Source organism: Pelecanus crispus, chromosome 6 (genome assembly GCF_030463565.1).
Source record: "Pelecanus crispus isolate bPelCri1 chromosome 6, bPelCri1.pri, whole genome shotgun sequence".
Lineage (NCBI taxonomy): Eukaryota > Metazoa > Chordata > Aves > Pelecaniformes > Pelecanidae > Pelecanus > Pelecanus crispus.
The window spans coordinates 62,451,922-62,596,100 of record NC_134648.1 but is presented as its reverse complement, the minus strand read 5'-3'; the positions used below and the strand labels follow the sequence as shown (position 1 = coordinate 62,596,100).

Genomic DNA, 144,179 nt, shown 5'->3' with positions numbered 1-144,179 from the left:
AGGGAGATGACGGGGACCGCTCCACGGCAAGGGAAGCCCAGTTGTGGGCGATCTGCCTTAGCAGCCAGGTAGAAACACGCAGGTACGGTGAGATGCCCCACAGGCCAGTGTTCCCAGCTGGCTCCTGCATTTATTTCTATCAGCATATCAGCCAGCTAACCTGAGTTCAAAGCTGTTGCCCTCCGGCAGAGGAGAACAGCGCGTCCTAACAGCCTACAAAAGGACACAGAGCTCCTGGGTGAGATATGCAGGTAAAGGGATGGATACCAGTGAGGAGGATTATTTTTATTTGACTATTTGATTCAAGGTTTATTTGTTCCCTGTGTTGATACTGATGCAGATTCATTCCAGTTCAGAAGCTGTCATGCAGGGAGAAAGGAAATAACACAATCTGGCTCCCCTCTTTTGGCATCTGAACAACATAGTTCCTCAGGAGCACTCGAGAGGCCAGCAGCATGTAAATGCTTTCCCTGATGGTGACACAGAATTTTCTGGTACTAGAGTAACCCCCTTCCTCCCTTTGACTAGCCACAGCTGCACGTACCTTTGGTGTAACATCATGGTTATGCAATGCTGACTCTCCCACTTTGCTCTTACTGTGCCTCTCTCATATTTGCGCAAGCAGAAGCCGAGATGGAGCCCCGCAACGGCCTCCGAGAACGCAGCCATCTCTCAGCCCTCCTTTTCTGAGCCTGCACTGCTCCAGCTGGCATCGGAGGTGAGCTGGGAGCACCGAACACCACTGAACTGCAGCCCAGGAGGGCACAGTTTTCTCCAGTCTCTGTCCAGAAGGAACCTGGTAAGGCATGAACGCGTGGGCTGCCCAGTGCACTCGCCCACCTAAATGATGCAGACCCTGCTGGGATGAGCGCTAGGTATTTACAAGTAGATCTAGGCCCGCTGCATCTCTGGGCCCCCCTCCTTTCTAGGTCACCATGACTTCCGCAGTCATTCAGTTCACCAGGACTAATGGAGCACAGATGTACTCCCGAGGGAGTGACCGTCAACCAGAACCCTCATCTCTGAACACTTCCCAGGAAGAACCATCTCCTCACCATCACGTATCCCAAAGTACCTAAGGAGAAGACAGAGCAGGAAATCAAGCAGAAGAGTAAGTTCCTAGCATTTTTGCTACTTCATCTCTTTAAGGTTCTCAAGCAGGATTTATGATCACATCTTCTTCAGAGGAAAACAGTGTTGTGCTAACAGGTAAGCAGGAAACAACCACAGTGAGATATAGATCTGTAAATGCTTTAATTAAAGCACAAGTAAACAGTGAACAGCAGCAGACCTCTCAAGTGTTTCACAAGCCTTGTCTTAGTCATTACTGTTTGCCTTGCAGGTTGCAAGGTGTCCAAGACTGCTCTCCATGCTAGCTTGTAGGGCACAGAGCACAACAGGACAAGCTGACCCTGGGTGTTGGGCAGAGCTGTGTACCGGTGCTTGTCCACAACTGAGGGATCCAAGTGCACGGCAGCAATGCAAATGTGCAGCCGGCCAACATGTGACCAAACTGTGTCAGGGCAGGAAGAAGAGATGTTTCATTCTAGACTGAAGACTAAAGCTAAAAGAGAAAGGAGTCTTGAAAGCGTGGCCTGGGCAGATTCCCCAATGTGGCAGGAAATGCCCATGTTTCTGATTTACGACTTTAGGCAGGGAATGTAGCCAGAATGTAAAACATGGGGGATCATAAGCAGAATTAAACAGTGGGGGGTTCTGGCAGCACAGTGCTGTCCACACTGCAGAGTGTGGGATCCTCCTTGTGACCCTGACAAGAAAGCAACAGCAGGAAGTGGTGTGGTGCTGCTGGCCATGGCTGTGACTGGCAACAAAAACACAGAAGCCTTTTTAACATTGCAAAGACAGAAATGAAATCCTTCTCCTCTTACGCAATGCTTGCCCTTCCTCAGCAGGGATCAAATCAATATGGGACCATGCAAAGTCAATGGATTATTTCAAGGGGTTTTGAATTGAGCTTTGTAGGCAAAAAGGCATCAGCCTTGTTTCAAGCTCCATGAAGACACATCGGTATTTCCATTCCACGTCTATTTGTAGGACAGAAACGCGACTTTGTTCCTCTTTAATCCTGTTTAAATGCTCTTTAATCCTGTTTAAATGTTACACTATTTTAAACTAAAGTCTGTCAGGAAAAACGAATCAAGTCTAGGGCTGGAACTATCCCTGGTGAAGACGGGGGATCCCACTTGTTAGTGAATGAGAATCACCTTGAAGGAAGTTAAGAACAACCTTGTAGCATTAACGTTGTATTTCCCCGTCCTTTCTTCTGGTTTATGTTAGTACTTACTTCTGTGGTGGTGGTTTAAGCACACAAACATGTGCGTATGCATACACATGCAGGCATGTCACTATAATACAGCTACCAAACCATATAAATAGTGTTAACAGTTTACTGCATGCCTTTCTGGAGAACATTAACAGCCGTAGAAAGAGAACTTTCACATCATTTCTGGAGAAATGCTACAGTTGTAGGCCAACTTACATAACTGATTTAGTTGAACAGAATTGCTTTCTGCCTTTAATCTGCTCAACAGTTTATCTTTGCTGTCGTGATCGGTTGAGCTTTCTTTAAACCGTTATGGATTAGCGTTCTGTTATAACACGTTAAAAGCTTAGCTTTGTTTATTTTTGTCAAGAATGGGGGAAGGATATCAGGTTCAAATGTTCAGGCAGCAGTTTACGAATGGTTATTTTTCTTACACAGCAATCAGTATATTCAGGTACCGAATGCAAGGCATGGCTAAATGCTTCCAGAGACAGTACTAGTGGCTGGAATAAAAATATTTGTGATTTCATTTAAAAAAAAAAAAAAAAAGAAAGAAGGAACTTTACAAAGTTGCTGTCGTGGTTTAGCCCCAGCCAGCAACTAAGCTATTTTAATCTGTAAATACAAAATTTAATCCAGCATTCAAACAGTTCATCACACCCACCAGCTTTGTATGGAAGACCAAAGAGTAAATGGTCCGAAAACTTAATTAATAAAGCTGGTTGAGGATTTTACTAAATTTGCATTGTTGTTGCAAATTGGAGACAGAAATCCTGCCAGAAGCAATGTGTCATTCACCTGCAGGAAGACAGTACCCCATAATGCGCATAAAACACCAAACAAACAGAACCTCAGCCACACCGCTTACAAAGAGGTGTTCAGATAATATTAACCAGCTGTTTAGTGAATTTTCACAGTGGATTCATCAACTATGGAAGTGGGTGATCTATTAGAAGACTAGAGTATGAATCCAGGTCCAAATTTCTACTATAAACTGGTGAACACAATATACTATTTTAAACCAAATCCAACAATTAGCACACTTTTTTGACCTCTGTGTAATCTGAATGATTTGCAGATGCCAGCCTGGAATGGAGTGAGAGGTTGTGTTCCTGAGCACTGCCAATAATCCTCTGTGCAGCCGAACACTATTCCAAGGAAATACTAATTCTGCGATCCGTCCTGTTGGCAACCCAATGACCTTGCAAATTTTCTATCTAAAATGAAGCAAGTAGGCACTTTCACATTCCTAAAAGCAACACAGACACTAGAGAAGTTAAAAAAAAAGTGTCTAGTGGTGCTAGAAGAAAATAAAAACATAAGACTGGGAAAGTAATTCAGAAAACAGGAGAAAAAATCCAACTTATATGCAATTAGTGTGCTGTTTGTTTTGCTTTCTTATCGGGAGAGATCTTTATTCTGCACATTCCAGTGAATGGCCATTTGCTATTAATTTATCTTCTTTCTGACGGCAAGCGGAGCACCATTCCAGAGTTTCAACATTCCCTCGATGCTGCTCTGGTTAATGCTTGTGTGCTATTTAAACAAAGCATATTCCAACCAAATCTGACTATATATGGAATTCCCTGACGAGTAAAAATTTGGATGCCCTACAAAAAAGAACCATGAAAACAGAACACACACACAAACACACAAACCACTCCAAACTGCACAAACTCAACATGTACTAAAACAGGCTCTTGGTGGCAAAAGTCAGGTATCCAGTGTGACCGACCATCTCCCTGAGTGGCACGCTGCTTTTGAACTGCACAGTTCCTTGCTGCAGATTAGTGCATGGGCTACCTTGGTTTGATGGGTTGCTGCTGTCAAAGCCAGTGCTAGAATTATCCTCAGCTGCTTTTCCAAGGTCAGGGATTTGCAAGCTAATTGTCCTTACATTGTACACTCGGAGCAGAATTTCCAAGGTGTTAATCTCTGTAAAACCATATTCTTCCATTGCTAGGCAGGTTCTTTGGACTTGTTCAATGCAGGGGGAGAAAGAGCAGATGCGGCCACCTGCAAAATGAGACAGGTAGTGGAAAAGAGAGCAAAAACCAAAACAAAGCACTTCTTATCTTTTTTCAAATTCTCCCAGATGCCCACAGAATTACTATTATACAGAAAAGTGAAAACGTTCTTCAAGAAAATCTCCGTGAGGCAACTATGCATATTTAAAGTGCATAAAATCAAACATGCATGACTCTACATGATGCTTCGGATCCTTTAAAAATCGCAACAGCTAATTCATTCATCTTCCAAATCCAGTGTTGCCCACCACATTTGTTCATGATAAAACCATTAAAAGCTGATCCCTTTAGAGCAGCGACTCCTTTGGAATCACTATCCACTATTCTGGACTGAGGCACCAAACTGAAGTTGGCACCTACACAAAGCCAAAGTCATTCTCCACACACTGTACAGAGTTGCCTTCATTAGAATATAAGCGTGCGTGCACACACACTCTGACAAAAGCGTCTGTGTTTATTTGAGAACGATGGTATGCGTGTACAGAATAAAGTAATCTCTCCAGGCCATAGATGGAGTGCTGTTAAGGCTTTACCCTTTTAGTCAAGCTGACTAGCATGTCCCCTGAGCATTAAAGTTTACTGGATATCATAGTGGGCAGTTTTACAGCAAACGCTTCAAAACTCTAAGATAGGACTCATCTCCTTGTCTGTGCACAGTTCAGATTTTTTGATTCTAAATACAGAGTATTAATAGGCCCCCTACAACTTTCTGCATGCTACAATGTCACCTTAACAGCTGAGAATAGAATGATTCAGATTTACTCTGAAAAGCCACAGCCAAATCAGATCAAAGAATTATAAGGACACTGTCTGCCATAAGGCCAGGGTATGTGCTTTCACCCAGGACACAGTGTCCCACAAGGCAACTGCCCTTCCTGAAAAGCTTTTGTGCTAGGGGAAGGAACACTGGGCAATGCAGCTTCAACTATTGTTTTACTTATTACAATTATGCTTGCTGACCTGATTTGCATTCCTTCCCAGCCCTCTCCCAGGCTCATCCAGTCAAGCCTTCCAACACACCAGTTGTCTAAGTAAAGAACCTGTGCAAGTGAGACTAAAGCATCCTGCTAAAAATAGAGGCTATGCTGGGACTACATGAAGCCTGCTTTATCTCAAACTCCCCATTTTTTTCCTTTTTTGTTTCTAAAGTCGCATCTCTAAAAAAAGAAAGCACCAGGTCTCAAAGCATCACTACTGTGCAGCAATGATGTGCTGGGTACTGACTGGGGAAGAACACTTTCCATGACCATTAATCCACCACTGACTAAGTAGGATTTAATTTTAGTCCTGAAATAAAGTCTCCACAGCCAGGGGTTCTTATTGTGCATCTTCAGAACAAAGTACCCTGGACAAGTAATTCCCTGGAGTGACAATTAAAAAACAAATCTAATAATCACCTGCAAAACTAATGCCGGTATGTGTCATTATTAACCAACTCTGTTGATGCCGATGTTATTGCACACTCAGTCTGCTAGCTCCCATGAAATTAGATTTATATGTTCATCAGGATGGCCAAGGCTACCAAGATGATTCTGAATCAGACAGCTGATCTTTTCTGGCCAAAGCAGTACACACTTCTACCATGTTTGTAGATGCAAAAGAGAAAAGCTCAGGAAGGAATTTCTGTTACATAATTAGAAAGCTACTGTGATGCACATATGTTATAATGATAGATGTTATATTCTTATTGTGTAGGGAACTGAACAAATGTCTAACTTGGCTAAATGTCAGTTCACAATAACTCTTTGTCTGCAAAGCAAGAATTTGCAGAGAGACCAGAGACTTACTACTATTTCATTCAGGCTTTTTGGTTTTGGTGGTTTATATTGCAATAAAAAAGGGAAATATATTTACACTTACAGTAAGTCTGTTCTTATTTATTCTGACTACAAGGGTTTCAAGATATGTTTAGGCTTTTGAATTCACATGCTCTAGATTTACAGTCAAAAACTAAGAAGCCTGCACGCAGCTGTTGCCATACAAGCCACAGAGTCGCCTACAGTTCTTGTCAAGCCTTCAATTAAAGGCAGAGCACCCTTCATTTTGCCTCAGGATGGTCAGCTGAGCATAGCATGTCAACACCAAACTTGGTGATGATTTATCAGACTGCCTCCTTGCAAAGCTGACTGCTTGAGGAAGTAGGTTACAGAAAATAGGCTTTCAAGCCACTTGGTAGGGAAGAAAGCTCTTGCTTGCAATAGCTAATATCCAGAGGGGAAGGGCAAAAAATGTTACTTTATTTACTGCACTGCTGGAAGTTTCTCAGGTATGATGAGTGAGAAAGCAGCATAGCAGCTGGTATTCCATATAACCGAGAGCAGCCAGTAGGTTTTAGTAGTTCTGCCAATTTAATTTTTTCGCTTTCATACCTATTGTTCTGGTTATTATTATACATCCCTCCCAAATAAATATACCAACAAATAGCTTAGAAGCACAGCCACCAAGCATCTGTCTTTATGGATCCTAACAAGTGAGAGGGGGGTCTCCTCTGCTTTTTCCTGTACACACCACTGGGCAGGCCAGATTTGACTTGCAGGCTGGGCTTGTTTGATTAAGCAGATATTAAGAGAAGATTGGAAAGCTACAATTAGCAGCAGGCCGGAAGGCAAAAATAAAACTGCAGTTCCAGACTGCGAGAGGCTGTCTAAACCACAAAGATTTGGGAAGCTTCAATTGCCATGGTGTGTTTAGACCAGCAAAAAAAGTGGACTCTGAGCAGCAGAAAACCAGCACTCAAGAGGATGTGCTCATCTGTTCTAGGAGCAGAGACCCCGTCATCTTCAACAGACCAGATGCTTCTGAATTCTCTACACTGTCGGCTGCCCTCTGTATCCCCGAGGGATTACCAGCTAGGCAACACCCTTTCTCTCACAATCACCAAACAGATATAAATCTAGATTTCAGCATTCACAATTCTCAGATTCTCTCAGGGCCCTCTTGTCCTTTAGACATCAAGAGGCATTTAGGGCTTAAAGGATTTGAATATGCATTGCTTTGTCTTGCCATGCCAAGGATTCCTTAGTGAATGAAGAAAAGACATGTACTCCCTCCCTCTCTGCTGCTGGGGCACACTGCTCTGTCTGTGGATCACAAAGGGGTGGACTAGACTAGAGAGCAGCGAAAACAACTGAACGGAAACTTTTTAGTACAAACTGAGTTTGTGTTCTTTCAGAGCTCTCCTTTTAGGAAAGCTTGGTTAATGAGATCTGTGTGTCATCATAAATTGATATAGTAATTATCTGAGATTAATCCTGTTCACATTGGGAAGCTGTGTGAGCTTTTTGATCTGAAGAGCTGTCTAAAAATGTGTTTATTCATGTATAATGCATCTGACAAGTGCTACAGTTGAGGAGAAGAGAATAATGAGACTGTATGAAAGACTTAAATTTTTTCTACCTTCAATTTTACAGGGAGTGAGTTAGTTTGAAACATTTAATAGAGAGGTTAAATCTCCTGAACCCGTAGGCTAGAACAAGCCCACACAGTCCTGGCAGTCATTGTAACCAGCACTAGAGTCGAGAGGATATGAAAATTGAAGTACAATTCAGACTGGAATGATTAGAGAAGAGAGCTTAAGGGATGGGGGAAATAAAAGAGAAGATTTGCATCCACATAGCACTGTACATTTTAACAGACAGTATCTAATTAGTAATCAAGGGACACACCCTTGCGTCTTTACAAGAGGTCAGTGCCTTGAAAAGTCGCTCCTCCTTCAAGAGCAGTTCCTGGTACGTTCCTGTGCAACTCCCACAGAAAATTTTGGTTCTGGTTTGTCTGAGCAAGAACTAACACCTCTACTAATTCTATTTAGCTAACAACTGCATCAGGTTTCAAGTATGGAAAATCTGGCAGTGCTACCCAATTGACAAGAACTCCAGTGCATGCTTATGATACAGAAAATGTGTCCAAGTTATGTGCTCTCACTTCTGTAGGTTATAGTATATGTCACAAGTGCTCTGGCAGGTTTGTTCATCATCCCAATATTATTCAGAAGATGCAAAGAGAACATATGTAGTGCAGCACCATTAAGTTCCAGGCAAAAGGGCCTGTAATTTTAGAAATGATTCTGTGATGTAAAGAATACAACACAGCATTTTTATCTCTGGTAAAAGAACACAGCCCTGGGTTTTGGGACTTCAGTGCATTGTCATAATTGGAAGATTACGTTACAAAGATCTCATGGAAGAAAAAAAATCACACAGGCATTATCATTATGTACGGGCAAGGCAGGAGAGTCACTGAGCAGCATCACCGTGGCATTTACTCTGTGCTAGTAGGACACTAAAAATATTGCCTCTGTAAAAGGGGACAGAACGTCCTTTTAAGTGAGTGTGCTCGTGGGCGATTTGATGTAGCTTCCCTGACAAGTGAAATTACAGGATTCGGCTGTTGGAAGAAATTAAAGGATGTTTCTTGATTCAGAAAAGAAAATTTTCTCCAAATCACTTGCCAGCTCATTAATAGGAGTTTGATGTGATTTTCTGCAAATGTGACCTTGACCTCTACATATGTAGGTGCATCCTTCAGAAGGAATTTATTCCTGCTCACTATTATGGGCTAGCAAAAGCATGCAACAAGGAAATTAAAAAATCAGGTGGCTCCAAACTGGGGAAGAAAACCTAATAACTTCCTTTAAGGATCCTTTCATCCCAAACTACTTCCTACAAACTGTGTAAAGGCCAATGGCTTTGGCTGGCATTCCACAGCATGGATTACAATGCAGGAATCCTTCTGTTTGACTCTTGACACTGAGAGAATCACTTTTACTTCAGGCCAGGCCCATCCTGTGCACCTGACCTACCAATCGCTGACAGACCGGAGCTAGGTTAATGCCCTCCAGCAAGATACAACTACTGGGGCTGTGTCAGCAAACAGCCAGTGCGTGGGATCCAGATGAAGCCGCTTTGTGGGTTAGCACCTGGTCCTAGATCCTAGATCCTAGATCCAGCTTTGCACTGGACCAGATGGCCCCTCAATGTTGAGAGGATATGCTTCAATTTAAAGTTAGTGTGTGGATCTTTAACCTCACCTTGAGTTAATTCTCCTTCGAATCAAAGCAGGTACCACACTAGCAAAGGCTGGTGCCGACATTTTAGCAAACACTTATTGCTTCATCCATTCATTCCAAAACAATCTCCTGGGGACATGCGAAGCATTGATACCAACTTGAGTACCACCTGCATGGGTGGAGGACAACAGCATGCTAGACTGTCAGGCTCCACTTCTTGCCCTAACACATTCCCTGTGCGTTCTTGAGGTAGCCCGAGCCCAAACAACATCAGCCTTCATGTCGCTGCCCTCTTCTCAGTGTGATTAAGCCTGGGGTACTCCCTGCCCAGACACCACAGGGGTGAGACTTGTGGCCAGGGATTTCAGCTGCTCCTCAAAGCCACACCCGGGTGGTTTAGAAACGGGACCATGAATAACCTCTGGGGCTCAAGAAAAATAGCCAGTGAGACTTTCTACATGGACGTGGTAATCCCTGAAAGCTCAGGGGAGAAGGGAGGCAAGCCCAATGAAAACTGAAACTAGCTAAACCAGGCAATGCCTGACCTGCACCACAGGCTACTGGGAGGATGAGATATTATTTATTCTCTTATACAGCATCTGTAATAACCAAACTTGGCAGGTTAGGAAAACAATCAATGGCTATGCTAAGGGGAAAAAAATGCAAACAAGACCTGTTTTAAATCCATTGTGTACAAACGAAACAAATATAAGACTTTGGAAATGAAAACCAACTACAACTACAAAGAGCAGAGTACTGCTGAAGGGTTTCTGTGACGGCAGGAAACACAGAGGCCAAAACAGGGAGATGTTCGGAGGGAACTTTCCCTGGAGAGTTTTGGGGGGAGACCTGACAGCACCATGTTACCCAATTCAGGTGATTTCTCAAGGATCGCAATTCGACAAACTCCTAACTTAGGGGCTTTATGATACTCAAGAGGGAGTGGCAAGTCTGAATTTAAGAGTAAAATCTTTAAAGGAAAGAAAGGAAATAAAAGAGCGGTGGTTTTAATAAATTTGTGACTCAGTTAATTTGAACACCGCCAAGGACCGATTTGTAATGCAAGAGGCCAATCCAACCTAATACATGGCTGTATTTTTCCACCTCCCTACCTGAAAATTTAAAATCTGCATGAAAATTATTGTACAAATGGGTTTCTGCCTCATCTTCCACAGCCTGGGAAGAAATAGACAATATTTATGAGAGCAGAGTAGGTGGGTGCAGAATTATATTCAAAGCACTACAGTCTTCAGCTGTGAGATGACTGTGAGTCAAAAGTTTCAGGGCATTTAAGAACTGTAGAATATTGAGGATATTTTTGTTACCTCACAATTTTTTCATTTTCTTCATTTGAAAAAATTTAGCCTGAAGGTTTTAGCAGCAACTTGGCAAAAACCACCAAGGTCAGATATTGGGAACAGCAGCTATGACTATAGGAAAACATTAATCAGCAGATGCTGCAAAAGAAAAACTGCAGGTCTGGAAATGAAAGCAAGTTCTGCAGTGCAGCAGTGCCCGAGAGATACTACAAGCAGCATTTCTGCTGAAAGTGTGACTGGTGATATCAGCACAGAAGGATGCAGCTGAGATACAAGCCTGAACGTCGTCAGAGCACATCACCAGAGAACCAGAATCTTCTAGTCACAAACCTACTGTGCCATTTTATTCTTTTAGCTCTTCAGAGGTTGGCAGTGCTTTAAATGGGAGGCCAAGCTACTGTAAGTAGCATAGTAGTCGCATACTGCAAGGCATAACGTGAGTGATAAATGTTCTCTGTGAAGAGGACCGTTAACACTCAGCCTACTAGGAGCTGCAACTATTCAGGATCTTGAGCTTAAGTAGGAGAGAAAACACTGATTTGATAAGGTTTTGTTAAGGTTAAGAACTCTGTCTTACATACTGTCTCAGCTGAACATTCTATAATGAATATTGTGGTTTTAAAGAGGAGGCTAGCTGATGCTATATATTGAATTTGCTTAGCTCTGATTTCATTCAAAGTACCTTAAGACTTTAGGGAATAAATTACCGCTATCTGGCAGTACAGCTGCGATATTTGCATGGCACATTGCAATAAAACCCACAGTGTGAATGATTCAAATGTGACCCTGTCCAGATGTGAGAGAGAGGGCGTGGAGGGAAAAGAGTAGAACGACTCATTTTCTCCAGTGATGCTTTATCACTATACTAACCCTTGGAACGGCAGTGAACAACAGCAGTATGTGCACAGACTGTTCTTACTGCAGAAGAGCTTTTAACTGTTTGAAAACAAAACAAAGGAGCACTATAAAATTATCTGCCTGTGGTAGGGAAAGGGAAGCAGTTACAGATACCCTTCTATCATATTTTAGATATTACAGCAGTAGAAAAAAAAAACTACCCACATGATTTGGAATAAAACAGAAATGTGTGTAAGTTTGTACCTATTACTACTGCAATCAATTATATTTTATATGAAAAAGAAAAACAGTTTTTGTTTATATGCAAAATAACAAAATTTAAAAAATGCCCCTAGCTCAGTCAGGTACTATGAAACCCAAGAGATGAGCCTTAGACCAATACCAGATCTCAGACACTGGTGGCTGTTTGCAGCAAAAACTGCAGCAAAATGCATGATGCTACTTCACAAACACAAAAATGTGGGGTTTTAAAGCATTATTTATATTGCCTAAGTAGATGTAACCTTGTAGCATAGCACAGAAAAGTATAGCCAGATGGTATGGCCAGTTTGGGACTGTAATACCTTTTCTAGGATTTCAAATGCTGGAGTGAGACAAGGATTGGATATTAGGAAAAGTGTCTTCATTGAAAGGGTTGTCAAGCACTGGAACAGGCTGCCCCTAGTCCCCATCCCTAGAGGTATTTAAAAGATGTGTAGGTGTGGCACTTAGGGATATGATTTAGTGGTGGACTTGGTAGTGTTAGGTTGGACTTGATGATCCTAAAGGTCTTTTCCAACCTAAGTGGTTCTATGATTCAAAACTTGGAACTGTTCAAGCAGCTCTGCTTAGTATTCTAAACATGCACCACTTAAATATTTCAAATTGGACTGCGCAATGCAGCGCCTTCTAAGCTGGGAAGTCAGCTGAGTGTTGTGCTCACTAGATTAGATAATTTGAGCATGGGAAGGGCATCGTACAAGTGCAGTGAAAATTATTTTTCTCCCAGGACACACTGGAAAGCAGCTACAAATTGATCTGTAACCCTTGCAAATACAGAGTGCTAACAAGTCTCTATTTATTCACTTTTTAAAGAAATCATGTGTTACATTGGTATCAGAAAGCTTTCTAGAAAATTTTCATTAGTAGCTGAGGTAGCCTAACAGCTCGGTTGGTCCTGACTGAGCAAGGTAATACACACTTGGTGACCTTTAAGAACAAGCTTAAATCCTGTGATTTCAAGAAGACCTAGCAATTTACTTAAAGCCAGTCCTGTGATTACATATTTTAACAAAGAACTGGGCCTTGGCACATAATCAAGTTTTACTAAACTCATGTCCCAGCATCAACACTCCATGCTCTCTTGATCAGAAAAGTCACTTTTGTAGATGGAAGTGATCTGGCACAAGTTAGTTCAGATCCACACTAGTACGGTTACACTAGTATAACATTAATTAGGGGAAAATTTGTTCCAGGATAAAAGAATGATTTATTCACTGAAGCTTATTTTTCAATAGGGAAAAGACTTATAATAAACCGACGAAATGCATCCAATACCTCAACAGCAGTTCTCTCTTGCTGTCACAATCCCAGAATAACTGGCATAAGCTAGAACAGCCTTTATGTTCCATTCCCACTGCAACCAACGGCAAACTTCCCATTACCTCCAACAGCAGAGATTTAAGGCAGAAATTGGCAAGCATATTTAAGTATAACCACATTTTCTTTAACATTACTGATGGGGTGCTCTGTTAAATAGGCCCAAATCTGCAGTGATTGATGTGAAGTCTGTCTGAACACCTTTTATACAAACACCTTTCCACTGAATTGCCAAAGAAATTTGCTTTCAGCATTTATTGTTACTGCTGCTTCCCACACACCTCAGATCTAGCAAAATGCACTTGACAAAGGTTCAAAGGGTTTTTTATAAACTGCCCATGCTAATTGTAGCAGCTAGCACGGGCCTGTAGGAAAAAGTTGTTCTTCTCCTTTCAAATCTTCCACTGTAAATTGAAGAACTCTTTTGAAGGTTTTTCAGCCTTAGAAATGCCTAGAGACTTTGACATTTGAGAACAGTGATCACACAGTGGAAGCGAGCAGATCTGGCCTATGGCTCAAATCCAGAGATGTGTGCATGCACAGTACGTCCTGAAGAGAAAGAGGTAAGTGCAGTTACCTTCAGCTTTTAACGCTGACTTTGCATGTCCTATGGCTTCCCACGGAGACGGAATATCTAGGAACACAGCATCTGCAATGTTTGAGACACCGAACCCATTTTTGCAGACATCCTGGTTGGTCACGGTGACCAGATGCTCCACCCCATGCTCCCGAAACTCCTCCCTGGCCTTCTCGGCCCTCTGTTGGTGGAACTCCACCGTGTACAGGTGCCCTGTGGGAGCCACTGTCCTGATGAGAGCGTGGGAGAGGGATCCGCTGCCTGTACCTAGAAAAGACAAACAACTCATGAAATGCCTTTCGACAGTGCTAAACATTAGAATGAAGGTCTTCTCCATGAGTCCTCCTGCTTGGATCACTCACTCAAAACCCAAATGAACAGAAACCATTGGTTAAACTACTAAAAGAGAACAGTCCTTCCTTCACAAGGAGAGAGGGACTAAATGACCTAGGAAACAGTCTTTAGGGTCCTCAAAGCATTAATTAAAAATCTGGCAAACTCAGGACCTGTCTTATCTCCCTGAAGTAGAAAAATAATGCCAAGGGTCAGCTATAGTTCTAACAAGTGCCACAAGAGAACACAAGGAAGTAAATACGACAAGAAAAATTCAGGGAAATTAACCAGAGAGTTTTTCTTAAAGTGCCAGACTCTTGTAGGGTGAAAAGAGATGAAGGCAAATTTTAACATGTTTTCAAAACTTTATACTTCATTAAAATGAAGAAAAGATGCTGGCAAGGGTCCAAGCTCGAAAATCCTATTGACATCCATGCAAACAAATGGCCTTCAGGATATGGAGTCTGTTCGCCCAGGCCTCTTAAGAGACACTGGCCACCCTCAGCTCGCACTGAAATTATCCAAAACCAAGGCCTCTCAGCTTCTTGCAGTCATGCTGACCAAACAACCTGGTTTCACAGGTGACTTACATACCTAAACACCTACACAATCTTAACGAAGTCTAATGAGATCCATCACATGCCTGAAATTGTACGTAAGCAGAATTACCACGTACAACCAGGGACTAACTATTAAGACACAGATTTTTTTCTTTGTTTTTGTTTGATAATTTAGGAGACTTGTTTTTAATGATCCACTGGCATATTAAATAGATGAATGACTAATAACCAACGTTTTCACTGAAGAAAACACCCATATACCAATTCACATTACAAATTACTCACTCAAGTGGCATTTAACAGAATAACCCCCCAAACTCAAAACCGCACAGCAACCCCAAATTATCTGTGTTTATTGATTTATAATTCTGTACTTGGAACACATTTCTCCTGTAGAAAGCAAATCTATTTCTAGCTATCTTCAATGACTGTTCAGGCTAAATTTTAGCCTGAAGCAAGTTATTTCAACTAACATAAATCTTAAAAAACTTACAGAAGACAGAACCTGAAGTACAGCAGTGGTGGAGAAAGCTCAGAAACTAGTAGAAAGGAAATTAATTAGGGGACACAGGGGCTGGTACAGCTGCTTAATTGGAGTGATACTTTCCCTAACCGTACAGGAAGTCAAAGTTTACTGATGGATCCAAGGTTCTTGCCCTCTAGTCGCGTAAGGGGAGGAACATTGTCGTGGCACTGTATTTAATCCGACAGCTCTGAAAGGGGAGCCATTCAGACTGTAAACAGAGCTCAGAGCCCATGTTTGCCACCAGATCAACCAACCGCACTGTGGAATCCCCGCCGCTCCTCTGCTTCCCTCTGAGAGGGCTCTGACCCCAAGGGGCAGACCAGTACCCTCCCCCCAGCTTTAATGGCGCAGATTAGTTGGGGAGGGAGGACCTACAAATTTTAGCACTGGCCTCAGAGGTCCAAGGGAAGAGAGAAACTCTGCCACACACATTTATTTGAAGTGAAAATCCATGCATCTGTGCTAGTATTAAAATAAAGCAAACAACAGGCAAAAGACAGTTATATGTGCACACATGAAAAGCTATCTGCTCATGGCACCTGTAGGTTCTAAATGTCAATGTAAACTTTTCCCTGATCAAAAGGAGTAATGGTAGCACAGTAGCCATGTGGTTGTAAAAACTCAGTGACATATGTGCATAGCAAAGAAATAGCATTTCACTGATTTTTTTTTTTTTTTAATGACAAGAGCAGGGAACTATTGTTCACAGGATGCTAAAATGACTGAAATTGTGCCTTTACATTTCATGCCAGAAGGCAGGATTGCTCAACTGAGAACTTTTCCAAACTCACGGAATTTAATTATTTTACCTCTCAAATGGGTAACACTGCACACTTTCTGCATCTTTCTCTGCTAATCTAAAGGAGTGAACAGAAGGCCTGTCAGCACAGCTGGGCTGTAAGCAGAAGAGAGAGGCAGCTTGTGCATGTATCCCAGTTTCCTTGTTCATATTCTCTTACATTTTTAATCACTTTCCTTTTAAATCTGCTCTTAAAAACACCACAGAAGATACCATTTGTCTCCTTCCTAGGAAAACCCATTAAGATTTTTTGGCTTATTTCCTGATACTCTTTTTTTATTCACAAACCCTCCAAGCCAAACCCTGAACTAAAACCAGGATGTTGGAAGTCGCCACTTGCAGGCATATTACAGACTGAGCTTTTGTTAAACAAGGTTGCCAGGCATTACTTATTGTTGTCTGGCTACCACAAACACGAGAATAATACATATGTATCACATTTTAACATACCAAATTCTATCACACTAACATCATTAATGAGAGTATTTCTGAAGATGCTGCCTGCCTTCTCCGTGACAACACTCTCAAAACTGCAGGAAACAAAGAACAAGACAGTTATGAATCACCCACCATTGTAAAATCTCTCCTCGACGAGATGACAGATTCTGAACCCAGTCCTGTGAAATGATGATGACCGGCAACTCTCATGTGCCTGATAGTTCAGCACACTTGATGTGATTCATTAAGAATAGGAGGGTCTGGCAGTTCCACATGAATCCATACCCAACGCAACCCCTAAAGCCCAAACAGCACTGTCTACAAAAGGCAGGCATTCAACCCTGTGTTTCTCTGATGCTGTAGAAGGGGAAATGAATGTTTATATTCACCTTCTCCCCTGCAAATCTGCAACATTCAACATTTGAGTCCTCCCACCACCTTCTCTATTACTTTTCAATTTCTCTCTGTCCTTATTTCAAAATTGCCACTGAGAAAAGCAGAATTCAGCAAAATGTGACTCAAAGAGGCTTAGGCACCAGTCTGGAATAAGTTCTAGTCAGGTTCAGGTTTCCTTGGGAAATGAAAAGCATCCTTAGCATGATACAGAATCAGTCAGGGAAGCAGCAAAATGCAAGGAGCACTATTGAAACATGAACTAGAAAGCTGCCAAACCTGAAATATGGTAGCTGAACTACCTGCCTACAAACAAACCAAAAACCTGAATGCCCCAAATTAATATTTTGTATCAGAAGAGGCAAGTTAAGAACTGGATGGACTTCAATAGATTTTTATTCTCATATAGGTGCAGTGAAATGCCTGTGTTCCTGATTTGGCCTAGAAAGCAGAAGATAAGCTGATTTCTAGAACAAACAGAGTTTATAATTTTTACACCAGGATGCTTGCCTTTCTGACAGCTTGCACTATAAATAGCCTTAGAAACTGTTTGCACTCTACCACAGGACAATGCCTAGAGCATATTAATCATGAATGGACTCTATAGAAGAGAGGTAAAATGATAATTCAAACTGTACTGAAGACATTCTTAACACCACAGCTTCTGTTTTAGAGCTCACTTAGGTGAGCACTTATGTCATTGGTAATGCCTTTGGAAAATATGATGCTCTTTCACGTTGACTATTCTGTGATCTTAAACAGTCAAAAAGCAGACATCTGCATTGCAGGCATTTAATGAGACACTGCAGGGTACCCAATACGACTTGGTAATCTTAGGTTAATGGTTGGACTGGATGATCTTAAAGGTCTTTTCCAACCTAAACTATTCTATGATTCTATATGCCATACTCAAAGCTCAAAATCTGAAGAGGCGGCACCATGTAAGGAATCAGCATGTAGACTAGGAAAGTGGTTCATCTCAGTCCAAAGGCATGAATTAAGATCCTGTGTTAAAACCACATGAGTTAGGTGGCTAATGGCACTGCAGACTGATGTAGTATCCTTCCCTTCTTGGGCTCAAGCACACTGCGTTCTTCTCTGATACATCTAAGCTCAGGGGAGTGTTTCTGCCCTCTCCTAAGACAAGGAAAAGCCTGCAGTTTTATAAGAATTTCAATCCTAACAAGTGGACACCTAGATGAAACACTCTAGCTCAGCACCTACTGATACTTCCTTCTGATTTGTAGACAAGAAAGTATTGATCAGATGAACTCCCCAATCATTCCCCTGACCTCAAACAGATCTGTTCTTCTCACTCTCTGCTTATTCAAGTGACAGGTTTTCCACAGAGAAGCCTCCACACACCTCAGCCATCTTGAGACAATGTTCACGTTAAGATCGTTCCTCACCTTTTCAAAGCTGCAGTGGACAACATCTGAGCTGTTCAAAAACAACACTTGCTATTTCAACACTGTCAAGAGAAACATGAGTGTTACCACAGCATCTAGCATAGCACTTGACTGATAACTGAGTAACAGAGTACATTTGTACGCTGTTTTCTGTTTAGTCTGGTTTTCTTACTGCAAAGGATATTTGTCTAACCTCCTGGAATCCCACCCATGCTATAAACATAAGTGACCTGATTCTGTGTTCCAGTACACTTCCTCATTGCAGGCTATTGCTTGGCTTGTCTTCCCTAAAAATTTCTCATCATCGGTGCTTCTTTTTAAAAAAGAAACTACATATTGTGATTTAGGACCTATAGATGTTTACAGCATCATGTGTAAATTTATAAACACCTTTATAAATTAGAAATTAGCAGTTTACAGCAAACGCATTTTGGAATAAAGCTGAAGAAGCTCTTAAGTGCTTACACAGGTTCATATTGTTTGAAAACAGGAAAAGTGCGCAGAGTATTATTTAATACTAGGTCAATACAATATCTAGGAACATTTTAATAGAACTGAAGTGTCTGCTGCAAGGAAAATTAATCTTTAGACAAAGCTAGTAACTCCACAGCTAGTATCTGTCAAGAAACACTGAACAGAGGAAGACTGCTCACTGTACCTGACAAGTATATGTAACAGGAGAATCATTAATAATATTTAGCAAATATATGAAGAGATACTAAGCATCTGATGGAAACTAACCCAAAGATCTTACTGTGAAGATAGTCAAGGGCACAAATCATGGTGGCAGAGGTAAGACACAGCAAGAGCAGGGACAGAGAGAGGGAGGAGAAGGAGGGAAAGAGTTTCAGCTGGCAGCTGAAAGAGGAAACAGCACACCAAGAAGTTCCCTTTACAGAAGATTAGCTCTTTCTTCTGCCTGTCTGTTGGGGACACCACACTGAAATAGGCATTTTAGGCAGCAGGCTGGAGGTCAGAGAGGGCCACTGCTCGCTGACCAGATTGAGGAGTTGGGGGGAAGGATAGTAGGGAAATTTTCAAGGCTGGCACTGCCTACAAAAGGAATGGGAATGTGAAGACTGAAAAGAATTTTTCTTTAGAGATTCAAGAGTCAGAGTTCTTTAGGGAGGGATCTTCTGCAGAACAGACATAATATTGTTACGTTCAGAGCTGCATGAGAAACGCGCGTGGTGGTCAAGTGAAATGATAAGATGAAAGTGAGTCCAGAGAGTCTGGAAACAAATGCTTTAGGGTATGAACAGCATTCCTCATCAGCTGCAGGTCAGCCACAAGTCTGGATACATTAGAGTGATGCCTCACGTGGCCACAGTTTTGGTTCAGTTCTTTGGTATGTCAAGAGAATACTGCTCTCTGATGTCTGTACTGATGAGGCCTTTCTTATACTTCAAAAGGTGCTATACAAGGATCGGGTTTTCGAATTCTTCCCTCACTCTAACCTGAACAGCTGCTAAGAAGTAGATAAGGAAGAATAAAACATAGACTTAATTAGTATGAGCACGTTCCAAAATCAAATTAATACTTACAAACTTTGGTCTGCACTGTACTCTAAAGATAGAGCTGCAAACAGTTTACATAGGCTTATGCCACAAAAATGGTAAAGACATGAGCGGTATTTGTAAAAAAGTCTGTAAGCACTTCAGAAGAGTCATAACCATACAGCTGACTTGCTGGGACTCCACAATAAACTATTAATCATTTATTAAGTATCCATTAATCATTAAGTCCTCATTAATTTTTTATGAGTGTATTCTTAACAAAATCTATACCCAAGCTGTGAGTTTGAAAATTTCATAATTGTTTTTGAGAAGCTCTAGTGTAAGGCTGGCCAGCAGCTCTTGTTACTCCTCCACAGAGAAACCATGAGGACCCAGAATACTGTTCTCAGTCTTCAGAAATCCAGTCTGTGGGCTCAGAAACCCATTGCTGTGTGGCAATGAACAGGGTTTAGCAATTTTTAATTTGGGATTTAGCTGAGGGGAAACAAAAAAATCCAATTAACATTTTTGCTCATGTGAGTCTGATTTTGCTCAATGCTGAGGGATCAGTGGGATGGTGGTTAGAATACTTTTGACTAAATTACATTTTGTCTAAATACTATGCTCCATCAATGCCAAAATATTTCTGAGATTTATCAGATTAAATGAAGTTTCACAGTGCTGTACTGCATTCCCTGAGTAATTTTGAGGGTTAGGACAGACACTTGTTTAGGCCTCACCAGGGAGAGAGGACAGTAAAAAAGCCTTGATACGTGGGGGCTGGAAAGAAAAACAAAAAAAAAGGGTTCCACACGCTTTTGTTTGGAAAAAGTATGTGAAAGGTTTTATATTGGTTCCAATGTAGTATAAAAATAACTGTAAAAACCTCAAAATCTGTTGTCAAATGGAGTTGTTATACTACAGGCAATCACTGGACTGAGAATAGCCTTGCCTATCAAGATTAGTTTTGGAGATTGTGGCAACACCAAAAAAAAGATTCAGCTTATTCCTTTATCTAGACAGTGGCTGCACATGCAATGAACACAAATGGGATCAGGGTTACCTGGCGAGAACTAGAGTTTCACACTACCAGGGCACCCACAGCAGGTATTTTAGTAGCTATCTCAAGTATCCTTTAATTCTGGAAGGATTGGGCTGTTAAAAGACTGTATCAGAGTGGGGAATTCCTCAGACCAGGGACCAATACTTTCAAGAGATCTTAGCTCCAGCACCACTGCTAACGGTTTTTAAATCTCAAAGTACCTTTATAAATTAGAAATTAGCAGAAGACAGAAAAAGGATCATATTCCTCCACCTCTGTCATGAATCATCAGGCAGATGCTGAGTTCTCTTGTAGCCTCAACAGAGCATGCTGGGATCATTTTAATTATGCATGCACTGCTGACAAGCTTGCTCTTTATGTATTTATTAAAGATGATTAAATATAGTAAAAACTGTATTAATATGTTTATAACATTTATGACAAATCATGACCAATCAATTTAAACGGCATAATTCAAGTGATATAAAATTAAGCCTTCTGGTTATTCTACTTAATTTTTATAATCACACACAAAAGATCATTTACAGTCATATTCACAGTATTACAAAACGACACAGAGGGTATTTCATCTTACTGTATCGATCCTTTCTTCATACAGTTGTGGAGACTAACCCACAATTCTGCTTGCCTACACTACGTAAATGCAGGGCACCTTTCCACGGTCTGATTAGTCAGACAAGAGGAAAAGAGCTTGGCCTCTTTACGGTGTCCGTTCTGCCAGCCCATACAGCAACTATGTATGTAAGTTCAATTTCAAATAACAAAAAAGACAGACCTCCATGCTAATTAATGCTCAAAATATATTTAAAACAAGCACCAGCAGGAAGCAGACTCAAATGTCATTATTAGACCAGATTTCCTGTCTTGTTTCTATTAATTGCCATTGGGCTGGTTCCGTCTAGGCCACACAAGGTTAATCTAGAACTAATGATTTTGGATCACTGAATACTGTCTAATTTAGGATGGCACCAAAGTAGGTTACATCACCACCCTAGAGGCTCCAGTTGTCAACACCTGTAAAATTTTTAATTCAAATCGCCACTTCTGGTCAGCTGCAAGCAAATTTGCAGTAAGATCTCTTGCTTCGAGGTTAACCAGATGAATTTGATGCTATACTCTTTCTTTCTTTCTTCATGAGCAGTGAATCTTTCAAGCAATACAAGCACAACTATAGCAGTAAAACTGTTCACTTTTCCTGGAAAGCTGAAGTGATACTACTTTGACAGCACAAGCATTAAAATAAACCTGGGGACAGTTTCCCATTAAGCCTGGGGACAGTTTCCCATTAGCAAAAAGGATGGTTTGTGGCTATGACTTTTGACTCATAACACTTTTGGGAATCTGGATAGGCTACCTCATCAAGTGTTTCAATTTCTTAGCTGTTCAGATAAATGAGCTTTTAAACATTTTCATCCTCTCTAGGTACCTTTGACATTACTGAAAACATTTTATGTGCAGCTCTGTGCTTTAACATTCACCTATTCCAAGTGAGGCAGGACATGGAGCAATTCAAATCTCCTCCAGCCTGAATAATATGCTGTGTTTATTTTTCCCATCCTGTCTAAACATAGCAGGGAGAGGAAGAGGTGAAGAGCTGCCCAGTGAACAATACTGCTACTTCCCATGACAACCCTAAAAATGCTTGATCATCCTACAAACCAAATTATAAACTCATAGGACCCAACCATTTTAGTAGTACCAGAGGCTTCTGCATATGGCTTTGCCCATTTCAAGTGCTGCTATACAGCAACCAGCTCCATATACCACCTGTTTCTTAAGGGGTGCAACTGGATGCAGAGATAAGTGGCATTTCAGTTGTGTTGGAACATGGTCATTATGCCTGAAAAGCTGCTCAAAATTATGTTTGGGTAGGAACAGGAAATGTTAAATGCAGGAAAATGCAGTACAGCACAATCTCATCATACTGATCCTGTGCCATACCTATGCTTGAGACGGAAGTGTACGAAACTGCTTCATAAAAAGACTCAAAGGAAACAGCCAGAAAAAACAAGGACAAACTACCTCAGTTCATGTTTTTCCAAACTACAGAGATGCAATCAAATCGAGCAAGCCTGATACTGTCTGCAGTAATAAAGTCATGAAGGCATTATTATAAACGGTATCTAACTAGGAAAATACCTATTAATATAAAATTCCATTCCTTACTTGCAAATTAAGCAAAATCATGGAAGTTGTATTAAATAAAACCAAGTTTAGAAACAAAACACAACCCTGTGATGAACGTATCATCCATTGTATTATACAGCTACAGTGGTTTTGCGTGCAGTTGCAGTGATACAAGTGGATCACACTTAGGAAGAGAAAGATTAAATATATGTACTTACACGGTATCACATTATACAAATACTGCCCATTTATTTCCCTTATTAGTTCAACACCCCACCATCAGAGTCTCTTTCACTGGTTTATATCAACTATTTTCTCTCAGACTGCAAATTCAATGCCTGAATTTTTATTTGAAGCACGTATTTTTTAAGTACTTAACAGTTTCAGAAAAGGGAAAGACAAATGTTTATACGTTTGTTTTAAGAAGATTAACTAATCAAACACATACTCAAAGGTATACCTGTACATGAGGCCAGCATACTGAGGTAACATTATGTGTTGAAGAAACAGCAGCTGACAACATGTGCGCATGAAATAGAATTACTCCATGTGTAGGCTGGGAAAATTGTATCACAATAGGAAAAAAAGAGACTTGCAAAATATAAAGATAAGCCTGTTTTTTCATGGAAGTGTTGGTGTTAGTTCTTAATAAAGGATTTCAACATATTAATTATTACCTGATTCGCATACTATGGAGCCTGGTTTCAGTTCTAACATCATGGTGATGATAGAGATGTCAGTGGAATACAGAATCTGCGTCCTATGCGGAAGATTCATGGTCCACAGTTCTGGAGTTGGATGAAGAATAAACACCCATCCTCCTTTACTGCAGGTCACTTTGGAGCCATACTTCTTGCCTATGAGGTCCGTGGAATGCCTGATGACTCCATACTTAGTCTGAGTTACAGTACCATGCTGGACTTTCACAGGAAACATGGATTCGTGGCCCAAGAACACAATAGCTGTGTCACCATCCTTTATTGTATCTCCGTATTTAACAAAACTCATTGTGACAGTCTTGTAGTTGGCTGATGGTTGTCACCTAGAAGAGAATAAATATGTCAAGAGAGTTTTGCAGTATCACGATGGAGCTGAAACTACAGACATAAAACCAAGTAAATGTATTTTCCCCAATACAGAACAAAACCACACTGTGCAAATAAGATGTTAGCAAGAGAACTCCATGAAGTTCAGGGACCTCCCCGCCCGCTGCACTCTCGATCCAATTAAAATCAATGGAAAGATCCCACAGATTTGAATATAACCAGTATTTTTCCCATTTTACGGTACATTTTAAAGAAAATTTAGGAAATATGCTATAATTTACTCAGCCTGCTCCACAATACTACCAAGAAACTTGTAATTCAATTTCAGCACTCTCTTCAATTCCAGTTCACAAGCTCTCAGGAGTATGCTGTTAAGTAGTAACTTTTATTTCCATCTGCTGGCTTATCCCTTGGTGATTTACAACATACGACAACTGTTCTTGCCTGGATATCAATCACTAGTTATTAGTATCACTAACAAAAGTTTACTTGAAAGTTTTCCAAATGAAGGTTTAGAGATAGGATAAAGGCAGTAGCTGTATTAATTTATGCACAAATTTGACCAACTGCAAGGAAAAAAGAATACTGTGGCCTTTGATTTGCCATTGGGGGTGCAAAGTCATTGTCTGGAAGTGATCTGTGCTGCAACTGAACGGAAACAACCATTTGCAAGCTAATGCAAACAGTTTTATCACTTTAGCCCCATGGTCTCAGAGCTGTTTAGAGAATTACAGTTAAATTTTGTTGTCTTTGAGAAGACAATCTAGAAATTAGCAGGCAGCTTACAATGAAACCTGGCATTGCCTTTCAGATAAGGCAGCTAACTGTCTAAACTGCAGGTTGATCAGTTCGAGAAAGGAATTGTTTAATGAAGTAATGGTGATCCCAAAGTTAGAAATTAAAGCCTATGACAGAAGGCTTTGAAAGTCAGATTTCTGGCACTTCTTCCATGACAGAATTAAAAGCAGTGTTACTTTTAGTTTCAGAATGATGATTTGATTCCAGCACTTTTGTATTGAATGTGTAATAGCTTGGTCCTACTTCATCAAAAACTTTTAGTTCTCGAATTGTAGTCTGTCTTTGTTGACCAAAACTCATTGTAGTTCAATTGCTGTTAAGCAGCTAGATTTACCATTTTTCCGCTGCAGTCACTGAGACTGATAAACAGATGTGCTTGTGGCCAAAATCTCCAAAGCTTATGACATGCTTATTGCATAAGGTATTCGGATGCCAAAGCAGAATAGGCCTGTCTGGACATATGGTGAAATAGTAAGAAGGGCATCCCATGAATTCAGAAATGTATGCATACTGGACTTTGTGAAATAGTACAAATGCTTAACCATGTTTTATAGCTTGCACCTTCTGATTATAGTCATGTCTTAATCTTTCATAAATGACACTTGTAGTTCTCATTTTAGATACTATTAATGCAACTTAGTTTTCAGCTCGTACTTAGAATAGTAGCACTTGAAAGGAGCTCAACTGTAATCTGTTTCTTTCACAGTATTTAGACTGTAGTTACACCCATGTGCAAAAGCAACATTCCTGCAGCATGCCTGCAGGGGCATGGAGAGAATTATTCTCCCTTTGACTACAGAAACTGGCTTCCAGTTTCTTTGCCTTCTCCTTACCGCAGCTAATTGTCACGACAGCATACGCTGACATCCCAAGTGACAAATCTCTCAGGCTCAGATCTCACCTGGCACGTTATGCTCATACACTTGGCATAAGTTTGGGCTCTGTGATGAGTTTTGGTAGTTTCTTTGTTCCCTATATGGCAGGGAGCACAGTGATCTACAAACGCTCATTTTCATTCATTTTCAATCATTCTCCATTCCCCACCAAGGCAGAGCCTCATGCACTGTTGTTACATCCCTCTCCTTCACTCGCTGGGTAGCACGCAGGTGTCTTGGTGCAGCATTACTTTTGCCACACGGTGCTGTGGAGCGGCAGCGGAAGGGAAGGCGAGGCAGTGCCTTGTGGCAAGGGGTTTAGGACTCTTCTGTGGGCTTGCCATGACTGCAGCGACCTAAACTCAATGACCCAGGCGATCCCTCGCGGCCTCACAAATTAAACCACCAAAATGACTTGTGTGTTCCCTTCAACCAAAACCCAGACACACCTCTCCCTCTCCTGACCAGCTTCCACACAGACCTGGCAGGCTGCCTCTTCCCCCTCTTAGAACCCTGGCTGCCTGAGCCGGCGGCAGGGGGAACCTCTCCGGGGGGAGGAGGAGGAGGAGGAGGCGGCGGCAGGCATAACTCCCACCTCCCGGACAGCGCAGGCCCCCGGTAACACGAAGGCCGGGGAATGCGGCCGCTGGCCGCCCGCCCCAGAAGGGCTGTCCCCGCTCGCAGGGCCTCCCGCCCCGCCGAGGGCCGCTTCTCCCCGCGCCCCCCCGCCGCAGCCCGGCCCCCCCGCCCTGAGGGCGGTAGCGCGGTTCCCGTGCCCTGGCAGCGCATGAGCCCGTGGCAGCGGAGCCGGGAACCTCATGGCTGCTCCCGGCCGTGTCCAGAGCCGACTGATTTAATTCGGCATTTGCTGAGGGAGGGTTAAAAGCACAGGCGAGGCAGGGAAAGGGAGCGCCCGCCGGCGGGGTCAGAGGGGGGATTAGCCTGCGACAGAGCAGCATTAACCCGTGACGGGCCCGGGCGGCGGCTCCGCGGGGAGCGGGAACGCCCTCGCCCAGCCCCGTCCCAGGGCCCCCGCCGCTCCGCCGGGCCTCGCGTCCCGCCAGCAGCCGCCAGCTCTCCCCGTCCCCGGAGCCGTTACCTCCCGGGGCTGAGCCCCGCCAGCAGGCCCGGCCCGGCTCTCCTCACACGCGGTGCCCGCCCGGCGCCGCCTTCCGCCCCGGTCGCAGGCTGCTGACGCTCCCGCCGCCTCCGCCCCCGCCAGCCCTGCCTGGAGCCGGGGAGTCGCCGCCGCCCGTGCCCGGCGCGGTCAGCCCCCGGCCCCCGCAGCCCGATCAGGGCGCCTGGCCCCTCAGTCTTCCGCCGCGCAGCCCGCCGCTGCCCGACCCAGCCTCCCGCCCTCTCGGCGCTCCTGACCGCGTCCCTGAGGAGGGGGGACGGTCACCGACCGCCCTCGGCAGCCCTCCGGGCACCCCGAGCCCAGCCGGCCGGGGTGCCCCTGCCTCGGCGAGGGGCGGCGGTCCCAGCCGGCCGTGAGGGCGCAGAGGGGCAGCCGCCGCTCACCGTGCCTCTTGGTGAAGCTTGAGGGGTCCCAGTGGGCGGCGGGCTGCCATGGAGGGCCCTGAGGGTTACCGGTGAACCCAGTGGGAACTCATGCTTGTCACCCATCAAGCGTGTGTTTGGGGAGTCTTGAGGGCCGCTGCCAGCAGGGGGGAAGCCCCTTCCCCGGGGAATGGCGCTGTTTTTGCCGTCGGTGGACCCAGGCCTCACCTCCGGTGCCCAGGCAGGCGGCTTCCAGAAAGCTCTGCCTGCCCTCCCCCAGGGCAGCCTACTCGAGGGAAAGGCAGCTCCAGGCCGACCAAGCTCTTCATACAGGTTTCGTAAGGCTGTAGGAGAAACCACAATGTGGGCTCAGAAGCAGCGGAACTGTTATCTAAACCCCAAATAGCACGGTACTAACTCCTACTTCTGTCTCGTGTTTAGGATTGAAGTGATGTGGCGAGCCCTGCGTGCCCTGGTGGTATGGGGGATGTAGGCAGGAGGCAATGAGGAGCAAAGGAGGAGAGTATCGCCTCATCTTCTGCTTGCAACAAGCCCAGGCCACCTGGCATGGGAGGGGTACGGGCACAGCAGAATGTATGTGAATCACCCTGGACGTGCAGGTAATGTTCCCCGCTAAATCAGATAACGCTCTGTACGGTGCTGCGTTCACCAGTAACCTGTAATGCACAATAGTGGAGAAGAAGTCCCCCTTCCACAATCAATAACACAGTAACGGAGAGCCGTTTAGATGACAATTTGTGATGTTTCTTAATCAATTTGATTCCATCAAGTATAAGGGAATTTTTGCCCATTACCTTGAGTGAGAACATATTTTTTGTAATGCTGTTGACCTGCCCATATCATAATTGCAGTAGTCTTTGTTATTTAGTTATGAAACTCTCCATCTAATCTAAACATAATGTATGCAGTTTCAGAGGTTTCTTAAACTGTGAACTCCTACTCAGTTGTTTTTCTGACTGGCAATCATGGCTCTACTGTGCCTTTATATTTGCACCTGCCTTGGGTTTTTTCTGTCATTTTTAGTGTAATTGATTATATTTGTCATTGTCTATGTTCTTATGCCCTTTCTTTCCCATGATGAACTGCTGTTCAGATCACTGTGGGCCTGACTGTACGTATGCAAGATCAAGACACTCAGCAACTCCTAGTTTCCACAGGCACTCAGCTCGCTGGAAACGATCAGTAATTTTCAACAGACTGCCTAAGCAGTGTGAAAAAATACACCAAGTATAATAACTAGGCAAATATATTTTAAGCGATAAATGTAAATGGGAAGGGAAGTTTCATTTGAGAAGTTAAGCAGATGCAGCTATAACCAATTTCTTTAATCTGCTGATACATGAGTGTTATGTTTCATTTTCAAGCTCTGTTTAGTTGTCAGCTAGGAATTGGAAACAATTCAGTTGTTTGTAGCAAACCACTTTCTCCTGCTATTTCCTAATTTGGAATATTCTAAATTTTCATGAAGATATGTTTATCCCCGAGTTCTTCAGGTTCATCTGATGTTCACGCGAGTAATTTCAGAAGACACATTCACTAGCTAACACCCATCTCCTCTTGCAGTTGTACACTGCACAACATTTATAATTAAGCCTCTTAGGAAGTCAGCTGCATGGCCCACGATTAACTTCCCTTACTTCTTCCTTGTTAAAGCTCAGTGCAGGGATCTCTGGAGCAATCACCCCACCTTTCCAGCCGGAGCTGCAGAATGGCGACATAGTGTGTAAGTCAGTATGCACTAAGATGTCAGCCCAGCACGGAAAGTACATATTGGTGCCTTTATCACAGACTAACAGGCCATGCAGGCTTATCCAAAGAAAGTATTCTCTCAGCAGATGAGCTAGATAAAATGGTTGACCAGAGACTGTTGACACACTGCACAGCATCTATAATTAAGTCACCAGGGAAGCAGGGATGGGATGCTGCAGCAAAGGTAGGATCCAATTTACACACAGCTTTCAGCAAATCTTAAAAATGCTGTCTGAATAAAACCCAGTGAGGTAATAGCCACTTCTGACTTACTGCACACTAGAAATTTGTCACACAGGGGCGAGGAGAAGGGGGTAGAGCGTGTGTTGTTTATCAAACATGTATTTTGGTGGTTTTGGCCTGTGACTCTTTCCATGTCTTCCTTTCAGACCAAAGTTTTGTGAAGTGGTGTCTGTGTCGGAAGTGCTGTAATGAATGGCACATTGAGAATACTACCAGCGTATAATAACTATAATGACTGGTATTCCCTGTTCTGCAGGACTGGGAGGGAAAGTGTGCACCCACAGAATAGAAACGGGTCCTTGGATTTAGGTTCCTGAGGTGACCTTGACTCCACGAACCTGCAGAACAATTCTGGCACAGAACAGTGCCGTGCTGCCCTGTTTGCGTGGCAAGAGATGACGGCACCGCTGTCAGGGGCTGAAGGAGTTAATGCCTCAAACTTGGCGGCGCGGGCCGTTAAAGTCTGCACAGCGACAGCTGAGGCCGCCCTCGCGGTGCCTGGGCTCTGCCCCGCGCCCCGGCGGAGGCGCCCATTGGAGGCAGCGGGAGGCGCGCCGGCTCCTGGCCGGGGGTCACGCGGGGTTCACGTGAGGAAGGGGCTTCACCGCCACCCGACAGAGCCCTCGCCCCCACCGGCGCCTGCGCAGAAGAGGGAGAACATTCTGGAACGCGCCTCAGGGGGGCGAGGCGGGAGGCGGGGCCCGGCCTGGGCGAGACGCAGCCCTGAGGAGGCACGTGCGCGCTGCCGCCGTTCCCGCTCTGGGCCGCCCCCCCCGTGGGGGGAGGGGGCCCAGCGGCGGGCGCCGCCGGCTTTGTCACAGGCATGGCGGGAGCGGGAGGGGGGTGAGGGCTCTCCCTCCTCTGTCTTCCTTTTCCTTTCCTCATGCAAGTATTTGAATTGGAGCCCACGTTGCTTGTCGTGGTGCTTTCCTGGTTGGGTTGCCTGTGGCTGTGCTTTCCAAGCTCAGGTTGGTGTTTGCTGTCAGTAAAGTGTTCGGTTGATCCTTTGGTGTCGTTTCACCTTAGTTTAGCCCAAGGGAATCACAACCTCCACGATCCTCTCTGGACAGCCCAGTTCAGGTCGTGACAATAACACAGAAGGAGTCTTCAGTACCTACCCTGATACGCCTTTTTTTGTGAAGGAAAACAACCCCAAAAAACTGGTGTAAAGTAAGAAAATGCTCTCAGCTTTATTTCTATTGTGATAAATTAAAAATAATAACTGAGTGTTTTACATTAAAAAAAATCCACAATCGGAACTATGTGTGACTTTGAAGAAAATACTAAAAAAAAGATAAAGTGTTGCAACTGAGGTTATCCAGCAATATTACATTTATTTTCGTCACCACAATTTTGAGGACTCGGTACGATTTTACGCTTAGTTTATTCAATACTTGCTTAGCGATGGCATTATTTGCAACTTACACTGTTCTGAAGCATGAGCAATGCGTGAAATTACTAAAACGTCGGGGAAGATTTTGTGAGGTTAAAAAGGCAGAGGAGACCTAGAGAGACGATTTGTTGTGTGATCCAGGAGGTAAGAGACCAGCCTTGCACACATGCCGAGCCCTTGGCTGCTACTGGGGATCTGTATGCTCAGCATCTCAGTCTATCAGACCTGGAATAACTCAGGAATCTGGATGGCAGCCAAACACAACACATTTTTATTTGAAGCAGTCGATGCTTTTTATTTTGTAATAATTTCCTCTATATGTGGGTTTGTTGTTTTTTTTTTTTTAAATCCTAAGCAGTTCTGTAAAGTGCACACGCTTCTCATTGTCAGGGTGAGGGTACTGGTTGTGGTGCTGAAAGAATTGTGGTGAAGAAAGTTTCAGCTGATGCCTCCTGACACAGCTTGTGTCAAAGGCGGCAACTCTGCCACTCAGATCCACATGCACATGGCTAAGTGCACTCTCTGTTTGGACAGGAGGATAAACGTGGGTTCTGTCGTGGGAAAGACACGTCAGAGAAAGATAAACTATTATGTAAAGGTGAAAGTCAGATCAAGATAGTCATTCATGTCGTTAATATATTTATTTCTGCAAACAATGGGATTCTCAGCTGCATCTTAGCTTTGGGGCAAACGCTGCTCATTCCTACAAAGAGGCCGGTGGCAGTCACTGTTCTCATGAATTTCAGGTGAGCTTTAGATGGGTCAAATCCCAGCCTTTCTGCTGCTGTCTTCAGCAGGAAATCAGCCACTCTCCAATAAAACTCAATTTTTGGTGGTGTTTTTTTTTGGCATATGACGAGAGGAGGAGACTCACTGTGCTTTACACAACCACCCTACTTCCTTTCAAATAAAACCATAAAATGAGCCCACGGCTTCACGGGCGCTAGAGGCGAGGCGCGGGGCGAGCGGCGGGTCCTGCCGCTGCGGAATGAGGCCGCTGCTCTCGGGTGCCAGATCCACAGCCATGTCAGCAGCTTCTGCCGAGCCAACCTGGGGGCAGTTCGCCGCTCACGCGACTCAGGGGATGCCAGTCCCGACGCTGCAGAGCCCCTGCTTTTAGGTTGGCAGGTTATCACACCTGCTACTGAATCCTCGAGCAAGGTGTGAAGCCTGAACCGCAACAGGCCACGTGTTGGTGTGCAACGGCACCGACACCTGCGGGCAGCCCGTGGCCGGCGGGACGCGGAGATGGATTTCCGCACGCATGTACGCGTTTATTCAAGTCACCGCGGCCGCCGTCGCGTCTCTGCTGCGGGCAGCGGCCGCGCGCCGCCCTGCCTCCCCGAGGCCAAGCAAAATGGCGGCAAGCGCGGGCCCGGCCAACGGCGAGGCGCTCGCCCCGCCCTCCCGCGCCTGGCCCAATGGAATGAATGGGATATAAATAGCGGCCAATGGGGCGGTGGGTCGTGCTCTATATAAAAGAGGCGCGGCAGCGGCGGGGCTGCACTCCGGCTGGGGAGCAGCGGGGCGCTCGGGTCCTTGCTTTGGTTGCGGAGCCCTCGGTAAGTCCCGGGGCAGCCGAGGCGTCCTGCAGCTTTAAAATGAGTTTGGTTTTTTTTTTTTAATCCCTCCCTTCCCCCGCCCGCCCCCCACTCTGTGGGGTGGAGCCGGTCCGGCTGAGGAGGGGGAGCGGGGCTGGGGTGCGGCGGGGGGCAGCGCGGGGTAGGGGCACCCGGCGCGCAGCCGGGGCGGGGGACGTGGCGCGGGGCTGTGGCGGGGCGCGGCGCAGGTGCTTGCCGGGCTTGCCCCCAGCTGGAGCGGGCCCCGCTCTAAAACCAGATTAACCCGGTATTTAGCAGGGTAGTTACATATGCTCGCCCCAGCCAGGTCCCCCGAGGGAGCCGTCTGTTGTATAATGCCTCGTTGGATGCTTCCCACCCCTCCGCTCCCAAGCCGGGGAGCAGCCGGGGCTCCGCGGGCGCGGAGGGCGCCGGGCGCTGTCGCTCCTCGGGCCGGGGCGCGGCGGGAGGAGGCGCGACCGCCCACGGAGGGCACGGCGGTGCCGCCCCGCTCACCTGCCGCCCGGCCCGGCGTCCCGGCGGGGCTGAGTCCCCCCAGCCCCGCGGCGGCCCGGACGCTCCCCCCCCCGCGGCGGGGTCTGCCCGGCGCTGGCACGGCCGCTCTGCGCGACCTTGGGCGCGTCCCTTCACCCGGGCGGTGCCCCGGCGGAGCGGGGAGAGCCCCTGCCCCTGCGGCTGGCATGCTTAAGGATGCGGGGCAAGGCTGGTGGAGGTGAAGAACTTCTTTTTCTTTCCTCATTCCTGGCTCTAGTGGAAGGTGGTGTAGCAACAAAGGTGTGAAAGGCACGGGTGGAATGACAGCCAAGGTGACCTTGCCGGGGTGCCTGGCTTCCCACCCCGGGCGGTTTGGAGGCCTGCCAAGCCCCCAGTGATAGGCTTCCCCTCTTTCTCCCCCAGTGACTGCGGTAGGGTCAGACATGCCCTTCTCAAACAGCCACAACCTCCTGAAGATGAAGTACTCTGCCGATGACGAGTTCCCTGACCTGAGTGTTCACAACAATCACATGGCCAAGGTGCTGACCCTGGACCTGTACAAGAAGTTGAGGGATAAACAGACTTCCAGTGGATTTACGCTGGATGATGTCATCCAGACTGGGGTTGACAACCCAGGTAACGGCCGGGGACCGTTAGATCTGCATAACGATCTGTTCTCCCTCCTTACTGGAAGTGCTTCTTGACAACAGCACCCAAAGCTCTTGAGCTGCTGAGAGGCAAATCTTGTAAAGCATTGAGAGACGGCTCTAAACGCGTGGCTATGTTAAAAGAGGCCTTGTTCTATCAAGCCATGTTCCTTGCTGTGATCTGACATGCCGATTCCCAGACACTTCAATTATGTAACTGCTCTGCTAAATACTTTCAATCTGAACAAAAACCAAACCAAATGCATTCTAATTGTAACGCAACCGGGGGAAAAAAATGTTACGTGGGCTTACCTTACCTGGCTGTTCTGGTCTATTCCTATTCCACACTGGTTATGTGATGTTCTCTAGCACTTCTATGAAAAAAGGGGGAGCAGATGTGTTTACATGTTAACATTGCAGTATTTATTTTTACTCTAGCAATATCAAAATGGCCCAACTAAATAATCAGAGACTGCCTCCTGATGAGGAGTACCCGGACCTGAGCACCCACAACAACCACATGGCCAAAGTTCTAACCCTGGATTTATACAAGAAACTGAGAGACAGAGTCACGCCCAGTGGCTTCACCCTGGATGATGTCATTCAGACTGGGGTTGATAATCCTGGTAAAATGCATTGAGAATACTCTGTGTGAGCCAGCTGAAGTAACTGGTGCTTTTGAATATGGCGACTTAAAACTAATCTTGTGGAGGTGGTATTTATAAGCAGACTACAGAAATGTAGATCTGTCTAGCAGAAGGAACAAAAAGCGAAGTATGCTTGCTTACAGCAAAGCATGATTGTTTAGACACAAAGTTCTATCTGGTGGTCTAAATTAGCTAGTCAAATTGGATATGCTGTGCAAATTTGTCCTAAACCAAGCTTGACAAATGAGCATGGTTTAATGGCAACAGTTATGGGCTTCCATAGCACTGCATTTAACTAACTGGATGAAGTGTAAAATGTAGGGTCTCTCCAAATGTTTTTATCTAAGAATGCGTTTTGAAGTGACTAGATCTACTACTAAAGAACTTGCCTGGTTAGTGCTGTGCTGGAGTACAGCCAGATGTCACCCAAACTTAGCTCTTCTGACTTTATTACCACTCCAGGCCATCCCTTCATAATGACAGTAGGATGTGTAGCTGGTGATGAAGAATCCTATGATGTGTTTAAGGAACTCTTTGATCCAGTTATTGAAGACAGGCATGGTGGCTACAAACCAACTGATGAGCACAAGACTGACTTGAACGCTGGTAACCTGCAGGTATAAACTTTTGATCAATTACTGATACCTACTGGTCTGAGGACTGGATAAAGTTGTAGGCAGCTGCCTAACTGATTGCTCGGGCTCTGCCCCCTCACTTTCACCCAGCACAGAACCACAGGCTGTGTGTTCAGTGCAATTGCGCTTAAGAGCTCGCTGCTGTAGGATGTCAGTGGCTAGGTAGAACCAGGCAGCTGGCATGCAACAGGAGCTTGCTTGATGTGCTGCTGCAACATAGGTTGTGCCACACATGTTCAGCATGTACTTCCAGGAATTGTGGGCTGTAGTAGTCAAGCTAAATGACACTGTCATAGGAGTCAAGGACTGTCATAAAATGTGACACTTTCTGCTATCTGATCTTGGATCTTAAATATCACCTAGTGGTATCATACTGTAGAATAGACATTGTTATGGCTGGGAGTAAGGATTTCTGCCCATTTTATGGATTTTGATTGTTACTGTAGACTCTAGGAATTCCTAATGCCTTGTTGATTGGCTAGCCATAGGTCATCTTGAAAATAAGAGACTGTGGATGACAGAAGTGAATAACTCTCATTTGCAAGAGTGAATGCCTACCTAAACAACAAGGGTTTGCCTCATGTTGATACCCCTAGATTGCAGATCTGAAGGGGTAATGGAAGCCCAGACCACAGTCTGAAATGGACATAAAAGTGATAGTCTGGTGGTATCCCTGTCTTCTAGCCCTACTTAGTAGCCATAGCCTTGGCCTCAAAACAAGGGTTGTGTTACACAGATACTTGAGCTAATGCTGAAGAAAATAGTCCTGAAGTAAGACACTGGCTTACAGGCCAGGTAGGCAGTATCTCAAGTATAAGGTGCTTAAATGCATAGGAGCTGCATGTATTTAGAGTAGGTATCTTGGCAACTGGGTTGTACTCACTGGTTTCCTAATCTTGTAGGGAGGTGATGACCTGGATCCCAATTACGTGCTAAGTTCCCGTGTCAGAACTGGTAGAAGCATCCGTGGATTCTGTCTTCCCCCGCACTGTAGTCGAGGAGAGAGGCGGGCTATCGAAAAGCTTTCTGTTGAAGGTAAAGTGAGAACTGGGTGAATTGGGGAAACTACTTGTATTCTCTGTGCAAGAGGTGTTCTTTGCAGTTTGAAAATAGAGGCAGTTGGTAAAAGCTGCCTCCCTCAAGACTTAGTCTGAACATGGAGCCTTACCTGAAAAAGGCTCATTACATTACAGCTGCCTCAGCATTGCTGTTTCTAGCTGAGAGCAAGAGTACATGTCAGAGGGAAGTTGGACTGCATTAAGTTGGCCTTTGCTGATCTTGAAAGCTGCTTTCTGTGTGTGTAGTGAAAGAGGTTGGTTCGTCATGGCTCAAACCTGAAATGTAACAGGTATGTAGCAATTCAGGGTTTGAGTCATGGTTGCAGTATTTTGTGGCTGCTTTTAATTGATGTTGATTAATGTTCAGCTTGCTTAGAGGTGTAGTCTTGCTCCAAATGTGCAGTTGACTAGAGTAAGCCCTAGTTTTTGGTGGAACTCCTCAGCTGCAGGTTTCTCTGTTCTCTCCCAACTCTGTTAAGTGAGAGGAAAGGATACACTCAAGGTGCAGTTCTGAAGACTGGGACTGTAGTTGTTCCAAAACCTCTCAAGGGCAGGGTAACAGTCTGTGACTACTGTTTGTTATATTCATGACCTTGATTCTCCTTGGAAGAAAGCACTCCACTTCTACAGTTAAGCAGCAGTAATGATTCTATACTGCATATAAGGGAACAAAAGCTACTTGTATAAGCCTGGAAGGTGCAGACATTATCTGATACTGCCTTAAATTCTGTAATGCTGCAAAGGCATTGCCATTGCAGATGAAAGCAAGGGAGGAACCAAACCCAGCAGATGAGACATTGCCATACTTTGTGTGTGGTCTCTAAAGTGCTGGGAATGTCTAGCACTGTTGGTCCCATCCTAAAAGTGATTCTCTCTTTCAGCTCTGGGTAGTCTGGAAGGTGATCTCAAGGGGAAGTACTATGCTCTGAGGAACATGACTGATGCAGAGCAGCAGCAGCTGATTGATGATCACTTCTTGTTTGACAAGCCAGTTTCTCCTCTTCTGTTGGCATCTGGGATGGCACGAGATTGGCCTGATGCCAGGGGTATCTGGTGAGTATGCCTGCCCAGGGAGGAGTTGTACAAAGTCCATGCAAAAAAATCTTGCAGTTGTGGCTTGTACTGTTGAGCAAAATGGCAGCTTCTGAACTCATATTGCTGAATCTAATGAGAAACTTGTGTGGTCCCCTCTGGGGAAGTTCCATCTAAACCAGCAGAATTTGGACAAGTGTTACTGTGCACCGCATGGGGCTGGTGGGAGCAAGCCAGCTTGGCTAGCGTGTAACCAGAGCCTACCCATCCAGCACCAGGTCAGTGAAGCACCAGACAATAATGGAATCAGCTTATGAAAGTAGATCACTTCTGAAGGAGTAGATGTGCCACTACATTCAGCTCTTGTCCCAGGAGCTTAGAGTAACTTGTGGTAACAAACCATAGTGTTGGCTTAGCTCAGACTTGATACTGGATGCATATTGTTCCCTTGTAGTCTCATCACTTCTGCTTGCAGAAACTCACTGATGCTGGGCTAGTATGGCTTTAGCTGTACTAGAGATAAGATTTTCCCCCCCTGCCTCCAGAGACTTGGTGACATGAGTTGACTGATGCAGAGGTGTGGAATGGAAGGATTCTGCTTGTCAGATGTAGGTCACCTACATAAACCCATGCATCTCGGGAGCTCCTGCAGCATAATTAACTTGCTCCCTTGTAAGCCAAAGGCTAGGTTTTTATCAACTGGAATACTCCAGTCTTATTACTGTAGCTGGCTCAGTACAACCCAGAGGAAGCATGCTTTGTTTCTGTAGGTCACCTTTAAGATTGCGTCATCTACCTGCAGATTGCCAGCGCTAGATAGCGCTGTCATCTGAGCATGACTAATCTACAAGCTTGAAGTGTAAAGTCTGTGTTGTCTGCATAAATGACTTTCCTCAGGTACTAGTTAATTTTTGATCCTAATCAAGCTGAGAAATTATCAGCATGATAAATATTGATGATAGTACTTGCTGCTAGCTGCAAGCTAGGACAAGAGGGTCCCATTGGTGTTCAGAGGTTTTTATAGCATCTCTGAAGAGCCCCAGTCTAAAATTAATAGTGAAAACTCAACTTAGTTTTCTGATAATGTGCAGAGTGCAGTTTAACAGAATCTGACAAAATTCTGGTAACAGGCTTTGTTACACATTGTGAACATGGTGTTGTCATGAACATCAATGTACAGGGCTGCCTCAGAGTCTCTACTGATCACCCTTCTGCAAACTCTGCTGAACAGGTGAAATCTGTTAAATTTGTAAACTCGGGCCACAAGTGAGCTAGGGGGATGACTGGATTTTGGGGGTTGATACTGGAAGACTGGCTAATTTCATGTAAACTCATTCTGACCTATTTAGATACAGGCCAGTTCAAACTACCTCTTGAAAAGAGCAGGGTAAAAACGACTAGCTGAACTCTGTTAGGTGCTGCACGCACAAAAGAAGTAAGACTAATTTCTTTGAAGAAGCAACTAAGTGAGCCTCTTGAAATAAAAGCTACAATGATGAGTAATTTGGTGCTGCTACAGCTATCTTGGAAAAAGTCAGGTGGAACAGACAACAAGTTGTTTGCCTTGTCTCCTAGGCACAATGATAACAAGACCTTCCTTGTTTGGATCAATGAGGAGGATCACCTTAGAGTTATTTCCATGCAGAAAGGTGGCAACATGAAGGAAGTATTTACCCGCTTTTGTACTGGGCTAACACAGGTAAATCAACATTGCCTGAGCTGTACATTCAAATGGTACATGTTTCTCTGGTTTGAGCTGAGAATGCAAACCCTTTCAAGCACCCTCCTGAGTCCTGCATGGTGGTGCTTCATAGCTTGGGTCTCTGGGAACACCCTGATGAGGTCCAGAGCTGTGAGGGCTCTGAAACACCTATACTGGCAAAGCATTTTGGCTCTGAAATCTAGAATATGTCCTCTGATATAGTACCCTTATCCAAGTGTCTAAACTGTGCTTAAAGAACTTCTACGTGGTTCTGTAAATCAAGCATTGAGACACCCTAGGTGGGAGGAAAAATGCTTGAATGTGGACAAAGCTGGACTGAACTTTCTAGGCTGAATGCTTTTCTCAGCTTCTAGTCTTGGCATGAACTTGAGCCTTACCAGCCCCTTCCCTAATCCTAACAGATACACCAGATTGATGTGTACTAAACCAAGCTTCCCAACAGACAGTGACTTCAGATTTCATAGTGTAGCTTAGCCTGTCTCACTGCTAGGAGCAGGATTGAGGCCTTAAAAGCCCCTTGTTGGTGACCCTTTTTATCAAATGGAGGGGGCTTATGTGACTGGCTTAAATAGCTGTTCAAACTGTTGTGGCTGTTGCTATGTAACTGAAGCTGTAAATGAGCACTAACGGATGACCTACAGCCTTCAGGCAGAGGACAATCTCTAAACATCCATTCTCTCTATTTATAGATAGAAACTCTCTTCAAGTCCAAAAACTATGAGTTCATGTGGAATCCACACTTGGGCTACATCCTGACCTGCCCATCCAACCTTGGAACAGGGCTCCGTGCTGGTGTGCACATCAAGCTACCAAACCTTGGGAAACATGAGAAGTTTGGAGAAGTCCTTAAGAGGCTTCGGCTGCAGAAACGAGGCACAGGTGAGAGGCGGTGGATACAGTGGTGTCCTAGTCAGGCTATCCTAAGACACCAGCAGAAGCCTGGCTACAGCCAGAGCCGTGTCTTGGTTCACACTGGCAGTGCCTGTCAGACCATCCAAAAGGGACCCATGTAAGCACATGGAGAGAACCAAGCCTTAAAATCATAGCTTGAGGGGTGGGGATGCCAGTCCTCTGCTTACACCTTGCTGTATCTGGCTATCTAGGTATGTCCCATCTGGTATTCTGAGCACCAGATAAGGTGGTGCTCAGCTGTTGGCAGCTCTGGCTGTTGTAAGAAGGGATGGGAATCCTCATTTAACTTCTGGCTAGGAAATAGCTACAGTGGGTACTTCTGACCATGGGTTAGATTGCTCTTGGGTTACAAGAATAAGGAGCTGGCCTAATGGCATGCTCTGTGGCTCACGTTGGCGGTCACATGCAGCTTTATCTCCCTGCATGTAGGAGGAGGTGGCAGTGGCACCTTGTAGAGAGTTGTCTTGCTGTGTTCCTACCTCAGGCTAGTGAGGGAAGAAAGGTAGGCTTACCTGTGCTAGCAGTGATCAGTGTACTAACTAAATCTTTTGCTCCAGGTGGTGTGGACACAGCTGCTGTTGGAGGGGTGTTTGATGTCTCCAATGCTGATCGTCTTGGCTTCTCCGAGGTGGAGCTGGTGCAGATGGTGGTGGATGGTGTGAAGCTGCTCATTGAAATGGAAAAACGCCTTGAAAAAGGCCAGTCCATTGATGACCTCATACCAGCTCAGAAATAAAGCACTTTATTCTCATGCTTCCTAACTTATTGGATGAGTAATAAAATGTCACTCTAATTCAAACCCTTGGGATAGAGCCCACTTAGTTAGACTGTAGAGAAGTCTTCCATCCATCTGTGTTAGAGTTTATTTTTTTGATGGCTGAGATGTTGCTGAAAATGAAATAAACTATTGTTTTGGCCTGACATGTCTTAGATGTGTTAACTGAATGTTTTTGAGATTTAAGTGACTTGTTTTTCTTAGTTATGCTAGAGGGGCTGGTTTTGTGTGCTAGCACACTTTCCTGGCTGCGCTGCTGCAGTCTACTTGAAGTGTGGCTAAAGCAGTGTCAGAAGTGAACCTTTGACTTAATTGCAGTTGCTGTAAACTTGAGAACTAGTGTTAAACATGAGTCACTGCAAACATGCCCTACCTCTAAGGCTTTGACTTGTGCATCTGCTCGTGGCAACTGTAAACTGTCATTATGCTGACTACAGCAAGCCAGGCTGACTCCTGTAAGGGAGAGGAGACAGGTCCAGGTACAAAGGGCTACTGTTCTCAGACAGGTCCTCCTGGGGCTGCAGGGCAGTGCTCTGAGGTCAGACTTCAGCCTGTAGTACTGACACTGAGCTAGTTTGTGGGGAGAGGATCAGATCTTTGATCTCTAGAGATGTGCAAAGAGTTGGTGTAAACAACTAATTGCTCTTTTGGGGGTGAGGAGTGAAACTTAGATTAAACCCATGCTTCTTTCTAAGCCAGGGAAGAGATGGGGGCTGTAAGCTGCCAGTTGCAGGAAAGTATCAGATAACTGTAGCTTTCTTCAGCTGACCTACGCACCAGTTGTGCCATGAACCTAAAACCAAGCTGTATAGTCAATGAAAACATGCTAAATAGTTGGGATTTTTTCTAAACTGGGTCTGGATTGCAAGCTCAGGCTGTTCTCTGGGTGTGAGCTTAGTGTTGTATGAAGTAGGTCTGTTCTCCAGAATGGCTGTAGTTGGTGTATGTATGTGCCTGCTGTGTGGAAGGGTCACATTATTAACCTACAAGAACAACGTTTTCCAGAAGCATTGATAGCTAGAAGCAGTCTAAACAACAGCTTTTGCAGCTCATGCAACCTGGGAAGCAGATAGCACCTGCTCAACAGCTCTACCCACTGCTAAAACCTGGCTTTTATAGAGGGAGCGTGATGAAAGATCGATACAGAGCTTCACAGCATGCAGCTTTATATAGGCTCGCATAGATAAGCTTTCTTTTGCAGGGGCTGTGATATTTCTAAGGCTGTGATTGCAGGCTGTCACTTAGCTGAAGTGATGACTAGTTGGGGTAAGCTAATTAAATTTTGGTGAGGGAAAGGCTGAGTGAACATCTCAGATGAGATTTTTTTTTTTTTAAATATAGCTTTCTACATGATTCAGATTTAACTGGGTGGGGGAGAGGAGATCACATGTAAGAGTTTTCTTCTGTGCTGGCTGATGTTCCTGTATTTCAGTTAATCGGCACAGGGATTTTTTTTGTACGAGGCTTGTGAGAGCAAGGAAGGGAAAATGGTCCAAGAGACAACCGGTTGGTTCTGTACATTCTTTAGATCCCACTTGCTGTGCTTCATGTCACCGTTTGCAGACACTTGGCAAATAGCTGGTGCTGCATCTTGTAATCAGAGAGCGTTCATTTAGTGGTGCCTCTCCTCAACACGGCGTCGTTTCTGCGCTTGCAGCAATTATCTAATGAAAGGAGGTGCCTGAAAACTGTCTGGGTTTTTTTCAGCTATATCAGCTGGACTAATAAAAACAACTCTCTCCCTGTGCATCTTGTTTCTCCTATGTCTGTAGCCCATTGGCTACATATCTCTCATTTTAGCCCCGGGTCCCTGCAGTCTGAGGCAGGACCTGTAGCTGGCTGAAAAATCACGGTCAAGGCAGCAAGCTAGTCTTCAATGCTTGCACCCAACTAGAAAATACTTCTTTTTAATTGGTTTTCTTTCCCACCCACCACCTTTGCTGCGTTCCTTCCTATTGCTGCCACGAGGAATAACATGACCGTGCTTTTGTTTCAGCTAGTACAAAGCGATTTCAAATATTCCAGAGAACAAACCTGTCATGGCAAAAGGCTGTACGCAGCGACCTACTCCAGCTGGGACTCGCTGAAAACCTGTGATCGAGAGTGAAATTAAACCTCCCACCCTCTTGCCTTAAAAGCATTGGGCTGATTCTGGGTATTACTCACCGTCGCGCCCTGGGTGCCTACTGCGGGTCGCTCGGATGCTGCGGCCGTACGAAGCGGGTCGTACGGAGCGGCCGCTGGCTCGTGCCTCGGGCACCTGAAATTGTGCTGGGATCATGGCAGGCTGCCATGCGTCAGGGCTGCCTCGGCCTTACGCCGAGGGGAGGAGAGGGAGGTCATCACTTGCTGCTGTGCTTCATACGGGCGAGCCGCAATCAGCCCTGCTGGTGGAGCCACCCGTGTCACGTAGCTTTTGGGAAGGACGCGGGAGCCGACACAGCCCGCGGGGCCCTCTGGGTGGGTGAGCTCATGCTCTGCATCACACCCAGTGGCGATGGCGTCATCGCTCACCCAGCCTGGAGCGGCACGCAGGCTCCTCCATCGGCTGCAAAAGTGCTGATGGTGTGTGGGGGCAGGCTGGGGGAGGAGAGGGCCCGGGAAGCCCTTTGGGCTGTGTGGGCGCCTGTTGCATCTCCGGACTTTCCCGTCAGGTTTCAGCTGAACTTTCCTTGCTTACAGATTGGGGAGCAGCGACCGCCGCTGCCGCCCCGCTGCCAGGGAGAGCGGCTGAGCTCTGCGGGCCTTCTTGTGTGTTGGCCTCTTCCGCTGCCTTCGCACGCCCTGCCATGTCCATCCACACAGGCTGCCATGTTGTCCCTCGGCTGCTGGCTCGCCACTCGAAACACACGCCGTTTTTAGAACGCTTTCGACGGGAATTTCTTTCTATTCATCGCTGTCTTCTGAACATTTCTGCTCTCCTCTGGCGAGCGGCTGCCTGGCCCTGGCCTGTGCGCGATGCCCATGCAGGGCAATGCCTGCGCCGCAGCAGTCAGCCCAGCCCCCTTCCCTCTTGGCATGGCACCGGCAGCACGTTGCCTGCCGGCACCCCAGGCTACTTGTTCAAGAAGTTAAGCTGCTTGAGAAACCATTTACCTCTGACATTATACTAGCTGGCAGTAGACTGCCCATAAATGCTCCTCATTCCATTTCCATGCTATCTACTGAAAATTGTTCCTGGTCTTTCACCCGCTTGTGGACTAAGCCACAGGGAGGGTGGTGGTGAGCTCAGCATTACGGCATCGACCCCAGGCACCCTGCCACGCCGTGGGCAGCTCCCAGGCCTGAGTGAAGTGGCCGAGCTCCTCACACGCTCCCTCGTGCCCCGAGCCAAGCGAGGGGTCGGGATGGCTGCGTCGTGAGGCGGCCCGGGTGCTCCAGGGAGACTCCTACTTCCTGGGGCAAGGTAGCCAACCCGGGTGACTCCTCTCTTGCGAGAATAAAGTACGGAGCAAGGTGGTTTTATCTGCTGGTTGCCCAGCGAGCGCCCTGCCTGGGGTGCGGGAGGCTGCTGCTCCAGTCCTGCCCTCTGCCAGGAATCCTGGCTCGGCTCGGCTCAGCCCCAGCCACAGCCGAGGCCAGGGCAGTGCTTTCCTCCGGCTTTCTGTTTTGCCCAGTGTAATTAATCCATCACTAGGCCAAGAAGAAAAAGGAAGGTGCTATTGCCTAACATCTCTGGCACCCATCTAGGAGGGAGGTGGTTTAGGCTCCAGCCTGTCCTCAGATGAGTGTTACCGTATATTTACGCAACATGGAATAGCTTGAACAGGAGAGTTTGAGTGATTTTTTTTTTTTTTTTTTTTTTTTTTTCTTTCCTCCTCCCACCCACCCACCCACAAAACATGTGGTAACGCGGTGGGCAGGGCATTCTTCTGGGAATGGAGACGGCATCACAGCCTTTTCATCTCCTGTTTGCTTTTCTTTTTCCCCTGGGGAAGACCAGGGAGCGGGCTCCTTTGGCTGCTCCGTGCTCCTCTGGCTAGTCTGCCTTCCCACCTCTCCTAAAAACTTGTGGTTACAAAGCTGGAAATAGCCCAGGTCACCATTTGCTCCAGCCCTCCACCAGCGGGACAGGGCACTTCACCATCCAGGGCTTCGTCGGGTTTATTTGTCCCCAGTGAAGGGGGAGCCAAACCCAGTGCTGGGGGAGGACACCTCATAGCCTAAGATTTTGAGACGAGAGGCTTATCAGAACCCGTCTCTTGCATCACTTGACCCTCTTGTTGCCTGTATGATAAAATAACTCCCGAAACACACAAAGTGTGGTTAGAGAGGAGACGTTGCTTTATTCTGCGTAGGGTGCAAGGTGGAATACTTTCACAAATCAAGCACACCACTCAGTCAGGCACGTACAGTACTTATACAATGTGATTATACATATGCATTTTCTAAACTCTTCTTACTAGTAAGTAGCCTCTCATTAGTCTATATTTTCTTCGCTTTGATTTAAAGCTACGGTGTGATTTTAATTTGCTGCACATGCTCAAGGTGGGGGGGGTGTATGGGGGGGGGGGGTGCGGTCCTTTTAGTCTCCACTTGAGTCGGTGGTCGCAATCTCCCCCGCCGTCTTTACTTCGCCCCTCGTTACTGTGACTTCTGCTGACTTCATGTTTGTGGCATTCGTCTTATCTTCACAACCTTCCTTGTAGCAGGATGTTTCCATCCTTGAAGTTCCTCTTTGTGGGTATAGTTGTTAGGAAGGCATGTATCGTTTCATTATCTCTTGCCTTGAATATAATGCATACCGCAATTCTCGTGTGAAAGTTTCTATCCTTAAACGACAACCTCTTTCTTAGTTACTAATTTGTCCTGTATTATTTCTATTCTATCTAAATGAATAAAATATACACGCTTGAGGTAACGCTCTTCCCCTGTCTTTGACATGTTGGGGTCTATTTTCTTATACAGAAATGACGTTTTGGCCAGCCCAGCTCCATTTTGCGGCCCAGCCTGCTCGCCCTGGCTTCCCAGCCCCACAGCACCTCTGCCCCTCCGGCTGCCAGCCGCCGCACAGGCAAACCCAATGGCAAGGGCTGCCCTGGGCTGCAGAGGCGTTTGTACCTGGAGGTACCGGGGTTCTCCCACCTTTTGAAAGCCCATCTTTTCTTTTATTCAAACGCTGCATAGAGCCAGGTCGAGCGCATCAAGTGAGAAGCCATATCTACTACACCCCCAGTATGGCTCTAGTAATTAAATTGGCAGCGTGGGCTCAGACTGGGATCAACAACTAATGGGGAAAATCTGCATTACCAGACAGGGTAAAAATAAAAAGAGAGATGCATCCAAACCTACCAAAGATTTTTGTTTTCCTCCTCCAGCCAGTGAGTAAGACTATGAGAAATCATATATATATATCTATGTATGTGTGTATATATATGTGTATATTTTAACATACGTGTGTGTGTGTCTGTATGTATATTTTAACATATATGTGTATATATATGAATATAAACTTCCAAAGGGCAAAATATACTTAACGCCCGGGAAAATGAATAGAAAGGGTAACGCTACTCAGAAAAATGTGAACTGTGAGGTTTTTACTGAATGTCAAAAGCTTCAGCTAAAACTATAGAATGGGCAATCCTGAGCTTGCTGTGTTGCAATTTCAGAATAAAACCAGAACTGAAGATTAATTTGACAGATATGCATGCAAGCCCCGGATCTTTGTAAAGATCTCGGCTTCTCACTGTGTTTAGTGCAGGTGGGTGCGAGGTTCAGCCACTGGCCACAGTCTGATTGCTCTTTCCACAGCCCCTATTGATGACCAGAGAGTAAAACTGAGAATAACCTGTGCTGAGGAGACTTTGGAAGTGCCAGCTAATATTTTTGCAGTGACTTACTGTGATGGTGTTTGATGGTAGTACTCAAGCACAGCAAAGCTCTTCTGGATTACTCAGGAATGAGCGAGATTGGAAAACGAGTGAATTAACTCAGCTGAAATGCCATATTCTTTAGCCTGGTCTGGCGGAGCAGTTAGCACGTACACTGAGGACAGTTTTGTTGGGATGTAAATAGCAGCCGTTTGCCGTTCAAATGCTGCTGCGTGTTTAAAGCGCAGTGAAACCGGAGGGAAAACCGACGGCAGGTTCAGCGCTGGCGCCAGCGCTGCCGATGGGAGCTGATGGAGGTTGTGCACCGGCTTCGTCGGGGGGAATTTCTCCTGCTTCTCTGGCCCAGCCGGCCTGGGACAAAGCTGGAGGTGGCCACAGCAGTGAGAAGCAGACGAGATGGTTTTAGGGCGCTGGGTGGTGAAGTCATCTCAGGCAGGAAAACTGGTGTTTCAGTAAGCGTGGGCCAGGCTGCGTCTGCCCGCAGGAACTGGCCGGCCTTCCTCGGCGGCTGTGGTGAAATCCCCTGAATCATCGCTAATCCCTGCTCGGGCTGACGATGTTCCCGGGCTGCTGGGCAGAGCGTGCCTGCGATTACTGGGAAGCTGGCAGAGCCGTCCCGGTGCTGGCAGTGCTGATCCGGAGGGACGCGCCGGGAGTGAGTGACTGAATGTGTCCAGATGGGCACAAGAGGAGAGGTCTCCAGTGGGGATGGACACCAGGAGAGCCGTGGGACCACGTCGCTCCACAAGTGAGCTGTCCTCAGCAGCGGGCATCGGGATGCCATCGTATCGGATAGCTGCTGTAACAGCCTGCGAGCTGGGACTTGTCTGGGGAGAGACGGCTCCAGAGATACTCGTGGGAACATGCATGAGAAGAGGATTGCGATGGATGGGAGCGCTCATGGCCCCAGCGCATCAGCTCCTCACCACGGGAGAGTGATGGCTGGCTTTTTTTTTTATAAAGGCAAAGCATTGTTGAGCATCTTGAGGATGTTCTTTCCTCCAGAGCTGGACTAAGTGCCTGCCTTCCTTCCCTCTGCCTCTGGGATGGCCCCCGTGCCGGGCCGAGGGGACATGCTGCTGCCAGCACCGCTTCCTCTCCTCCATCTGGGGGGTGGCACAGGGTGCTCTCTGCTCCCACGGAGGGGCGGCTGGTGGGCCCTGGCAGTGCCCCAAACCTTGCACCTACCTAGAGGGTGGAAAGGGCGGTGAGGAATGAACAGCTCAGCTATTTCCCACTGCTGAAAGCCTCGGGAGAGGCTTGAGGATTTCTTACAGCTGTCCTGGAGGCCGGAGGAGATCAGAGGTGGGAATACAGTGCCAGGCACGCATGGACACGTGTGCAGCCACCACAGTGCACCCAGCTGTGCTCGGTCTCAGTGCCCCCACGGCTGCTCTGGGCACCTCCCCATGCTGCCCGTGGCTCTCCGGAGGCTGATCCCAGCCCTCGCCAGCTCCCGCAGCACCCCAGAAGGTCCATCCTCCTGCCCCCCCAAACTCTTGTGAAGCCCCATCCCAGCAGCAGGAGGTAAGTGCTGTCCCAAAGGGCTGTGTCCTGGCCAGCGTCCCTTGCCACCAGTGACCATACAGACTGTTTCTCCCTGGAAGGCACCTCCTGATTGCACTAACATGGAAGAGAGTCAGCTTGAGAGGCAGCAGGGCTGTGTGAGATGCACACTAATGCAGCAGCTGCTGTCTTATCGCACCTTGCATCTGAGCATCAGCCGGCCTTGTGCAAGAGCTAAACCGCCCGGCGGTTATCTCGCTGGCGCGCTCACTTTGACTTACTCGTTCTGTGGGGTGCTATGAAGTGGGGCAGGGCCGAGGGCTCGTCTAGGCGAAAGGCTGAGCTACTGTCACAGCCAGCAAGAGGAGGATGTGACCAACCCAGAGCCATAAGCTACGTGTTTTCTGTTACTCCGTGGTTTGGCCTTTTTTGGGGCTTTTAGTTTTTGTGGGTTTTATTTGCAATGAACCCTGTGGTTTGCAAAGAGATGTGTCAGCAGGACAGAGGCCTTGCAGCGTAGCATGTGGGGAGCTGCCTACCTCGGATTGCAGGCAGCAGCCTGTGGCACTGCTCAGCCCAAACAAGGTGATGAGGTCAACCTCAGCAGGGGATGAAGAAGGTTCATCGCCGCCGGACCTGCCCCTTGCTGCTGTGGGGCAGCAGCCCTGGCTCGGGGGGGCTGGTTTCCAAGTATGTCAGAGGGGAAGGGTCCCTGCAGCAGCCCAGGGCTCTGCCTTGGTTCACATGCCTCACTTCTTGGCAGTAACTAAGTTTTGGGCAAAACCAGGCCCCAGCCCCCGTGGGGAATCGTCAGTCTGGCCCCAGCTGCCACTCCCCAGCACCTGGCCCCTTCTCCCACTGGTGGCCGCAGACACTTGGCAGCGTTCCATGCCAGTGGCCACCTCTGTCCTCACACGGCAAGGGGACCGCCTGTTTCGGGGTGCAGCCCTGGGCTCACCCGAGTCTGGGCACCACTGCCTGGTGCCACGACCCACTGTCGGTAAGATGACACATCCTTCCTCTCCTGGGGGGACCAGGACATCTCCAGGGCCTGAGCACCCCTCCACACAGCCCCCTCCTGCTCTCCTTGAAATGCCTTCAAATTGATTCGGGTGGTGCTGATACTTGGGCATGACACCCCTGAATGCCTGGCTGGGAAGATCCTTGTGTGTAGTAAAAAACACAGTTTTAAGAGCAGATAAAAGTTGTATTTTTTTTTCTCCTCAGAAGGAATAAAGGATCAGCCCCGGAGCAGTATTTATGAGAAATGACACCAAGCGGTGGGTCAGCTGGAGCTCATGAAAAGGCATAAGACAGCAGATGGCCAGTGTATCTTTTCCAAATACTTTTATATAATCAGTGTCAGAGCCAGCAATGACATGTCTTTGTATTTAGCCTATGTGCCCTTTCAGCCATTAACTTTCCTGGGGTACCTGTATGCTGTCCTCTCTCACAATCTTTTCCATTTTGCTTGTCATTGACATGGCCATGGTGAGATTTTTCATACAACTTAGTTCAAGCCTCCACCAAGGACAACTTCTCTGGCAAGCCACCGTCTTGTATAGGGTTGGTTTCAATACCCAGCTGACATGCCTTTCAGCTCAGTTTATTCCCTTTCAGTTAAAGCCAGCTCTGAGCAGGGACCCCCAAAAACATAGATTAGATTACCTAAAAGGGATTTGGAATAAATGTATCAAGAAGATATAAACAGTGAAATACATTTATAAACCCACGAGCTATTTGAGGCTGAATGGGCATAGGAACAGTTAGTAAAAAGACTCATAAAACTAGGAAGTACGGTAAAACAATTTTTAAGATACTAAGAAACATCTTCCAGTGGGCACCAGTAAGAGGGGGAAGCACTTTGTTGTCTGCCGGCACTGCTAGTCCCATGACGCTTTCAAACACAAACATCCACCATTAAGCCTTTATTAATCCTCCCTTCTGATTTTTGTGTGGGTCATTTAGCATTACTTAATACTGAGCTTAGGGGAAAACCTAAGAAGCCAACCACTAATCTTTGAACTTGGCACATAATTCTCCATTTGCTATTTCTCAACATGTTCTTTCTTGTCCTTCCACCCCACTGAGAAAAACCCTGGAGTGCCGGCAGAGGTTACTGTGGACAGCAGCAGCGCGCCGGCTGCGCCGGCGAGTCTGTGCTCACACCGGCATCCGGGACATGGTGGCTGTGGCCGAGTGGCTGCAGTTTCCAAGTGAGTTGTTGCGGGAGGTATTTTGGGACTCGGAAATGAGCCTCTCAGAAAAGATAACCTGTGGTGAGGGACTATTATCAAGCCACACTGAGACTGTGGGATCTTTGGAAAATAAGACAGGAAAATTAAATACATATATATTTATTTTAAGCAATGGCACTTACACTCTGCATGAAGCATGCAGCTAAAGCGTATTTTAGAAGCGGCTGAAAGCTTGGCAGCATTTTCTTTCCTTTCCAAGGTAGAAAAGCTCCCTGCCACCCTCCCAGGTGAGGGGACGCGATGCTAACCAGGAGAAGGACACCTCCAGGGCTGGGCTTTTGGGGGCATCAACAACAGTGAAACCCCAGGCTCTGGCTTGGAAAAGAAACCAAGATCACTCCTTCAGCTTACGCCAGGCTAAGTGCTAACAGTACTTTGCACTTGTATGATGTTGCATTTAGCAAAGCATCGTGCAGGCTTTTAACCGGCCCTGGGAGAGTATCATTAGCCCCATTTCACAGCGTGGAGGAAGCAGCTTTGCTGAGGCTGGGGAGAGGGGGGCCGAGGCGGCTCTTGGACGTGGTCCTCTGCCTTCCCGTTCACCCTCTTCAGAGGTGAGCGTTAACCTGGTCAATCTGCTGCTTCTCCAGATGAAAAAAAAAAAAAATCCTGGTTTGAGATGCAGAGTCCTCCCTTACCTGAGTGTGTCTTTCACATACAAGCTCGCTCACAGCCCTGGGTGAGGAATTCAACCAAGTATTTTTGTCCCAACTAGTTGGATTTTACTTATGCCACTTTTAGTGTGTTCCTTTCTCAAGAGTAAAAAAAAAAAGCCAACAACAAAAGTAAAAATAAAGTACAAAGGTCTCAAGAGAGCTCAACCTTTCCTCTCCCTGCTGCCTCTCCTGCAGAAATAGAAAATTCCTGCAGAATTTCTCTTGGGAATAGAAAAGACTATAAAAAGCATGTTATCGGAGTTGAAGAGCGTCATGGTCCACTCACAGCAGGAGACCCCAGTCCCACCCACAGGTCACCTCCCACCAGCGTGGGGAGGGCACCAAAGGGGACATCACCCTCCAACCCAGCTGAGGGCAGACCCTTGCGCCAGCCCAAGCACCGGCAGCAATAGAACTCTGCAATAGAAGTGGGCGACCCCTGGTCCGCAGCCCCCCAGCTCCTTGTTTCAGGTGCTGTGCTTTGTCCTCCAAGTTTTGGCCATTCTGGGGTGTGGGACCCCTTGTACCCCACACCCTGGGGTGCTGGTGGTGGCAGGATGGAGCTTTGCCACCCCAGGAAGGCTCGGAGGGCTTGGGGGGCAGCAGGAGTAGTTGCAGAGAGTGGGGACCACAGTGAGGGTGCACCCAAAGGAGCCCCAATAAGGAAAGGGGGTAAAAGCAGGGAAGAGCCAGGGAGAAATCTTCTTGTGGGGTGAAAGCGGGGTTGGAAAGCTGAAGAGGGAGCGACGCTGCTCTGGCAGACTGCGTTCCCTCGTTCTCATGGAAACAGGAGCGATGCCCTCCAGCTTGGCTGTTTTCTCAGCTTATTTTGAAATGCAGCTCCTGTTTACGCTGGCGAGGGTTTCAGCAGGCCCCTTCCTGGGGGGTCCCCCGGCAGGACCCCGGGGCGGCCTTCGAGGAGCAAGGCAATGCGCCCCGAGGCCCAGGAGGGAGAGCTGCCCCTGTGCCGGGCAAGCGCTATCTAATCAGGGTGATGGCTGGAGCCCCATAAATGGCAGCGCCAGCGAACCCCAGCCCCGTGCACTGAGGAGGCTCTGACAAGCTGGTGGTATCTGCTGTATCTGTTGTAGGTCAAAGTCACATTTGGCGGAGGCCAGGAGTGCAAGCTGGCATCTTTTGACTTCCCCTCTACGCTGAGCAGGCGAGGAATCTTCTAAATAAAAAAATCTCCCTTGGCCCAAGTGCAGGAAACAGCTGCCTTTTGAGTAGTCGGGTCGAGCAAGAGACTTCCAAATCAGGGCATCCCAGTCCCCCCCGCAGCCCTCGCGGTGCCTGTGTGTGAGCTCTGAATGGGGAATGCTCTTTTCTCCCCGCGCTGGGAACGGGTGCCGGTCTGTTCCTATTAAAGGATATTGTTTAATCTCCAGCTGGGCTGATGTTCACGCGGGCTGGAGGCTGCAGCCCAGCAGAAATCCTTGGCAAGTCTCATTAGGACCTTGGGTCTGTTTGGGGATGCTTATGTTTTTGCGAAGGGTGCAGCCACAAAACACGGCAGGGTGTTGCCGTTACAGCCAGGGGTGCTTGCAACAGGGCTGACGGATCCTGGGAACTGAGCCCCCACCCCACCCCTTGGGTGCTGTTTCCATGGGGCAGGACCCTCCTGCCCTGCCGTGGGGCAGCCCCCCGCCAGTGGGGCTTGCAAGACCTGCAGGTCTGAGCGGTGCTTTTTGAGCCTGAACATCGCTCTGCGGGCGACAAGAACGCAGCCCAGGAGAGGGGGACGTGGCACGAGCCCCTTAAGGTCTTGAAGGACAACGTCCAGCGCAGGGGTGGACAGGGCAGGTCAGCACCCACCAGACGGGAGGAGCTGGCAGCAGGGGACTGCACTGCTTGCCATAAACAGGGTCGTGGCACACGAGTGCACCCGCCGCCGGGAACGCAGGCACCCAGCTGGATTTGGGCCAGGCTCAGGGACCCTTAGCTTGGCAGGCAGTGAAGGCTGCCACCACGACCAGCCGTGAGCAGGCAGGGCACAGCCCTTCACTGCCCAGGATTTGGTTACCTCCAACTGCATGACTCTCCAAACCCAGGCTGACTCCACAGCAGCAGGCTGCAGACAGGTCTCCACTCACCTTTGGAGCTATATTTCCAGACCATCCATCTGCAGGCCGCAAACCCAAGGCCACCAGGAGCTGCTGCAGTTTGGGGCTGACCTGTTTTAAACCACAGATGGTCCCTCCTGTCACCTCAGAGTCCACCAAGCTAAATGGGGCCAAACCTGACATGATGTTTCCTGCAAAGCATTAGGGTTTCTGCTGACATGTTCACCCCGCTGAGGTTCAACTTGGCCCAGAGGTTCACAAAAGCCAGAGCTGCCATTGCCCCAGAGCAGCGAACAGGGAAAAGAGCTCCCTTGCTTTTTCCTACATGCGCACCAAGGCGTTGAGCTTTGCCTTTAGCTCAGGCGCAGCCAGGTCTGCCCGCCAGCGTGCTGAGCCACCTCCGTCCCTCCTGTCTTCTCCTCCTCTCAGCTCCCTGAAGGCAAGGAGAGGCACGGGCTCGTCACAGCAGCAGATGACTTTTTCCACGGAAACAGATGCCTCCTTCGGCCGACGCATTGTCTTTGTGTTGAGCTCGATCCCACCTATTCTGAGTGCCACTGTAGTTATTATTTCCATAACCATCTTTCCTCCAGACCTCTGGTATGTTCCTGTTCCAGGAACACATTACTTCAGCCCTGCCCACTCCCAGGGCTCAGAGGCTTCAGAAGGCATCTGAGAGACCTGTCCTTCCTGGTAACAAGTACTCCTTCCTCAGATTGCCTGGGGACATTGTCTGCAGCACATCACACGTGGGGAGGAGCTGCCCAAGAGAGCAGGACCATGGCTGTGGCCACGGCAGGAGGTACAGCCCACCAGCAGCCAGCCCAGGAACCACAAGGGCTGGGGCAGGAGGGAAAGCAGCGATGCTCTTGGCTAGCACCAAACCAGAGGGTGGCTTTGCTTCTCTGCCAAGGGAGAAAACTTTTCTTGAATTCAAGCATATGACAGTCTAAGCAAGAGCCAACACTCAAGGTTTTTCTGGGTTGCTGCTGGCAAAGGGATTCATAAACCAGCTTGCTGCTTCCTTCAGCAGTGGTGGTGAGATGGTCACAGTTACCCGTCCAGGGAGACTTCAGCGTACATCCCCAGCTCCCTCCCCAGGACGTGCACAGGACACCTCCGGTCCAGCTGACACAGGCAGCCATGCCTCAGCCACAGCCAGGGCGGTCAACGAGATGAACAGCCCTTTTCAGCGCTGCTTCAAACAGATATCAGCTCCTTGCAGTGAGGATTTGAGAGACTTTCTGCCTCCCCAGAGACATGACTGACCAACCATCTGCCCCAAGTTGACTGTGCATATTTATGACCTCCAAAAAGGACAGCAGCAGCTTGTGCACAGGACAAATAACCGTGGGGTTGATGGATTGTGCCTCCTCCTAGTTCTTTGCTGAGCTGTGTGACCGTAATACAGGCTTGAAGGTCCTCCTGACAGCATCCTTGGATGGTGTGAACCCCTTTCCCTTCTCTTCTCCAGGAGGGAAAATTTCAGCAAAGTTCTCACAACACTGAAAAAGCATCACTTTACTTTGCCAAGAAGAAAATTTGGTACCTTCTTAAGCTACTCTGCTTACATCTACCAACAGAGAGCTTTTGTTGTCCTACACGTCAGCCTACCCACACTCATCGTGGCGGCCAGAAAGCGATCTAACTTGAGACTTGGGAAAGTCTGACTCCTACTCTTCCTGCCTTGTGACAGACACTTGCACAAGCAGCACCACTCCCCGTGTGCGAGGCCAGGACCTTCCCTTCCTCTTTCACGCAGGGGCTAGCCTGGCCCACGTGGAAGGTCCTTCTGAGGAGTGACCAGCAGAAGAGCATCCAGCCAGCCAAAGGAGAAGTTGGTCTAGCAACTAGACAAGAAACCGGGGCTAGGAAGTGTCCTGGCCCCAACCCAGCCTGGCTTCAGGCCAGAAAAGAGAAATGAAACCAGCTGAGATAGAAAGAGGTTTTTTGCTATGATTAGGCAGCAGTTTGTCCTTCATCCTCCAGCTTGCTTCCATCCTGGGGCCGCAACCACCCCTGCCAGCCACAGCTGCTGTGATATAAGGTAAGACGACAGCAGACCAGGGCTCTCTTTTTGTGGAAAACCATAACTAGAGAAGGATGGGCCTGCGGGCAGGCAGCGGTGGTGACCACTGGTGATTGTGCGTTGGTTGTACGGGGATTGCCCCAGAGGGCTGCAGCATGAGGGGACCCCTGCACTAGGCAGGGAGGAGGAACAACAAATGGCTGTCCTAAAAACTGACCCAATCCTCCAGCAACGCCTGGGAGGAGGGTGCTGAGGGAGGGAACTGCTGCTACTCCATTTTTGAAACCATTGATCTGTTCTACCTACTTGAAAGTAGAATAGAAGCAGAGATCAGATCACTCCAGCCTTTCCTCTTCTGGACTCGGCTTCACTTCTGCTCAGTCTCCTGCTTCAGGAGGTGGCCTAGTTAGGGACCCCGTCACCCACAAAGACAGATTTTAGTACCTTTTCTCGAATCTCAGCCCACTAGGATTTTCCACACAGCAGCTGGTGAGTGGGATTGCTGACATGCCTTTTTGTCTCCGATGGCATCAAGGCTGAGCAGGGCCGTGTTCTAGCTCCTACTGGGTTTAACACCTCACTTCCTTTGCTGCCTGCCCCAGAAACACGGGGAAAGGAGGCTATGCACCCTTTAGGCTCAACAGCAAGTTGTACAACACCATGCAAGCACAGACAGCTTGCTGCACTACGGTCTGAAGAACTGGTCTGGGAGCTCATATTTGCTGATGACCACATCCTCTTTGTGAGCACACTGAAGCTTTTTCAATTGGCAGAAGCTCTTCATCAAGGCACCAGAGAGCTGGTGGAGGTCCTTCTAAGCTGCGCAAAGAGGGTGTTTGCTGCAGAATCTGCCCATGCCTCAGCCCTTTGCCCTTGCACCAGAAGCCAGGCTGGAGGGTGCTCTGCAGCCGGGGCGGGTGTCAGGCATTGCTCAGAGACTGAGGCTTAGTTCTCCCGTCAGCCTGGTACAACCACAAATGTCAGGTACTGCAGCTCAGGTAGTCACTGTCAGGACTGGGGGTGCCTCCTCTTCTGCACCACACTTATACACACCTGTAGAGCCTAGCTCCTTCATGGTGTACTACAGCAGCGTGCGAGGCGTCCAGAAAATCCTCCTCTAGCACAGCCAGTTTGACATGGCCAACATTGCACAGGAGGTTGCTGCCAGCATGACCCACATGCTGGCGATGTCCCCAGCCAGAATGCTTGTCCATATGGTAATTAAAGAAAGGGCAAGTTACAGCAATGAGCGTCGACCTCACATGCTCAGTTTGCTGTAATCTTCAGGGCTGTCTCCTGCACTAGAGTAATTTCATTTGAAGACTGACTGACAGTATTGTTTCCAAGACATCACTGTGGACACGGAGAAGTGGAAGCTCCTGGATTTGGCCCCCTGGCAGACTGCAGGGTGCTCAGGCTGGGCAGAGGACATGGCTTCAGGTATCCCAGCCCCAGAAAAGCGTTCAATAAAGATTGGGATGTCACACCAAAAAGTACACACAAATTGGAGCAGATGTTGGTAAAAAGGTTTGAGCTGTTGGAAAAACAACACTGGACTCGTAACAGAGATGGACCAGCACTCCCTTCCCCCACCACACTTCCTCACTTCTCTTCCTATATTCTGTGGGAATCACTTTCAAACTGAATCACAGTCTCCCACTTCTCAGGCCATGGGGCTTCTGCAGGCTGAAGTTGTGTAGAAGGGAATCTCTCAGGAGCTTTGGTTGGAGCAGGCCAGTGTAGCTTAGGGGCAAGAAATTACCATTTTCTGTCTCCAGACATACACTCCTTGCTCTTATGAGCTGCAAAGGTTGAGCACTGCTGGCAGGAGAAAGGAGAGCCCTAGCACAGTGTCCCACACAGCCCTTAGGGGACAGTGGGGGGATCACACCCTTTCAGAGGTCAGAATTTGGCCTCCAACCTCTGCAATGCCCTACCCACAGGGTTACTCATCACCAGTGAATTTAGCAGCACAAAACCCCATTTCTCTGCAACCAGCCGATACCACAGACGAGGTGACTGCCACCACGCCCCACATGTCCCCAGGCACCGTAAGTCAAGTCACAGCAGCGAGCGTAACAGGTGCCATCAGCATAACCACACATTTCAATGCAATACCATGCTGATCCAGAGATTTACTTCCAGGTTTTTGGTTTTCCATTTAGCAGCATGTCTATCTTTGGTTCAGTCCAAATTTAGGACTTGTTTTCATCCCTTGCCTTCCCTGAACTCAGCTGCTAAATCAATGAAACTCAGCTTTGCAGTGAAATGCTGAACACTACTGCTTCCAAGCCATACAGAAAACTGGAAAAAGGCATCATCTGAGCGACAAAACAAGGCACAGATGAAACATCCTTTATTCTCACATGTTGTCATAGGACAGAAGGGGAGGGTAAGGTAGAGGTAACAGTAAGTTAATGAGAGATGCTGGATGCTGTGGTTAAATAAACTACGTGTCTCCCCATAAACCTTGGCTCTCATCCCGCCTTTTTATTTTTATCTTTGATGAATGCTTTTATCACTGCCTTTGCTTTTACTGCTTTGCAAAGGTGGTTCCACATTTCCCCGCTTCTTCAGCGGAATTAGCCAGATGTAAAATAGTCAGGGAAAAAAAAAAAACCCTCTGTCTTACATCATGCAATACTCACCTGGCAGACCAAACTAATTATGTCAGCAATAGAAAGAAAATTAGAGAACAGTGTTTGGTGTTTTAAGTTACCCAAGTTATTAGGTGCACAAACTAGAGCTCAGCTCCCTTTTGTGCACAGCAGAATCAATCCCTATTCCACCAGAATTCACCCCAAGCGCAGCTCTGACCTGAAAAGTGACCTTTTAAGGAGCGCTGCCTCTTGATCAGCAGATCGGGTCCCTGCTGTGAACTGTCACAGTTTTTAGGCTGGTTTCCCAGAGAAACAAGCATTACGTAGCCATGCACTTGTGTCTGCTCAATCCGTCCTCCCTGTAGCTGTTGAAACTGCAAGCTAGCTTCAGCCGGGGTCGGCGGACAGACTGGAGATAAACATCCCTGCAAGTCCCCTGGAAACAGAGCTCAGAGGAGGAAGGGGCCCCTCCATGCAGCCCCTGCGAGCTGCAGCTTTACCCCAAGAGCTGTTTGCACCACCGAGTGCAGCGTGAGATGGTATGGGCAATGGTACAGCTGCGCCCCAGACACAAACCCACACGAACCAGGGGCCACTTGAGGTGGTGCTCACCGAGCTCTTCTGCCACCGGTAAGCCCCACTGTCTCTCCCTTTACATCTTGCAATACTCCTTTTAATGCTTCTCCTAAGCAGAGCCAAAGGGCCAGCGGGGAGAAAAAATGGACTTGGTTCCCCTACAGCAACACGACCAGGGCAAGCTTTTCCTTCTGCTTATGGAGGCCTCACAGCAAGCGCAGGCTGCTCCCTGGAAAGCCGCAGCAACAGGACAGTCCTGCCCCTGTTCCTTGGCACACAGAGCCCACGCAGCTCCTCGCTGGGGCACCTTGGTTTTGTGCTTGTTGCCCGCCACTGTGCAAGCCCCGCATGCATTGCAGAATACACCTAAGTGTGCATTCTGGTGAGGCGTTTGATGCCATAATGAGAAAGTCTGGAAAGCACCTAGGAACTGAAGTCATCCAGAAGAGATGACTCTCCCTCCTTATCCCGGGGCTGCTCTAAATTCAACCATTCACTACAGCCCTCTGCTTACTTGAGCTAAACTGTCCCCCCAGGTTTGAAGAATCACTTCAGCAACTTAACACTGAGGAGATCCCTCTGTATTTGCCACGCTCTGTTCCACAGACCAGTGCTGAGATGCTTTAGGGGGCCCTGGAGCACTTGTACTCTTTTCCCCAGCTAGAAGAGCACTTACAGACCCAGCCTGGAGAGATTGACGGAGCTCTGACACCACAGGAGACCTCAAAAAGGGGCTGTCCCTTGAATCTAGACTTGAGCTCAAAGAAGCATTCAGCCAGAAGGGTTCAGCCAAGGCTCAGCTCTGGAGATAAGGAGAAAGCAGCAAGATTTAGATGCCAGGGATAATGAGGTTCATATAGGGGTCAGTTAGATAAAACCACTAATATATACACATTTGACCCAACAAGTTTGCTCCGCTGGCTGCTCCCAGATTGGTGATGAGGAACAAAACTTCCCGAGAGCAGAATTCTGCTTTTGTTGCTCCCACCGCACGGCGCAACGAGCCTGGCGCACGCTGCTCGCCGCGACTCTCACTACAACCAACGCTTTTAGGGCATCGCCTTGGGAGGCGCGGAAAAGGGCTTGGCAGCAGCCGATGGGGCCTGTAGCTGCAGGAAGCAGGGGATGAGTCGCAGGGCTCCTTCAGAGAACACAGAGAAGTCTGAGATCAGCCAAAATAAATAGCTTCTCCATTTCCACTCGCCGAATCCAAACATCCCAGTGATAAATACTGGTACCAGTCACTATTAATCCCCCAATGGCAAAGCTTTGATTACAATAGAAGTGAAAGCTGCAGCAAAATATGTAATCTGAAAAAAATCCTGAGCAAATAAGGAAGTTTCACTTCTTGCCTACTGAAAGCACAAGTGACAAGATTTGTTTGAAGATTAAAACAGACTGCAGGCATGGAAAATGCCAGGCATAAAGCTTTAGAGTTACTTAATACAGTGAAATACAAATGGCAAGTGATCCCAGATTATTTTAGAAAAGGCTGGCTGCAATTTACAGCCTTGATTAGACTCATTTCTAAGGGACAAACAGCAAAATAGCTTCAAGTAATTAGATTTCTGAACAGGAAAACAAAGATTCCTACTCTTTAAAAAGCTGGAAATTAATTTAAATATTCAATATTCCTTTTACCTTTCTCATCAGAAAAGTCTGCTGCCCGACATGGTCTTTTTTCATAGAATCGTCTGGGTTGGAAAAGACCTTTAAGATCATCCAGTCCAACCATTAACCTACACTACCAAGCCCACCTAAACCAATCAAGGGTAGACTAGACGAAACCATATCCCGAAGTGCCACATCTACCTGTTTTTTGAACACTTCCAGGAATGGAAGTGTTCTTTTCTAGGAAAGGAGACAGAACAAGGCTTGACAAAGAAGTGGAAAAGGGTTTTGCAGCCCTACGGGTTTTCCATGGCAAAGCTGAAGACCATTTAACTACACCTCAGCTCTGACAGCAATAAAACATAATGGAAAGTTAAATGTAGCATTAGGGTATTTTTTAACCTGAAAAATATGCAGCTTTGGTCAGTATTTTGTAGTACATTTTTCTCCCTAATGCTTCTAACAATAATTCAAAGTTGGCCGAGTGGATGATAACACCGATAACCGATGCGAAATCGCCACTCTGCGTGGAGCAAGTGACCCTTGGAGCTCTTTTCTAAAAATATTCCAGATGAACACCAACCAGAGCCGTGATTCTGCATTTGAGAGACATCCTGTGGCCACTGCAGACACTGCAACGTCCCTCTGCAGCTCGCCTTTCCTTGCAGGAGGGACCGACCATCACCCATCCCTCCCTGCCTGCCTCCCCCGACCCTGCCAGGCACCCCCGCCGCCAGCCCCTACCCCTGCTCCTTTGGGCACCGCAGACCCAGGACAATTAAACACATGCTTTCAGCCATCTCCGAGCTCCTATCAGGCTGGTATTTTTTCCATCTATGTGGAAATGTGCGAAAGCACTGCACTTCATGCCTTTTGGCTGGGTAAACTGGAGCCGAGGTCTTGGTAAGAGACACCTCCAAGCAAACAGGACTTTACCTCGAGGTAGGCAAATGGTTGAAAACCATGAGATTGTAACACCAGCAGCATTTTCCGATTTTGCATCCCCACATGCTTTAACAGAATTATTTTCATGGTGAGATATTTCAGCATGATTTTTATTCACCTAATACCTTCAGTGTGATCAGCAACTACAAGAAAACACAAACTGTACAAGTATTTTGTTTTCATGCCCTGAATTTCATAAGGGTATTATTAAACGATAACATAAGGGTATTAATGGGATGACTGAGAACTGCAACATTTCTATGCCTTGAAATTCAATGCTGTGGTTCCCACAGCAACCATAACCATGGCCACTCTGCATTAATTTTACAGCCGAGTCTCAGAACACAGTTCCAAGCGCTCAATGCACATGAGCAAAAAAACAAGCAAAAACATTTTTTCCTGCAATAAGTATCTTACCTGCCAAGTCACAACCACTACAAGGTGTTAATGGCACTTGCAGGTGAGGATGAACTCCCAACAACTGGCAATTCATGCCCCAAACGCAGCTTCTGTGCACAGATACTTACAGGATTCATAGCCTCAGTACTGACACAGCTTCTGTTTTCAGTTATTGCTGGAATGAGAGCCCACCATTTGTACCAAAGGTTAAAACATTCTTAGAAAGCTAAAAAGGACCTGTTAAGGGTCTTTCAAATTCTTTTGCTTCAAATAGCGCACTGTTTCAACTTCAGAAGCATGGGGTGAAGAGACTGCTTCTCCACAGTTTGCTCGTTTTATCCAGCTCCTTTGCTCGGAGGCAGTACCTGGCAGTACATTAAAAAGAAACCAGCAGAAACAGGAAAGCCATCGAGCTATCTGAGTAAGTTTAAGGGTTAGCTTTTTGCTACTCTTAGTTTGTCAGAAGTAAGGAACACACACACAAATGGTTACTACATCCGTGTTGTGTTTCTTGGACACTCTCTCAGCATTTACTGCCACTGTAACACATGACACTGATGGGTCTTTGGTATGAAAAAGTGTGACTTTTAAAAAAATTCTTACTAATTGCATTAGGTTGAGTTTTTATCCAAAACTTACACCCCTTCCTGCTGGATAAGTTTCTTCTCTGAAGCGACGGAATAATGGTCAGTGGTGAAATCAATGAAACAATTCACTGCTACTGGTGGGAAAAATTTCTGTCAAAGGTGGAATTTTCACCACACACTTCATCAGAATGTCAGATTGGGGGGTTAATTGGCAGCACCAGTGATTTGTAATAACGTGAGCCTATCTTTACAGGAAAGCTCCAGGGCTTTTCTATGAAAACTTCCAGAAATGAGATTGTATTGACAGCTGGAAATATTGGAAACTGCAAATCTACAGGCTTAAAATTAAACATTAATCTACAGTGGGACCAGCTTTGCAAAACTGTATTTAGTATTTCCTAAGTAAGCTGCAATGTGACTTAGAGAATAAAATTTTACATCAGTATGACACCCCAAAAGGCAGAAATACCATCTACTACTGAGATTCTCTAAATATTTAACTCTTCAGGTTACAAAGACAAGACATGGTCTTGGATAGCTGATCACAGACTGCACAGCAAGAAACACCCAGCCACCCCCACCCCTGAAATACAGAGGACACCAGTTGATAGGCAGCCTCTGCCCATACCCAGCGAGGTAGCCCAGCCCTACAGGAACCGAAACCAGCACAACCAAGCGGGCTTAATTCGAAGTGGCCCTGCATGTACTGCTGTTCCAGACCAGGCCTTAACAGAGAAAATGGTTCTCTGGGTTGGCTGCAGTCCTAATTAAATTGCAATCCACAACACGCTGTATGACACAGCAGCTGTGGAAAAGACTGATTAAAAGGCTCTACACATTATCCCAATAGGCCATGTACATCTGAGCTTTTAACTGAATTGGAGAGATCTCTATTTAAATTCCAGATCTGCTGCAATCTTTCCATATGACTAGGACTCCTCAATCGCTTGACTTCATTTCTTTAACATAAACATGTGGATACTAATTCCATTTTTTTTTTTAAATAATCTAATTTACCGTGACAAAAAATGCTGCAATTAAAAAAAAATCTGGGATACAGTATCTCACTACATTTGATCTTGAAATTTCACTGTAGTACAAGAGAAAAAGGTGAACCTTGCCCAAATCTATACTAAAAAAATCTTTGAACCTACAAAGATTGGACCAGATGCTGTAGCTTGAATAAAAGTAGTATGGAAAACACTTAGACCAGCAGGACTAGCTGCTCCTCTAACCTACCTCTCTCTATGTCTCAACGCGGTCAAGGACCTTAGACCTTCTAAAGAGGTAAAACAGATTTGTTTTAGAAAGCCCAAGTACACAAAAGATTTGCATGAGAAAAAGTTTATCCGAACTTGTCTGTTCCTGCTCGGCATTCAGATTTTTTTTTTTTAACATACGTATCTCTCAAACCTTTCATTTAAAGCAGTCAACCCCCCCAACTCAAACTCTGATGACATTTTTCTCTGCCAGATCCAGCAACCAAGAAACATCTTCAGAACTGGGTGACGTGTTTTAGTGATGCAAGCCTTTAGTCACAAGCCCATTACCAACACCCCCCAACAGGCCATTCGGACCACACATTCCAGGACACCAGTCATGCCGTTACACAAAACCACTTCTCGGTTGCTAGACACACATCTCAAAACGCCTAGGCCTGCTGTTACCTCCTCACCACATGCTGACCTCCAATAATTTTTTAAAACTTGTCTCTTAAGGAGAGAATAACTAGCTGTAGTTCTGCAGAGCTGAATCACCAGCAGTGCTGTTAAACCTACACAGATCCCCAAGGAATATGAACAAGTAAAAGGCCTGCGTTCAGGAAGTTCATCTTTGGTTTGGAGATCTGAAGGAAGCAGTTTTCCTGTCCAGGCAACTCCCAGAAGCTTGAACAGTAAGCATGCAGCATGCTAAAGAAACAAGGGTGTATTCTTGCAACTTGGTAATTTTACAAGGCATTTGGGAAGGAAGCTGTTAAAAATCTGTTTCCGATTATAATAATTCTTTTTTTTTAATACCTCAAAAACAGATTTACTCTGAAAGAACCTTTTGAGAACACTAAGAAAAATACTTAAGTACAAACTTTAAATATCCGAAGTATGATACTGGTGCACTTTCTAGAAACAATTACATACTTAACAGGTGAAGTAGGAAGAGAGTATTTCAGAAAACATTTAATATGAAACCTTTTGGAACTTCCATCGAATACAGATTTACATCATTTATCAGAACACTTTTTCAGTTCAGACAACAAAGTGCACTGCCGGGTGAAAAAAAATACATTTGGAGGAGTGCTTAAAACATAGGAAGTGAAAGGATAGGTGACCATTCACCTGAGAAAGTACAATGACTGCCCTGAAATGTCTTATTGCTATCACAAAATGGAGTTTTCAGGGGAAAAAAAAAAATCATACTGAGCAGTACAGGCATGGGCAGAGCACTGAAAGCCAGCTGAACTCCGGTAGCACCTGGAGTTCTTGAGCCATGGCATGATACAGAATATACAGAGAATAAAATGCAAGTTCAGGAATATTTACTACATTTAACAACTATGATTACCCTTTAAACTAGCATAACCAATATCAATGCTTAGGGAAAGAGAGGGAAGTCTGCTGCCTTCACAGACTACAGATCACATGAAGTAACTTGCAAAATATTGAGGATTTTGCATTTTCACCTCGGGTCGAATCTGAACTGTGTACTATGAATAACTATTAGCTCACTGCAAATTTAAAATGCAAATTTAGGCTCCAGTTTAAAGCACATGTTAAGTACATGCTTAAGTGCTTCACTGAAATATAACCATAAAACATTAATACAAAAAGTCAAGTAGATAATGCAGGGTATTATCTACAGAAGTCCTTGAAGAAACAAACTGAGTATCAGCAGGAAACGATGCATGAGGAACTCTCTTCATTCGAGTTTGCAAAATCAGATCTGGCTCACCACAGTGATGGTTAAAAAGCAGGGACCATCCCAGAGTAGCTTCACGTCCTACAGAAAGCTAGCTGGCCATCAGAGAGTTCATCAAGGGCGTGTTTCCACACTGCACGTTAAAAAAGCAACAGCGGACTCCCTCTGCAGCAGAAGCCAGAGACACAACTGGCATAAAGCCATCAAAAGCAATACAACCAGAGCCAACTGGAAGCACGCTGGAAGAGAGCTGCAAGGAAAAATTTTAACTGCTACTGCCTATGGCTGTAGTTTAGCAAGTTGGACATTACAACAGAGGAGATCCATAGCCAATCTGATTCCCACTTTTGGGTTTCAATACTGTGCGCACCCAGAACGCAGAGGACGCTATTGCCACACAATACCTCAGAACGGCACCAACTTGCATCAAAATATGGTCGTTATTTGAGAGTCTTTTTGTGCTTTGTATCAGTCTGACCTAGTCTAACGTGGAGAACTTGGTCTGAAAGAAAAAGTCACTAGTAAGCATTTAGCACATCCTTTTAGACTGCCTCATTCTGTAGAGGCACGGTGGAACAACAGAAAAGTGTTCTTAGCTGCAATCAACACTCATAAGCCAAAAGGACAAAGATACAATTTTAGTACTTTAGCAGAAGCAGAAGAATGGAAGCGACTACCCAAATTTTAATGCACAAATCAACTACATTTTAAAAATTTGATTCAGACTTAAATAATAAATAGGTGGGCAAAATATAATGCAAGACTTACTCAGTAAAAGTGAATTTTTAATAATCTCATGAAATCTACTTAGAAAACAGGACTAATAATGTTCACAACCGTAAATCCAAACCCTTCACACACTTTTTTTTTTTTTTCTCTTAACACCGCAGTGAACTGTAAACCTGCATTTACTGGTTATCGCTTCAGTTATTTTAAATATTTAACTCAAGTGTTTCCTCCTTGGCCATTTCAATTTTTAGCACCAAAATTAGCCCAAAGAGAGGTACTGGTACAGCTCGATGTTGTAAATGAATTGTTTACATATAATACTTTATATATTATACACACATACTGTACATTCACACGTCCACACAAACAGGAGGCATATTTAAATGAATATATTCTGTGTTTCAATTTGTTGTCAAAGACTTGGGAGCAATGGAAATAAAGCAGAAGGGGTAATATTTTACATAGTAGGCAACTTTAATGCTGTAGTGCACTTATAAAAAAGTCCAACTCTCCCTCCCAGCTCAGCAGCTTTTTTTTTTTTTAATATCACTATTCAGAAGGATGCAGAAGTTATTGCCTAAATGTTATTCTATACATTTCCATTGGAATTCTCAAAAACACTTGAAATTGCTAACTAATTTACAACTTAACTATTTTTCTTGTTACAGCTTTAACTCATTGGCAATTTTGGAAGCAATGTTTTTAAAAGCTATGGATGTTCCCGATATCCGCTTAAAGCGAACTCCATTCAGGGACAGTCTTGGCAGTTTACACACCTCCATCTCCCACTGGACAAGGTTTTCCGCATGCCCATCTCCATGGACACAGAAAAGCAAGAAACGCTCTCTTTGTTCATAGTCACAATTATTGGCATCCAGGACCTTTCGTATTTCCCTCATCATGTCGTTGGGATCCATGGAGCTGGTGGTTTTCATGCTCCAGGTAAAACGCAGTGACCGAGGCTTTGCTTCCTTGTTCTCGTCCTTCTGATCCACAGCTACATTGCGGCTGAAAGACAGGAATTTATTAGTTAGCAGGGCCAGCTACCTCCTCCACGTTTTATGTTAGTGAAGCAAACTAAATGCACACTATTGGTATTAGTGCAGCATCTAGAGGCTCCAGCTGCGAGCAGTGCCCCGCTTTCCTAGCTGCTGTACAAACACACAGTCAAGGTAAAGCATTAGCTGCTGGGGCTGAAACGAAGGTATGGTACGATGGGTGACACAACTGGAAGTCACTGGAGTCAGGAGCATGAGGGAAATGACCTTGCGGAGATAGAACTACATGCATCACCTACAACTCGATTTTAAGGCAGGTTCTGCTCAAACCCCTATTCTCGGGCCATGTGGACAGCTGAAACACTAGCTCTGTGCTAGAAGTTTCTGGAACATACAAATAGCGGCGACTTGTGACAAAAGGGTGCTCAGCCCAGGTTGTGGGAGCGCCAGCCCATGGGAGATGCCCACTCATACGCAACGGGGCTAAGCCCGTGCAGAAAGGTCCTGGGGGTTCCTCTGCACCTCCTCCTGTGCAGCAGGTTGGAGCCCAAGCACTGGGAGGGCCCATGGAGTCCCACAGCAGTTAGCTGCAGGAAGGACAGCAGGACCGGGGGACATTGGCCAGGGGTCACCCACCTACTGCCCCAGGGCCAACATGTGCCACCCAGTTCTGGACTGGTTTCACTCTGGCCTTCCTGCACTGGTAAGTGTTTGAGATGATCACTAGAGAACCACCACATGGTAGGCTATTTATTTGGGTTACCTTCAACAAGGTGGAAATAGCTCGTCTCTGAGTTGGTCAGTAATTTGTTTAATACCAACGACTGACAGAGGTAAAGAGACAAAATCTTTTGCTGCTACAAGCTATGCAGCTAAGTGCTGTTGAGGCTGAAATGCAGGAAGGAGAGTGGGAAGTCGCTATTAGACACCTCCAACGTTGTTAGTAAAGATGGCAAATAAGAGGGCTACTATTACTGTCACAGTTTTAAGAGATAAAGCACAAAATATTGAGGCTGCATTTCCCAAGTCTGCAACTTTTTTAAAAAAAAAAAAAGCTTTTCCTTTGGTTAGGATAAATAAAGTTATACAGGACAAAGAAAAGAAACGTTCCAGAAATTTCTAGTTTGCAATGATTCTTCAATTAAAATCAGTGGTCACGCAGCTAAAGAATAAGGAACTACATTTGGGCCTCCAGGGAAAAAAATGACAGATTTGCTTTATGAATATTTGCACACTGTCAGTAGCCTCTTCAAATTTACTTCTCCTCAGGTCAGGAGACTTAAGTATATTGACTGTCATGCTTAAACATTTTCTGAAAATACCTAACCTAACTGACCCCAAACCACGCAGTTTAGGTCTCACGTTGAGCTTCAAAGTTCAATTTACAATATTAAGTCAAGCTGCTCTTTAAAGTAGTTGGCAATGAATTTCTGGTTACGCAATGCTTTTCTTCTACCACTGTTAAGCAGGCAATTATGAAAAACTCAAGTAAAAAGTGACAGCAAGGTCAAAACTAAATAAATACATTTCTCAAAGATAACCTATTTCATAATTTTACTTTCTATTTGAAAGACTTCCAGTAACTGTGAGAGTCGCAGGATTATGCTGTCAAATCCAGCTACATGATTTGCCAGATGTTATAAAATTCAGCAAGCAAATTAAAGAGTACTTTGTTTTAACTTTAAGGTTTTAATTTAATAAGGCTGTAAGGGGGTAGGGGGAACACCAACTTTTATACAATGCTCATTTTATCTTTGAAAGCTTTTTCAACTTGAAAACAGTTGGCAGAAGCAGCACAAGTTTGATCATTTCTAGTATTTTTTGATATGCAGATTTTGGGAGAAGAGTGTAACATGAAAAATATTGTTTAACTATACGTGATTTTGGAGATGAGAAATATCTTATCACCCTTGAGTGGTTATCCCACACGTTCGCAGCCTCACTAGAGACCACTTACCTACACATCTACAAGACAACAGCAAATTGTAACGACTAAAATGCAAAAAAAAAAAAAAAAAAAATCACACAAGGGAAAAGGCAACAGGAAAGATGAAAGTTTAGAACCAAGTCAGTCAGTGCTTTAATAGCTGTTTTGCAGACAGAAATGCTTCTTTGTTCAGTTTCAAAGCCTTACACGAAACAAAAGCTGCTGCCTGAAGCCACTATGCCACATAATCAAGGGAAAAAAGGTTCAAACTCACCTAAGTAACATTTTAAACAAAAATTTTACCCTCACCTTGAGCCCTCAAATCTCCCGTTCCTCTCATATTCAGTCGGGAGCCTCATTGAAAAGAATGCAGAAGCAAAAGGAAGTGGGAAAGAGAAGACAAATCTTACACTACAATATACAATATCTGAGTAGCTGCTAAAAGACACTGCAATCATACCAAAGGTGTGTTAAAATACAAAGCAACAAAGATGTAAAGAACTTCATAGGTTAGACCAAATTTGGAATATAACACACTGTCAAACCAAATCGAAGTCTATAAACTAGTTTTTAAAAAGACCGTAACTAATTTTCACAATGTATGTTTATATATATATTAATACTGTAGAACTCGCTGAATAAAGTTCAACTTCTAAAAGCAGAAAATGTGAAACTAAAGTTACAAAGCATATTGAAATTATTGTATTATTTAGTAAGTACCTCCTAAAAGACAAATAACTCCCAATTATTTTTAGGCTAATGTATTTAAAAGTTTTATCTGGGAATATAATATATTATTTGAAATAATACCCTATTTACAGACAAGTCTGGTCACCCTGCGTGTTTGCATGCACATCAGATATGAAGTATTAGGTGTTTAAACAATACCAAATACCTCAGCGCAAAAGAACAAGATGCATATATATTTTAACAAAAGTTTAGAGGTAAATCCAAGATTTCGCAAGCCGTGGTTAACTCCATGCTATTAATTCCCACACTGACGCATCTTCCACATCCAAAAGTAAGCTTAAGCTTTCCGTCTTCTTGCATTGCTTAAAGCTACATTGCTGATCACTACCATTTTTTGAAAGCCCAGTATCAAGCAGAAATAAGGGGAAAAATAATCCTCCTCTACCTTCCCATTATTGTGGTTCAACATCCCGGCATTAATTCTGCTTGCAGGGAAGCTGCCTTTATAAGGCTCTTATCAAGACTACTCTAAGCTAGTACATGGCTTCACTGAATGATGTAAATTATTAAAGCAGTTTAGTTGACAGGTGTCTAGGGATAGGAATGTAAGACAGTAAGCTTATTTTTTGATGCACAGAGCTATTTGTATCAGGGTCTGTGGGGTGTTACAAGGCTTCATTTCCTCCTTTCCTTCCTTTTGAGGGTTGCAGTGAGGGAACAGGCTTGTAAGATGACTCTGCAGTCCCTGTCACAAGGGAACAGGCGCTGTACTAGCACCGCCAAGGAGCATGGTGGCAGCACTTTTCTACAGGCTATGGAGTCAGCATCTCGTTCAAAATTCACACTGCTATTGCAATAGAAATCCAATTAAGAAAGTGGTAAGTCACTCAGCTACGAGCTGCTTGTCACAACAGCATCTGATCAGAACCCTGCTCTCTGAGGTACTGCACAGCACATGGTACGACAGGGTCTCTGCTAGGAAATGTTTGCCATTGACTAATGAACAGCTGTCACAAGCAACAAGGGTAAGGAAGATAATGAAAAGAAAACAACTGACAATCCTCAACTAATTCTCGTGCTTCAAAGTGGGTTTTTAATGGTAATTATTTTCATGAGATCTTGTGCTACTTATTTATGGTGGATATAGGAGAAGGTGGAAAAAGATTTTTAAGGTCTGCATATACAGTCCACAAACTCATCCTTTACAACAGCCCTGTAGGACTGAGAAGGGGGTAGATGGGAAGTGAGAAACCATCACGTACCAACTGAACAAATCCACACCTTTCAGGTGATCTGAGACTGACTCATTTTACTGGGCAAAGCAAGCAACAAATTTGCAGATGCTGCTCAACTGAAAGATTGAGAGTGCTTGAATTTAAGAGCCTGCTGTGTTCCTATGAAGTGGAAGATGACAGCATTGTTACGAGCTGCAAGCATTTCTGGATTTTTGTGGGTTGCTGTTGTTAGTTTGGGCTGGTTGGGGGGGGGGGGAGCGGCGGGATTTGGGTTGTTTTTTTTTAAACTTGCCAAAGGTTGTAGAAAATGGGAGCATAAACCAGTCTCCCCAACAATGAATAGTCTTACTGTTACTGGAATCTGTCCAGAAAAGTCGGGGAGGAAAAATTACTAATGGTGTTCTTAGACCCTCTTTAGGTTGAAATGAAGCCAAACTGTTCAGTTTCTAAAGCACTGTACTCTAAATCTAGCAAGTGTCATTACTTACAAAATACCTGCCACTTTGAAAGAATTATTTCATGGAAGCCTCTCAGGAAATCCTTACTTTGTTCAGTTTTTCCACACATCAGTGTTCCATTCATTTAGCATGAGGAACTGCATTCGGTGATATGCACCCTCAAATATGAGCCACCATGCCAAACTTTGGAGAGCTGTGCCAGTCTGTCTAGATGCTCCTTCCTTCACGAAGGACATGGTTATGGTCCAGTTCTACAGCGCAGCACTGGTGCTTTGGGAAGTGTCACTTACTGTACTGGCAGTATTGCTTTGGTGGGTCTGCAAAGTCAGATGCAGCCCTGAGGCTTCCTCCACTGCTAACACAATCTTCACTTCTGCGGGAACCGCAAATTGCTAGTTTATGTTCTAAATTTTGTGCTTTTGCTTGTATTTTAACATAAATGAATTTTGTGAACCAAGACGTTCCTCGGTCTTGAGAATGGAACAAATATATAGGGAAGTTATGTTCTCGTTTGTCACGCCCTGCCTATACGCTACCTCCTTTATGGTTTGTGAACGGCTTTCACAAATAAGAATGTTTTCATACATCTGTCCTGAGTTACGCTGTGTTTTCTGTTCTTTACATCTTTGCACACCCTGTGTTAAAAATCCAAATAAACACAAAGCAAACTGTCTAAAAAGATACGGAAAACCAGCAAAAAGTGCAAGACGCTAAAATAAGATCCATTTATGGAAATGGAGAAAAGATGCTGCAATAAAATCCAGAACACAGGAAGTGATTTTTGCTGTCAGAAAAGAGTCTTCCACAATATGCAGATTGGCAAGGACAGTGCATGGCACAAGAGAGATATCTATTTTATACCTCTGTGTACTGAGTACAATATTAGAACTCAGTAGTTTAAAAAGGAGTGACTATCTACTGTTGTTCAGCTCCCTAGAATGATGTTGCAGTACTATATATATATGTGCTACTGGGTTACAGTAGTTCTTTCAGTATCAAAGACAGTGAGTTTAGGTAAGATTCATAGCATATAAGGCAAGAAGTTGCCAAAACCCCCAACATCTTCAATTCAATTTTGTACCTACATACAGATCAGGTATGGAGGGACACCATGCACACTTAAAACAGAATTTAAAAAGCACAGTCTGGTCCTGTGTAGGTGGTGTAAGACTTTGCAAATCTCTTATCCAAAAGACATATTCATGGAAGCTGCAGCAGCTACTTCCATAATAGTCTGAGATTCCTGGCCTCAAGTCAAAGGAAAATTTTTAGCAATGATTAAAAAATTACCTTTTTTAAGTCTCAAATTTTAACAATAACCTTCTAGTTTAAAACTGTACTCATATTAGCATTTTTCATCTTTCTTCAGAGCAGCAGAGTAAGAAACTTATATGCATCTAGTTGTGGAGGTTGCACAGATCACCGTCCTTTGTTTTACAAGGAATGTGACTACAGGGAGACAAAAGCTCTGTCTTACAAAGTGGTAAGCACCCCACAGCTCACGATGCACAGTGGGTTAAAACTACTGCCGCTGCTCAGTTTCCTCTGTATACTGTGCTGGATTGTTTCTTTCCTTAACTAACAGTTGGTGCATGTTCCCTTTCTCAAGTCAGCTGTGACACTGCCAGACAACCCAACCAACACCAGTACTAAACAGTCACGTTTGGAAGAGCCCTGATTATTATTACTGTGGCATGGAATTTACTAATTTGATCGGGTAGGGTACCTTTAGACTTGGACTGTACAAAAACCCAAATTTAAGCAGCAATTTACATATCTTGGGTCTCCCTGATCTAAGTGTATCCTTGAAATGGTCTAACAAACTTCAAATTACAGTCACATGCATAGCCTTGCATTTTGAAAGTTAAAACAATGTCTGTTTTTTGGCCCTGTCTCCCTGGTTTTGATCAGCAGCTGGAAATTGAAAGTACCACCCTTTAAAAAGCTCCAAGATATAATACAACAAAAAAAAAGTATTACAAAACCCTGCTGGAAAATTTACCTGCGGATCAAAACTGTATAACCAACTTTCATGAGTCATAATGGATTAACAAGATATATAGCAGATTGATTCATTCCCAAATTGTAAAACTAAACTCAATCCTTTGGGCTTGAAATGTGAATCAGCTTTTCCCTTTTGTTATTAAGTTTGCATAGATGTTACACTTTTTGTTTACAACTGAAGTGCTCTGTTTGCACTTCAGCTGCAATTCACTTCAGCAAATGCACCCCATTTTAAAATAAATACATGGCTATTGCATCTTCATTTGCTCTTCCATAGAAAACTGTTAGATTCACAACTGTATGCAGTTTGCTTTCTATCAACTGCAGACAACACTTCAAACTGATTTTTTTAATAAAATACCATAAAGCAGAGAGATAGAGAATGTAAATTTAGCATCACTTACCTTTATTTGCTTGCAACCTTATGTTTTGTTTATATTTTCATCATTGTTATCAAACACCTCATTCTTCAAACATAAGCATGCTAAGTGTATTAGTACAGAGAACAGAATTACTTTGGTACTACCAACTCTATCAAAGAAAGAAGAATTCACAAGGCATGCTTAGCATCTTGTTATACAGGTGCCACAGATTCTTAAGTATCATCACGAGTTAATGGATTTATTCTATGTTTTCCTCTCAAGAAAGAAAGTATTTAGTTCTCAGCAGAAAGTTTAGTTTTCAGAAAACCAAGGCTAGAAAGCCAAATCTGTTGTTAATTGCAGGAGCCACTTTTTTTTTTTTAAATATAAATAAATCCTACCTTTTGATAAACCTGAATGACATGTTTCTAAAAGAAATTAAGCCAAAATAATAATTAACAAAAAGTTTTGTACAAAATAAATTGAAAAAGCCATTTAGAGTGAAACATGCGAAAAGATCTCATTTAAAATGCACAATGAAATCACACTTCAATACATTCTGAGATTAGGCAGATGATTTAGGGTCTGAAGAGTCAAACTCTTAGCATTGCTACTTCCAAACAATTTTTCTGGGAAATGTGCCGCCAGTAGTTATTATCAATTAAAATACATACTGGTGTCAAAACACTTAAAAACTCATAATCTGCAAGGTCACATAAAAACATGTTTGGATTTTCTTCATGGATTTCAAATAGAAAGCAAAAATCAGTAACACTACTATAATTAGATTTTGAGTATCTTCAGAGTTAGGTTTCCTCCTTCCTTCATATCATTAGGCCAGCCATGTTGTGCCAATATCTGCCTTAAATATTTAGTTAATTTAGTGGCAGAAGCTGTAACAATTGCCTACACCAGAACGTAAGTAGTTCATAATCAAAAGGATTCTGATTCCCCAATAGAGAATTCTAGAACAAATTAACAGGTTTTAAGTTTTTTAAAATCTATTTAAAGAGAAGTAACATAACTGTGTCCTTTGATGGCACTATCCACCTCCTTAGTAGTTGTGCAGCACCTAGTATAACAGAGCCCCAACTGCAAGAGGACCTCCAAATACGAACTCAACCATCTGCAACAGCACTATTGTGTTACAACTGCACGTTATTTAATCAAGTCCAGACGGAATTTAAACTCTTGCCAAAAGTAGCAGGGAAAAACTTCAAGAAAACCACACTGCACTGCAAAAGTTGAAACTTAGAGGTAATGATAGAAGTTTGAATGCTGCCTAAACAACTGAGTGACACACAATGCTAAATAGTATGTTCCAAGCACCACAAGTGAAAAGCTTGCATGTTCACAGTTTGAGGGTCCACATTTGGAACATCAGATGGAAAATTAAGTAAGGATATTACAAACAAAAGTACAGAAAGATGTGCCAAAAGGATGTCTTTGATTAAGACTTCACTTGACAAAAAGCAGATGACTTAATTCTTAAAAAAAAAAAAAAAATTCAAATTAGTCTTTTATCTCTCTCTCTCTCAACAGAAAAAGGAGGAGGAAAAAAACCCAACACCTCCAGGGAAGTGTTAGCTGGCAGAGAGCTGAGCAGGGTAAAACATGTACCAAAGGCTAGGCTGTCACGTTTTCGTTTTTCACAGAAATGACTTCTACATTTTTAAAGAAATTCACTGACTGAATCAAAATCAGCCAGTTGTGAAAAAATGGAGTTTGGCTTAGCATTATTTTGCAGGAATAGGCAACTATGAACAGGATGCTTAGAGGGAGGCATGTGTAGTCACAAACAGGTAGGAAAGAAACGGCTCAGTGCTGATGAGATATAAACCTAAAACAAAAGCAAGCAGGCCAAGATCAGAATGATATACTCCAAAAAATTTCCCATGACGAGGAGGGTACAAAAGCATGGAGATTATCTTAAGGCACAGAAAAACAAACCCTCACTTCTGCAAACACAAGCTCTGGATATCAGAGTGGTCTGAAGTATGTGGTGTGTGAACCAACAGGTTTTAAATAAAGAAGGAAAATAGGTGTTTTTCAGCTGTAGGGTTTGTAGAAACTAATTTAAATCATACATAGATTTGAAACTACAAGTCCAATTAAAAAAAAAAAAACAAAACCTGTTAGTGCAGGAACAACACCTGCTTAAGCTAGGCTTTGGCTAGACCAACACACCTTCACACCAAAACCAGAATCTGCACATGAACTAAAGGTCAAAATAGGAGTAAGTTTTTCAAGGTTTAACCAGACTCTTGCCTAGACTGAAACCACAGTACTGCCACTATTGTAATATGACCTATGCTAGCAGTACTGCCAAAAGCAGCTTTTGTCTCCTGCCCCTACCCTTTCATCTGTCATATTTCTATTTGTGTGTTGCCAGCAAGGTTATTCCGGAAATAGTAATATCCTAAGTGACTGAGAAACACAACCTGAGCTTCTAATGCTACATCAAGTATCAAGACTGGGATCCTAGCTTATGCCGTCTAGTGACAGACCATGCAGTCAGAGTGAGCAGCTTGTGAACTGAGCTGAAATGTTTCAGCTCTGCAGCATTTGTATCTCAGACATGAGGATGACGAGCACAGAAAAATCAGCACAGACCAAGCTGTCTCACTTTTTATCCCACTTGATTCAACTGCTAAAAAACAAATGGCTTCTGTAACCAAAAAGAACTACGAAAAAAACATAAACCAGTGCATTTTAAGTTGCAGAAATAGTTAAGCCATTAATCAGAGAATGTGGCCAAAACAACCTAAGCAATGAACTACTAGGTACGTCTACAACCCAATAAAAAGGAAATGTTGCGTTACCTTTTTAAGAGGCTTACCTTCTTGTTAGTTTTGAAGTTAATTTACTAAATAGGTTAGTGGAACCCCTGGTTCGAGTCTGTGAGAGTGGTGTTGCTTCATGGGACAGACTGGGGGAGGCTGGCGGTCCGTTGTAGGTAGCAGTACGTCGCTCTCTGAGCTGGCCATGGAAAGTGCTCCGACTAGCCGTTCCTCTGGGGAAACGAATACGATCAGGTGTGGTTGCACTGCTAATGCTGTGAGTTGAAGCAACAGGAGTTCTTTGATCGGGAATAGTGCTAGAGCAGAAAACAAAAAACAATGCTAGAAATTCTTTACAGAAGCACTACGGTTCTGCAGGAAACACAAAACACTACATTCTACAGTAAAGCATAAGCAGACACTTTTATATAGGCCAGGGTTGGAAATATCAACATTATTACAGCACTGTATGGAATCAAAACTCCTAAGAAGTTAGGATTAAAAGGCTGCTGAAACAGAAACCCACATAGGCAGAAAAACGCAACAGGAGTATCCTGGAAAAGACCAGATAAACTAGGCATACAATGTTTCACTGAGAAGACTGATAAAAGAATAGATGAGTAAAGTTTCCTCCCAGGAAAGAGAAGCAATAGGTAACTTTAGTGTCTCTCCCTGCACATTCTATATATAAATCTTTGAAAATCTTGCTAATTTGAAAGTATCCTACACAAAATTCTCTACAAGCAAACCGCTCCAACTAGTGAAGTCCTTCAGGATATATATTTAAAGTCTCCCACAAACTTTGACAATAGGGAATGTCCAATACTGCTAACACTAGGAAAATATTAAGGTTCATTACTGCAGGATTATGTCACAGACAGCCTGACACACCACAAGACAAATGTAAACAAGACTAAAAAAATGAGGAAACACACATCTTGTGGGCAATATATACTAGAACAATCTAGGACTAAAATTCCACAGCACAAAGTTAAGAAGCAGTGGGTATAAGTTAGTTTCACAATGATTTCAGGTTCTTACATAGGCCTGAAGTTATCTGCGCCATTGTCTATTGGAGGCAACATCATCTTCGTGTGCACAGAGGCTGACATGGACATCGACTTCTGATGTCGCAGCCGAACACTGGAGAAGGATGTAGTACAAACTGAAGCAGGGCTAGCTGCGTAAGCGAACATTTCTGTCAGGCTGTGAGGGGGTTTGGGTTCAGGCAGAGGCAGAAAGAAGAGCATGATGGACCAACAACAAACTACTGCATAGAAAAAAAAGCAAACTTTTCCTTCTATTAACTGATTTATCACAGAACATGAACTCTAACAGCCCTCTCCTATGTAGACAGCAGCAACTACCCTACACTCCCCTTAAAAAGCATCCTTACTATAGCACTTGACATCTATGAAGTGATCATTCTCTTACCATTAGTATTAGTTTGCAGTGATACCCTCCTTGATATACAGAACCTGAGTAACTCAGTGTTCTGTGCCAAAGCACTAGTATAAAGCACTGATGTATTTCATATTGGTCTTAACATTATAAAATGCATTTAAAAACCCACCAACTGCACTTTCCAAAGGACTGATGATAGTTCCATTACTGCAGTGAAATAGTTTTCAGAATGAATCCATGTTAAAAGAAATCAATGTAGGTTGGGCAAGCTGTCAAATCTTGATCTACATCTGATAACTGAGGGACTTCACAGGCACAATCAAAAACAACAGTATCACGATCTTTAACAAATCCAGAAAGGCCCAAACAAAAAGGCTACTATTAATCAACCTGTACATGTAGGAGGCAATGAATAACGCTTGGTGTTCTCTGAAGAATAAGGTATGACTTTTGAAGAGCATCTCATATTGCTTGGCCATGAACCTTAAATTCTCCAAATTACCATTCAGGCTTTGAAGGAAGGTCTACAGTGCTGTCTTAGCAGAATGGCCAGCTGCATGTTAAAATAGGAACATGAAATCTTTTTCTTTCTTTGAGCCAAAATACTCTTTGCAGCCTTCACATTATCTAGTAATAATAAAAGGATGAGAGAAAACTGAGGCCACAAGATGTATTGGGCCTTTCAGGCTACAACGCCTTAAATAATTCATCTTAAGTTTGCTTTAAAAGTAAGGCAATTGCAATTCAAAAATATTGTTCGAGGTTAAGAAATCATGAATTATCACTGACAGCTTCATGACACTGCATGTTCACTTCCAAGTTAGTTCATGGCTACAAATACTGAAATTCAAGTCCTGTTATCTCATTCTGGTATGTCAGACTTTGGAGAGAAGAATGCTAGTCCAGCTACAAGTATCACCTGACCCACTTCTTGGGCTCTCAAAGCACTAGTAGAAAATACCTCACAGCTCAGACATCAGAACTGCTGGCTAAAATGGTTAGCTAAATCTACTTTGTTTTGTTTTTAACTTTTCAAGATCTAGAAAGCTTCATCTGAGTCATGCATGCATCTCTACAATGCTGAATCCAGCAGGACACTACGACTGCTACTACAACGAAGCCTGCAACACAGCCCAGCTTTTACATTACCCCAGGGTATTAAGAAGTTGTAAGGAAAGGAACATTTATCTCAAAAGCAATACCCCCAAGTCAAGTAATCGCCAAACAATTGGTCACTAGCCTCTCAAGCACTTCTAGCTCCTTTCCTCTCAATTTGTTGAACAAGATAAAGGAGAAAGAATCTAGTTTTACAACATGTTAGACCCAAGTTTTACTTAGTCACCTGCCTCCAAAGATGCAATAGCTAAAGGTGTCAATAAGGTACCAGAGCACATATTAAAGCATTTATATTTTTTCCTCTGAAGCTTTGGTAGAAATCAGCTTCCTTGGATTACTAGCCTGGGAACACAGAAACAGCAAGCTAACATTCACCAATTAGTGCCAAGGCTTATTAAAAATCTGAGGCTGTTGTATATCATTTGTGTTACAAATGATTTAAAGCAATTGCCTATCATTATGAAGAGTGTTTCCTGAGTCCAAGTGCATTAATTAATGCTCAGGCTTTGGAGGAAAGCCAGAGTCATCTCCAGCAGAATGCCTGTGTCAGCTACACAATGTGTTAAAGTAGGGATGTGAGACTTAAAACCCCTTTACTTCTACCAGTCTGGCATGGAGTCTTCAAGACTACTTCCTCCAACATCAAGTCCAGTAGCTGACTATTGATTCTTCAAACTTTCCATACCTTCAGAAATAGCACCTTCTCAGAATTCAATGTGCAAGATAAAAACAGAACAGGCAACATTTTAACACTTTCTCTACAGAAAGAATAGAGACTTTACATGTGCACATGTTGCCTTTTAAGGCAAGTCTCCCAAGTTTTCACTGGGTCACAGTCAGTATCTGACTTACTATAGAAAATCTAAAATCCAATCTGTAACAAATTATTTATAGTAATTACTCCTGCTTTTAACATCTGCCACCAACAGACATTTCAAAAGCACAGAAAGCATTTTTAACAAAACCTTGGATTTATACAAAGCCCAGGTTCTACTACAGATCTTGCTTCACAGAAGAAAAACCATTACAAGTTTCTAAAGTTACTTTCGGCCAAGTTAAGAGTACAATAATATTAGAGATAATAGAGAAACACCTGAAGGCAAGCAGAATTCATTCTGAAGAGCCAGTCCTGTCCATAGCCATGTTTATTTAACCTGCATTAAAGGTCCCTGCATTTCACATGATCAGTCAAGCCTTTGCCCAGTTACAGCAACAAAATATATTCAGACAGAAGTTCTGAACTCTGTGCCAAATCACAGTAATTCTGAAACTGTGCCAAAATTAATGTGCAGTTTAGTGTTGAGGCATTTCAATGACAAGTCTCAAATTGTAAAACAATTAGCAAAGCATTCCCATTATCTTTTCTTGTTTTAACCCTCTATAAAAAGTAATGAAAATAGTAATCAAAAATAAGCAACAAAAGCTATAAAGATTTTTTTTTCCTGACAATGAAAATCTAAATGCTCAGACATTTCAAATGACCCCAATAGGGCTAAAGTTTGAAGGATAAGCAAACGATGTTTGGATACCATATTGACAATAAAAGGTAAATTACACAAGAATAACCAATTATGGATATAAAATAGAATTAATACAGTTGCCAAGTAGTACTCAATGTTAACTTTGAGCTTAATGCCTGTATGTGACAAACCAGAAAGACAGCAGTTTGCTGAGAAACTCAAAGCTGTTAAGAAGATAAGTAACAACTTCAAAAGACAGCTCCTTAAGAAGTATGAAGTTACTCCTAAATCAAGGGGTTACTCCTAAATCAAGGGGTTACTCCTAAATCAAGCATTCCTAGTAAACAATATCTAATAACTTTTAAAAATGTAATAAAGAAATTGTAGGCAAGATATTGCAAAGATACTAAAGATGAACAAAAGTGTTATTAAACCAAGAAATCAGGTTATCAAATCTCATCAAAACTATTTTGGACAGAAAGATTCATTTTTCAAAGAGAGTTTGGAAAGAAAAAAGCTATTTACATATCAAAGAAAGGATGGTGAGCTTTAATCTAAACAAACTTGGTCACATTAACAAGGACTAACCAATGAAGGCTGAGACAGACACACTAAGAGACAGTACCAAGTAGCTGTGCTGTACTTCACAAGACAGTTGACTACAGGCCCAGCTGGCCAGCTAGACTTTTGGCACTGTTCAAATTTATACTTGACTTTTTCCTTAATCCCTTTCAGTTTGCAGAAAGCTAGAAGAGACAGGGTCAAAATCATGTTCTTTATCTCTAGGCTCCAGGGGTCAAACAAGGGACAGACAGATTTTCCATTCAACATAACAACTTCACCACTCTTCCTTGTAAACTGCCGAAAGGGGAAAAATTCTGTGCAAAAAATGGCACATCTTCCACCAACTTCAACATGAACCAGAAGAAAAGTACCTTCTTCCCACCCTTTACAATGTATCATAAAATTAGGAAGAGGTGGAGAAAGTTGGGAAGAGTAGGAGAGGGGTACCCATTCCTCCAAGCTTAAGCATTTTTATTAAGTACTAGCTATCTGGGCACTCTCCTGGCAACAGTCAACTACTTAACTGTTACCAGCTTTTGATACCAGTAAAATTCTGTGAAGAATAGTTGGTTGGAACTTAGAACACCTCAGCCAGCCAGGAAATTTGGTGGTATTCTTCAGAAGTGTTACTCTATACCTAATGTCTACATTCACAATTACATTTTTCTACAGCTCTCCTTAGTCTTTGGTACACAGGGCAGGATGGGACTAGATGTAGCTATGGTACTAACACACGAACCGGTTAACTCCAATTCCATTACATGCTCCAGTCAGGCTTTCATTCAGTAAAGTAAGAGGAAACCTGTTATTTCTCTGGCTGTTTTCACTCAGAATATGAAGATATCAGTGCTTCACTTCTCAAGATGAGTTCTGAAAATACTGGGAAGCAATCAGACTACAAGGATATCAGTAAGGAATGTTCTTAGTCCAAGACAATGGCCTATCACTGTTTCATCTTTGCTCAGAAAAAACTGACTTTCTCCATGAGACTTTGTGGAAAAAACAGTATTCCAAATAATCCAAACAAAGTACAGTTCAGAGTGAAATGTAAAAAAAGAATGGACCAAGAGAGGTGGACTTTGTAGTTTGACACTAAAGCCTGTTCTGCAAGCAGATGTTGTTTGGTCACAGGAAGTAACAACTGATTTAAGATGAAGGCTGTACAAATATGACATGTATTAAACCAGAAATTAGGATCTTCCTTTTACATTTTAAGTATAAAGACTGTATGAATTAAGCATAGGAAAAAAAAACCAAACCAACATACTTACAGGTGCTCCATAACCAAAGATCTGTACTCACCTTTCATTAAGAATTACACTAGAATATTACTGATTTTTAAATTAGGCATTACAGTTTTTTGGAAATGTGAAGACAAGGGACATACACCATAGGAAGACATTTCATATACCTGTTCTCCTTGCCATTTTGTATCACTGAATGCCTATCAGCAGTGGTTCTTTCACTACAAACATATGTGTTGCGCCGTGTCATTGCTCCGGGGGCAGTATTATTCTACAATTAAAAAACATAGGCTTGTTATTCCCCACAAAAGTCTTTTCTGGGGTTAAGTCTACATAAAATTGAAGGCTGTTTTACTTCATGCTAGCTCTACACAGTTATAAAACTTACAATAATTAAATAATAAGTTAATATACAAACACCTTCCAGTATTTTTAAGGAATAATGCAATCAGAAAAAATAATTCTAAGTTGTTGTTCTTGTATTTCATGTTGATGGCTCAAAATTAATATTGCTTAGAAGTTCTTAATTACCAATGTTCTGAACTACAAATTCTCAGCATGTATAGCATTCATCTACATCTGAATAGCCTACTTCTGAAATACTTTACCACCTGTAGCTTGTAGAATCATACCCTTAAACAAGATAGGAAAAGCAAAGACTTAAGAAAAAAATGTGGTAAAATTCAGTGGGAAGGTAAACATGGACTTTTAAATATTAAAATACTATAAAACACTAGACAAGTTTTAAAAACAGGGAAGAATAAGTCAAATTAAAGAGACAAATTGCAGAGAATTTTAATAAGACATTTTAAAAAAATATACATTTAAATACAAGCATCATACATTGAGGACAAGAGAACCAGGGGAACTTAAACTACAGACCTTACTTTAGAGGGGAGAAAAGAAATAGAATTACTTTGCCTCTGTCTTTACAGAGAAAGAGGGTGGAGATATGCCCAAGTTGGCGGTCAATTTTCCAGGAACGACTGAGAAGCTAGGTAATTCACAGATAACAGAATTACAACAAGTTAGATGCAATTACTGTAGGAAAAGCATGGTGGTCCAGATAAACATGCACCCCCAGGTTTCAGAGGAAGAGCCAGTAAGCCTTGTATTTTTTCTTCCCACCCCAAGAACATACCACAGGAAACTGCATATGGCTGTAAAGTGGAAAGAACCTTTAAAAATTTTCTTTAAAGAAAAGGATCACGGGGCAAAGCAGGGAGCAAAATAGGCTATTAACTTTAAACATCACTGCTGAGGAGAGTCTTGGAGGAGGCTAGCTTAAGGGAATGACTGGTCAGCACCTGGATAAGCACATGTTGAGAAAGGATAGCCACTAAGAATCAGGCAGGGGACTTCATGCTCAACTAACCTTTTGGAGTTCTTTGAAGAATTACTGCTATGATAGACAACGGAAATTCAGCAGACTTTTAAAATAGCATTCAGAAAAGGTTTCACATAAATCGTCACAGTAGAGAATCATGGGAAGGATGATTAAAAAAAAAGGAAAAACCAGTTCAAGCACAAAAGGAGAGTAGCCAAACCTTTTTTGTTTCCGAACCTGAAATAAAACTGTTAAAGTGGAGTATTCTCAATAACCAGCAAAAGCTCTTCCGGTGCCTTAAGGCAAAATATTTGCTATACAGGGAGTTTCAAGCAACACAATCCCTGAGCTACAGATTTAACAACGAAGCCATCTTGTCTGTTTAAAAGTCTGCTGACCTGCTATACGTCTTTATGTGAATGTACAAATAAAAATGAAAAAGCGGACTGCACAACCTCCTGGTGTTGAAAAGTACGAAGAGTATAAAGAGTGTTTTAGATTAGCAGAACTATTAATTCAATCACAAGAAGTATGTAGTTGTCTCAAGGGTTCCCAAGTATTCTTCACTGGATATTCCTTAGGGACAGGCATGTGTCAAGCATCAGCAGAAGTCTCCCTGGCCCCTTCCTTGTACTTTATTCCTTACACATCCCTTTTCTTCAAGTCTGTTTATTTTTAAAAAACCATTGATTCTTCTACTTTCCTCTGACATTTGCCATGGTGCAAACTCCCCTCCCTTTAACTAAACTCGCTAGCAGTGAAAGCTGTGCACCCAGAGTGAAGTTTTGTTTCTATGTTCATGAGGCCACACTGTGCAAGACACTTTGTGGAGCCCTTACAAACCAATGGTACATTGAACTATTAAATATTAGTACTTGTATATCATTTTGTTCTGCACTACTGAACATATTAGAAAGCGAAGCACCTATAATATCTGACTGTTTTTCTGGTGGGAAATATGCACAGTAACAGGTGGCTTCCTTCCACCTGTTCCCTTAGAACATGTGTTTCCCTCAAGAAGGCACCACGTAACATTAAAATGTACTGTGAAGTTGCACATCTACAAAGTTAAGACAGCAATCTCTGTGCTGGATCAAACTTTAAAGATTATGCATTTTCAGGTTTGGGAGTGGACAAGTTTTGGTATCCATATCTGAAATCAGTGGACTCTGAACATGTACTTTCCTAGATCTTCTTCTGGAATACAAAGACAAAAGGATCAGTACTTTTTTTTTTTGTTTAGCTCAGATTTCAGAGGTTGTGAGAGATTTAAGCATTTCAAGCTTTCAAATTTCAGTTTTAGCAAGAATACAGTCTTGGTATTGGGGCCTTTACACTTTTCAGTGTATGACCTCCTTTCATGATTCATCTAGGACGCTATGACTTTTGTGTTCAGCCACTCTACAGACTATTAATCTCTGGACATGACTAAGTTGCACAGGTGCATGGCACAGGAAGCCTGAAACTGATGTCAACAGCACCACACTCCCTGACGAAATGACAACCCCTAGGGTTAGGATTAGCTGCATAAATTCATCCTCGTGGCGTCATCTGCCTTCTTTGCAGGAGGTGTTGATGCTGCAAAAGCACATGTTGAGACTTCTGAGCATATGCACAAGGTCCAATCACAGCACAAAGGGTGAATTTGTGGTACAGAGTCCTTTTCTTTTCCTGGAGAGTCTTGTGCCCAACCTTAGGCAGGGTATTTTCACATTAAGAGACACCAAGGCGAGGACTGATGAAAAACTTTCAAAGAATCAGCTTCTGACTTACAATAATCAACCAATCTATTTACTTAATAGCACTAGTATGTTTTTTGGTCCTAAATGATTTTCCAAACGTAACATCTATTCACCTCTTCCAGTTTTCTTAAAACTATATTAAGGGCTCTGGGACAGCCTTGTTACAAGCATCGAGGAAAAACCCAAAGCCATGAGTAATAAACAAGGAGTTATTAAAACAAGGAGTATTAGTTGCTGCTAACTATGCAACCCCTGTAGCAGGTTTTGTTATTAATTTGGTATTTGCCCAATGAACCTGAACATTTTTTCACGTGCACTTGTTCAGCTTGCAGAACTATTTAGTTTGCAAGAGTTTAAACGCTCTGTCAACTTCAGGAGTACAGCCTGGAGCCCCTTACTCCAACCCCAGACTTTGCTATCTGCTCTACAAGCACAACTCTTATCCTTAAGTGCATGCTTGTTAGCTTTGTTATTTAATAACAGCAGCACGCAACTGGCTAAGGGTCTCCAGTGAGGACCAGTTCTACTACTTTGGCTGTATCTGTCAAAGTAGTAAGTGTTTTTAAACAGTATTTTTCTGTCTCTTCAGTGATTTTATCATATTACTGATTTTAGGACTAAAAAGTGCTCAGTGAGAACACAAACTCTCTCCACCTCAAACTTTTTTCAACTTCAGGTCAATATGGTAACTCCAAGATCCTTTTTTCCCCTTCTAGATGCATGCCAACACTGTAAGAAATAAAAACTCCTAAAGAGTTCCATGAATTGTGTAAAAAGTCAGTGCTCCACTCCTCTCCCAACACACAGAAAGCGAAAGACTAATCTCTGGGGGTGGGGGTGGTGGTGGGGGTGTAGAAAAGGAAAAAAGAGCATTTGCACAGTCTAACATGAAGAGCTATAAACAGAAACCATTTTAAACACTAATTAAATTACATTGTAAATCTGATTCCATGTTCACCACCTTGTACCACTGCTTGTAAAAGACCAGTTGGATCAGTTGCACACTGAATCAGAAGAGAGAAGTGTCCTATGGTTACAAGCTGAAATTTTGTTTCAGCTAAAGTACTACAAAATTTAAAATAAGACTACTGGGAGGTAGCGGGTAGACTACAGGATTTGGGAGTGATGTAGCACAGCAGATCAAAATACTAAAGATACTGAACGTACAATATGTTGTAACTGTGATGCAAAGCTCTTGAATAAGGCACTACACAATACTGAGTGAAGTCCAATGTAGGACAAAACTGATTTGATTATCCTACCATTTTGAGACTCAGTAGCTAAGAACTGTCAACATAAGAAGAAAAATCTGAACAGTTTCTGGACTGATCAAAAACCAAGAAGGGAAACGGCAGGGGACCAAAAAAAAAAAAAAAAAATCAAAAAAAGGGTCCCCCAAAATCATAAGCTCTTGTTCACATTTATGAATAACAGCTGCTGCCACAGAAGACGTGTCTTTCCAAGGAATCTCTTTGACTGAAATCCTCCAGCCAAGTCACTATCAGCCACTGAGCCAACTGACAACACAGAGCCAATAAAGTAAAACAAATCTTATTTTACTTCTTCTTTTGCTTCAGATTGTCAAAAAGCTGTGAGCTCAGGAAGTTCTGTTCTCATTTGTTGTAAGTAATGGTGCTGAGCATATGACCAAGTATGACAGCTTTGTGGGATAAGTTTAAAAAAAAAAAAAATAAAAAAATCACTCCATTGCAAGTTGAATAAAAGCCTGGGAAGTTATTTCTTCTGAAAAGAAGGAAGTTTTTCAATACAAAATTCCAAAATTTTAGAAATTAAATGTTACAAGACTCAAGAGTTATTATATGAAAACAGATTTGCACCTTTGCCTTAGAGGGAGGCACCATTGAGGATACAAGTTAAAACCAAACCAAACAAAGGATTTTCTCTCTTTCAGCTCACTGCCTACAGCTCGACCCTGTAAATTGACTAATTATACACCTTAGAGTGGTTTTTTGTTGTTGTTGGAGTTTAGGGGTGGGTGGAGGAAGCACACAAGGACAAAAGCCACACACACTGCTTTTAAACACAGGTTTAAATACACCTTTGAACAGTTTTTAGAGCTACATTTGTTTGATAATCTTAATATACATAACTATGGCTTGGAATAGCCTGTTTGAGAACAAAGATTAGACAGTTCCTTAAACATATGAAACTGTAAAATACGATAATACAAATAGAGATTTCATTATTCTGCACAAGAGGCCACAAAGGAGTAGTTGGTGATATCAGAAATAACTCATACAAAATTTAAGGAGACAGCCTTTGAGTTCAGTTTCTTTTTTTTTTTAATGATCTTTTTATACCCAAAATATATCTGTTCACTAACAGCTGCTAGTGCTAATTACTAATACCTATGAACTACTTCAGGAATATTCACAGGTAACTTGAGTAGCTGACTGATGCAGGGGAAAAAAAAAGGCAATAGTGAGATACCTACATTTACTCTTGATGAATGAGAAGTAAAACCAACACCACTGATAAATCACAGATTTAACACTTTTTCACCCCTCAATAACATTTTATGGTTTGATAAGTAAGCATTTCTACTTACACTAGGAGCAGCCGAACTTTTCTTACGTTCAGGAATATCGGCCTTATTGGGATTGCTGGCATTTCCAAGCATTGGACTAGCCGGAGCAATTCCTCTTCCTGCAACAGCACTACTGCTGGATTTTCTTGACTGAATTCCTTCCTCTTTGAGGTCACTGTCTGTAGTACTAGTCTGGCTTCTTTTGGGATATGCCACTACTGAGGGGATGGAGGGTCCAGCTTAAAAAACAAACAAAAGAAACAGAAAAAGGATTTTTCTTCTCAGAAGTCCAGTAGCTATTCTTCCCTACAACGGAAATGTATTCACACATGAGAATCAAAATAATTAACACTGGAAATCAGAGTTGCAGAAAGGTAATGATTTAAATTATTGAAATATGCATGTTTCAGAAGACAGTAAAATTCTGTGAAAGATAAAACACTTTCCAAACATTTCTTTTTTTTTTTTTCCTCCCCTCTTTAAGGATGGAGGGGACAGGAGGGAAGCGATGATGACACATGGACACAATACCCTGAAGCAAGGCTCCCCGTTTTGTAATAAAATCTGACAGATTTGATGTTCAAGTCAACTCCAGTAAGGCTTCCCATTATATCATAATTCAAAGATATGCGACTCTTCTGTTTACCTTGCTAAGGACAGGAGGGCCGTAAAAACAGACAATTATTTGAATTCATTAGGCAAAGATATTACTCAATTTCCACAAAAGAATTACAAATTTAATGGAGCCTTCTGGTGTTTGAGTACTGATATTGCTTGGGTTCAGTAGGAAAAAAACCTTTAGAAACTAACTGACTCTCATTCGAATCAGAGGATCCTTCATTAGCACAAAGCTGGCACACACTGTTCAAGCCAATTTCTGTAAAATTGGGCTCCTGAGACAGGTACATGGTGACACAAGCCCGGACCACCAGCACACTAACGGCTGGCGGATTGCTCTCCTGGAACAGCCCAGAAGCAGCAGTGGTTTGCCGCCAGCCTCCCCGGGTGTGCCAGGAACACCTGAGAATAAGGCAGCTCCCTCAACAGCCTCAAGCGCTCTCTTGCTTTAATAGGTTCCTGAACACTGGGAAAAGCCTGTGGGGACATCAGGATTATGTTTTCTGCTGACTCAATTACACCTCCTCAGAAGAGGATACATCAAGATACCTCAACTTCGTAGTCAGTGTTTTAATAACAACTCAAAAAGTGTATGTATACACATACAACTATAAAATGCATATATATGTAAAAATAAATATTAAAAAGCATCACAAAACACAATAACCATCAGCCTAGGAGACTCCCCAAGGAAAGCAACCTCTGAATGCACTTGAGGTATTTAAAAGTAAACCTAAACAAACTCCTTTTATGAGGTAGTGTCTGGGCAGGAAGATGTTTTAAGATATTTAGAAAACCCTAAGCTACTATCCTGCACACTCATTAAGCAGAAGAGTTGTAAGTTTGTCTGAGTCACTAACCTTTAGAAATTTAATTCCTGCAGGACAATCAAGTGACACTACCCTCAGGAAAAAGGAAACAAGAAATATTGGCAAACTGACATTTCTTCAAGTTTTAGACACAAGCTGACCTACTAGTGTCAACAGAAAACAAAAGCTGAACAGACATACAAGAGCATGGGGGAGGAGTGCTGTACTTTTCATGAAAAAGGGGGTTGCAACATTCTCTTCAATTTGTGTAACAAGACTTTCCCAGCACGGTCAGGAATGCAAGGGACAACACAAGGCAGAATAAGAGAATTAAGTTGGTGTATTCAGCATTCCTCTAGAAACTGGTTTTGTTATAAAGCCTTCAAAAACAATTAAAAAAAAAGTTATTCAATAAATTATTTAACCACCATGCTGTGAGCTACACTGCTGTCATCCTCCTTACCTTTGGTGGATGTAGACAAATTCAGAAACTGAACAGAAGTGACTATATTCTGCAATACTGAAAATGAGAATTGCTCACCGTGATCACTGTACCGCCGCTGCTTCTGGCTAGAAGATATGCTTCTCTGAACTTTGTGATGAGGAGATTGTCCAGTGCTATTATTAAGATCACTACTTGGCCTAACTTTGGCAAGTGAAAGATTGCTGCTGGAGCTTGAATCACTTGCATCCAACTACAATACAAATGAGAGTATTAAAACAAGGAGTTCAGGCAAAACAAACTAAACATCCACCATATTATGGGAACCGTAACAGGGAGGCAGAAGGAAGATGGCTCTGGAACACAGGAAATTTTCTGACAGCAAGGAAGTTGCTCAGAGGCCCCAACTTCTCTTAGATTCTTGTGCAACTATCTTAGGTGAAACCTGGTGGAATCTGCAGCTCCTCAAAGGACAATCAGATAAAGAAAATCCATCTCTACTTTCAGTACTCTCTCCTCAGAGTTCTCTAAGATTTTAACATGAAGAGAGGATACATTTTGTAGAAGCTACCACACCAACTCCTCCAGCAGAGGAACCAGGAGCAGCTTACTGATGCCGAGCCCTCTCAGCATTGTATGGAAAGGTAATCTACAATGCAAGAACTTTTTTAGGTTGATCGGTCTGTCTCCTTGGTTCTTTTAAAATATTTACAGCTGGCACATTCACACTTGAGCTCCTAGACTAGACAGGACAGTAACTGGCATACAAAGTCCTTCAGAGGAGTAACTGCTGAGCAAGCAGGGTAGTTTTGGGGAGCCTAAAGGAAATCACACACAGCATCATTTGGACAGTTGACACTGATGATTAGAATAATGTGATTTTAAGTGTAGTAGACTTCTGTGCAGGAATGCAATGCCTATAGTTACTGACTTATTTTTTGCTTGTAACTTTGCTAAGGATACTTTCCTATTCCTTTGTTTCTTTGCATTTGTAAGATTGGTACTCACCTCTGACGATTTCCTTCCTAGCAGTAAGTATGTAGCTGTGATTTCATCATACTTCATTTTACTAAGGGATTCTTGAATTTCTTCTTGAGAATATCCCATTCCTACCATAATATCTAAAAACAAACACACACTCTGTAAGTAACAGAAACACTCTGATGTTTAGGGTGGCTGAGTGTTTAAGTTCAAGAGAAAGAATGTAACATTTAAAGAATTAAAACTATTAAGTGTGAGAACATAAGCCTAATGAAATATCACTATTAGAAGACTAGTTACTTTTTCCAAATAGCTAACAAATACAGAGTGGTGGAGGGGAAAAAGAAACCAACCCACATCATGCAAACAGTATCATATTCTGAAAAATACTCGATTACCTATTCTTTTCTGGTCCGAGATGTCTAGTTCTGGTTCAACAAAAGGTTTAAGTTCATCCTCCTCATGCCCTGCATTGATCCACCTGTCCTTCATAATTTGCTATAAAAGAAAGGGTTTTGTTAGTACATTACACTTACCAGCAAAGAAAATGAGCTGTTGAAAGAACAACTCCCCTATCTACCAAACACTAAGGCCTTTTCCAATTTTACTTTTCCAGACAGGCCTCAGTTTTGTTTTGCTCCAGTGAGCAGAATCAACAATGCACATCAAGTCAAGCTGCTTCCCTATCAGCTGAATTCTAGCACACAGCTGAAAGCTAAAAGCCCATAACAGACCAGCAGCAGTGTGAAAACTCTGACAAGTCTAGCAGGTCCAGGCTTGACTATGGAAGTCCATGGAAGCCAGTATTGTTTTGGCCTTTCTCCTCCATAATGGTACAAAATGCAGGCAAAAGGCAACCACACCATAATCTAGCAGTCAGTATTTCCAGTTCACATTTGAAAATGTGGAAAATGCCCTGGTGGATCATCCTTTAATGCAGGAATCCACAATATAACCATCAGGAAAAGTTATACGACATATGCAGTATAGCCTCACATTCAATTTGAAAGTAACTGTGGAGTCGGGCATCTTGTAACGCCAGCAAACAATCTTAAAAAAAAGCCATATGCTTTACACAATAACCCCCTCCCTGCCCCACAACCCGCTCCAAATAAACTATTCAGGAACGGTATGACAATAATAAGTTACAGCTCAAAAACATAGTTTGCAAAACATAATGTCTAGCTTTCTGATGCACCTTATTTGTGCCATTACCTCTAGAGTGCCTCTTTTTGTCGGGTTTAGCACCAGGAAACGTTTGAGGAGGTTTTCACAGTCTGTGGACATGTAGAAAGGAATCCTGTATTTTCCCCTTAGCACTCTTTCTCTCAGTTCCTTGGTAACAGAAGAAGAACAGACAGTATGTCGTAAGCAGCAAATCACTTAAAACATTATGTAAACATGCCCAACATGTTCTACAAAAACGCACCTTTAAGTTCTGTCCATCAAAAGGAAGAGATCCACTCACAAGGGTATAAAGAATAACACCTAAACTCCAAACATCTACTTCAGGTCCATCATATTTCTTCCCTTGGAAGAGCTCTGGAGCAGCATATGGTGGGCTGCCACAAAAGGTGTCCAGTTTATTTCCAACTGTAAACTCATTGCTAAAACCAAAGTCAGCTATTTTAATGTTCATATCTGCATCTAGCAATAGATTTTCAGCCTGGAAGAGAAAGAACGGTTTGTAAGATGAGCCTAAAATACTTGATTTAAAATGCTATTGTCTGTTTTACTCATTCTTAAAACGCAGAAAGCTGAGATGTCTGTTAACATTCCCTTCCTTGCAAGATCTTTAGGTACGCTTTAGTCTATCATTCACATACCCCCTATTTTAAAAATCTCTGTACAATGGCTTCAGACTACAGGAGCTGACATGCTACCTGAAACCTGTGTTATTACCATCTATCTGTTTTACCCACAGAAATATATCTTGAGCTATTTTAACATGTTTTTGATCTATTAAGATGAAAACAAGATATAGTCCCACTATCCATACTTTATGTGGCATTCTTGCAAAAGTTTGGTAATACACATAGCCTTTAAACTTTTTTCAAGTGGTTTTTTTTTTGTTGGTGGTGTTTGTTTTTTTTTTTTTGGTGGTGTTTTTTGTTCTTTGGTTTTGGGGTTTTTTCGTGCTTTTTTTAAGTTATGATATGTTGAACAAGTTATGTAGCAACATTACTAAAATAAAAGGCACAGTTTAAAGAAGGGATATACCATTTCACGCCAAGCTACAAAGAAGCCATACTTCAGTTTCAGCATCCCAACTGGTAATTCATTCTGTTCAAGACCAAAATATCATATCAAAATGTCGTATCTCTATCAAACTACCTTTTTTTTTTTAAAAGACCTCTCACTAAGACTGACCTGCATCAGATTTGAATCTGACCACAGGGTGACAGGCTGTCTTTCACCAGCTATTAAATTTCTATATTTAAAAGCCTTACCAATCCTCTTCCTTTTATTTGAAATGGTTCTATACTGTAAACATTCCTCAAAACTTGCTATAACACATGCAAAAAAAAAGATCAGAAAGCTTACTATACACTACATTTTATTGGCACAATAGATCACACCCACAGGTACAGAAGCTGACACACACACTTCACACTCTTTTTCCTACTCACCTTGAGATCTCTGTGAACAATATGCTTTTGGTGGCAATACTGCACTGCAGATACTATCTGGATAGAAAACAAGCCCAATTATATAAGTGACATCTCAAAGAACAGAAGTTTTAATCAAAAAGTTCAATGTTTATTACTAAAGTTGACATGTACTTATCCACTTGGAACTACATAACCAACTACTACAGTGACCAGCATATTTGGGGGAAAGCTGTTAAATAACTTAGGTGTTTGTTATTTGATCTGTTCAGTTTCTACTATACTTGAAAGAGGATTTTGTTTTTCCTGTGTGGCTAATTATAGACCAGTAGAAGCGATGACTTTCAGAAAGGTTACTGAAGTATTTCCATTCCAATACTGTATACAGCTATAAAAGCTTTCCCTCTAGACTGAAGTTTTCCAGTCCCTCTCCAAACATGATTTTTCATGCTGCAGCATGAAAAGGGTAAGAAATGGGCTTAGCTACTGGAGAAACTATTGGGAAACAGCTTGTTTGTCAAAACTTATGCAGTGAGAAGCAACTGTGCATCTGACAGGGGTCTGCTGTCTAAGTGCATATGGTTTATTGTATTTTGTATACTGTACAAGAGTAGCAGCTCAATGGAAAAAGCTCTCTATGTCTCTCAAGTGTAATGGAATAATTTCTTCCATCATCATTTCCAAATATCATCAAGTTTTACCTGCTTTATATAGCAAACTGTGTAAGCTATTTACACAGTACAGTGTTCTTGTACATTATTGCTTTAGAGTCATAAGCACTGCTGCAGAATTCTACATGTATGGAAAAGCTAGATAAAATCTTACTGTTACATGATCACAAATGCAGTCAAATACATTTTATTGTCATGCGTACATGGTCAGAATTGAGGCAGATGTTATGACTTCTTAAAATAAGTGGAACTGCACATAAAAACAATTTAATGTAATAAATAATGTCATGTAATAATTCTGCTTAATGTATTTCCATTCTTTGCTCAAGATTAAGAAGATTTCCAACACAGAAAGGTGAGGTATCATTACTGTTACAAAAAATAACCCATGATCAGACTGCCCAGCTTAGCATAAGGATCCTCCTGTACTGGTAAGAAGCAATGCTTCTCCTCAGTATTTAGAGTAGGTGAAAGTAAGGTTCTTGGTAGGTCCAAGTACTAACCTACCAGTCGATTTTGCATTCAAAACTTCAGCACAAATGTTACGGTCTTTTGCCCCTGTATTACTGAATCACAGGTGCAAAATGCCATCTTAGAAACCAAGCAGTCTGAAAAGTTGAAATATTTCCATTCCCTACACTTCCATTCTGTTTTCACTTGTTCCTTTACGTATTGGCTCCCTCTTTCAGACTCCAAGTTCAGCTTTTTACAGTTACTGAAATCTCCAAAGTGCTCCCATGCCACCACTTCTACCATCTTCTTGGTTTTCCTTCCTTTCCTCTCTGCTACCATTACTTTAGCGCCAGTCACGAGCTCACTATGCAGGTGCTTCCAAGGCTGACAGCATGACAAACACCTCAAGCCTTACTTGGGATTGCAGAGACACAGCACTATACCACTCGCTCCTGAACTGCTTTTACTCTGACTATCTACAAGTGGAAGGTCTAGCAGATGATCAATCAGTAGCTTCCTTTGGAGATGCTTTTGAACTACTCTGCATTGCAACAGGATAGCACAAAGACTGCAGAAGTGAGTCCAATCTAAATGGGAGGGAAATAATGCAGTGTGAATGACATTAATAATTGAAGAACAGCAGTCAAAACTGAATGAAAAACAGCACAAAGCATGGCTGCATGGGATTGACTCCCTTGTCTTCCACCTTCCAACACTGTTTCCATTGACAGCCCCCTCACTCCCAACCTATTTGAGTGTGAGAAATTTGCTGACGCTTGGCAGGTGGGGAGAAGAGGGGAAGAAACAGCAGACCTTTTTACTAGAGGTAACAACTGGAGCACTGAAATACATTTCTTGGGAGGGATTTCAAAAAAATCTGTATAATCATAGGTTTTAAAGAACAAGTTAGAACAAGTTACCTCTAGGCAGACAACCCATCCTTCTTAAGGATTACATGACAAAAGGATAGATAAATGACCTCTCAAGGTCCCATCCACACTGCCAAGACTGTTTTGTTAACCAGAACATACAAGTAAGATGTATTTTGTGGATTATTTATTTATTTATTTTTATTTTCCAAGATTTGTCCTAACATCTACCAGCATTAAAATTCTAAACTGCTTCAGCAGGGAAACAGTGGGAAGACTGAAGAAGGCCAGATCTAATCGGCTGCAGTAGAGGAAGAGAGGGAAGTAATACACATGAATTTTGGGAGACCCCCTGCCCTGAGTCTTGGCTTCCCATTTTTTGCATTAATTCTTATAGAGATGGGCAGATTTTTCTGTGGAAAAAGAATGGTAAGATTGAACCAGAACCGCCTGGAAGCCTGTAACAGGGGAAGAAAAATGAGGTGACATTAAGAATGCAAAACGTTCTGGATTTGAATTTCTCACACATGGCTGCACAAAAGGAGCTTGAAATGGAGAACTGTAGAGCACGGCTGTATTTGTAGTGTTTGTACCCTCTCCTGTGTTCCTTGTCAAGCGTGACTGGAATAATGTCATCACTGCCTTTTACATTGTTTTTTTTCCTGCTAAAAACCTTAAGTATGCCTAACAAAATGGACAAAAAAGTTATTTTTTTTAACAAGCGAAGAGGGGAGAATTACCAAATTCTGCTCTTTGCCTGCGAGACAGGAACTGCCTCCTCAGATAAAACACAACTGTTTGATCCAGAAATCACATCTACTGAAAGAAGAAACATGATCGGAAAACAAGATATAATACAACCTATTATAAGAACTAAGCTCAATACCATGGCACAACTGTTTCTTCAGTTTGAAGAGAGCCACCGTCTGTTAAACCAGTTAATGAATTTAAAAAAAAAAAAAAATTGCTATTATGTCATAAGTCCCTATCTAACATAAGAACAGCTGCACTGAATCAGATAAAAGGTCTACAGAGAGCATTTCCCTCCAACAATGGCTAAAAGTTATACAAAGCTATTCTGGCACTATAGTAAGGTGAAATGAATAGTTTATGTCCTGCAAACCCAGCAAGATGTAGTTTCCTTTGACACTGCCCCACAGTCAAGAGTCCTAGTATCTAATAAATGCCAAGCACTGATCAAAGTTTCCTGACTTCGGTCCTGCATGCATGCTCTTCTCTCTAGCAAAGTACAATATGCTCGTGCTATAGTTTCTCTCCTCAGGTTATTACTAGGCTTCTCTCTTTTTTTTTTTTTTTCCAGGTGCTCATGCTTTTGAAGCTCTCAAGAACCTCCTCTCTGAGATCAAGGTCCTCTAAAATTGGTTGAGCTCGGTAGCTGGGAAGCCAGCTGTTGAGGGAGGACAGAGCACAGCTGCCTGTGCCAGGAAACAAGACTTATAAGGAGAAACTAAAAACATATTTCTGTGTATTTCAGTGGATTCAAGAGAGGCCATCTATATATCTTTACAAACAGCACTTAGTCTGCTGAAGTACAAAAAAAGAAAAATCAAGCTGAGAATCTGAAGTACATAAAATCAACTCTTGATGGGTCAAATAGTCACCCGCTGAGCTGGGTAACTATCTTTTGAATTCTCTTCACATTTATTTTTGAAAAATGAAGTTACATATATCCTGTACTACCCACATTATCCAATAAAATTAAGCACTAAGTGTACCTATAAAACATGTTTGACTTGTTTCCACAAGTTTTCACTTAAAGAGGAGTTGAATTGTTAGAAAAAAACTTGGTAACCGTTGAACAAACACACAATTTCACTGGAATTACTGCAAGATCTTTTTCCACACAACTCCTGATTAAAGAAACTGACGACAAACAGCAGAGAATCACACCAGTAGAAGTTTTCAACATTCACATCTAAGAGAGAACAGCAAATCCTCTCAAGTTACTCTGAAGCTCTTCAAGTGACATTACAAAGAGCAAGGCAATAGTCTGGGATTTAGAAGAGACGGCTGAAGAGGGAACGACTGCTCCACAGCCCATCGCATCTACTCCAACACAGCACAGAAACACATACCAGAAACCCTCAGTCACAAAGGAAAGTTCTCTACCTGCCAGAATATGAAAGGGAGGGAAGCAGCTTTAAAAAGACATGGAAGATTTTCTTAAAGAGGAAGAAAAATTTTCCTTACTGTCAAGCTGTATAACTCCAGTAATCAGAAATCACTTCTGGGGATATGAAGTCTACAGCTGCTTTTTTGAGGTTCTTTTGGTTGGTTGGGTTTTGGTGTTGAGTGGTTTTTGGGGGGGCTTTTTGGTTGGTTTGTTTTTAAAGATTAAAGAGAGTAAATACAAGATTTTAAAGACATGAGAGAAAACAAAGGAACAAGGATTTCACAGAAATGCTTTTTTTGCCTCCTTATGTTGGGTTAAATACATTTCTATTTTTCTTTACTTTCATGGCTACTTTTGAGCTTATTGTTTATATTGCTTTCACACAATTCTTACTTACAAGACAGAGGGAGCAAACAGTCATGGCACAGTTTGCTAGTTAGTAAAAGTTTTCTTTACAAAGCATTTTGTGAAAGTCATTAATCAATTTCCTGGAAGTCTCATATACTGTATCAAATTTCTTCTACTTTTGTATGGCTACACTTAAGAAGTGAAGCTATTGGGTCCTCCCCTTCCAACAGTGAAACTGACTGTCACAGCATTGCTACAATTCACTGGTTTAAAACCCCTACATATTGTTCAATAATACACTCTTGTCCCTATTCGTTATTTTAAAGTATCATTAAGCAGGAGCGTAATTTTGATATTTATTACTTTTCACAACATTGTCTAGGTTATCCAAGTGACCAAAAGGATGGAAATAACATAGGCATTTACAAATTTCTGCACAAGAGCAGAAAACAAAGTATATCAGACCAGTCAGATCTGCCAGTGAAACTCTAGATGCTACAAGAGCAGAGATTTGGATTTTAATTAGTTATGCAAAAATATTTGCTTATGTTCAATACTGCCTTACTGTAGAATGGAAATGCTTTTTACAGATCAATGAAATCCCAACATCTTTGCAGGGCTAGTTTATCCATCCTAAAGCAAGCTAAACTAACAAGCTAGAAATTACTTTTCCATGACTTTTTAGAACAACTATTAAACTGCATCTTTTCATGTAAGTGGATGGACGTGAACGGATGCCTGTTACATGCACTGCCTTGTGTTTTCAAACCGGCCTGTTTGTTGCCTGTTACATTTGAGTAACTTCCAAAACATTACAGACTAACTGAACTAAGTATATATGATATCAACCCAGAGGAAATGAATTTTGGAAGAGATACACTTCCAAATCAAGCAGTCACTGTGTTCTGGCACTCCTGAACACCCTGGCACACAGCACTAAGGAAACTAGCACCACTGAATGGACTACTAACCCCTTCAAAGTACTACTGTAACCCAAGTTCTTTCTCACTTGGGGCTACAAGTCCACAACATGCTGAACATTGCTAGAAGTCAAATGCAAAGGACAGCCATTTTACTTATTTCAGCACTAAAAAAAAAAAAGGGGGGGGGGGGAAGCTGATGTATAGGACTATTATACATACCTGTCTAAATTTAGCTCTAGCCTCTTTTTCCTTCATTCTTCCATGTGCAACCAGATAGTCAAACACTTCCCCTACAATTCAATAATGAGATACATTAATGCCAATCTCAGAATCTAGAGATTCCTCTCTAGCAGTTGCCCACAGCAGTTTCACTGGAATGACTGTACTTCACATTTATGATTACAGGTTAGCTCAAGAGAACAAGGCACAACTGCTATGCAATTTACTACACCATCATCTCTTACACAAGAAAATAATAAGACTTAATGACTGGGCAGAAAAAACCCAAACATTTCCTTCCAATTATTTATGATAGAAACTGAGCAGCATACTTCTGTTTTGTAAATAAAGGTGACATGTACCCCTTCACAGATCTTCTCACAAGAGTTCCTTTTGCTCCACAAAAAAAAGCTTCATATATGAGAACATCTAATGATATTTGTAAATGTTGTCATACCAGCACTAGAATTTTTCTTTGTGCATGTGTATAAGAGTGTTCTAACCAAAATCAGAAATCTTAGCTTTGACCTAGGCTTGGAAGAAGTACCCACAAGGAAGGTCACAATAATGAGCATAGCAGGACACATTGACATAATCCATCACATAACCATCAGATCTGTAAGATACAGTGAGAAGGATTACTCTTGAACAAGCTCAATGTCGTATGCTTGTGGATGACCAAAGGAGATTACTAAAGCAGTACTAAAGATCTGTTGTGTTTTGGGTTTTTTTCCCCTTTAATCAATCCAGTCATTTTATAGCACATCAATACAGACTACAACATTGAGCTTCAGGTGCAGCCAACTGGCCTGTGAAACACTGACATTTGTAAGAGCATGGGAGATTTTCTTTACTAAAAACCAATAGTCACATACATAAGAACTCCTACAAACACAGACTAGTATGCAATTTTAAAAATTCTTCGCTAATATGTAAAATTAGTAAAAACTTTAGAAGTGGATCAAATATCTAAATATTTTCTACTGAGCAAGAAAACACCGTTTTGTAGATAGCCACCTCACAAGGGAAGAGCTGAGCAACTTCACATTTATTTTTGAAAAGAAGCAACTGCACCAAATTTGAATAAAAACCCCAGAGTCATACAGCAAGAAAAGCAACAACTGAGCAATCTGAGGGAATGTCAGGATTTTCTACAAAATGGCGTTACCTCCCTCTGGAGTGTACTATATAACACTCAACTCTGATAACTCTCACAGCTGTTTCTTCAAAAACCTTGAAGGAACAAACCTGAACACTTCTTCACAATTCAGGTAAAATGACACCAGAGAAAGAATTATCCTCAATTTATGCAAACTGTTGCAGTTGTAGCAATAGCTTCTTTCATCCTGCAGCCACAGAGTTCATATGCATCATGCATGACCAGTATCTTGATAAAGAGGAAAGAGGGGAAATTGATGCCTGCCACTGAGATTACCAGCCATTCCTGTTTTGCACAACACAGCACATGCAAAGGGTGCTCCTGACAGCCTTTTAGGCCAGTACAGTATATATTTCTCCATTACCCTAAGAAAGATCCTCACTGCTTCAGAGAGCCACTGGCCCTTCTACCACCTAGAAGTTAATCACTAGATGGCAACAGGACTTCACTTTTAAGTCTAGTACCATCAAACACCACAGAGATACCTCCAAACACACCTTTACTAACCAATATTTTAATTAAACCTTGGCTGAGCATTTAGGGAGCTGCTAGAAGAAAACACAGGCAGGTAGAGAATCATTACCTGATTTATAGTAATTCATTAAACTTCACATAATCTAAAGTCAGAGTCAGAATTCAATGCTGATTTTCTCTGAAAAGAAGTCTATCTCCCTCCCAAAACTAAAGAAAAGCCTCAACTATTTGAGATTCCCAGCTGCTGATGCTAAAGGGTCACACTGACAAACTGAGTGCTATTAGGTTTTAGCCACCAAGGAATAACTTAAGACTAAATACCTTAATTCTACCTCTGGTGAAAATATCTGACCTTGCATGATGTGTGCTTCCCCCCGCCCCCTGCAATCAGGAATAAATGTTTAAGTTCCTCCTAAAATGGCATAAGGCTAAGCCTAACAATTCTTGACAGTAGAAGGTCTGTGATTAAGATACATCAAATGTCATCAACATCTAAAAAACAGAAGATGCAGTACTCGTGCTATTGAAAGCAACAGTTAAAGAAACACGAAGTGTTTCATCCGAACATGTTTTTACCAAATATCTGATACAAAACAGGACACCAGAGGTAGGAAGCTGAATACAATAAATTGAGAAGGTTGGCATTTGTTATGGACAGGAACAATCGATGGCTGAATAAAGATTGCCATTAAATTTGAGTTGTGAAAACAAAGCAAATGTTACTAAGTTGCAATAATTTCAGAAGCTGGTTTTACAAGTTATAATTATGTTGCCCAAAAAAGTCCCAGAGAATATTAAAGATTTTGCTTAAGATTTTACACTACCATGACATTAATATTTGTTGAAAAAGAAAGCAAAACTTGAAAGAAAATGAGTGCTTTGTCCCACTTGGCAATTTGTTTACATGTGTCATCACAGCAGAAAGGTACTTACCCCCACTTGCATATTCCATTATTAAATAGAGAGTTTTTTCAGTTTCAATGACTTCAAATAGCTTCACTAGAAAAGAAAGCCATTTATTAATCAGTTAACTAGTTGCAGAAGTATTATATTAACCCCATAGAGAGTTCTGTCAGAGAAAAAAACCAAACCTATTTGCTGGCTGCTTGACAATATCAGACTATTAGTCTAAAGCTTTTTCTAATGTTCCTAAACGGAAGATACTGTAACACATTTGGTCAACTCATAGAGAACATTTTCTCAAGGAACAATACTTTGCTTCTGTTACATGGGAAAAGCAACTAAATTAAGCAGAACCTCCACAGATTTGAGCATCAGCAATAGCCGTTCTTATGCACTGAACTGGCATACATGGTGACAAGTGAGCTATCAGTCAGTTTGCTGACAGTCCCGTAACCATACTACATTATTTAAATGTACAATCCTGAACAACTTCTTGACCACTTCTTGGTTTTGGTATATACTTATTTTTAATGAGAACCTGAATTCAGTCAAAATCAATACTATACTCAAAAGGAGCAAAATTATCAGTTAGCTATGCAAATAACAGTTTTGTGCAAAGGGACCAAAACTTTTTTTTTTTTTTAAAACACACAGCTCTGAGAAAGTATTTATTACTGCTGCTTTACAGGAAATTGACATCCTAGTGCAGAATCATCTTAAACTCATACCACAACGATTTTAACAGTGAAAAAGCTGAAGTTTCTCCAGAGTTGGAAATTATGTGAAAGAAACAAGGTACCTATATTTGGATGATTTAAGATCTTCATTATTCTTACTTCTCTAAAGAGCTGAAATAAACATAAAACATGAAATAAGTTAATGAAATAGGTAACACCCATTCTTCCTAAAGCCTAATCATTTTGATATACTTATTTAAACACAAAGGGCAAACATTACTGTTAGCATTTCAATGAAGTTCATGAAACAAGCACTTATTGGAGGGAAGAATTAGGCGTCTGCTTCTTTTAACACCCCTCCTCAAACAAACTAACCCTCAAAAACCTGAAAACACCCACGAAACACTCCAGATAGCTCAGGAGAGAAGTTATCTTAGCTCTGCAGTTTGCAGACTTTTGCGGCCAGAAGACCATTACGAGTCCACGCAGCTTCCTGCTGGCCAGTACATCTCACAGAATCTTTCACCCCCTTCACAGAAAACAGTTTCCAAAGTTGCGTGAACCCCCACCAGAGCACCTTTTGAAGACCACTGCAGTATGTTACTGGTATGAATTCATCATTTTTCAGTACTTTGTTAAAGCCATGGAATTCCTGTGCTACAACAGGAACTCACAAGTGAAAAATCAGCTGCTTATATTGCACAAAAAGCGTGTTATCCAACCACACCATCAAGGAGCAAGTTTTAAGGAGAGATGGGGAGGCAAGGCTCCCCCTCAGCCTTTCAGCAGCATTCCTGCAAGGCGACTGAGGCACAGCAGCATCTAGTCCTGGGTTTGTCACCGCAGCTCCACTGACTCTCCCTGCCAGACATCCAGCCTCCAAGCCTGCTCGGCCAGTACAGCACGCTGAATGTACTTGCCAAAATTAATAGGGCAGAACACAAACGGTGTTTTCCTGACCCAACAATCCCCAGCAGACAGAAGAGACACCATTACTTCAGGGCTACAGTCTCAGAGGGATCAGCCTGCTCCCACCCTCTTCACCATCCACCTTCCTATGCAACAGAATCGTACCACTACCCTTTATGCAAGCATTGGTGTTAATCCAGACTGACACACAAGGTCCAGGAATGAAATCTCACAAAACACACAGCTCCCCCAAATAAAAACACTCCAAGTTTTCTGTTGCAGCTCCCTTGCCCACCCCAGCACATCTATTTTGGCAGGATGGGTGGTGCCCATTTCAAGCTGCAGCATCACATTAGATGAACGGTGCTGCAGCCAAAGACCGCATACTGATTGTACCGATCTTGTTCCCGCCCCCACACACCAGTACCCATGTGAAGAGGGTCTTGCTTGAGTAGTTATTTCCAAAGAGTTCAACTTTGCCTGTCACAGAGAGTAAACTCTGTCCTCCTGCAACTGAACAATAATACAGCAATGACATTTAATGAACCACAAACGAAAGCAAAGCCTGCTACTGATCAGCTGTTAAATATTTTCACCTCTGAAAACTCTCTTCTGCAAAAGACAATTATAAAATGCACATGAATTCCTGGGGTATTTAAAAGATGTGTAGATGTGGTGCTTAGGGACATGGTTTAGTGGTGGACTTGGCAATGCTAGGTTAACAGTTGGACTCAATGCTCTTAAAGGTCTTTTCCAACCTAAACGATTCTATTCTTTTCCAACCTAAACGATTCTATTCTTTTCCAACCTAAACGATTCTATTCTTTTCCAACCTAAACGATTCTATTCTTTTCCAACCTAAACGATTCTATTCTTTTCCAACCTAAACGATTCTATTCTTTTCCAACCTAAACGATTCTATTCTTTTCCAACCTAAACGATTCTATTCTTTTCCAACCTAAACGATTCTATTCTATGACAAACCCTAAGCGTAATACCAAAAATGGCACGTGTTGTTACTGCAAGGTAAAACATTGTTTTTAATGAAGTTGGTTAACAGCAGATGAAGTAAAAGTAGTCCCACTTCTCCCAGTTAAAGAAAACATTAAAAAAACCTTGAAGTGCAAATGCCATTGTATTTGGAAAACCCAAGGAATTATCTTTTTAGGTAGTACACTATATGGCAGTCAAGTGCGTAGCTCTTCTCCCTCTGCAGCTCCCCCCATGCCAGCCCAAGACACCAGAGGGTTGACATTCTTATGCCTCCATTATTTTCTAACAGCATGCTTCAAAAAGCAGGAGTAATCAAGTGGTTTTATTATAAACCTAACACCAACTTCTACAGGAATACCAGTAACGTAACAGACCACATTGAACTTAATGTAAAGAGACTGAAGCAGAATGAAAGTCCACAGCTCCGCAGGAATGCAGACATGGGCAAAAAGAAAGAGATTTGTAAATAAAAGATAACGACATTGTTATTAACAGTAAGGAAGCAAAAAGTGCCGCTGCAAGATTTGCCTCAGGACAGATTTCAGATAAAGAGAAGACATTTAATACATCTACACGTATTACCAATGACTCAAAAATCTGTAGGTGTACTTACTCAATAAAAGCAAAAAAAGTGAAACATAGGAAACAAACAAAACAAACAAAGAGTCAACAAAACAAAACCCTTGTGCCTTTGTGTCTTTTAATAAAAGAAAACATGGTGCGGTGCAATTTAAATAAATAAATAAATGGGGGGGGGGGGGGGAATCACAATTTGGAGACCAGTTTTAACCATTCTCTGCTTTCTGATGTTTCTGTAAAGGCTAAGACTGGGGATCTGCAATCCTCACTGCACTGCCCAACAGACCTTCTCCCCCATGCCACAGCTGTGAATGGCACACTACCTGAACACAGACTAAAACCAGTCTTCCAAATGCTTTTACTTATCTTATTATCATTATCCAGGCCTATGCCTGAGTCTTCACTAGATGACAAACTACTTAAATGCAATCAGGATTGATTGATCAAGTAAATTTTTGGCCATGCAAAACAGTTTCAAAAACTACACGTGCATGCTTTCTTTTTCCCCCAGAGAGGTAAGTGAATGGCCCCCCCTTTTTTTTTTTAAACTATGTTATTTCTGGAGCTTTTTCATATATAATTAGACAAGGTAGACTACTTCACCACCTCTCTCTGATCATCAGAAATTTAAAAGCAGTTGAATCTATAGCTATGTTTTTCTTAATTTTCATTCAGTTCAGCTGAACTGGTGTATAATATATTCTGAATACTCCATTAATACTTTTAATCACAGCTTATATAACTGAAAGCTTCTGGTCAGCTTTGGAAGTTTTGAAGACAGTTTGCTTAATTTGCTCCCAATTGATTGTTGGCATGTTCCACCCCCGATGTACAGATAAAGCCCATTGGGTCAGGCTCTCACCACAGGTAACTCCACTGCTGCACAGATGAAGACCTTGACTGTTACTCAGCTGTTAGCCTATTTACCACCACCTCACCCACCCAAAAAAATGTTCACAGGATTAAGGATGGGAATATAGACAAAGTCATAAATGGTGCCACCAAACAAGTCAACCAAGGGCAATATAGAATAAGACAGTAAGAATGAGGCTAAAATTCACAGTATCATCATGTAAATGAATACATTCTTTATTCTAACCTTTTATTTTTTTAATAAAGTCTGCTGATTTGGCTGGAGCTAACTACTTCCTCCATTGTACACTGTACACTTTGATGGTCTAATGTGATAAAGTCAGGCTCATACCACATTTTGGGCTTCTCTAAACATATCACTGGTCCACAAGATGACTACTCTGCATTACTAACCCGAACGAAACATGTCAAGAAGTAGCTTCTACATGAGCCATTTGTTCAAGTGGGTGACTAGCTTTTTAAAAAAACTATTTTTGTCTCAGAGGAAATTCAAAATAAAAATACTTGAGAATAGCATACAAACACCACCAAATTCTTTATTAGAATTTTAGTTGGATAAATGCACTTCAGATTGTGCTCCTCCCCTAGTCAGTTTAAATGTTATGTTTGGCATTTTGACACAGATAGCAGCTTCCACAGAGATATCTGCAAATGCTTGATGTTGTATTCCTGTATCAGAAATAGAATATAATACATAATACAATGTAAAACATCATGCAAAACATCATGCAACTTTCACACAGTATGCTGAAAAAAAGGTTTCCTAGATTTCATTCCCCAAAAATATTACGTGCATCAACTTCTAGAAAATGAGCTAGTACTTATCATCACACAGTAAAATTAATTGCAAACAGCCAGGTATGATAAAAGCCCACACACTGAGGATCTCTGCCACAGGAACGCAGAAGGTATTAACATCAGAAGACATAAAGCAAAGGTTCTCAATACAGAAAATAATCTTCTTAGTTTTAGGAACTTGTCATAATGAGACCATAAAGGCAGACAATCAACTGAAAACAGTGCTTATCAGTTTAATTTCTAGAGATTAAAAACTACTCCCAACTTGTTGAACAGCTCGTTTTCCATCAACAGGAGCTCTACAAATGTTTCTAAGCAAAGACAAACATCCTTAGTCTGCCAAGCAAATGGCTTTCCGCTTTGTTGTGGTCTGGTCCTTTGACTGTGAGCCATGTTAGATACAGGGAAAGAATTACATCTAATTAATGCTGCTAGCTGACAAGCTGAGCAAAAAAACCCTAACAAACCAGCAATGGAAGCACAGACACACACTGGGTAATAATCTTGAATCAGTTCTACTTGAATTTTATTATGCTGACAAATCCAAAACAACAAGGGAGTGGGGAGAAAGAAGGACCCATCTTTTAAGCCAACTCTCTTCGAACACACTGAAAGACAGATTAGAAGTGTTCCTGCATTAGCTACTGCAAGACTTATAGTAACAAGTTATTTTAAAAATACTGAAAAAGTTTGCTGAAAAGCAAGTCAGTACATTCATCAGATACACAGCACAAACATATCCTGGCCTCCTTTCCCCCAAAGCAGGGGGGCTTTTCATGAGATGTTGTCCCAAGCCAGCTCAAGCTTTACCTGTGTACTACCTAGTAGGCTCCTCCAGATAACCACTTGCTGAAATATGCCCTACAAATAATTACGAGCCTCAAGCAGGGAGCCTTTACACAATACAGGTTTGCCTCAAACAAACCACAACTTGAAAACAGAACAAATTCTTGTTATAAATAGAAAAGCCTGGGCATTTTAAATTCTCATCTTTTTCTTGCAGTTTTTAAAATACTGATTGACACATGGTCCATCTTAAAATTGATGTTTAAGAACTCTAAAAAGCTTTAACAAACAAATAGCCCAAACAAGTGGCAAAACATCTGCACATAATGAACAAAAATATTTGGCTCAGGAGCCAAGTTCTAAAAAAGGAAAATGAGAAGTGATTTAGTGCCATTACATGGGCTTGGTAAAAAAAAAAACCTTGCATATAATGGCATTGCTAATTCAAAAGAAAAAAGCAAACAGTTTTTTTTTTTTTTGTCTAGAAGGAAGTGAACTACTGTAGCATCAGCACTTGTTTCCAGCGAGACCGATATTCACTGGAACTGGGTACACAAATACATTTGTGGAGAATAGTGATTATGACTAACACCACCAGCATGGGAAAAAAGCTCTAAGAATTCCCTGTTCTTTCAAACCAGGGAAGTACCGCTTACAGTTTCCTCTTCACTAAGCAAGAGCACCATAGTAGTAATTAGGTCCTAAAAAAACAGTTAAGAGTAGCTGCATGTGGCTACCGCAGACTTCCTCAGCAGCAGACAAGAAACCTGACTCTTCTGAAGAGCTGTGCTGATGAATATTGAGCTGTCAGGACTGCGGCCGCCTGGAGCTTACTGCGAGGGCATACCAAGAATTACTGCTCCAGAAACCAAAGCAAGTCCTTAACAAGGTTAACTTCTTTCTGGCAGCTGAAGTATCGGTGTGGAAGACATTATACAAAGAAATCAGAACTGGCAGCCTTAATCACCATTTGTTTCCCCACCTAGGGATGCCTAGGGTATGCAGCTACACCACAGCTGAGGCACTGTATACCACACCCTCTTCTCGGCACAGCCTTTCCCTCCCCACCATACCTCAAATATTTCATCGCTCTCTCCAGAAGCGCAAAATCAGAAGCACTTCCATCTTAGCTTCCCCTGCATCTACAGGTCGCGTGCGCAGCTGGCTTCAAATGCACTGAGGCTATGGCACTGCTGACAGTGCTGGGGGAAAAGGGGCAAGGGTTTGCAAAAAAAGCCTTGATAAAGCAAAATTGGTAAGTAATGCGTTGTGCATTCACTCTGCTTACTATGACAAGCAGGCATTTAATTTTAAGAAAGTTACTTTCAATTTTTAAATTGAGAAGACTGACAGATCTCGCTAAATTTTTTCTGTGCTCATATAACAAATGAGCTTAGAGAGCACATTAGCAATCTTGCTCCCCAAATTTGATCTGATTTCTACCCTGCTATTTTGTACTAGTCTTCCAGACTCCCATTTAAGAAACCCAGTGGTAGACAAGACCAATTTACCAATCACATTTTATAATCTAATTTTATAAATTGTAGATAAAAATGAAATTACAAGAGAGACGGAGACATGAGTGGACACTGAGCAGGCTGAAACCCAGGAACCAAAGGGCCAAGCATACTTCCAGCTTGTGGCCTGGCCAAATGAACACCTGCGACTTGTAAAAGGTTTGCTTTGTACCCAAATATGAGCTCAAACTAGCATTACGGCCCAATCTCAAGGTAACACCATTTGAAGGATTAAGATTTTACATTTTTGTCTGAAAACACAGCCTCTTTACTTTTCTCTGACCATTTCTCCCATGCCCTGACCCCTCCCCTTTATATCACACAGCTTTTGTTTCTCTTCCAAGTGCTTCAAGCATTCAACATTTTTTTCAGGTATTCAAAGTTGCACACATCTGCCACACAAATCAACTTTATCTAATCCATCATATTACCTAATTTGCATTTAATTTCCTCCCTGCTTACACAGAAATTACCAATGACCTCAGGGATTAAGCTAAAAAAATTCTGAGAAAACCAGAACCACATTATCCAGTCTACAGAGTCAGCAGGAAGTTGCTACCTGCTCAGACAAGGGAGCTTTTCTTCTACAGGTTATTCTCTGCCTCTCAACCAAACCATACAATGTAAGAACTTGTGTGTTTTTCCAATTTACTTTTGCACCATTAATTTTGATAAAAACATCTAGTCACACGATCTTTTTAGTATTTGTATAAAATCCAAATGTGTATATTCTCCAGTTTACTCTGGTTACGCTACTTCATTTTGTTTGCAGGTAAGTTCTGGGTATTCTCTCGTTCAAACAGAAATATTGCAAGGAGCTTTTTTATCAAAGTACTCAAAAGTAAATAAAAAAAAGCCTTTGACTGCAGCACTTAAAAGGACAGAGTTAGAAAAGTCCTAGGTAAAAGTGACATTTAAATGTACTTCCTGCAGGCACTCCAAAGCACACTGGCTTGCTTGATAAAAGAGTAGGATTTATCACTACTTACTAAAATAGATAAGGCAATACACCTGTAACAGCACATTAAGCATTTGAGGCTAGAGGGAAGAAACCAGAATAGGCATGCTCCCATTTGTTCCATGAAACTACAGCACCCTTTCTGCTGCAAACTACATGAAAGGCGTAGATGCTGCTTGGCCTTCAGTTCAGAGGCAGTATTTTCAAGGCCAGTTTAAGAGGACAGAACATAAGCTTTGTATCTGTAAGTTTAACAAAGCAACCAGCATGAAGGAGACATGGGGGCACGACACCAAACCACGAACGTCCTCTCTACAGAGTTAGCTATGCTTGGGAGACAAAGGAAGTGGCTAATACCACTGTTTTCTCAGTTTACAGCTCCATCCGAGTTCATCTTGAACAACTGCAGGGTTGTCAAAAATATCTGTTACAAACCTAGTTATTAAATACAGTAGTCAGATGTGTGCAAGGTATGCGATGCTTCAGATTCTCCAGCACAGGCATTCAGGGTTAATGGAAGGAGGTGGTGAAACAAAACAAGTTACAATACAGTTGAAAGACGAAATGTAAAAACCTACCTTTTGTAGACTAGTTGGGTTCAGCTGTGTTTTGTCAATTATTTTTATGGCAACCTAAAGGAAGAGTTCATAATCAGTATTTTCCATATAAACAATGCAGTGTTATTACAAGATGGACAAATCCAGTAACAGAAATGGAAAACATGAAAATTACACAAAAAACATTCGACTTTCTTCAGCAAATTATGTATTTGTATTTAAACTAAAAGCACATGGAATTGACAGCTAAAGTGTAATTCATTTCTATTGCAAGAAACTAAACAGGAGAGTGGAAAAAAACCCTAGTATTTTAAGCATTTTAAGATGAGAGAAGCACACTTAAGTCTTTTGCTTGACATAAGACCATCACAGTGACTACAGTGGAAGCTCCAACACCAGACAGTGCCCCGATAGAGAGCAGTGTGCCTACTGATAATATTTACACAGTATAATTACACAACAGATTACACAGTACTGACTGCACATTGGCAGTTTGTGAAGATGCTTCTAAAAGCAGATATTTCAGAAAAAATTGAAAGCAATTCCACACAAATTTTGCAAGAACTAAGTTCACTTTTGGAAATTCACTGAATATTTGTATCAATTTGCTCCCTGATGGATACAAAAAGAAGTATCACTTGTGCATTAATAAAAACCCACTGGCTATAGTACAACAATTTGGGCAAGTTCATTCCTTTACCGGTTCTCATCTTTTCAAGAAACACTGCACAGAAATGCTGAAGAACAAAACAAAAATTTCACAAAATAATCAAAAGAGAAATTCAGTACCATGGTAACTAGTCAGAACCTCAGGATCTGAGGCAATGAATAGGCAACAGAGATGAGCTCCAGTGCAATGCAATTTGGATACACGATGAGTTAGAACAGGGAATGGGAATCTTTCTAGAATTATGTGCCAATTGGTATTTTTCCTTTCTAAATTAGAGACTAAACATACCAGAAAAAACTCTGCAGAAGCCAAGGAGATGGTGACTCCCAAAAAGGCAAGATGCTGCAACTCAGCTGATTATAATACCTCACTGGTGTTGAAGCAAGGGCTTTCAATTCCCCTTGAATTTTTGGCTCAAATAGTAAATGATGTTCCTTCCCATGCCACAGCTCCCATTTCCCTGCATCACTTAGTGCAGTCTTTGTCATCTCATTAACTTGCGGTTGCCAACATATGGAACAAAGAATATCTTATATCAAAGCAGTTTTATTTCCCTACGTTCAAGTGCAAAAATGCATAGAGATCATCATGATGGAGAAGGTAAGAGGGGAACAGTGTTCAATGCTTGGATGCATCACAGAATTCTGTGACAGATACGGTGTTTTCTGAAACTGAGATTCAAGATTTACTTTGAGCACTTCTAGATGCAAGATACAATGAGATGTCACCAAGAAGCTATCTAAGAATACTTCTGCTTTGGGAAGTATTTTCTTCTAAGGTATGCTACTGAAATTAAAGATCACTATTTCCCGAGGCAAAATTCCATTGCAAAACCTTGAGAAATCACTTCAAAAATACAAACAAGAGATAAACACATTAAGCAATAGGTAATTTTATATTAGCAGCTGTGTACGAAACCAAGAAAGATTTTTATCTCCACCTTTATGCCTGTTGTTACCTTCGTGACAATAGTTCAAAGTTACTCACTTCCTGCAATCTCTCATAAATCCATGCTGGATGTAGAGTGACCACTGCCTTTTTCAACAGCAGACAACGTTGTCTGAAAATCACCTGGTACCCCAAGACCACCCATGCCACAGAAGATGGCTGTTCACTTGGTAAGTGCATTCTACTCAGAAAAAGTTGCATTTGCATTCTGAGCTGTACCATTCTGGCCAATCTTTGAAAGACGTAAACTTGTTTCAACCCAGGAAGTCTTAAGGTATGGGGTTTCTGCAATACAGCTCACCTCTCACACTGTGCATTGGTGCCAGATGATCAGAGAGGTCTCTGACACTGGCAAACAAATTCAGCCCTGGAGATACAAGGAAGGTACGCGCCTCAGTTTTCTAAAAGGCAGACTCCCAGGCCTGTTCAGTGCACTAATTATAGCCTTAAAAGCAGGATGAATTTAGAGAATTCCTATTCATGTGAACACTGAGAGTACAACGTGTTAACACTGACTCTGAAAGCTTGAGCCCATCATCAGAACAGGGAGCAGTTTCAGGTGCCTTGATAAGGTCTCCAAATCACAGACAAAGAGAGCTTGCCCTCAAGAATAGTTCTGACAAGCCTGAGAAAGAAAATCCTGTTTTATTAAGCATAACTAATAAAGCATCAAATTGCCTTCCAAAACAGAAACTTTGCTCTCTTCACACAAAGTGAATCTGGAATGGTTTCAAATATCGTGTGCTATAGCCAATGTTGGAGGAATGCAAGTCCACCTACACCGTTACACCGCTGCATCAGCCATGATATTCTGTGTGAGATCATTAGTAGAACGAAATTAACTTTGGTTTCACCATTCACAATAACTTGACTTAAAACATTCCTCCTACATGACTTGAATGAGGGAGTTAAAGCAATCAGAAGTTGAGATACTGAGCAAACTGGCCAAACTGCTACCATTCAAAATGTTTTCTCGCTCTTAAATTTCACTTTTTCCAAGGGAAGAACAGAAAGAAGATGACAATAGATTCCTTGGAGTCAGACTTGGATCCTGAAAGAATCCTGTCTCACTAGGAAACTTCAACTTCCTGGCTATTAACTGAACACGTCTTTAACGAACAAAAGGATCCATATGTTTTTGGCTGTGATTCCAACCACCTCAGTAACAGCAAAAGGTAGTTTTAGATTAATTTTGGCAAGTATGGAAGACTTGTCAGAGAAAATAACCTTTGATAAATTACAACAGAAAATACATGGCTTAAAGTCAAAGAATTAACAAAAGCAGATCTACAATGAACATTCTTGGTTTCAAAAGGGCAGAGACACTACAAGTAATACTCTCCTAGACAGAGGATCTCGAAGGAGTGTGTTTCTAAACCCAGTTCTAGTGCAGTGAAGCTAACCCTCCCTCCATACATGTGCACTGAGCAGAAGGCCACACACTCCTTGGCAGGACAATTCAACCCCCTCAAGTTAGGCTGATGTTCTGATCACCCCCCAAAGGGCTAAACGTTTCTCCCTTTCTGTAATTTGAGACTGGGCTCTTATCATATACCCTGCACACACCAAAGAGTCCTGGAACTTACTCCAGTTGGAAACATGAAAGCTGTATCTCAAGCAACAGGAAAGTACATAGGGAAGGACTCCAGATGTAAGGAGATGAGCAACTACCCTAGAAAAATGCTTGAACAAACATAACCTCCTCCCAAGAAGTGACAGAAAAATGCTGATCTGCTGCATGATTTAGAAGTTAATCAGCGCAGAGATATAAAGAAGGAATTGCCATAAAGTGAAACTGAACTGGACACTTAAAAGGACATTAAGAATAGCCACATAGATAACAAGGAGAAGGTAAGTAGGGTTCAAATACAGCAAGGATACATTAGAGATGAAAACTCATTTAAGCGTGACTCCCAAAACTAAGCATTTTATTTTAGGTTTTGGTACATAAGATGGAAAAAAGAATAGGAACAAAGACAGGACAGCCAGCAGGAATGAGTGCGTAACTAGGAAATCACAAATGCAGGAAGATGAGTGCTGTCTGGCTGAGGCCAGACTGAGAATATTATTCCAGAATTTTTAAGAGTGGCAGGTTTAAAGAAAAAAAAAAAAAAACCAAACAAAACACCAAACCATTCTTGTAGCACAGATTTGTAACATCTATCAAGAACAAAATGGCAGCACAGGTTTAGAAATTACCAGACAACATTTTTTTTTCTAGTAGAGCCATCTAGCACAAAATTCTTGAGCTTGAAACTTGCAGGGAAAAAATAGGGAAACAGACAGAAGGGTTAAATGCAACATATTTTCCTACAGTTAATTGTGCCCTATGGAAACACACAAGATATGACCATCTGGACTATTGTAAAGCCTCATCTAGGAGGATGCATGGAAATTATTGAACTAGATAAGCTGATATGCGCACAGAGCTTTTTTAATTAAAAAAATGGCTAAAGAGATATCATGTTGTAAATAAATGAGTAAGAGTTTTTCAAGGACAGGACTTGAAACCAATCTTGTTTAATATCTGTATCAGTGGCCTTGGCATGGGAAGTCAAACCATAATGATTAAGTTTGTTGAAGGAGTTAAGAGGCACCATCAAATACAGTGGAAAGCTGATATAAACAACCCTGGAGATGAGTTAGCAAAGAAAGCAAGATTCGACAAAGTACAAGGTGCTGTTGCTGATCACAACCAAAAAACATCAATGTGACAGCCATGAAAAAGGTTAGCACAATCTAAAGATTGATCAGATAAATAGTTCTGTAAGGGCAAGGGTAAATTAATGACACTGGGGAAATTGTTATCCAGAATATTGTGAACAATTCTGGTCATACACATCTAAAATACGTAATTATTATCAACGCTGTACAGTTTACCTAGCAAGAAGAGAAACTTTTACTCATCTCTCTTACAAAGAAAAAAAAAATTAAAATGCCTTCAAGATACTCCTATAAAACTAGCTTAATCATTCCTTTCAAAGGAATGCCACTCATTCTAGGTAACCAGGACCAATGGCCATGTCCTGGAAAGTATTTATGCTCTGAATTGATTGAATGACATCTATTCCATGAGAGAAAGAAACTTAATACTTAAATCTTTCCAAATTTGGCCAAAGATTTTACACTGTCACTTGAGTTGTTGACATGTCAAACAAAAGTAATGAAGCAGAGGACCACACACAGTTATGTGCAAGTAAAAGAAAAGGTACTTAATTTTTGCAATGTGTGACACATGATACCTATCTCCAACTCCTATACCTGTAACAGCAGCAAAGAAATACTAACCAAGTACTTGCATTTCCTGGGTTAGGTATCAGTAAAAAGAGGAGGGAACTTAAGTGGAAAGCAATTAACCAAAAACTTTGTCTACAAACAAGCACTAACTTTAACATGAGAAGACAACTACTGATCACCAGAACTGTCAGTTTAAAAAATAAAAAAATAAAAATCCCTCCCAACAACTCTTGCAAAATGATGTCCCCACTGTTCCTCCTAGTGCTACTGAACTCCGTATTAGCTCAGAAAAAAGAAATTCCCTTAAAGCCCTACAGTAAGCCACATAGCTCTCTTTAAAAGTCCTTGCCGGTATCAGCAAACATTTACTTCATTAGACAGGTTTGGCAAGAAAAGGTCAACAAGGTGTTTCTCCCTCTTTCAGTATGTAGAGTTGCTATTAATAAAACAGCACCAACAGCACCTTCTTGTAACAAGCAAACAGGAGTATAGCTCACCAAATCAGAACCATCATTAACTGCAAGTTATTAATTACATTGCAATGGCATGCAGGAACCAATTATGGAGCTGAGCTAGACACTATGAAGAGATACAAGAGAAAGCTTGTCTATACCACACAACACTGAGCAAGACACACAAACTGGCTCTGAACAAACTGGAGGGTCTTCCCAAGGCTGCCCAGCACTGCAGACACTAGCAGAACTCCTGGGAGATACATTGCTTTGGCAAGAAAATACTGTCTTTGGGCTACTCAAACCATAATCAAGAAGATATATTAGTTCTCATTCCTGACTTCCCCTCCAATACAGCCCTGTACCATGCAGTACAGAAACACCGAGAAGCGGTCTTTCCAGCAAGCTTACCTAATTGCTATATATTGAGCCCTTTTTTGGGAATGGAGGATTTAGCAGAGAACTCTAGTAGCAAACTTGAACACAAATCAGATGGGACAGGGACTTGTCAAAAAATACAAATTTAAGAGACCACCTTCAAGAGAAATTGTTTTGCAATCATTATTAGAAAAAATAGTCTTCCATTTCTGTTTTTTTCTACATCAGTGGCAATATCTCTAGTAAAATGTGCTAAATGTTTGCAGACTTAGATGATGCTATTCTAAGAGCACCTTCACACCTACTGCAATTCACTACTGTTTACACCCATGCTACTTTACCTCTCTGCCAGTTAGGATGTGCCTTGCCAGTTTTACTTTTGCAAAATTCCCCTTTCCAATCGTTTTAAGGAGTCTGTAATTTCCAATATGCGGCTGCTCATCTGCGCAGGAAGCTATAGAATTCCTGCAGCGAGCTCCAGAGCGCCCAGTTCGAGAGGAAACTTCCTGCCGTCCATCTCCATGGGACATGTGCTGCAATAAAAACATACACAGATAAGGCTGACAAAGACAAAACACATCAGTGATGAGAAGCATACAACATTCAAAAACATCAGCAACTCCTCTGAAGAAACCTTCAAAGCATCCAATTCAAACTTCAGATTCACGCTGAACTTTGCTCTGATGGGGACAATAAAGGGGTTCCCAGTTCCCAACACAATATCTATTTCATCACCTGATAAAGAGCAAGTGGAGCATCACCTGAACCGCTACAATAGTTGAGCATTTTTTAAGTAACTTATGCAGACTGCTAAATCAATTATGGAACATGGAGGTGTTTGATATTATTTCCCGTTTGCATTACTGTGCCTAACTAAAGCAGGAAAGCCCTTGGAAAAGAGACACAAACAAAGCTTTTCCAAAAGCACACACAGTAAAATGGTCACCCTTATTGGACAGTTTAATACTACTGATAAAGTAATAAAAGGGTTTTTTTCTCTTGTACTAGACTCCTGCTCCTACAAAACCTCATGACTGAAAATACCCAGGACAGCCTGGAGAACAAGGGAAGAAATCTTACCTAATTTATAGAAACCCTGGATATTAATAGGCTGAGCACCAGTTAGAGATCTGAGATCCTGTCTGCAATCTGTTAAGTTCCTTTCACTCAGTTTCTCTGAACAGCTATTAATTGTAAAAATGAATGGGTATATATCATACCTATAACAATCTTTATCACAGAATCACAGAATGCTTTAAAGGTCATCTAGCCCAACCCCCTAAACAGGCCATGTTGCTCAGAGCCCCGTCCAACCTGACCCTCAATGTTTCCAGGGATGGGGCCTCCACTACCTCTCTGGGCAACCCATTCCAGTGTTTCACCACCCTCACTGTAAAAAATTTCTTCCTTGTAGAAACATAGAATTACCCATTAGATCACATGGTTAAGATAACAGTAAAGTATTTTTTCATTTCCTGACAGCCTGTTTATAAAAGAGCAGGTCCCTTCATGTCCCCTAGTTCCCAACTCATGGTTGAGGTCCATACACCAACTTCGCCAATTAAAGTATTAGTTAGAAATGCTCAGTAGTATGCAAATATGGAGCAAATGTCTGGCTACACAGAAGATGATATGCGAAATTCAGAGTCATCCCAGAAATCCCACATCTCACTCTTCTACTACTCCTCCTCTTGCTGAAACCCAGCGCGGACAACCAAAAATCTGGCATATAGCAACACTCAGTCTGAAAATCACTGTAGCATAAGGATGCGAGATCGTAACTCAAGAGCTAACAAGCATGGTACAGGCACAAATGAACAAATCCACGCTTGCATGACACTTGGCAAGTTTCACACTCTGTTTAATAACCTGATGTAACCTTGTGACCATATACTCTGGCATCTTAAGTTCCCTGGTTTGTTAATTTGAGTGCAACAGCTGTGATCAAATTATTTTTAAAAACACATTCATTTCATTTAAGAAATACTCCTGACAGAAGTCTACAGCAACTCTTGGAAAATTGTTTTAATAGTTACTATTTAAAAAACCCCCACACATACACACTATGGTGCATATGTTTTACTATCTATCTGGCTTTAGTGTCTCCTTACCGCCTGGCTACTGCTTTGTCACCAGATTTGTACTTCCCATATAGGTACTTAATTACTATGATCATGTTACCCCTTCACTTTAATTAGTTATATATAAATATATTGAGCTCCCTAAACAGGCTGCTGTAAGAATGATTAAGACAAGACAACATTTCTTGTAGTTCTTTTCAGAACCCTCTCCTACTTTTCCAACACCTTTTTGTGGGGCTCATGCTAGAACTGGACATGTCATACCAACACTAGGTGCAGTAGGACTAAACACAGAGACTGCATCTTCTGTTCAACACTCCACTGATTTTACATGGACAGAACTAGCCTTCTTGGCAGAAGACCATCTGTATCTGACCACCCAACGCAGACCATAACTCTTTTTAAGAATTACTGCTTCCTATTCCCTCACCACACATAATGACTTTCGTTCTTGGTTCTTTATATGCATGTCTCGCATTTCACTGAAGTGAAATGCAGAATTTCCTTACATGCAGGTTCTTACGTCTTCCCAATGACTGGCCCATCCTGCCCTATAGAATATTCTAGCAATCTTTATCATAGTTTTCAGGAGTAGTATACATTTCTTCCAAACCACTAATAACTGGCACAGGAAGAAGAAGCACACCCATAACAAGATCCAGTAAAAAATCAACACCTGGTAACAATTCATTGTTCTCAATAATATCTGCAGGCCTACAACAGCTGGGTAAGTGTTTATCAATCAATAATTCTCATGGAGAGGAAGGACAAGAGCAGTCACCCAGCTGAAGGGAACTACTAAAGCCAGTGGAACTCTCTATCAACAATGTCACTATGTTGCATGCCCTTAATGCCAGGCTGGTGCTGGTTGTTCCGGCCATCTTATTTACCCCTGTATGTACTGGCACAGCAATGCCAATCCTCTATCCTTCCCTAAACTTTGACTTCTAACAAACCTTCCAGCGCACAATGTAGAGAACTTCTCTGTCAGCTCCTCTGGTACCTTCTAGTGTCAAGTTATTCAGACCAGCCAGAAAAAAGCAGCAACTGCTGATGCTAGATGCTAACATCCTCCTACATTGCCACCCCCAGTGATCAGGGACTGGGATGTTCTGTACAGGGCCAGAAGGATATTTCTTGGATATATTAGAGGAAGGCTCACTTTTAGTTCAAGTACAGCATCCCAGGACTACAGCTGTACTACTTACATTGCACTACACTGAGCTGGTAACCTACCTCGGAAAGAGAAGTATATCAGAACTATTTAGACTATAGCCCTTTCACAGCGGGATCCGTGGCACAGACACACAAGCTGGCTTCAGCAAGAGCCAGCCTACCTCCAAGCAGCGCTTATTAGCTTAGGCTCTCTAGCAGACAGATTCAACAAGTAGCTTGCTTTTGAACCACACAGCTGACTGAAAACAGAGCATCTGCATCTGTGCTGTCTTATGCTTGAACAAATACACTGTGTTAGACCTGAGCTAGCTTATGAGGCAGTTGAGATGTGTGCACTGAGTACCACGTATTCCCAGACCAGAGAACCTGAGTATAGGTTCTGATCTTACGCATATCCTACTTTATATAAACAATATTAGGTAAAAGAAAGATTGTTATACTAACAAATTCTATTCCACATAGTAAACCACCCCAGTTAATATATCTTGAGAGCTTCACTGTTCCCTGTTGACGAAAGACTTCTCGTGTCCTATAATTTTTTTCATGCTTTCTAGCTTTGCACTTAAAGGGAGGAATTAACAGCTGCGAACTTATCTGGACTAGCACTGACAAATTTAACACAATCTCCTTGTACAGAGGTTTGCATTTCCACCCTAACCCAGATTATTTCTTTTCAAGAATATGACCTTTTTCAGCTGTGGTTTTTGAGTATCAAGCTGTATGTTGTTAAGCAGTCCAGTTCTCTCCAAATGACTTGCTCATAGCTGTGTTTCACACTGTAGAAATCTGTCCATTTGCAACCGTATCTAGTTTGGACTTTATTTCACTTCACGTAAGTAAATCTATCAGCAAGTCCTTCCTCTGTCAAATACAAGACTATTACATTGAACAGAACACAAGCTTTCTAAAAACTGCAGAAAACAGCTTCTCAGTTTCAACATGGATTTTCTTTTGCTTATGGAAATGAAGGAAGAAGAGGGCTTGGTAGCATACAGCACTAAAAGGCATAAACTCAAAACTGAGTAAAAGTGTTTCTCCCACCCAAATCATTTTCAAGAAGCCATGATAGGTAGATGGGAAGCTAAATGGTGTAGGCAAAAAGCAAACATATAGATGGTCCAGGAAAAGTTCAAGTCACGCACTGGCTTGTAGAGCATTTGGCTATACTCGGCTACTTCCAGGGTAGTTTCCTCAGCAAACAGATTAACAGCTCCAATCTCAGTCCAGAGCATCCCCCACTCGCTAAACCAAGAGGCGAATCATTTGTCTTTTCCCAAGCAGATCCTCAACTCTGCAGATTTTGCCTCCCTGACCCCCAAAGATTCCGTTCAGTTTCAGGCTTCTTTCCCAGGTCCACATTTATATGGCTTCAATAAGAAACGGGGTTTGTCTTAAAAACATAAGATTTAAAACAAGCATGTGTTTATTTGTAGTACGTTTCCATACATTGTGGTAGGTGAGCTGTATTCTCCTGGATATGCATTCATGCTCATTCATGACACTCACCATGGCTGAGGGATTCCCAAAATACCTGTCTTCACCCAAAGAAAGACCATTATACTGCAGACAGGGAACTGAAGCAAGGAGACCAAGTACTTTGTGCAGCTTCAGGCTAGCCACAGTCACCATCTCTTTTAAAAGAAAAGTCTCCTGAAATCCACTCATGACAAGACAGCACTTTCTTCCATATCTTGGCATGTATCAGGTTCTATTTCAGAATCTTTTAAATACTTTAAAGGGATTTTTTTTTGCACACAGTAGGAGGGTTTCCTAAAAAACTATCCATTTTCAAACCAACAAGACAACCTCCCTCATTTAAAAAAAAAAGAGGGCATTTTCCTCCTCCTCCCCCCAGCCCCACCCTGGTATTACTCAACCCAGAAGGAAATGGAGTAAGCCATCTCCCTTTGTGAGAGACCTTACTGTGAGGGAGGGACCAAGCCTAAGACCAACTATATTTGGAACACAATGCAAAACCCACCTTTTCGCAAAAGCCTTCCCCCAATGATGAGCCGACATCCTTTCATAGCCAGATAATGATTAGCATGAAGAGAAAGAAAAAGAAAAGGAAAGAAAGTAAAAAGCAAATGAAGTATGAAGGTGCCGATAACTGAAATCTTTTTGGTAGATGTTAGCTTTATCCAGTATCTGTGCTATTAGAGATATCTTAACATTCACAGCATTAGAAACACACAGGGTAGAGGATGACTAGTATCAAAGTTCTTATACTGCTTAAGAAGGTGCCAACAGCTGAGAAAAACCTGGAAGAGACAGAATCTGATATCCATTCGAAGAGCTGAAAAACATTAAGAAATTAGAACGCCCAAGATCTGCAAAAATCCATGTTTATTTACAGTAAGTAGGAAGCTTTCTTTCTAAAACAAGGAGGATAAACTGTATCAACATTTTTTAAAAGCATTTCTTTTATACAATAGTGAAAACTACTTTCTCATCAGCCACATGAACTAATCAAATGTAATCTTACAAGTCTCTAGGAATGATTATTACCTTAGCTGTTACCTCATCTTTGTATAAAACACTATGAAGTGATATTACAGAATTTCTTAGAAAGCTGTCAGACCAGTAACAATCATGATAGTCTCATTAGATTCAGCATTTTTAATTATAATTAAGAAAAAATTGTACTTAAAGCCTATCCCTTACAATGTTAATAATCTAAACGTTCCAGGACATGATGAAAATTTGAGACACTAAATTGCTTCATTACCCTAACTTGGGCACACAACATATAAACACATGGTAATTTCTGGCTGCGCACTCCCCACCAGCACTCATTTATAGAGAACCTTATCAGGAAATATATCGTAGTTTTTTAAAACACAAAAATATTTTAAATGAAACATGTGAAGACAAATTTCACTGCAGCCTTTCCTAACAATGTGTTGTATTTTATTTCCCATTTATGATTAACATCTTTAAAAACATACAGACTGCTGAGTACTACTCAGTGTAAGAGAAAAAAAGGTTAGCCTCAAGGATATTCACAGAGGTAGCGTCTTACTGTGCAGATATATCCATGAAACAGCACAGCAGGGCATCCTGTGACTGCTGACAAAGGAATTATACTGGAAAGTCAAAACACAGACTTACATTTCTGGCAACCACCAAGAGGTGTCACAGCAAACACTCAACCGTAATTGTCTATATACCAGTTACTGCTCTGAAAATCCCTAAGTCACCATATATTATAAAATATGACATTATTTTCCTGTATTATAAAATAGGAAGACATCAGGCGAAGAAGTCCTGTACTTGTCCTCATTTTACTTCCCTCCTACCACTGCCCAGGGCACAAATCAGGACATGGAGCAACGTAGACTTCGTCAGACCCAGTATGCCCATGTCAATGTTTGCATAACCAATTCTTTGGTTCCAGCACATGTAATTAAAAGGTAGTTTTTAGACTAGCTTGCTATATAATCAATCTTAAGGGTGAACAGTCAGGGCTTCCATCTCATGAAATTTTAAATGCTGTCCTACAAAGGAAAATGCTATCCAATGTGGCACTAAAATTATCAATCCATGAAGGCAGATTTATTCACTGATGTGTGCTACAGCCCTACCATTATGGATGCTGTGATCGAGTGGAACAACTGAGAGGGTCAGACCTCAGCAAGGGAGACAAACAGACCTTCTAGAAATACATTATAGCTGGTAAAGGAGAGAAAACACTAATTTTGATGCATCCATTGTCAAAAGGTGAAGAATTCACTGTGCAATTCTCAGCCTATGATAGCACTCATTCATTTAACTCGTATGACACTTCATGAAAACGAGTGGCTAGTTTAATTAGGTCAATTTTGTCAAACAACCAGTTTAAAGGGAGAAACTGAAGAGCAAATACAGTCTTTAGCACACACAGGCTACACCTTGACACACATTCCTAGTTCTCCCTAACCTCAGCGAGGAGGGTGAAATAAAGGAAAAAACAGGAGCAACAGTCAGGGTAAGGCAGCTACAGCTCAAACCGAGCACAGCAATGCAACTTTCTACACTGGGCAGCCTGACAGACAGTATGGACTGACATACTGCTTTCACTTGGCAGAGGGAGCATTGCTACCCAAAGCAACACTTGCACGCTCACAATTCTGGCCACAGACCAGCGGTGGGAAGAGCTAGTGACAACTGCACCATTGCCCTGAAGATCAGAGTGGGAGAGCACCGACAGCAAAGCACTAACAGCCTTCAGCGAAGGAAGGATGCTCCCGTTCATGCGCATACAGGGTCTGGCTCAGGAGTCCTTCCCATGTATAACCACTACAGCCTCTGCCGATGTATTTGACATCGCTTGGTTCATACTCTATACAACATATGAAAGAGTGAATCTCTTAATTCCATGATTAGCACTGAACAACGCAACAGTGAAGAAATCCTGCTTATATAATCAAAAAGATAAGTCTGGTGTCGGTTAGAAAAGCTTTTTAAAAGCTCTTTTGTTGCTTCACATTATCAAGATCTGACATTCATCATATCTTTCCAGCCAAAGTTTCTTTACTGTTGATTAAAATGGATATTTATTGACATCAGCCTGGGGAATAATAGCTGAAGAGCCAACCATATTCTATTCTTCATCAACAATACTGCCAACTAAGTTGTTTCCAGAATCATCACTGTCAGTAATTACATGCTAAACAAAAAAAAAAAACCACCTCACCATTGGTTTTCAAAGACCACATTGAGCTTGCAGATAGAAAACTTTGTTTAGGCTTTAACCCTGCAGGAACAAATTTTATTTCAAAGTTAATTTTTGTTTATATGTGTATATATACACACACATACGGAGCTCAACAAGTTGCTGCTCTACGGGCCAAGAATTCTTCTTAACCCAAGGGTTTCATCCAGGAGACTGACTGGAGTGTTATCACAGGTGTACTCAGTACCTTTCAGGTTTATGTTTTAAGAGCAGTAAACACCTATTCATCATACGTTCTAAAGCTTTTTAATGGCAGATGATCTCCACGCTAAGCAGAGCCAACCTTGATATGCCATGAGCCTAAAAAAAAAAAGTGACCTCCATTTTTGATCTGGCTGACATCCATGAGGCAGCATTGCTTGACTGAGAAGAGGAAGTTGCACACACATGCTACTTATATATCAGATGAAATGGAGATCTGGAGAGACAAATGCCTCCACTCTTAGAATTCCTTTGACTTGAGTCACCTGAGACATGCAGTCAACAGGAATTGTCCGCTTACATTAACACAAAGATGTCTGTTGACTAGAATTAAAATGGAGAATTGAGCAGATAAGGATATTAGGTGAGTGGGTAAAAAAGCCTAGGAAGAAGTCTGTGAAGTATAGTGTACTAAACCCCGTATTTCCTCTTACTTATTTTCTTTCAATGATTTCTGTAGTTGTGTTTTTCAGACTGCTACTTCTAAGGCCACAATTTAAGTCACATTCAGTGGTGCTAATAAAATACGTGAACTAAGTCTGAATTTAACAACTTCTGGAGTAAGGTCCTGTAGCTTAGTTTTTCTGAGTTACAGAAATAATGTAAAACAACAAAAAAAAAAAAAAAAGGAAAAAAGGAAGTTAATTTCCAGGAGCAGAACAACACAATTTGTGAAAGATGCACCACTGCAGTTATGTATCTTTCTTTGTAGTTGTGGCACAACTCAAGTTATCTTAGCCTTAGGGTTCTGTGCTATGACTGGCTTAAATGAAACCAAAACAAAAACGGTAAGAAGCATTTCTAGCCTTCCCCACCTGAACTGGACATTCCCATCCTCTCCTCTGTGTCAGTATTTGCAGCCACACAGAATGGGGATAAGCCCACTTTTCTTAAGGGGTCGTTTCAGTCAGATCAGAGAGCTGACTGGACTCGTCACACAGCCCCGCAGTAATTAGCGCTGGCACAAACCACAGGTGGGAAGAGGCAGCCAAGGCTGACACCCCCAGCAGCCTCCTATCAGTTCGAGCTGACAGTGAAACCAAATGATTAAACAACACGGCACAGGCTGTTTAGCACAGCTGAGGAATGAAACCTCTCACTTCAAGATGTGAAAATACTAACAGTCAGTGACTCGCAGTGTCACACAACCTAATCGGGTATTTTTTTTTGAGTACAAACACAGTACTGGACCTATCAGGCATCCCAGGTAGGAAGAAATGCACAAAAAGCATTTTCCTTCTCTGTGAAAATTTGGAATTAAAAAATACATCCCAGATGAATTCCTAAACCGTATTTTATTTCTAGTTACTTTGCCACCTTCATCTAATTTAATTCAAACCAGAACATTTATGACAACTGGTGAAAAATATGGAAGAATGTAGATGGTCCCTGTAGCAGAAAATCTACCAGAACTCTTGGCCACAGGCATGCTTCCCTCCTTACCCACTTCTTTAAAAAAACCTCAGGATTTCACGCTATGGAAGAAAGCATTCCAATTACAGATCTATTTGTAATAGGAGAAGACTGATAAATAATATATAGAATAATGCGAGCTTGCATATTGTCTGCAAATGCTCTAATGCATTTCATATCTAATTGGTAATAAATCAAGAGGTACCACACTAACCTTCACTGTATCAAAGTAAATTTTTGAACCTAACCCTGCCTTTACTAAACCTTTTTAAATAACAAAAAAATTAAATGAGATACTTTTGCTGCACAGAATCCTTTTCTATAGGCTTGTACAAGCACAGTTGCCATCACACTGGCATTTTTCAATAGCAAATTTTTCACATTAGGCACAGTCATGGAGATATTTTAGTCTCGCTTTTCCTCAAATTACTTAAAAGTTTTAATTCAGACTGGCCTGCAGTACCAACATATTCAAAACAGTTACCTTTTTTCACCCAGAAACACAGCTGTGGACACAGAGGTTCAAATTAAACTGTTTGGTCTAAGATTATTCTTCTCTACTTCATGCTCTTAAAAAAAAAAAGTATCTACCAACCTCCATACCACCTGTATTTCCATGTTTCTGTCTACAGTTCTCCATCATCTTGCCACTCTTTGGGAATTGTTTTTAATGAGTATTTGTCCTAATCTCCACAATCTTGTTTCTTCTGCTCCTATTTCTTTGCCACTGGTTGTCCTCCATCCTGTCATATGTACATTCCTCTGTGCCTCCTCTTATCTTTTGTTTTCCACCGTCTACCTTGCTTTTCCATTGCGTTTCCAAGCTCTTTCTTCCTCCATCTTCTGTCCCTTCCTCCTCATTACTAGTAAAACAAGTTTACTCATTCTTCTGTCACCTAGTCTTAGTGTGTCACCAGGTCCTTAGTCTCTGCCTACCTTGTCTCCCAGTTTTGGATCAAGGAGGTCTCTGCTGCCTCTGTTGCTTTTTCTCCCACATGCAGGACATAATTCTGTGTAAGACAGAAAAGATCTGATCCTCTCATTCACTTCTGTCCCCTGAGCAGCTGGCAGCCATTACTGCACAAGACACGGCCAGCGAGGAGCTGCTCTACCTTTGCAGTGAGAAGCCAGCTCATCGCAGGCCAACAGCCAGCTTCCAACTGTCCAAGTGTGAAGTTCCTATGATCACAGATCATCTGGGATGCCTTTCGTCTCAAAACCAGGCGACTTGGAGCCAAAATCTTTAATCTCAAAAGCACTACAGGCTTGATAGCTGTGAGTGGCTTTGGGGAAAGTCACTGTGACAGTATTTCCACTTCAGCAGTACATGCATGAAGCGTCTCAATAAGTGGTATACGCTGCCTTAAAAAAAAAAAAAACCAAGTACCGACAATTAGACCTTGTCTATTCAACAGGAGCTGCCAACCGCTGAACGTGGTTAACTGCAAGCACAGACAATGATAATTCACGCTCACCGTCATTCTGGAGGCTAACTTCATTTTCAAAACTGCAAGTATAGGCATGGATAAGCTATGATCAGCACGCTTCAACCAGATTCAACACCAGCCAAGCCTTTGTCAGCAGTGGTAACCTTCCAAGCAGAGAGAAGGTGTTAAGGGGCTCCATGACCACAGCCCAAAGGCTGTCTGAATACCTTGGCACCTCTTAAGCCTCTTCCCACCTGAGCTTCAGAGAGTCCTATGAGTATTAACTAATTAGACTTCTCTTATGTGAAAGGGAATCAAGGGCTCAATTTACCTGCCAACACAGTACACCCAGCTCTGGGGTGGAAGAACAGCTAGTTGAAGTATCAAAATCATCACATTTGGTATTTAAAAAAAAAAAAAGGAGACTTCACATTCACAGCCATAGGGGTAATTCAGACAGACTAAATGTCAGATTTCAATTTAATTTTAAGCAAGGCTGCAAACAATGCATTTTGGTAAATTTCTAGATAGCTCATGGCCAGAACATCAGAGACAGCTTCTTGACGGATATGGTATTGTACTGAGGGGGTTGGTTCAATGGATTTGGTGATTACTGGGATTAATCACTCCCTGTCAGTATCACTACCTACAGCTACTTCTGTGGTCACCAGCCCAGATTATGGCAGTTGAAAGATATGCCTTAATCTAAACCTAAGGCAATTCATCTGCAAGCAAGACAATCCCCATATGTTAAATTATGAAGATTACTAAAGAGAAGTGTTAGACCAATATTTTGAAGTGAGAACAAGGTGCCTGAAGTGGAAGACATAAAAATCTAACTTCAAGTGCTAGAACACACAGCTTGTGAATAATGTATTTCCTCGAGCATGTACTAAGTCTTTCCATCGTTAAGTTATCCATAATAGAGCTTAAATTAAATACATTAGAGAACTCGATCTGAACACTTTCTAAAATTATTTACTGGGTGGCCTCCACACATATACTTGGAGCTTGAAAACCTCAGTCAGGTTTACTTATAGACTGAAACAATTATCTGAATAAACTTTGTACAGTATTTTGTAGAGCATGCTATAACTTCAATTCTCCCCATGGCATAGGAAGGGCCACATAATATTTTAATTATTTTCCTCCACAAGGCAGGAAGCTCATTGAGATTTTACAAACAAATACGCTTAGCTGGCTTTTTGCTCAATACAGCCCTTAGCCTGCAGGTTGCATCTAGTGCTAAAACAAATAAAGATCACAGAAGTTGGAAGTGCCTATTATGTCAATAAAATCTAAATCCCTAGTAATGCAGTTATTGTTCCATGCAGCATGTTTTCTAACGCTTCATCTGGTCTTGTTTTAAACAATGGGGCTACCATCAGTTTTCTTGGACCGTTTATGATCTGGAACAATCCAACAGTTTTTCCTGATCTTTAACCAAAGTTTCCACTTTTTATGCCAGCCCAAAATATAAGAAGCCCTCGCAAAAAAAAGCCTTCTCTGTCAAGCTTAGCATCTGTCTTCTAAAGAGTATCAGATAGCCTTTACAGAAAGCTGAATACAAAGTTCACCGATTGACTCATTTTAGGCTACAGTGAGTGACAACTCCCTTCTGTTTATCATTTGGGGACGTGTCAGAGCCCATGCAGAAAAATGGTTAGACAGGATACACCAGGATCAAGTAAGTTTTAACTTAAAAGAAATACAGTTCCTATCTGCAGAAAGGAGTCTCCTGCTGAGCGTCGTTTGTGGCTATCTGCTCATGCGGTAGGAATACTTTTTTGTTGTTGTTTCTTTCTTCCTTTAGCATAGGACCTGTGCAATTGTTAATACAGTGCTGGACTCAATCTTGTAAATAATATGTCAGTTCCTAAAGCCTTGCTTTGTTAAGGAAAAAATGAAAAAACCCGGGGCGGGGTGTGTGTGGGGGGGAAAACAGGCTCCCTTATCTGGAAGGTAATTCCAATAAAGAAACCCTTTTAATGTCATCTGAACAGGTGACTAGCGTAACAGCGTCATTATCACCGAGAACCCAGCAAATTAAGCAGGGAAGAGGCCTATTATCTAGGTCACCTAGCCCACCCCTTCCGAAGCTGAAGGATTCCCATCTGTTTACCAGGGGTTTATTCGGCTGCTTTCAGCAGTTAAGTTTGCAGATCAGGAGAAGACAGCAACCCACCAGGACCCCCCTCCCCACCGCAGATCCTTTCCCTTCCCCCGTTACCAACACAACCAACCCGGTCCTCGCCTCCGAGGGACGCTGGAATAAAGCGTTAGAAAGGGGAACACCGGGTTTGGGGGAGGGATGCCCGCAAATGCTACGGAACAGGCGAACCGTGCTGGGGTGGGGTGGGGGGGCAGTTAAAAAATAATTAATTTAAAATAAACCGGTAATTTGGGAACGGTGCAAGCGGTAAGAGGTTAATGCCAGCCCCCCGCAGGGCGATGCCCCCCGGCCGGCCGGGGCGGGCTGTGCGGGCCGGTCCCCCCGCGGCCGGCGGTACTCACGTTCTCGGTGTCGCGCTCGTTCACCGTGGGCAATGGAGTCCGAGTGGACATTTTACTTCACTCGGGCGGCCGCGCTGGCCGCGACGGCGGCGCGCACACACACACACACGGGCCCCCGGGCCGGGCTGCGCGTCTGCTCGGAGATGGTGGTCGCAGGGAGCCACCATGAAGGACGAGGTGGCTGGCGGGGGGCGGCGTCGCGTCGGTGCCCCCCACCCTCCGGCGGCGCCCCACGCCCGAGCTAGATCCCCCTCAGGGAGCGGAGCGGCCTCGCCCCCTCCGAGCCCTCCGGGCTCATCCTACAGCCAGGCCGGGGTCCGCGGGGGTCAGCAGCGGGGAGGGGGGCGCCTCATCAAGCGGGGAGGGACGGAGCCCGGGGAAGGGAGGCGGCGAGGGAGCGGCTCCGAGGGGGGGAAGCGCAGGGCGGGCGGGGAGGAGACGGCAACAGCGGGGCGCCGCGCAGCCCGGCTCCTCTCGCCGGCCGCTCTCCGCCGCAGCCGGGGCACGGCGGCTAGCGCAGGCCCGCTGCCGAGGGGGCTCCCCTCTCCTTCCCCCGCCGCGGCCCCGCTTCACCGGGCCGCCGCTCGCATCCCGGGCCGCCCCTACCCGCCCGCCCCAGGCTCCGAGAAGGTCGGCACCCCGCGGGCCGCGGCCGGGCTGAGGAAGTCGGGTGCCCGCCCAACGCTCGCCCGCCTGCCTCCCGAACTGCCCCCCGCCGCTCCCGGGCGAGCCAAGATGGCCGCCCGGCTTCCTCCGCGCTCCAGCCCAGCTCCGACATGAACCGGAAGGGCCCGCCCCTCGCCCGCCGCGCCGGGGAGGCCGGCGCCAGCGGCTTGTTGCTAGGGGCCGCGGCGGGGCGGGGCGGGGGCGCCGCGGGGGGCGGCAGCGGCGGCCGGGGCCGGCGGAGGGGCCGGGCCGGGCCCTTCCTCGTGTGGCGACGCCCCCCGCCCCCCGCCCCGTCCCCCGGGGGTCGGTCAGCGGGAGCCCTGCCCGTCCCCGGGGCCCGGCCTGGCGCCGCGCAGGCAGGGCTCGGCCCTTCGCCCCCCGGAGCAGCCCCGGGCGCGGCGCGGCCTGCAGCGGGGGTCTCCTCAACAGGCCCTCGGGGAGCTGCGGGACCGCCGGTGCGGCTGGGCCGGGCCGGGCCGGGCGTGAGAGGAGGAACCGTGTGAGCCGGGGCGGGGAGCTGAGGTGTTGGGCAGCACCGTGGGGCAGAGGGGATGCAGCCGCGGGGGGTGGCTGGAGAAATGGCAGCGGCTCCTCCTTGGGCAGCCAGTCCTCAGGCGGAGAAGGGTCGCGGGGGCAGACCCGGAGGAGCAGGAACGGCAGCGTGTGTAGTCCAGAGACTTGTCTGCTTACAGCAGTGTTCGGGGTTCGGTCCTCAGGTCTTCGGCCAAAGCGTGTCCTCCCTTTTCTTGGACTTCGCCAGCCCAGAAGATGGTGTGTGGTAAAGAAGGGAGCTCACACATTGCGGGGTCTGAGGCTGGTGTGAGCAGATCCACCTGGTGCAGTCAGGCGCCCCAACAGCGCTGCGTTTTCATACCAGCTTGGTGCTTGATTCATTTGGTGGAGGAGGGTGGAAGCCTGGGCCATCAAATCATGCTTCGTGTATCCAGTACTTACTCTGCACAATCATTTTTAAGTGTACAAGGAAGATCACGGTATAGTCATGAGTATCTAATTATGAAGTAAAAATGAGAAGTAGCTTGTGTATATTCAGTATATACGTGGTTTAGAAAGAAACCTATGTCTGTTTTTTACAGAGAAAATATGAACCTCTGTGGGAAAAAAAAACCGCTAGATATGGTGGGGTATGTAGAAACTTGGCATCTCTGGGGATCTGGCAGCCTAGCGATAACATTTTGTCTTTCTAAAGCATACTTTATCTGACAAACTTTATGTCTCATAAATATTTACCAGCTGAGCCTTGAAATCCATTCTACAATGTAGGTAATACTTTCCTTGCTTTTAGAGACATGAGCAAGGAAAGATAGCCTTTGACCACTACCCAATAAATAAGTTGCTTGTCTGTTACTTCATCACCAGGACTACAAAATGCTCCACAACACCTGACCTGCAGAAGGAGAAACCCAGTAGACTTCCATGATGCCTTATCTTCCTCACTCTCAAGTTAAGCTAGCACCTTGCTCTGTGTCAATGACAGGAATTTTGGATTTGAGTACTCGCCTCTTGTGCCAATGATCTGTATTTCTGTGCATACGTATACATCCGTGTAGTTAATATGCTTAGATGGTATGTACTCATAGGACAGCCACTCTCCCTGGGTAGCAGGCAGGACCCTTTGCACGGAGAAGGGAGTGGGAGTTGCCTCTACCTGGTTTGCCAAGGTCAGCCACAAAGCCTGAAGCAAAGCCAGGAAAAGTATCCAGATCTCCTGACTCTGCTTTTGCCACAGGGCTGCTGCTTCATCTTTGGCTTTTAGGTTGCCAGTAGAATATGTTCTTTACAACAAAATTGTAATTGACTTGCGACAGAGTCAGAAAAAGGGTAAAAATAGACAGGGGTTTACTTGGGTTGTTAACCAGACTAATGCTCTCAACCCTGCACTCGTGGGCACTCCAGCTAGCATGAGAAGGCTGAACCGGAGGCATTGGAGCCGGGGAGCGATTCGCAGAGTGTGAGCAGCACGCTGAGCTCGGTAGTGCTGTTTGTGCCTATGGGTTTACCTGTCCCGAGCCTTGGCAAAACTGACATCTGTGGAAGTTGTGTGCGCAGGCATGAAGAGGTGTTAAAGTAAGCTGAGCATTGTGTTATACGTTCTTGTGTTGCCATTCCATGGAAGCAGGAGTCACTCAGATAAAATCTGAACTATACAATGGTGGATAGTTAGGTGAAAATCCTAGGCCTGTTGATGCAATAGGAGTTCTGCTATCGCCCTCAATAAAGCCCACATTTAATACTCACAGTCCAAATAAAAAGGGTCTGGGGCGGAGATGCAGGGGGAAGGGGAGTTGTGGGGGAAGGAATGTTTGTCTTTCAGTCATGTTTCTGAATGGCAAAGTGATTTTGAAAGAAGAACTTTTGAAGAAAGTGCTTGAGACCACAAAAGTAACAGCAGCTGATTTTGCTGTTTTATTGCCAATAAACGGTAACATTGATTAGTGCTGTTAATTTTTTGTGTAGCAAAACTTGCACAGGGAATGACAAACTGCATAGCAGCTACTTTCTTTTGTATTTCATTGTTGCCGTATTCTGTTTCTCATTTAAACAGATGAGTTCATTTCAAAGTGTATTCATTTTCTTCTTAGAAATTGGGCTATAGTCAAAAAACATTGCATGGGTTTCCTACTTCATTGTGGTCTACAGATAGTCTGCATATTATCAGGTACTACTTAAGCCGCATTCACAAATCAGAGGTGATTTTTTTCCTATCTAAATGCTCTGAAAACTCAGAAAGCAGTCTGATAATCAAATCGTGCTTTCTGGTTCTTGTGCTATCGCTAGTGATAGTGACAGTGATTTTGTAAGTGGGACTTAGATGACAACGTTTGTGTGTTATCCAGAATAGCCTGCAACTTGTGCTTTGAGCTGTACTGGCTCCAGTGCTAGCAGTTGTAAAAACTTGTTTTTGCCAGTAGAGTTGGAGAGTATGACTCAAAGACACACAGGAAGCAGATCTACTAGTTAAGGTACCTTTTTTATGTCACTTTTTTGGCTATCACTACATACGAAAACAAAAGAAAACTATGATACAAAACGACATTGTGGTGATGAATTTAGGGTTTTTTTTCTTCTGGACATTAAAAGTCACACTAAGAATCTTTTAACACTGCACTGCGCAGACAAAGTAGACCCTAGCTTTAACAGCATTTGCGATCAGAGCAAAAAATGTTGGAATTGATTACAATTGCTGGACAAAATATAAGGATTGCTTTTAATGTATTAGAATGCATGGGGTTTGAGTCTTAATTCTGGAAGAAGGATTGCAAATGCAGAACTGGCTGAGGAATTTCTATTCCCCTCACCTCACTTTAAAGGCTGGGGACTGAAAGACATCAGTTGGTAGAGGCAAGTAGAGAATCAGCCAATGTAATTGTTGTAGTTGCCTCGTGCACTGCAGCTATGACAGTATACAGCAGCTGGGAATCTGCCCAAATATTAAATAATTTTAATTTGTACAAAAATAAATCGTTAGCCCTGATATGACTTTTTGGTGTTTCTGTAAGCCTTTACAAAACACATTTTAAAATGTGTTACATCCACAGGGATGTAAGCAGTATTATTCATTATTTTTCTGATGCCTTACTGGTTGTTTTTCTTGTAGAAATTCTAAGTTAATCCCATGCAGTGGAAGATTTCCAGGGCTGTTTCATCATCACTGTTGCCTTTAAAACTAAAATCATTACTTGTGTTTGAAATCATTATTTGTATTTGGTTTTAAAATTTTAACTTCCAAAGAATACATAATCTTAACAGTGTTTTACAGTAGGAAGAAGTGTGTGATTTTGAAAATGGCGATGACGAAGCTATTGATAGAAAAGGACTGATTACAGTCTGCAACCTGAGTCAATAGTCCATGCTCAGTTATAATGAGGCCCAAGTGCAACCCGCTGCAAGGCCAGGGCGAAATGTGTTTTTGATGGCAGAGAAAGAAATGGGAAGAGAAAAGATCTTCCTCCTTGACTTCATGTCCATCAGAGAATGAGATCTGAAAGGTGGGAGGAGATTTTGTGTGTGTTGACTTCTTCCTTCGATCTGTGCCCATTTAACTTCCAAAGCTGGCTTTCCATACAGGAGAAGAGCAAGTCCCTGAGGACAGCAGAGTGGCTGTGGCAGTGCAATTGCTCTGCATTCCTCAGGTATCGGAGAGGTTTAGGCACTGGGCAGCAACTGTGAGAAAACAGGAGCAAACAGTGGTGGTTCCTGGACTGCACGCCTCGTTAAATTCCTTACCTGTAAGGCCAAGCACACTGTGCTTTGCCTGCAGAGCCATATGGCATGGTACACGAGATGTGAACCTTCGTGATGGGATCACTATTGAGTGCCTGAACTGCACTCATTCCACCACCCTTTGACACAAATGCCTGTACGGATCATAGGCTCTGGGACAGAATCACACAGCTCCGGAGAGCTGGGTGGGAGCATTGCTCTCATGGGTTGGTGCAAGGTCAGTATTTAGAAAAGTGAGAGAGTTGAAGATATCTCCTTAGCCTTCCATAAACCTCATGCCTTGTGGGTTACAAAGGAAATACAAAGGACAAGTAGCCAGTTGGTGGTGATGCTAGCTCTGAATTTGACTCTGTATGTTTGAAGCTAAAATAGGTGTTTTATAACAAGACTCTTCCATTCCTACTAGTACATGACCCCAACAGAGCTGCATCTTAAACATACATCCTTTCGGATGCTTTGCGATCTGAGTCAGGCATGTTACTGTTCCTCCTACACTGTTTCCTGTGTGGTTGGTGCTGAATCAAAGACTCCATTCACAATGATGGGAAAAGAATAGATGACTAGCACACGTAATGTTTTCAAGTGCAAATTAATAATTGGTGTGCCCGAGTCTTAGAGGGAAGTAATTGTTTTGTAGCAGTAAGATAAATTCCAGGGTTTTTGGGCACAGGTTATCTAAAAATGGTATAGCCCACATGTGTTCAAAAAGGAACATCTAAAATTGTCGACAGGCTAATGGAAAGTACACAGCTTGGCTGAAATTCCCAGGGCCCACAATAAGCCGCCAGAGCTGGATTTTGCTTGGAGAGACTTGCCAAGGAGTTGTTAGAGCTTCCTTCTCTGTCTCCAACCCCGGAGCATCTAGCATCCAACCTGCAGCTCCCACCTGTAATAACCATTTGCACCTTCAGTGGTCAGTGGAGCCTCTCAGCTGCCGTCTCTGTTGGGTATATCCTTCCCTGCTCCTCTCTGAGAAGACTCCTTTATTCTCCACAGACCTCCAAGTGTGTCTACACAGACAGCTCAGTGAACACCCACACCCACGTGTAAGTCCACCTTGTTTATACAAGAGTGTGTTCGGGGACAAGCTTGGGCTGAGCCTCAGTACTCTCTGAGGGCACCTCAGGTGAAGGCCCAGGTTCTTGCTCGTACAGTCTCCAAAGCTTTGGCAGAACCAAGCCCTGAAGTCCTTTTGTGTGGATTTCCCTGAAGTAACTTGTTTGATTTAGATTGTATCCTTCATTTAAATATTGCAAGAGGTAAGAAATCCATGAGCAATCCAGGAAAACTGTCCATGTGATTGTTCCCACTCACTGTTAGAAACATTTGCTTCTGCTCTGGATATGCCTACTTGTCTTGGGTTTGCGTGGCAAGGTTTTGGGAGCCGGGGGGGCTACAGGGGTGGCTTCTGTGAGAAGCTGCTAGAAGCTTCCCCTATGTCCGACAGAGCCAATGCCAGCCGGCTCCAAGATGGACCTGCTGCTGGCTGAGGCTGAGCCCATCAGTGACGGCAGTAGCACCTCTGTGATAACATATTTAAGAAGGGGAAAAAAACCCAACCCAACACAAACTGCAGCTGGAGTGAGGAGTGAGAATATGTGAGAGGAACGACCATGCAGACACCAAGGTCAGTGAAGAAGGAGGAGGAGGTGCTCCAGGCACCGGAGCAGAGATTCCCCTGCAGCCCCTGGTGCAGACCATGGCGAGGCAGCTGTGCCCCTGCAGCCCATAGAGGTCCATGGTGGAGCAGAGATCCACCTGCAGCTCAGGGAGGACCCCACGCTGGAGCAGGGGGATGTGCCCAAAGGAGGCTGTGACCCTGTGGGAAGCCCCCACTGGAGCAGGTTTGGTGGCAGGACTTGTGGCCCTGTGGAGAGAGGAGCCCAGGCTGGAGCAGGTTTGGTGGCAGGACTTGTGACCCTGTGGGGGACCCACGCTGGAGCAGTCTGCTCCTGAAGAACTGCACCCCATGGGAGGGACCCACGCCGGAGCAGTTCGTGAAGAACTGCAGCCCGTGGGAAGGACCCACATTGGAGAAGTTCATGGAGGACTGTCTCCTGTGGGAGGGACCCCACGCTGGAGCAGGGGAAGGGTGTGAGGAGTCCTCCCCTGAGGAGGAAGGAGCAGCAGAGACAACGTGTGATGAACTGACCACAACCCCCATTCCCCGTCCCCCTGCGCTGCTCGGGGGGAGGAGGAGAGAAAATGGGGAGTGAAGTTGAGCCCAGGAAGATGGGAGGGGTGAGGGGAAGGTGTTTTAAGATTTGGTTTTATTTCTCGTTATCCTACTCTGATTTGACTGGTAATAAATTAAACTGATTTTCCCCAAGTCGAGCCTGTTTTGCCCGAGACGGTAATTGGTGAGTGATCTCTCCCTGTCCTTATCTCGACCCATGAGCTTTTTGTTATGTTTTCTCTCCCCTGTCCAGCTGAGGAGGGGAGTGATAGAGCGGCTTTGGTGGGCACCTGGCATCCAGCCAGGCTCAACCCACCACACTACTACTGACAGCTTCCAGCTATGGGATCTCTCCTGCTTTTTTCTTGTGGATGATCAAACTTTTACTCCCAACCAGGACTCAGCTCAGCCCACAGCCATCTCTTTAAGAGGCTGAAGAGATTGAAATCTTGGGGTCTGTCACCAAAAGGCATCCTATTCCAATTTGTAAGCACGAGCATGCATGTTTTCTCTGATTTGTCTTCACTTTATCTCTCGGTTTGTGCTGTGGATACCAGACGTGAACATGGTATTCCATCTGCAATAACATGAAACCCAAATACAGATGTGATATAGCTTATTTTGCTGATGCCACAGCCCAAGAACCCATTTAGCCCTCTCAGATACTCTAACTCTGAACTCTGGAAACTCATGTTCAGCTGTGACTCATGTGCCCTTTTCAGTATCTCTGACCCTTCCCCTCCACACACATATCTCGTATTTTGAAACTATGCTTTATTATTCCTACAAGTATGATTTTTAACTTTGGTCGTACTCAAATGTGTATTGTTCACCTGAACGCGATTTTGCAAACTGGTTTGCTCCGCACCAGTGACACATCCTTTAATTTCCACCTCTTCTCTCCGTCTTGGTGTCATCTGCAAAGCTTATCAGTAATCTTTTCCTTTCTTTACAGTCCTTGATAAAATATCAATTGGTGCAGATGAAGAACTGATTGTGCAGGGTTACAGGACTGTATTACATTTTTCTGCCGTTAAAAAACAGTTGATAAGTAGTTGCCACCTTGAAAACTGACACAATGCACCGGCCATCCTGTGGTGGGAAAGGGCTAGAGGGAAAATAAACAACTTGGAGAAAAACCAGCTGATTACCAGGGTCTGCCAGCGAGCAAAGGGAAGGGGTGCAAGGACCAAGGGCTCAATAAATGGTCGGATGGGGGACACTGAGCCAAACATCCCAGGGCGGCACCCAGGGAGCCATGCCTGCTGCCCACAGTGCCCCAAGCACCCTCCCAGGAACACCATGGTGGTGTCTAAGGGATGATTAGTTAGACAACCATTTTATATGTGTCATCTATGATTCTATGTTGGGTTTGTATTGTTCCGGTTTCCTAATCAACATGTCCTGCTGCAACAAGTTGAAGGCCTTAAAGAAGTCCAGGTGTTTTACATCAACTTTGTTACATTTATCACTCAATCTTGCAGTCTCCTCAGTGAAAGGTAACAAGTCAGTTTGAAAGGGTCTCTTCCCATAAACTCCTTTTGATTGGCATTAATTATATTTCCCTACCTTAATTCTTTGTTAATCTAGATCCATATGAGTCATTCCATTATGCTGCTGGGACTTGTGTCAGGAGACAGGCATATAAATACTTAGATCTTTCTCTCTACCTTTTCCAAAAACTTTCCCAACTTCTGCTTTCCTTTGGAGCTTCCCTACTGCCCAGAAAGTTGCTGGAGATCACACGCAGTTCTAGCGCTGTGCTTATGCGTTGAGGACATCCTGGATAATCACCCTGACAAAGCAATCCGTGTTACATATTCTACTGAAACAAGAGGTTTTTGAACAATGAATTAACTCTACAATCATAAACAACCTTTGCAAAAGCTTGGGAGGAAACATTTCATTAGTATGTTTGTCTTGAGTTTCTATACCACAACCTAGTACTATGGCTACAAAGGGTCTTTTTTAAATGCATGGATGATTTAAAAAAAGGATTTATAGAAGACCAGCCAGGGGGCTGCACAGCACAGACAAGTTTTGTGTATGGTCCCCAGCATGGTGCTTCACAGCACTCTTCCAGTGCTAAACCACCTTTTGCCTTCCATTCTCCTCAAACAATGACAGCAACCCAGGAGATGAAGAAACAGCCCCATACTTACTACTATTACTGTCGATGCATAGATGTGTAGTAACATCATCACTTTTTTTTTTTGTCTGCTTGTTTCAGAACATCAAGGAGATGACAAATACATAGCTTATTTGGGCTTGTTTCATAGGAAAAGATGAGCTGCTGATTTCAAAATATCTGCTAGAAGGTCAAGAGCTTCAAATTGAATTAGAAAAATATTACATTAATGCTGTTGCCCCAATCCTGATTAGAATTCACATCACATAAGAACATAAAAACACTTTTGGAGAGAGAAAGGATGTTTTATCATCTAAGCACAGGACAGTTTTCAAGATGCGTAGAACAACAAAATGAATTAGAAGGAATGTTTTAACATTATCAAAATAAACCACAGGAATTAGGACTATCATCATTTCAAACACACACAAATAATAAACTCAAGTCCTGTATTCATCTGCATCTATATTTATCTGAACAGGTATCTGAAGTTGCTGGTGAGGCCCAGATTCCCCCCGGCTGCCCCTGCGGCGAGCCTGGCTGGCGCTCCCCGGCAGAGAAGATGTGCTTCCAGCTCAGGCTTTGGAGGAATGGGACATCTTCGTCCCAAAATAGTCAGGGCACTGGCTCTGTTTCTTCCTGGCCAAGAGTGCCAGTCACAGCTCAGCCTTTTTCCACTGATGACAATAAACGTTTTGGGATTAGGTCTGCGATGTGTATGAATCACATAGCTCTGTATGACTTGCTTGAAGTGCTCAGCGCTATATAAACCTAATAAATGAACAGTCCCTTCTGGCAGTGAAGTCTGTGCATGCTGCAGGTATTCTCCATGGAGAAAATTCAGCCTGCAGCGTACAGCTGAAGAGTTTTCTCCATGTATCATAGAATCATGGAGTTTCCCTTTGAATAAGCTTGCATCAATTTTCTTTTCACACGTTATACAGCATCACATGATTTACAAGCAAATGTCTAACTACAACTGTATTACATTAATTACCTTGCATTGCTTTTCTTCCCTCTTGCCCTTCCCTTTTCTAGCCTGGTACTTCTCCTGGGACTTGTTGGACCAAAGTCTCCTTTCACCATTCATAAAAATACCATTGGAGCGGCCGCAGCTCCGAGCTGCTGGGAGCAGGGCAGGTGGGGAGCAGCAGGGATGCTGCACCACGTGAAGGGCACACTCTTGCCTGGGGAGTGCTGCTTTCAGGGGGCTCTGCACCCCTCTCCTGCCCTCACTGAGTGCCCACTTTGCCATCTACCTTCTCCTGGCCTCTTTGCTTGTCTGGCAATGGAATGATAAGTCTTCCTGACAGGATTTACCCTTGCAAACATAGGATCCCGTTGAGCTAATAAATACTTCCCGTCATTGCCTAAGGTTGCCAACAGTAACATTCCCTTCCCCATTTATAGGAGGTGCTGAATATGGCATCGGTACTATTAACACCTTTAACGTTTCTCCCATTAACATTTTCTGCCCATAAAAGGGTTTTCGTATTTTCTGTGGGTTCTGGTTTTACTTTCTTTTGTGGCTACTGAAGCTCAAGCCACCTGAACTTTGGGACTCAGCCTTTTAAATTTGTTTTAAAACTTTCACAATAATTATGGATTTTTCAAGCTGATTTTGAAAAGCGAGATAATATTGGAGAGAAATGCAGGTGTATGACTTCGAATGCTTTAGAAACCTTTTATACTTAACGTTTTTTTCAATAGCAAGATGGAAAAAAGGAAGAGAGAATCAAAACACCCATGAAAAAGAGCCACCAATAATTTTTAATATAAACCTTTTCTAAGACTTGCTGAGCAAAGGAAAGATTCCTCCCTCTGGAAGCCAGCAGAATGGAGAGGACTTTGCAGATTTTTAAAGATTCAGTAAATGCTTGCTCGTATTTTTCAAACAGCTCTTGCTGAAAGCACTTTTGTGTGTCTGCATTAGCAGATGAAATGGTTTCAGCCCCAGTAAGAAGGGAGATAGGAGCTGTGCTGTTTCCTGCTGCCTTGCCCCAGGAGGGCAAGGGAAGGACGGCATTGGAGGGGCTGAGGCCGGCTGGGCTGCGGAAGGCTTCTGCGGGGGGAAGAGGAAAGGAACACACATGCGGGACATGAAGGAAGATCTGACAGACTGGAAAAGCACACGGATCTGAGGAATGGGGAAAGAGCTAGCGGCTGGAAAAACACACAGGCACTAACCCCAGGAGAATTTTCCTTTTGAGTAAATCCGACCCTCTCATAAGGAGGAGCAAACTGAGAGGGCATGCTAGGTCCCACGCTGGATATGATCCTTGGTGGCTTAAATTCCAGTTTCCTAATATTGCCATGCTTCAGCGAATATTGCAGTTGGTTATTGTGGGGATGAACCTCTAGGACAGCCTTTAAGAGGAGGAAAATCATTCTGCCTCCTTATATGAAGCAGATGACCTGCTAGGGCACTCGTCCCCCGGGGACATTGCTGAAGGTCTGAGGCATCACCTGCAGCCACCTGAGACCAAGCCTGGGCTCACCTGGGACCAAAGTCCGACTGCAATGAGTTGAGCAGGGATGTTTAGAGGACATTAAAGGGCTCCTTTAATGGGGCTGCCCATTAGAGGAAAACATGTTGTTTCCACAGGGCTATGTTTGCTCCGTGTTTGCCATCCGCTGCCATGTCCTGTAGCCCCCTCCATGGCGTTGTACCCTTGGACTTTAGGATGTCTCTCAGGGCTTCTCTGGGAAGACCCAGCATGGACTGAGAGAAGGCTTGGGAAATGCACTCTGTCCTTGGCAGATAGCAGTGCTGGGCAGAGACAGGCACTGCAACTCAGCAGCACTGATAAATGCTATGTAAGCATCTATACACACACATACATATATTTATATCCCTGTGTGTGTGCATACATATAGCAGGAAACCACCTTCTGCTCCCTTCGTAACAGACCCTCCCGGTATCTGTAAGTGTGATACACGCTCCCCTTGGGAATCCATGGAGGCTGTAATGTATAACAGAGTAGGATTTATCACGTTCTCTAACGCCTAGGGAAAAGACTAACACTATTTTCTAAAGTACTGCATTGTTTTTGGGTTCAGCTATATTACTTGTAATATTTTATATATGTGAATATGATGCACTGCAATGAAAACACCTTTGTATCTTTTTCTAGTAAGTGCATCTTTCAAAACAAGGAATGATGTCAAATGATGGAGAGGAGCTCTGGGTGTGGAATGCACAAGGAAATGCATAAAAGATGAAGTCCTATTTATGTTTCTTGCATGCACGCAAAAAAAAACCCAACCAAAAAAACAACCCACCTACATTAAAGAAATGCTATTCAAGCTACAAAGTAAATCTGCTGGCATGTGGCCTCTCTGTACTTGCACGTTAGGATCCAGGCTTTAATTACAGGACTGCACGCTGCTTTTCAAGAGCCCCCCGCATACAGGACCTGCTCTGGGGGTGCAGAGCTGCACGTGGGAGAGGAATCCCCTTTGCTGTGCTGCTGGAGGTGGCGAGGCTGCGGAGCTGGGGGGGAAAGTGTCTCCCCAGGGGACTGCAGCCTGCAAAGCTGAGCTCAACAGGGACTGCAAAACTCCCAGACGCTGAAGTCCAAGGGAAGTCTGTGCAATCAGCTGCAAAGGCAGCGTGGAGCTGACACGCTGGCCAGCACGGAGGAAGAAAATCTCAGAGCTGTTCACCAGGATACGCTGACAGCGCACGTCTGTGCTGTGTGGTTAGCTGGGTTAGAGTGGGTACCTCTACTAGGAGCAATATAAATGCATTAGCGCAATGGTGTGGGCTAATTTCCCCTAAGCTCAGCAGCTAAACTGCTTTAGGGCTCGCACAGGGCTGCTTCAGGTATCTCTCCACACAGGATTTTTCTCAGCTGTTGTTCTGCAGGTGGGAACCATCCATTTTGTGCGCAGAGATGAGCCTGGGCGGGGAGCCTTGAAGAAACAGTGAAATGAGAAACATGCAGAGGCAGCCTTCGTTCCGTGTCCCCTAACTCTGGAGTGGCCGGCTGTGTAACCTCAGCTTTCTAAAGGTCACTTGCATGCGTGCTCGCCTCTGCGTGGGCGCTCCTGGGTTGCAGCAAAGCAAAGTGGAGATCCCCCATGCCTCGGTGACAGAGCCAGCAGCAGGGCTGGAGCACTGAGGCCACCAGGCAGAAGTGTGACAGGAGCTAACAAAGCGTTTGTCACAGTGGAAGGCTGCCATCCACAGCGTGTCAACTGAGGTGAGACATAGGACCAGAGTGTTTCAGCTGATGACAGAGGAGAAATGCAGATGGGAATATTTTGTTCATCCCAGGCATTGCAGGGGACACATCCTAATGGGGAGAAGGGACTCCTCTTTCCTCCTTTTGTTCCATGCCCTCAGAGGTCCAGCCCCTCCTGTCCCCCAGCTCCTTATCCCAGCTTCCCCCTCCTTGTCCATCCCACCCCCATCTCAGACTTTCCCCCTCTATCCTCAGGGCACCCACATCTCTTCTCTTTACCTCTTCATCTCAGAGCTTTTTGTTGAGGACAAAACATGTTATCCCCCAGCCTCACCCTTGCCAAACTACCTTGACCGAGATCTCCTGGCACGGCAGCCAGCTGGCACGTCCGAGGCCAGCCGGGGTGGTTAGACCCTGGCAAAACATAAGCGACTGAAACAGGTTTTACAGTAAGAAATGCGGGGCCGTGCTGAGAGCAGGCAGCACTGCCAGTCAGTGGAGACATCCTGTGCCCAAGCAGCCCGCGAGGATGGCTAGCAAAGGCAGGGCATGTTCCTGCAGATTTCGTTCATCGTGGCCATGGTGTTGTAGCCATTAGAACACAACTTGTGGATCCTTCTGTCTTATTAATCTGGGAAAATAATTGGCTTGCTTCTCATGAGCATCCTTCAATGTCAGCAGTGCTGGGCTTCATGGTGAGCCATTTCTGGGAACCGGATCTGCAGTTGGGAACAGATACTTCTGCTGAAGCGAGTGTCTTCTGCTTTCCACCAGGCAAAGTTCTGGCTCTGAAATTCGGTTCAGTTGCCCTCTTTCCCAAGGAAGCTGAACGCTTGCATGACTTTGTGGGCTTGAAAGCATTTCATAACTTAATAATAGGTCACATTAATTCATCTTTTTGCTCTGCCTTTACTCTTTAGAAAGACGGAAGTTATTTTTTAAAAATAAAGCATTGCATATGCCGCATGTGGGAAGTGGTGGTTTCTAGCTATGGACTGAGGGGGCAAAATTGTATAATTTATAACTGTATCGCAAATAATGAGTCTGATGCCTGCGTTACTGTGATTTTACACTAGTCTAAAAGTGGAGTCATGAAGCAGAGAGTCAGCCCCAATATGTTATCACTCCATTGCAGAGCTACTAAACATTGAGAACCAGATTCCTTGGCTGAACAAGAAGAGTTTCATTAACTTTATTTTTCAGTTCAGCTAATGAGCCAGGCTGCAAATCCTTTGCATGATTCAAACCCAGCACTTCTGCACCAGAAGGTAGTCTGGGGTAGGTGTGGAGTCCTGGACAGAAATCAAGGACTGGCAAGATGTCAGGAAAATATCTGCTCATCTGGACTGCCTTCAGTGCAGCTACCCTGACTTGTCCCAGCTGATGAGCTGGCCCTGAAGTCACAAGGCAGCACCTGAACCTGCAGTGTGCTGTTCAGTGCCTCTGATTTCTTTGAGAGACACGAGTACAAGACAGGATGAGGTCCTCGGCAGCGTGAGTTCAGAGGAGCAGACGTTTGCTGCTGACTTGCCAATGCTCAGTCTTCTTCCAACATACCCACCGCTACAGCAGCTCTGCTGCCTTGGGGGGCCGAGATGTTTGAGCTCGATTTGTGGCACACGCATTGAAACACAGAATATGGGCAGGGTGAAAAACCAAACCAAACAACAGCAAAAAGAAATGCCAAGGTACAGCTGCCCAGGTGCAGCTTGTGTCCTTCCAGTGCCTGCAAACCATGCGTAAGGAGAGAAGGTGAGGCTGGCACGAGGTCCCCTCTGCCCTGCCAGCCCCTGCCATGCTCTGTGTCGTGGGGGATGCTATCCCAGGAGATGGCAAAATGTGGCAGACCGGACCCCGCTGTGAGGAGCCCAGGGCAGCCTCCTTCCCCAGTACACAGGCACCAAGACGGAGCCATGTGCCATTTGCCCCTATGGGCTTATCCATCCTGACTCCCTCGGGCTGCTCCCTCCCCACACGCTGCTGGGAATATCATCCCCCAATCCCAGTGCTGCTGCCCGTGGGTGCCAGCACCCCTCGCTGCCGCAATGTGGGCTGCCTCTCACCCTGCCCGCGCACCCACTGCAAGCTCCAGGAGCTCCTCAAAGGCCTGATCCTCCTTTTGTGCCACCGAGTCAGCCTGTATCTCCAGTGCCGGCAGCAAAGTCCATCCTGATGATTCCCTGCTTAAACAAGAGAGACCTCAGGCTCCTTCACTGTGGGAGGAGGGCTTCCTGGCCGAGGGAAGAAGATATCACCTTTCCTGCCCTCCTACCAATGAGCCCTTTCATTACAAGCACTAGTAGACCTTTCACTACAAGCACACAACGAGGAAAACCACAGGTTTGGATGCTAACCACAAATTTTCTAGTCCGATGAATCTCGCATTTTTCATTTCCCCAGCAGTCCCTCCGGTTGCAGGACCAACCCCATGGCAGGACTCCTTCCTCTCCCTATGCAAGAGGGATGGGATGGTCCTTCAGTGGGTTTGCCTTTCCCCAGGAGGGGAGAGCCCTGGGGCCGTGGCTCCCCATCCCCGCGGCAGCTCCCTATCCCCAGGGCCGGCTGCCGCGTGCTTTCCCGGTGAGGTTACACAACGGCTGTGGGAATGGCGTGTTAGGACAAGGCGTGTGAGTCACCAAAGGTACCGGAGTCTTATATAACCCCGGCATACATTTTTGGAGTGCACTTCAGCTGAAAGGGCTGTCAGGAGCCCTGACAAAAGCGACAGCCTGGGAGGAGCAGGGCAGAAGAAAGCAAATACTGCCATTCCTTTTCCCCCTCTCCTTACATTCGCTCCTTCTGCCAAGACCTTCTCCAGATCCAGGTGGCCCTGGGTAGTTGGAGG

General features: G+C 43.5%; 3 protein-coding genes across 16 annotated transcripts; 1 reads left to right on the top strand and 2 right to left on the bottom strand.

Moving 5' to 3' along the window:
- Positions 1-3,971: 3,971 nt before the first annotated feature.
- On the bottom strand, positions 3,972-23,803 carry TRMT61A (tRNA methyltransferase 61A). The gene is made up of 3 exons (XM_009481852.2): positions 23,473-23,803; positions 13,652-13,918; positions 3,972-4,300 (listed from the first exon to the last, which is right to left on the bottom strand). Exons 1-3 carry the CDS (start codon positions 23,801-23,803, stop codon positions 3,972-3,974), a joined length of 927 nt encoding a protein of 308 aa, XP_009480127.1.
- Positions 23,804-31,949: 8,146 nt separating this feature from the next.
- Positions 31,950-40,031, top strand: CKB (creatine kinase B). Of its 2 annotated transcripts, none has more exons than XM_075712115.1 (8): positions 31,950-31,982; positions 33,560-33,747; positions 34,231-34,385; positions 35,306-35,438; positions 36,343-36,514; positions 38,069-38,192; positions 38,906-39,095; positions 39,686-40,031. In XM_075712115.1, the coding sequence occupies exons 2-8, from the start codon at positions 33,570-33,572 to the stop codon at positions 39,862-39,864; spliced, it is 1,131 nt and encodes a 376-aa protein (XP_075568230.1). In that variant the 5' UTR covers positions 31,950-31,982; positions 33,560-33,569; the 3' UTR covers positions 39,865-40,031. The 2 variants fall into 2 exon arrangements, with proteins under 2 accessions (XP_075568230.1, XP_075568231.1); XM_075712116.1 differs by lacking the exon at positions 33,560-33,747 and adding an exon at positions 32,898-33,110 and having other exon boundaries at positions 31,955-31,982.
- Positions 40,032-63,165: 23,134 nt separating this feature from the next.
- On the bottom strand, positions 63,166-127,986 carry MARK3 (microtubule affinity regulating kinase 3). Of its 13 annotated transcripts, XM_075713081.1 has the most exons (19): positions 127,936-127,986; positions 114,751-114,942; positions 108,746-108,799; positions 100,877-100,925; positions 100,108-100,173; positions 97,542-97,612; positions 91,946-92,002; positions 90,745-90,981; positions 90,531-90,650; positions 89,714-89,813; positions 89,343-89,455; positions 88,434-88,587; positions 86,487-86,704; positions 81,016-81,119; positions 76,102-76,266; positions 75,120-75,377; positions 72,682-72,708; positions 67,841-67,885; positions 63,166-65,614 (listed from the first exon to the last, which is right to left on the bottom strand). In XM_075713081.1, the coding sequence occupies exons 1-19, from the start codon at positions 127,984-127,986 to the stop codon at positions 65,269-65,271; spliced, it is 2,427 nt and encodes an 808-aa protein (XP_075569196.1). In that variant the 3' UTR covers positions 63,166-65,268. The 13 variants fall into 13 exon arrangements, with proteins under 13 accessions (XP_075569196.1, XP_075569197.1, XP_075569199.1 ...); XM_075713082.1 differs by lacking the exon at positions 67,841-67,885; XM_075713084.1 differs by lacking the exon at positions 76,102-76,266.
- Between the last annotated feature and the right edge of the window lie 16,193 nt (positions 127,987-144,179).

What these genes read in the sequence shown, in the direction of transcription:
- MARK3 (XM_075713081.1), bottom strand. Translation starts at nt 127,986, where the DNA reads ATGTCCACTCGGACTCCATTGCCCACGGTGAACGAGCGCGACACCGAG. An exon ending in GCGGCGGTACAGTGATCACG is followed by an intron (nt 86,705 to 88,433) that starts GTGAGCAATTCT and finishes TTGTTTTTTAAG; the next exon opens with CTGGACCCTCCATCCCCTCA. An exon ending in TCATTCAGGTTTATCAAAAG is followed by an intron (nt 67,886 to 72,681) that starts GTAGGATTTATT and finishes CTTTTCAATGAG; the next exon opens with GCTCCCGACTGAATATGAGA.
- TRMT61A (XM_009481852.2), bottom strand. Translation starts at nt 23,803, where the DNA reads ATGAGTTTTGTTAAATACGGAGATACAATAAAGGATGGTGACACAGCT. An exon ending in CTCCATAGTATGCGAATCAG is followed by an intron (nt 13,919 to 23,472) that starts GTAATAATTAAT and finishes TGTCTTTTCTAG; the next exon opens with GTACAGGCAGCGGATCCCTC. An exon ending in GTCAGCGTTAAAAGCTGAAG is followed by an intron (nt 4,301 to 13,651) that starts GTAACTGCACTT and finishes CTCATTTTGCAG; the next exon opens with GTGGCCGCATCTGCTCTTTC.
- CKB (XM_075712116.1), top strand. Translation starts at nt 32,918, where the DNA reads ATGCCCTTCTCAAACAGCCACAACCTCCTGAAGATGAAGTACTCTGCC. An exon ending in CGAAAAGCTTTCTGTTGAAG is followed by an intron (nt 35,439 to 36,342) that starts GTAAAGTGAGAA and finishes TCTCTCTTTCAG; the next exon opens with CTCTGGGTAGTCTGGAAGGT. An exon ending in TTTGTACTGGGCTAACACAG is followed by an intron (nt 38,193 to 38,905) that starts GTAAATCAACAT and finishes CTCTATTTATAG; the next exon opens with ATAGAAACTCTCTTCAAGTC.